Source organism: Tachypleus tridentatus, chromosome 8, assembly GCF_004210375.1.
Source record: "Tachypleus tridentatus isolate NWPU-2018 chromosome 8, ASM421037v1, whole genome shotgun sequence".
NCBI classification, from domain to species: Eukaryota; Metazoa; Arthropoda; class Merostomata; order Xiphosura; family Limulidae; genus Tachypleus; species Tachypleus tridentatus.
Window position 1 is genome coordinate 20,788,661 of NC_134832.1, and position 144,179 is coordinate 20,932,839.

Consider the following 144,179-nt stretch of genomic DNA (forward strand, 5'->3'; position numbering starts at 1 on the left):
TCTAAGTTCTTTGATCAGTTTGAACAACTTTTTGAAATACTTAAAAGTAATGATGAGACATGCAAATTTAGTGTTCTCTTGTATATGCACAAAACGAGTTGTCTTCGATTATATACATGGATGCTGTTATAATCTAAGCAATAAACTTCATTCCACAGTAAAATTTAGAATAAACTACTTTAACGAGAAAATAAAAATTACATTGGAGATATACGTTTCATCAATTTCTTATCTTTTCTAAAGGTAAGTATATAAATTATTTATATTTTACTAAAAATATCTGTGAAAATACAATAAGTTAAAGTCTATTGAGCATAATGATGATATAAAACGTTGTCCTTGGATCAGTTAATCGGAACCATGAAATATCGACTGTACCAAAATTAACTCTTCAGATTATATTTACAATATTAACCCGAGAATTAAATTTATCAGAAGACCCTAACCATTTTACAAATACTTTATCACCTTTTTTCTAATTAGTTTTTCAGTCTTATAAACTACATCTTTCTTATAGGATTAATTTCGGTTTATAGAAGATTCCACCAACTTTTATCATTCAGATTTTTAATTTTATAAGTTATAAGATCAATTTGTCAAATATCAGTTACAATGAATATTTTCTTTTTAAAATTTAGGAGACATTTTTTAAATACGTTTTGAAATTTTAACTACCATCATAATTTTTAACATTATATATATTATAATATATGTTACTTTCAATTTTATTTTTATTTGCTTCAACTGGAGTTATATCAATTCATCTATGGTATGAATTACTATAATTTTTATAACTTATCCTAAACATCAGTATACTTTCTTGTGTTATAAGCAGAAAAACATTTTCACGTTTCAGTGTTCAAAGTTCTATTAAATCTTTAAACAATCTGAGCTTTCAGTTGCAAACCAGTGAATATTTGATTTAGCTGAAGTTGTACACACTTTTATCAGGAGTTGACTCATATTAATAAACATAACAAATTGCTATTTATTAATAACCAAAAAAATATAGATTTGAAATATGTTTTTACAGTAGAATTTCTTCTTTTTCTCCCTACTCTTTTGAACTGTTTGATCTCTCTCTTACATTTCCTACTTTCTTTCTCTTCGCTCAACTTTCCAATGTTATATATTTTACTCAAACCAATGGTATACAACTCTCTTTCTTATTTCTTATAACTCTTTTGATTACAACATTTAATAATTATAGAGTGTCCTGCTGTCTTCATTCTATTGAAGAAGAAAGGTGGCTACACCTTACAATAACTTCCTAACAACTTAGAATGCTGTAACTGAGAACACCGTGCCATTACATACATCACATTACAGTTCGCAATCGTTGTCTTAAAAGTTTAAACCTTTACACAGACATTCACACATAATACCAGTTTTAACACTTGCTAAATTGAAACGTATAAATATATATGACAACAATGTATCAAACAGTAACAGTGTTTTCTTTATATATGTATATATATCAATGAAATATTTTAAAAAAAGAGTTATATATAAATATACATATTCATACATGGTCAGCATCTACCCTCCACTTCCTCTGCTCCATCATTACTGTTTAGTGTTAAGGTATGTAAGTTCACAAATGCTTTCTCTTAAGTTGATTTGCATAATCAGACATTCACACATAATACCAGTTTTAACACTTGCTAAATGAACCTTAAGTTTCATACATATATACAATATATATCAGTTTTAATCAGAGCAAGGCCCATGAATAATTAAGCACAAGATGGTTTTGATGGCCAGTACATAACCTACTGTAAATGCAATCTCTTGTAGTACCAGACTCCACTACAGCAGTTTTATATTACATTCTTTACTCTGAGCAGCCAGATTAAAGGGCGATGGTCCTTTTTCCTGAAAAACATTTTACCTAAATGAAATGGTCTTAATTTTTCTAAGACTATATGATTGCCAAGTACCTTTTAATCCATAGTTAAAGATTTCTTGCTCTAGAAATTGTTTTCTTAAATATTCCACTGGATATTCCATCGAATTGCCATCTATTTGTGTCAGCATTCCCTCTATAATTGTATTAGACGCAATAGTTTGCACAATTGTGGCTAATGTCTCTTCATAGTCACTTTTCTTCACAGCATTTATTTTAATTTTTTACTAGACTACTCATCAGCCTCACGCCTCATCCCACACAAGACATTTCGATTCTTATTTATAGATTAATTCTATGAGTGAGGCTGCTACTTTGACAAACCCGAGAATAAATTTTCTGTAATATCCTACCATTCTAGGAAAATAGCCTAATTTCTTTTTTATTTTAGATTTTTATCAATTTATAATAGCTTTTATCTTTGCCTATAGAGGCAAATAATCATTTTACATGCCGCGCGACCTAGATACGCAGTCTTGCTCACATTTCAGTGGTTTTGCTTGCTTCCTACCTTTTAACTGTAGTACTACTCGCATTGGTAATGTTCTTAAAATGTGGTCGTGCAACATCGAATTTACAATCTTGTCAAAAAATCCAGCAAAGTTAAATCTTTTGGTTTATTTAATTGGCACCTCATGCAGAGTTATTTCTTTAGATTTGTTATTTGTCATTGTTTTCTAGCTCTCTGAACTATCAACAGATAGTATCTGGATTTAACTGATACATCTCTAAAATAGCGAGTTATACTATAATGTACTTTTATTCTTTTGCTCTCCTAATGTTACTGATAATGCATGAAGTAGTTTCATTTCTATATTCTGTAACTACCATTCTTCTGTTTATAGTTTTTAAAGCACAGAAAAATATATCTATATTGTTTTTCAATATTTAGTCAACTGCATATAGATACTTCTTTCATGGCCCGGCATGGCCAAGCGTGTTAAGGCGTGCGACTCGTAATCTGAGGGTCGCGGGTTCCCATCCCCGTCGCGCCAAACATGCTCGCCCTTTCAGCCGTGGAAGCGTTATAATGTGACGGTCAATCCCACTATTCGTTGGTAAAAGAGTAGCCCAAGAGTTCGCGGTGGGTGGTGATGACTAGCTGCCTTCCCTCTAGTCTTACACTGCTAAATTAGGGACGGCTAGCACAGATAGCCCTTGAGTAGCTTTGTGCGAAATTCAAAAACAAACAAACAAGACATTCACTGGACAGCTAGCGCAGGGAGCATTCGTGTAGCTATGCGCGAAATGTAAAAGAAACCAAAACCAAACAACTCTTCCTCATTCCCTGGTTCCATTTTCTTTTTCTGTATGCACTTACATAATATAAATATATAGGACGTAACGCTATCAGAAATGCTTACGGTTTATCGCCGTATTTTATGGGTTATTTTAAGTATACTGTCTGAATTAAATATCGGTGCTTTTGTATCATTTCTTCTTTGCACATCCAGTTAGAACAGGTGTTTTTTTGGAAAGGCAAAAGATAATATCATCCTAGTTCATTAACTTCTTTTGTTAGTAAAAGAAAGCTACTCCATTCACTTATTTTTTGACAATACACTTAAAAAAGTATTCATCAAGACTCATCATAACTTTCATCATCAATCTCATCTTCATTAACAGCTAAATTACTTTCTACACTTACCTATGAGTTTCTATGTCGTTCATCTGTTGCATACTCATTGTTACCTTTAGAACTGGCAGTAATATTTCTACCTACAATGCTTTTGGTCATGAAATGCATTTTAGTCACTGTGAAATTATTAGGAAAAAGATTAAAAAAGAAGTGTGAAATTAACATAAATGTAAGACTAGAAATGCTATTATTGAATGTTATTCATTACGGTGCAACTGCTTTGATGCAATATGTCACCGAAAATTGCATCATATTCTATAATTTTATGTCTTACCTGTTATAACACTCAACATGAAGAACGGACAGATATTTGGGTGGAATCGTATTCACGAAAATACGTATTGGTTCACATTGACAGATTCCAGCAGTATTAATTGGTCATACTTATAGTAGAAATGGGTCGAATAGATTGTTAGGGTGTCCCCCGCTGGTACAGCGGTATGTTTCCGGATTTACAACGCTAAAGTTAGGGGTTCGATTCCCCTTAGTGGGCTCAGCAGATAGCCGGTGTAGCTTTACTGTAAGAAAACACACAGATTGTGAGTTCAATACAAAGTCTTTGCTTATATACACTTTTAACAACCAAGTTATAAATCTTCAACCATATACGATAGACACCCTTTGGTGATAAAAAAAAACTGCATTCAAAATTATAAGTCATAGAATTACTTGAGAAAGTAACGGAACAGGTACACACAAAATCACACTTTTTCAATATCGCTCATTAACTGACGTTGTTGGAAACTTCTAACTGTGTAACAAGTAGGCTTACAGAAGTTTTAAGTGTATCAAATAGAAATATAGTACAGGGATCACGTATTAGTGCTAGCATGAAGTAGTTATTTAAATTCATTAAATAAATTATCAACCCTTACTATATGAACACAACCACAACTCACAGTACACCACCATATTACAATGTTTACTGTAGTGTGAACCTTTACATGTACAACAAATATCCACACTCACAATGTATACACACATACACCAAGTAAACAGAATGCACATCACACATATATTCATCATTATTTACACATAACTTAATATTATGGTCCATCCACACTAATGGCATACATTCATATTGGGTATCAACATAAATAAATGAATGATGCATAAGATCATCTCACCTTGTATGAAAAAAAAAAATCTATGAACAAATGGGATTTTTTTCTATTGAAAGTGTGCAAATAACTGAAAAAGTGAGGAAACAAGGTAGGAATGGGCATGGTGTAATAAAACTTCCTGTGTGCGATCTCACAAGGGGAAGTGTAAAACATTCTGTCCATGCCTATTTCGTTTTTTGTTTGTACTCATGATATTTTACAATTTATGGGTACATAAAAAAGTGTATCTATGATTATTTATTTTTGTATAGACAGTAACAAATGTATGATGATAATACACAGAAACGTTCTAGGATTTGTTACCTGTGTATTTAAATCCACTAATATGGCAAATGTACGAAATTATGTTCCATTTTTTGCAATTAGTTAGATTCACAGAAACTTTTAGTCATTGTACGATAAGCATAACAAGGTTTCATAAGTTTAGTCCACTTGACTTATTTTGTAAAGGATTAAAAAAAACTTAGTAGGTATAAATAGAATATTAGACACACCTCCTTGTGAGGTTATACAGAGAAAGTCTTATTACACAAAGACTATTTCCAGTTTGTTTCCTCACTTTTCGATGCACTCATTCCCACGCTTTTAATTTATTTTAAATATTTTCCACTTGTTACAATAAATGAAACCAATATCTAGTGGCGGAAGTTGCATTCGATTATTTTTACATATAAAACTAAGCTATTTTCTCTCCCAAATTAATAACAAATGTATGCAATTGTTTTATACAATGTTTCTTGGTTAAATTTCTAAAGAAAGCAACGCAGGTTTACGTTATCAACGAAGGATAACTCAGTTTAAATAAGTTTATAGGATTGCATGAAGGAAAAAACAATGAACAACTGTTTCAACTTAAATAAGTGTAATATGTCCGGTCTAAAAATATGTATGTGTACTAAAAGTTTAAAAGAACATTAGCACGAAGAAGATAACGAGTTATAAACTGGATCTCTGAGGAACGTTTGTGTAATTGTTTGTGCATGAATGAATCAGACAGATCGTCAGTCCTTGGTGCTCAATAAGAACACTAGCAATATGTTACTATAAAAACGTCATTTTACGGTTAACATCTCGGATTTGTTTCAGTCAATAAAATGAAGTACGTCCAGATTACGTGTAAATTACAAGTTAATAGGGACATGTAGTTATAGCTGAAGAAAAAGAAATATAGCTCAGAATCAGTAACTGTACCAGATATACAAGTATAAATATTAAAATTGTCAATATCAAGTTGATGCTTTCTTAAATTCAACTGCCTAAAATCTTAGAGAAAAGAGGTTAGGGTTTTCAGATCAATACTATAGCTTATTTAATTCACATTTTCACTATTAATTAAGAAGCTAAGTAATTTATTTTAATGTATGTAAGAGCACTGATTTAATTAAATGAACAGTATATTGACATGTATACGTGTGTGTGTGTACTCTTTATACATATTTAAAGATATAATTAAATGTAAACAGACGTAATTTTAAGAAAAGTGTGCAACTGTTCCAATAAATCTAATAAATTAATTTATGCACATTCCACAATTTTATTCTAGCTCAATTACAATATACTACACACAAGAAAATAAAATAATGCGTCTTACTTTGCTGTTTAACACTATATATATGAGTCTTAAACAGTGACATATCTGAATTTGTCTCTCAGTGGCACAGAGTAATGTCTGCAAACTTACAACGCTAAAAACCAGATTTGGATATCCGTGCTGGGCAAACTAAAGATGGTCCATTCTGTAGCTTGGTACTTAATTCAAGGCAACAACAACAATTTGAATTTATTTTGTTACTCAGTTTAGCTTTTTCTTTAAGATAAAATCGTTCACAAGGAAAGACACCGCATTTAAGAGCGCTTGAAAAATAAAACCACATTCCTTAAGACTGGAAACTAGTTGAATAACCTGACAATGAGGAGTAGATGGCACAAAGGTGCCTTTCAAAATCAGCAAAAAAGAAAAAGATTAAGTCACTTGCTTCTCTGTCAAAACATTTGATCATAAATGGGCAAATGATTTGATTTCAGAGCAAATGAAATATTATTGTAAATATTACTATAAGATACATTTTGTTTGTAAATAAAAAATAACTTTTAAGCAAACTTTCAAAACTTAATCTTCTATTCCCATTCATTTGAAAACTAATTGATAGTAGAAATGTATTTTCAAATGACACATTGTATTTTGAATACAAAGATGTTATCCTTTAGCTTGTTAGAAAAAGCTATAGTGACTTGGATAGTGCATAGTTTAAAATAATTCATGGACATCTCAAAGTGACATCCGATAAAAAATTGCAGCCTTAAATTAAGTTCTATTTATTGTGCATTTTATAAGTTTGGTATTAAAATATACAATTATTCATTTTTTTGCCGAAATGAATATTTAACTACATAAATACGCATGCTGACAAGTAAAATATCTACATAACTTAAGGACGTTTATGTCGACTGTTTGCCTACAAATTAAACTAAGTAAAGAGGAAATGTGTTTCGCGTACAAAATAATTTTTAAGTTGTAATATTTTGTATTTGAATGGACAAATCTTATAAAATGTAAAAACAGTGCTGTGTATTTTACGAAATTATTTTCGGGTAGTGATATTTTGTATTTGAACGCACAAGGTTTATTAAAGGTAAACTAATCAAAATAGTGACACCAGAACCAGCAACGCTTTCCAAAATTGAGTATCGAGGTAAATATTAACGCTAAGTGTTATTTCTTCCAAGTCTCTACTCAACAGGGTTCTCTTAAGTGTCTCTAAGCAAAAGAGGAAATTCAGTCAGAAAACGGAAAAACATAAACACTAATGTCTGAGATGTGGCTCTAATGGATGATAGGCCGTTCCCAAGTACTTCGATCTTTGTGACTCATGGTACTTATGGTGACGTCTCCATACTTCCTTTCTCGTAGTTTCATGTTTACATAGTTTAACGAAGTTTAAAACTTCCCAAGCATGTGCGTTGCACAAGATAAATTAGTGCAACTGAACTGCAATGAAATGCCACACGTATTTTTATTCCTTTGGTCACTTTTTTGGATTGGGTAAAAAAAACCAAAAATGACAATAAAATAATGATTAAATCACTAAAATCAAATTTTCATGTATGTCGAGTACGTTCTTAAAGTAAAATTAAAATGTTTTTGTATATAAATTAAACTGGAAACGTATATGTCCTTGTGTATTATACCTTAATTATTTGTATAAATCTAATTACAGCACTCGTCGGATAAGAACATTGTCCACAACAAATAAATATTTGTACCAGTTTTGTGTCCACTGATTTTATCCTAGATCCTTAACATATATTAGTTCTGCTAGATATCCACGCCTGTTTCAATTTAAGTTCGGTGCAAGTATTAAATTTACTTATTTTTAGAAGTTTAGATAGTTTATCGCAAATCTGTTTATGTAATCGTATGTGGATCATACGTTGTGTGGTTCAAGTGTTGTGAATTGGCATTGCGAGAAAATTCTAATTTTTACTTCTTGTTTTGATTCAGTATTAATGCATCATAATATATCGTAGTGTGTTGAACCCTCTGGACCTCTGTTAGTAAGTAAGACAGAGTTACTTAGATACAGACTGTGTGGTTATCAGTTTAGCCCTGAAAAGCGTATAGTGTCGTTTTAAATTGAAATTATCATAGACGGTTTGTAACAACATGGTAGAGAAGAGTAATAAGTCTTGTCAATTGTATTTCAAAGTAATTGAACCAACCTGTGTAAACTTTGATGAAAAAGAGATAATTATTTAAAACTTTGGATATAATTATGATAATCCACAGTGCAGCGAACGTTTTTATAAATATATTATTTTAAAATAAGTAGGCTGTTTGCACTTTCTTTATTCTTGAAATATATCGCCAACATGCCACAAACACCTATTGTAAAGTATCATGCCTATACATAAAAAATCTGACAATTTCATCAAATCATGGCTAACACTATCGCTAACGATGAGTGTACCCAAATCATGAGTCAATGTTTTTTATCATTATAAATAAGAACGATATATCAATTATCTATATTCATTGCTGAGTTACTTTTTTTTTTACTTTTAGTTCTTCCTATGATCAGAATTTAATGATCATAGCAAGCTTAAAATCTTAGAAATTAATGCGTTTTCAAAAATAATAAAATTGCAGAAAAACCTAGTTTAGTTTCAAAACTACCAATAATGAAAGAGTGGTGTAACCAATATACTTAAAATAATTTCTTCTTAAAACCAAAATAGCCTGTCGATCTTGCAAAGTTAAGAAACTGTCGGCTCTTAACTTTTATATAACTTTTAAAACGAAAATAATCTAACGACGCTAACTGAACAGTTGTGATGTTACACGTTCATGAATGTGTAGTATAAGACTGTGTTATACGTTACATCTCTCCCTCAGTTAATATGTAAATTTTGTAAAATTACTCTGTTTTTAGTTTTCATAGTTTGTACAGAGTAAGTTAATCAACTTTCCTTTTTGCTAGTGTACACAGACTGTATGCTCACAGTTGACTGTTATCTGTGTTTTCATCTAGAAAAGGATAAATTTTAAAGTTATTAGAGAAATGGTTATTTCCCTTTCTACCAATTCGGAAAATATTTATTCCCTATTCAATCTCCTGTCGCTTATTCAACGTTGAGTTGGATGCAAATTACAATTTTAAAACTGTTCATAATATATCTTTTAGCTTAACTTACGTGGGAGTATATTTATCTGGTAAAAACTTTTTGATAAATTATTCACTATTCTTTACAGTTCAATACATATCCATGAGACACATTTCCCCATTGTCTTGTATTGTAATGAAAAAATATTTTTTGTAGTTTGTGCATTTATGTCCGATCTATCTTAATAATAAATTTGGTTCGAATTCAGATAAAAACACACTCCAAATTTTGATATTTTTGAAACTCCAGTAAAAAGTTCTTAAGTGACTACTCTGGGATGTATCTGAAAGAAGGAAAAGAAGAAAGAGAGAAAGTAGAGGTAGTTTCGTTCTGTGACCAAAATATTATATCTGCAGCGTTGTTGTGATATCCCCAGATACTTAAATGACCAAACTCTTGCTTATTTTCGAGTGAGTACCCATAAGTGACAGTTTAAGTGAAAAATAACATTTTCTACATGCTAAAAAGATCTAAAAATAGAAAAAAACGAGCCTTAAGCTCAGTCTAGGTAGTTTGTTTTCAGGATAGCCAAATCTGGGGAAAGCCCTCTTTTATACCATAGATATTCACCATTGTTACAAACTTTCTAGCAACCATCACACAACCATGAATTCAGATTGAGAAATTATTGTCTGACAAAGTTCCAACCTTGTGGTTAAGCCTCTGCAATAGAACCAAGAAAATGGAGAATTGTTAGAGTGGCAAGAAAGCTAGTGTGTCCGAGCTTTAGTCGAACAGTATCTATAGAAACCCTCGAAATACACAAACCATATAGAGTTGCAACCTCACCTTTAGCTGCTACCACATTCAAGAGAGAGGAAGAAAGCTTCTGGAAACTAAATATGCTGGTATATGGAGTGTACAATGCAATGATTAATTCTGAGCTAAATGATCCACACTAAATGTTATTGAGAATTTGATGAATTTACAACTGATTGACTGAAACACACGTGTAGATAATTTGTACTAATGTTTCCACCCAGTGAAGAACCAAGCCATCCACTAGGTTAAATTCAAGGCCCATTACAACAACCCCTCTAAGAAGTTGGGGCCCTTAATAATGGTCTGTGCAATTTGCAAGAAAAATGTACCCTGCAATGGTAGCAACATATCACGAATACACTCGCTTCAAGAAGATTGTAGATGTAGTGAACCTGTGTTGCAGCTAGTGATCCTCTATCCCTACAAGTGTAGCTTTTCCAGACTCTCTGTAATGCAAAAACTAGGGGTCATCAGAGAGTTAACCAAACTAATGCTAATGTCTGACAACTTATACAGAGCTACCTGTCAGAAGAGGTGTTATGACTAAACAGTCAAAGAAAACATTAATTAAAGAAAGTGTGATTAGCAAATATATGTTCTTGCAGCATAGGGTCTCCTCAGCACAGAAGATTAGATGACTGAGTTTATAGAATATAATCTCATTTCATTGATCTTCGTTTTGTTTGTATTTGAATTTCGCGCAAAGCTACACCAGGGCTAACGCAGATAGCTCTCTCTAATTTAACAGTGTGAGACTAGAAAGAAGACAACTAGTCATCACCACTCACCATCTACTCTTGGGCTTCCAACGAATAGTGAGATTGACCGTCACATAATAACGATTCCACGGCTGAAAGGATCAGCATGTTTAGTGTGACGGTGATTCGAACCCGCAACCCTCGGATCACGAGCCGAGTGCCTTAACTACCTAGTCATGCCAGATGGTAAACTCTGGAGTAAATCCACAAGCTAGAAAATATCTTAAATACAAGTAAGCAAAACCAAACAGATAATACTAGGTGTGAAATGTTGTGCTTAAAAGAGACATATTTTTTTATCTACTTTCAAAACGCTATTGCCACATTATATAATGACAAACTACTATTACAATTGAACAGTGAAAATATCCCAAAGATTTTTAAAAAGCGACAGTGATGCTTTAGTTCATTTAATTCCTAATTTCACATAAAAACACCGGAAGTCTGTCTATCTGTGTTGTTTTTTTTCATAGCAAAGTTACATGGGGCTATCTGCTGAGCCCACTGAGGGGAATCGAACACCTGATTTTAGCGTTGTAAAACCGTAGATGTACCGCTGTACTATCGGAAAGCACACTGGAAGTCAACTAGTACAACATTATGCGAGGGTTATTTACCAGATCACTTGTGATTTAGGTTCCAATCCATGTTCCTTCCGCTACTTTGAAAACTTATTGCAACATTAATATTTACTTTTACTTCTGAAAACATACTGGAAGTGGTATATTCAACGGAAAAAGTAAATTATTGATCTGAATAAGAATGTTTTCGTTGTTGTTTTTTCTCTGTTCTAAACTAACGTTCGTTTACATAGTATAAAAAAGGATAATAATAAGACATCCATTATTTGTCAAATTGTCCTCAGTAAAATTATACATTACATTACATCATTCAGTTAACATTATACGAGTACTTGAGTAATACGAACTTTCAGTAAATCATTTTTCTGACCAAGTTGAAAGGAATCTCAATCCAACTGTTTTGAATACACTTGTAACAATGTTAAATATTTTAAACATATCACATTTGGTAACAGCTTTGTTATAAAAAATGGTTGAAGTTAGTTTAGATAACCAAGAAGAAAAATCCATTTGGTAGTGAGTTAGGAACCCATCGCCGCGAACGTGTTCTTTCAACCTTAAGAATGTTATAATGTAATGATTGATCCTAATATTTGACAAGAGTAGCCCAAGTGTCGTGCGGTGTTAATCATCTGCTTTTCCTCTAGTTATCTAGCATTACCAAAGTAGGAACGACAGGTGCAGGTAGCACTCGAGATAACTTTTTATAAAATTTAACAAACAAACGTTTTCAGCTTAAATACAAACAAACAAAATAATCCTATTCTCACTTTAAATCATTCTTTACAAGCTGTTATTTTTATTACTTAGGAAGAACTATTTTTGATATCCATATGTTTACGTGTATGAGACATTTTAGACGTTACAAAAGTCGAATATCGTTATACGAAATACAACGTACCATTTCTTTACCCGTAATAATTTACTTGTAAATATAAGTTAGATATTGAATGCTGAAATATCCGTGCTTTGACAACACCAATAACACTTATAAAGCTAAAGAAGAGACAGTTAGGGAAGGTGATAGAACTACGTCAATAACATAATGATTAAAGAATATTCAACCTAAAACGCCTTCGATTTGTTCTTAACGAAACCAATGAACCACCAAGTATCCGAAAACAGTAACTTCCCAGTTCGCCATGGAACTGAAAACGGCGTGAACCCGCATATTATGAAAATCCTATGATAAGTGAACAGCTCTACCCACTAAATTTTGTATTTGTGAATTATCAGTTATTATAAAATATTGCACTTTGCTTATCACAGTTAGGATACGACATGTTGCAGTCTTATCAGATAAACTTGATGCCCCTAATTGATCTAAATTGCTTTGTTTTCGAAATCCATCAAGTATAAGAGATATTCCAGTTGTTTTTTTAACAAGTCTTCGATAAAAATATTGTTTATGATTTAAGTCTCTGAGTATGTTGAGTATGTATTTATATACTCTACTCAAAAGCATTCATTTTTCGGTAGCGTCACACTACCCACAAAATGCCAAACAATGCCAAAATGAAACCCTGATTCAATTCGTTCTGTCGCGACATTATGTGGACTGTGGTTGTCAGATGAATTGTACTTGTTGATTTGTATATTTAAAACGGTTTTAATTAATGTACTCAACTCACCATATAATAAATCCTGAAGTGATATTTCTCAACTTTAGCACCCTCTTCTGCCCCTGGTGACTCAGCAGTAAAATTGAAAACTTGTAACGTTTAAATTTGGTTCGATATACAAGAACAATGCCCTCTATAAAATTGATAATCGTCTTAGAAGTTTGTTTAACACATTTTAGATACTTTTCATTCTAAAATATTACCCAATGAACGCCATTTTGAAGGTAAGAATTGCAGTTTCGTTAATCCTGTTCTGTTTTGCACATCTAATAGTATAGCTTTATTTATTCATCCTCATGGTTCTGTTAACTTACCTTTTATAGATCTGAAGTGATAATTTGACTTATAGGTAAAACTTATAGGAAGTAAATAGTTATTTAACATTCTTCAACAGCAAATTTTAATTACTGAAACCACATTTTGTTTATCCTGAATTTCTCAAAAAATTCGATTTTTTTCAAATTGTTCTCTGTTAAAATATAATTAAATTATACAGTACTATTCATTTATCTTTTCCAACACAGGGGCTTAGAGTTCTTGTAATTTTATTTATTAGCTGAGAAATGCTTCCATTGATCATTATGAAACCAATAGATGCACGACCTTTCACTGTAAAATAAGGATGTTTTAAGTAAAAGCCAAGCATTTATCAAAGAATATTTGCCTAACATATACCTTATATTTTTTGTTGTTTTAGGGCGCAAACCTACTCGATGCTGTTTTTGTCCCATTGGAAGAAGATAGATTTAGATTATGACTGATAAGGTTGTTCGATTGAGTAATAAAGTGAGAAATAATAATGAATTATGATAAAACTTAAACTACTGACCTAAAAAATATAAAAATAGTTGGATATGTTAAAGTGATCATCAGTTTTGAGTGTATATAATTCTTTGCTAACAAAGATTTTATTTTTTATTTTCTCTACGTTTACCTGAAACAGATATCTTCCTTATACACAAGTACCAGAATAATAATAAAAGTTTATTTGTTTAAGAACCCTAATTGCTAAGATATTTCGAGACCTTAGCAATTCACTTAATCATTTAAAGTTCATTTACAAACCTAATAAAACGTCAAAAAACAAGTCTAATCATGGTTAAAAATATATATTTTCATTTCATCAACCATTGGTAACACAAGAAAAAAACTAGTATCACAAGTAAAATGAGAATAAGAGAGGACGAAGTTTGGTAAAAAATACCTCAGATATGTAAAATTCTGAAATCACAGTATAAATCTCTTAGTTAAATAAGTTTGTCTAGATCCGAGAACATCTATAATAATGCATAGAACATATCAATTACTTTGTTTCTAGATCCCTATGTAAATAACTAAGAATCACATCTTAAAAACCTTTTCAATCAATTTCTAAAAATTTTAATTTCAGTGGTTTATCCGGGACGTTGATAAGTCTTGTGAAGCAGTCAATGGTGCCATGATGATATTCCACTCGAAAATTTCGGATTATCTAAGAAGATAACACAAGATAAACTCTTTTTTATTTATACACCTTAATTTGTATTATTTGACTTGCTGAATAAGGCATTTTGTTGATTTCTTTACTCTCCTAAGCAAAAGGTACATAACTTATGTTTATTTGATTGGTTTTAAAACAATTTTAACAACAGTTACAGCTTTTGAAGTTAATAAAATAAGTCATTTCTCAGCTTTTATTAAAATAATCGCTTTTGCTTTCCCAAGTTTGTTATGTTAAAAATATCATACAAGATATTGAACAACTAACAAGAGAAAAAAATTATCAATACTATTTACAACGACACTGTATTTTGATTGTATCTTTTAGCAATACTTTAGACCTCCGCTTGTACAGCGGTAAGACTACGGATTTACAACGCTAAGATCAGGGACTCGATTCCCCTCGGTGAGCTCAGCAGATAGCCCGATGTGGCTTTACTATAAAGAAAACACACACACAGCAACACTTTATAAAAAAATCTACTATAACTAAATATTAAAATATCTAAAATAACATGTTTCGAAAAATTTTATAATGCAAAGACCTAGAAATTGCTACAAGAAAAAAAACTACATTTGTTCTCTGATCGCATTAAATTTAAAGTCTGTTCCTGGTATAAAGAGCATTAGCCTTACTTATATTCTAATTTCTATATTCATCAATTCTGTTATCGATCGAATTGGCTCATTTGGGATTTTATTGATACGTGAAGAGCATAAATACATGCACAAACATACATACATATATTCATGACTCTTGATTAGCAAATGTTTCTTATAAAATTGATTTTTTTTAGTTTAATAGTAGAATTTCGTTATCATGTTACAATTTCCATATAATAATTTTCTTCTTGTTTCAAAACTACAAATGCACAAAGTTTCAAGCCTGTTTTATATTAAATGTACGCTGCAGCCGACCAGCAATATTTAGTTGTTGTTTTTTTTAATTCTCCTCTTTAGGTTGTAACGTCTAACACAAATTTCGATAAAATTCAAATAAAATTAAATGTCATTATTAAATCGATCATTTACATATATTTTGCACACGTAGGTTAATCGTAATTTATTATAAATCAACAGCAGGTTATATCGTCATTCTCAATATCACTGTACATTCCACTTTTCAAAACATCGATTTATGCTGTTATTTGCAATAAAAAGAAATGAAGAAAAAAATGACATCAAAGCTGGTGAAATGTCAACAGACCCAGAAAAAGAAACATTGTAGCAACTTACATAAAATGACAAAATTATTAATTTATGTTCTGATATAAATGTTCTTAATCTACAACTTAAAATAAAATAACCTAATCTCAATACATATAAAGTAATGATTTACGTGACGAAGACCCTGAATATTTTTTCTTAGACTCCAAAATATCCTTAGTTGTGAAAAACTATCAAACATCGTTTACGTTCTATAGTTTTGAAGTGGATCTCTGTAATAATTTTGTCACTAGTTAACATATTTTAAGGTAAAATGTTACAAAAGTATTAAAATATCTCCAAATGAATTCTGACGTTATTATCTGTAAGATTTATCTACTTAGTCGCTTCATAATCATAAGATTAGATAATTAGTACTTTTTATCGCGTATATCTTTTATTCTTAAATATATATATCAAATTTTATTAAGTTCATTATTTTGTAATAATTTTCAAACTTTTGTGACGTTTAAACTTACTTTTGAAATAAGAATATACAACTGTAACTCAGCAATCCGACGTCCCAGGCACATCCGAGGTCCGTAACCGAATGGTAAAAGCAGGAATGGATGAGGCTTCTCGAATGACGGGCTGTTTTTTAACCATCGCTCAGGTATGAACTTCAAAGGATCTCTGAAATGTTTTTTGTGACGACAAGCGACTTGATTGTGCAGGATAACCATTGTCTGTGCAAAAATAATTTTCATAAATATATTTTATGAATACCAAGGTGTTATTAGCTAACTACAAAGTTGCAGAATGGGTTATCTGCGTTTTACGCATCGCAGGTATTAAAACTCGATGTTTAAAGTTGTTAGTCCTCAGACGTACCTCTGAGTAGCCAGGGGTGTAACAAGAAATCTCTTTTTATATATAAAATAAATTAAGCATTTTTGTAATGTATAATAATTAGTTCAAACCTATACTAAGCTTTAAAATTTCTACATCAGTTTTGGACCAAATGGATATTAAAATCTACTTTACGTAACTTCACTCATGTATTAGCTTAAATTACGAATGTATGCATTATTTTACAACCGAGCTTAATTAATAAAAATGCTAAATTATTAAATTTTGTCAGTGCGTTTTATTACATTTTCTTTATTTTGAAAATGAAAATTAACGAAGGCTTTTACGATTGTTTATTTTTCATAGTTTTTCTCTCGCTGACTTTCTTCATCTTTGTAACAGCTACTGTCGTTTTATGGATTAAATAAAGTGTCTTTAAGTCTATATTTTATGACAAAGTAAGTAGTTCTCCGAATACACGACAAGGATGCAAATCTTTCATGAAATACGAAAGTTTGTTCTCTACTTGCGTAATATATACAATGACAGCCATTAAAGTTTAGATCTTTAAAGTTTTAAATTAAAGAACGTTCGGATTAGTAAATAGAAATAGAGCAACTGGATTAATAATTCATCTTGTATTTCTTTCTTATCTAAACTCGGAGTCAAAAACTCTAAAACGATCATTTAATGTAATAAAGCACATGGAAAATTACATACAACTGTCAATAATCTCGATCAAAGTCGTATAAGGATCAGATGATCAGTACCGAAGAAAATAAACATTTTACTTCATTCGAGATTAATTCCGTTCATTCTTGATTCTTCCAACAACAAAGATGGAACTGAGAGGCTACTATAGTCTAAGACCATCATGTTTTATTGTTATAACTACAACTATTCAGCATTATTTTAATTTTGAAAACATCTTCAAACAAGTTTTCATAATTTTTCTTTTATGTGTAATGGCCAGCTTAACTGTACAGTAACAAAAGCAATCTGAGTATTAAGTCTTCAAGGCGTTATATATATTTTCATTGAGTTTCAAGGAGTTTCTCATACAATACTCAGAGAATTTGTTTTCTGTCACTAAAAGCTAAAATAAAAATTGAAATAAATACATTTGGTGTATTTTGATAAAACAAACTGAGCTTAAAATGTCGGGTTATGACGTTTTCCTACTATATCATCTGAAAATGATTCTTAACATGACATTTAAATATTTTCTTTTCTATTGCAATTGACGCGTATTCTATACATGTTGAGAATTTTTTTTTATGTAGAGGAGCGAACAACGTTTCGACCTTCTTCGGTCCGTTTTTTTTTTATGTAGAGGAGCGAACAACGTTTCGACCTTCTTCGGTCCGTTTTTTTTATGTAGAGGAGCGAGCAACGTTTCGACCTTCTTCGGTCCGTTTTTTTTTATGTAGAGGAGCGAGCAACGTTTCGACCTTCTTCGGTCCGTTTTTTTTTATGTAGAGGAGCGAACAACGTTTCGACCTTCTTCGGTCCGTTTTCACATACATATTTTTCTCTACAACTGGGTTTTCTCGTCATCACGGATTGATACGTACTCTGTTTTTTTATTTTTGTTGTTTTTGCTAATTCAGTGTTTATTTCTTCAATATAATCTAAAATTGTTTCATTTTTCCATTAAAGTACCTGAAAAACTATATTTTATTTGTTCTATTAGCATGAGCTTTATTGATTATCGATTCACATTTTATATCCCACTAGTTGATCCTTTATAAGTCTAATATACTACTTTATAGAAACTATATTTACTAAACTTTAAATATACAATACTTGATATTCAACAACTTATGTACACAGCGTCGTCATTCTAATGACAAAAGGAATTACCTTATATGTGATAAGTGCTTTTTTTAAGATTAAATTCAATCCAAAATAATTTCGCTTTCACTACTGGCTCGGACCCAGGGACCGACCTCATAAACATTTTGGATTTATTATGGTCTTCATGGTATAACCTTTAATACAGCAAGCGTATATTCACAACATTTTGTTTATTATCAGTACAACAAGCACCCAGGCGTGGCCATGTAGTTAAGGCGCTCGACTCGTTATCTGAGAGTCACAGGTTCGAATGCCTGTTGCGTCAAACATGCTCGCATTTCCAACCGTGGGAACATTATAATGTGACAGTTGGTAAAAAAGTAGCCCTACACTGCTAAAATCTCGATGGCTAGCTCAGATAGCTCTCGTGTAGCTTTGCGCGAAATTAAAAAAACGAACAAACAAACAATCGGTACACATTATAAAATACTTTTATCTTATAACCTCCATAAAAATTAGGAAATAAACTGTGTGGTTTCTAGTTGTAAAAGGACCATAAGTTTTAACATGAAAAACAACCGTTTTATTCAAAATAACTTTAATCTCTATATATGTTTATTATACTTATTTTATTGACCTTTCAACCATACCTGACCAGCATTACAGAAATTCCAATGGCGCGAAGCATGCGCACTCATGTCTACCATATTTTAAAATAGAAAACTGGCCTTCAGAAAATTATCTGTCTTGGTCGTGTTCTAGTGGACCAGTATTATGTAAAATGCAGTCATATATTTATTATACTACATTATATATGAATATACATTATTAATATTTACAAATAAGTTCTTAAATTTAAATTATTTTTCTTAGTACATAGAAGAGTAAATAATGAAGTATAGAATATAATTAATTATCTTTTCTACTTACGAAATTTGTACTTATTTGCTGCTTGCCGTAAATTGGTAGGCCTTATCAAACTTTAAACTTGGATGTGTAAAAGAAAGTTTTTTTTGGTTTTTTTTTAAGTTTAATATATGCATTTTGAAATACCAAAAATCATAAAATACTATAACAATAACTACAGATTTCTACCATAATTTAACAGGCTTGTAAGTAAGCTGTATTCGGATATAAAAATTATGCTTACTTTACCACTTAAAATATAACAGGAAAAGGGTTTCCCGCGCAAATATTTCTGAGAGGCTGAGAAAGCCACTTGGAAGAAATTCTGAGCTTTTGATTCGTTATACATGTGTAGGGTGGAGTGGTTGAACGTAGGTAAGTATTTTCAAAAAAATGGAAGAGGTGGGTGGGACCACCTTGGTTGATTCAGTAAAGTTCTTATCTTCGAATCTATCTTATCAATCGTCATTTTGACAATATAATTGGTGAGAAACTATAGTCTTTACTTTTAGACATCACAAATATATAATTTGAAATAATACTGCCTTCGACAAACCACGTAAACACAAGTATTAATATTTAATATTTTTAAAAATATTTACGCTTAAATTAATAACTCTAACTTGAATTATAATATATTGACATACATTCATAAAATAGCTGTGCAATAAAATTTTGAATGTAAGCATACAAACGCTTTGATGTGGCATTTGATCCGTAACCATAGGTAGGCCCGTGTTATAAAACATAATAGGGATTGCGTTAACGCTAAATATAAAATTAAATACAAGAACTGTCGACAACAATTTTAGATTACATATCAATAGTACATTTATCAAGGCCACAAGGACAACATTACAAAAATAAACCAATAAATTTAACGGGCGCTTTTGAAGGGTTAAATGTTCTATCATATAATGCATTCCTTACCCCTGCAGGAATTCGATAACCTGAAAGAACAATATCTTCTGGAAGAACCCGTCCAACTCCAATGGCCACTGGGTTAAGTCTAAAGAGGAATAAATGTAACGTATTCTCTGCAATGAAAACGTTATTTTACAGTAATTTGTAACTTCAGTGCCTTTAAAAAGCTTATGACATTGACTGAAACGATTATCTTACATACTTAAACTTAATAGTATTACCAAAAACGGTAGTGTCAAAGACAAAACACTTTACGTAATGTTTTGAAATCGTTGAATACTGCTAATAATTTATCAGCTAAAAAAATAAGTTACATATCTGAACTTTCAATAATATTAATAATTTGTTCATAATTCCTTGTCCTTATAATTAACCAGTTTTAAAATGGCAACTTGACATGGTTTTAATATTGAATTAGTATAACAACATAAAGTTGTATGCAGCGAGTTTAGGTATACAAGTGACGGATTCAGGTGTACGAGTGAGTAGATTACTTTTTGGATGGGATGGAGTGGAATGAACTGAGCTACAATGACACCAAGTTGTAGCAGTCTCTCCTTACAAAACTTCGCTATATTTAGCAGTTTAAGCAAAGACATTGATATCTGGTTACAGTTATCTTTAATAAATGACACCAGTTCTGCAAAAAGATATATTTTTCTGCATTTTTCATTAATCTCACTTGCGTGAATCATAGGTTTATTGGACTCTTCTCTTGTTGTACGAGACCACCAGACACTTTAACTGGAACCTTGTCTATGTTTTAATATCTCCCGGTGCAAGCTTTTCGAGTATATTGTGGCCTTTTACAGTATTTGTCAAATAAGTGTCCTAACAACTGCATCTAAACGATAAACCATTACTTATGTCAAGACTTCTTGAAATCACCACCTTCGTCACAAAATAAACACACGAAAGAGCCAGAATCAACATTCTGTATGGCGTTGCTGAAACAAGTACGCTTTGATGATGTTTTAACTTCAGGGACAATCTCCTTTGACTGTCGTTTATATTCAAGAGCACGTTTTAGTTTGATTGTGTTGAATTTGTCTTTGCAAGTGTGGTGTTTCTCTGTATGGCTCTAAAGAAATGCACATTCAAGTTCTTGACCGTTGTTAAATCATCAATGATAAACTAGTTAAAAGTTATTTCAAACCTGTTTAAAAACCTTCCAATTTATTCTTTAAATGTCCAATTTCCAGCATCAGAACCTTTGAAAGGATTCCATAACTGCTTGTTTATTATTTTCTAACATATGACATATAATGGTTTGTTAAGTGTTAAGTTGTTTTTAACACAAGCATTGGATGTTGGAAGTTGAATAGAAATATTAGAAAACTTTTCAGCCATCTATAAAAGACCTGGAAAGTATAAGGATCAAGTACATCATATAACATATAGAATATTACTAACTGGAACTATAAACCAAGATTATAGTCTATTAATAAAAGATAAAAAAAAATAAGCAAGCAGGTTAAATTTGTGTTATCTGTAATTGTATTATATAACAAATTAGATACCCTTATAAGGAATTTCAGTTTCCCAAAAAAGTGATTCAGTAGTCTGCATCGTCTTCAATTTTATTTTCGGAATTATTTTTCATTCAGAAACAAAGTTAAAATAATTGATTAATTTACAATTCTTGAACACATACAGAAAAATTTAAATTCCACATATAGCATACCGTAATACATGAATTGATCTATAGAATAAAGGGATACCGCACAAGATACATAAAGCATAGATATCATAGAGTTAAATGAGCAAAATTGGGTTATATGATCGCTATCCAGTAATTCCTTAATCCAGTGCCTCTCCTATTTCCAAGAAAGACATTAAGAGAAACACGAGTAGAACACATTATAAAATTGTATATGGCATCACACAGAAGCTTCTATACAATTACAAATCAATATATGTTGAAACCAACTAAAGAAAAACTACTTATGTATAATGTACTTTTGGAACAATTTTGATTAAAGATATAAAGTTATTAACTGAAATATAAGTAGCTTTCAGACAAAAAAATAAAATAATATTTCTATCAAAAAGTGTACAATTTCTCAACTAATCTTCTCAACAATAATCAATACACTACTAAAGTTCTTAATGTATATGGCTCTGACATAGGTAGCTTTGAGCGAAATTCAGAACAAACCAAATCCTAACATAAAAGCCTTGAAGTCTATACCTTTTTGGTCTTCTCAAAAACTACTTAAAAACACTTCAAGACAAAGGTTGTTTAATAAAACCAGCCATACACAACAATAGCGTAACATACGTCTCAAAAATTTTTGGGTAATATTTTACTTTTACTTTTTGAAATATATTTTCAAATTGTTATTGTTCCTTCGTTTTCGTGTAGACACCCACTTAATAGTTAAGATAAAATCATTGTGACAGTAGATGACGCAATAAAATTAAAGTCAAAATTTTATCAAGTAATATAAAAGATTCACTTATTGGCTGAAAGTAGTATTTAAAAACAATGCTGTATCTACTCTTGTATAGACGTTTCATTATATACGTTCTGACACACACAAAAGCCAAATGCCATTAACAATTCTCTGGTAGTGTGTAAAAATTATTTTATTTTCTAGTCCTTAATGTCTTTGGGATCTACCTAGTAAGTTCTTACATAATAATAATAATGATATTTTGCTATAAATTAATGTAAAATTAATGATAAGATTTATGATAACTTTCTCACGTTTCTGATTTCCCATTTAATATATTTTTTGAGCCAGCTTTTGAAATTAATTTGCTTCTCTAATTGGATAATATTGTTTTAAAAATTGTTATAAGTACTTCTCTTTTCACTTTGTAGATACGTATATAATGATAAGGGTACATGTCGCCTAGAATAATCAACGTGATGTATTTTTTACATTCAAAATACTAGTCTAGCATGGCCTGGTCGAGAGGGCGCGCTAACCTCGTAATCAGAGTTGCAGGTTCGAATCCCCGTCAACCAAACATGCTTGCTCTTTTAGACGTGGGGGCATTATAATATGTCAGTCCAAGGATTGGCGGTGGGTGGTGATGACTAGTTGCCTTCTCTCTAGTCTTACGCTGCTCAATTAGAAACGGCTAGCCCTCGTGTAGTTAGACGTAAAACTCAAACAATTCAAGATACAGACAGAAGAAGTTGGGCTATTATTAATGAAGCTCGTATTCCTATATATTATATAGTGTCTCACTACTCTTGGTAACGTAATATTTTGTGGCATTGAATGTGCATTCATTCCAATACTTGCTTTTAATTTTTCAAGTTTCTTCGAACTTCGTAACAACTGACCTGAATGTACGCAAAGAGAGGACATGAAAACTTGCACAATAAATATAGAAATTGTAAATTAAAGTCAGCTTATTTTTTTAGTTGTTTCGTATCGTTACCGCGTTTCATTCTGTTCTTTCATTTCATAATGTTTTGTTCATATCTTATAAAAAAACATGCATAGATATCAGTAAGTTATTTGTATACATTCGTACTTCTCGGTGCCCGGTGTTTCAGGCACTCGACTCGTAATCCGATGGTCGTGAGTTCGAATTCCCCTCACACCAAATATGCTGCCCTTTTAGCTGTGGGAGCGTTATAACGTTACGGTCAAACCCACTATTCGTTGGTAAAAGAATAGCCCAAGAGTTGGCGGTGGGTGGTGATAACTAGTTACCTTCCCTTTAATCTTACACTGCTAAATTAGAGATGGCTAGAACAGATAGCCCACTTGTAGCTTTGCGCGAAATTAAAAAACAAACAAACATATGTCATGGTCTTGGCGAAACTGCTACACCTACCCCATTAGACAGTATGGTTGAAAACAGTATTGCAAACATTTTGCCAAACTGTAACGATGAATCCAACAACACAATGTCAGAAATATAACATTTAGAAAAAAATATGTTAAGAAGTAATGTCAAATCGTTTACATAATTATCCCAATGTTGTGTTGTTGTTAGTTAAAGTTTAATGATTGATTAAGATGACAAAAAATTGAAAATGTTAAATTAAAACGAATTTTGATATGCAAATCAGCAGTTTATATGGCATTCACAGTCGATATAAAATAGCAATGGAACGGCATGTATCAGAAATGAATTTTGGCGTTGTTTTTCGGGTCGTATGTAGTGCGATAATACTGAAAATATATCGCTTTGGGGAAGGTATATAACCATCCTTTCCGGCGTAAAATACGTATATCCTCAAAACAAAGTTCATCAGATCAGTGATGTTTTTTTCTTCTTTTTAATGAAAGGACTTAATACATCAGATCACCCAGAACGAGAAATGGAACAAGCCTTACACCAGCCTTAGGAAGCAATGTATGACATAATGCAACATATGACAACCAATCAACACAAAGCTGAGTGGCAAAAGCCATCCATGTATCAAAACTGACAATACAGTCCATAATCAAGAAAAAATATCCGTAAAAAAACTACACCTGTACACAAAACTTTTCCATATATCCTTTCAACTGTCACAAACTTTAAACAGCTGAAAATGAAATGTATATATATGATATCCCATAAGAATACATACTCAAGAAGAAGTCATTTGCAATGAATATAGATTTTTATATGATCAGACTGTTGGAACGAGCGCTTGGAAAACTATCATCCTCGCACACTAGATGGCTCATGGAAAGCATTCAAGAAAGAGTGGTGTGCGTTTCAGCTTTTAGGAAACTATGTTACAGGGTTATTATCAAGATACACGACAATCATATAGAACATGATCGAATGAGGCGACATCGACTGTAACGAAGTGCTAAGTCTCCAAAATCGTTTTAATATACACCCTTGTGCAAATTAATTGAAAGAAGACGGAAGATTACGATTTTTTCAATTTTTTGCGTTTTATTTCTGAGAACCCAAAAATTACTCACAAATTAATACATAATATGACCGCCTTTATTTTTCAGAAGATCATTAATCCTCTTTGGCATCGAGTCCACGAGTTGACTGCAATCTTTACTAATTTTTGATCGCGGTACCACACCTCAATTATGGTTTCAATTAGCTTATCTTTCGTAGTACACTCTTTTCCCTAAAGTCTTTCTTTACAAATTGCCCAAAGATTCTCAATAGAATTTAAGTCCGGAGAGTTTTCAGGTCAGTCCAGCACCTTTACTTGCGTTGTAGTCATAAAATTCTTCGCAAGTTTCAATGTGTGGCACTGAGCCAGATCTTGCTGAAAAATGCGAAATCCATCGGGAAATGTATTTTTCAATTCTGGAACGATTTTTCTCTGCAAAACATCGATGTACTGTGGTCCTCGCATCATACCTTCTACGATATGCAAGTCTCCGATGCCATAGTAGGTGAAAAAGCCCCAAAACATCTTCTTCAAGGGATGTTTTACGAACTGATTGATGTGAGATTCTCGAAGTTTCTCACCTGGATATCTGCAAATACGCAGACATTTTTTACCCTGTACGAAGAAATGAGTCTCGTCACTGAATAACACCTTCCTTCATTGTTCCTACGTCCAGTTCTTGCATTTCAGACCCCACTGATACCGTTTTTCCTTTATTGAGTTGGTAAGAAATTGTTTTTTTTTTACTGATCTTCTTGCCCTTCTAACGCAATTTCGAATTTCATAATATTCCTCAAAATTTCGTCATATATCCCAAAAAATAGATCGACCGTACTGCAAAACACAGCTAATGACGCCGTCTGTGTGAAAAATTGACTATTAAAGGAAATCAGCGGGTCCAGCGAGCCTACACCGGCCACCATGCTGAAAATATTATAAAATTACCATTTGTTTCAATTAATTTGCACAAGGATGTAATGTATCCAAACACTGACTTTATTTAGTAGATGTATTTTGTCCTGAATATATATAAAAGGAGACAGGAAATAAAAGTACTTCAAAGGATCCCTGTACTAAAATCGCTAAGTTTAACCTAGAGAACGCGACTCCTAGAGAAGGTTTATATTTATCTACACGTGATTACATATTTAGGGTCCTTAAGGTTGAATACGGAAGTGATCGTTGTTGAAGCGTAAAATATTTCAAATGACCGTAGGCGCCAAAATTTTATTCACTTACATATCAATATATTCTTATTGTTCTACTGCAATACATTAATTATAAGAGAAATAAAGAACAGGGAATTAAACTTTTCTGCAAAAATAAACTTTCCAAGATTTGATGTTTTTTTCAGAATAACTTAGCATTATTAAATGCAACAGATTTTGAAAGTACTGAAATGAGTTTAGGAAGTCAGATTTTCAAATTCTCCAAAGCGATCTACTGCAGTAGACTTAGTGTTTCTCTAAGCAGATGTGAAGATAATGTCAATATATATCAACTGTAAAGTACTTATCCTCTTGTTTAATTAACACTGCATCATGAAAGCTTCAGAAAGTAAGGGGAAAGGTATATTATATAAACAAACATGATTTATTAGTTTTACTCATTTATAGAATAGCTTTTATTTTTTAATATAACAGTGACAAATAAAAATAAGACAAACCTCAAGCTTTCTTTAATGGTGGCTTTCAAATAGCTCATAGAACTTAGAGCTGAAGACGTTAGCTGTGACTGTGTGTTGGGAAGAACATCAAACATCTCCTTCCGTAATAATTCTTGAACGTGTTGGTTCTGAGCAAGATTGTAGAGAACAAATGCACTAGCGTACGCCGTCTGTAAAACAATTATACTGTCAAATATTTAACATAACATACACATACAAATTATTAGTAAATTAATATTTGTTGAAAATGGAAGAACCTCCAATCTTAAAACTTATGGCTAAATATCTTACTTCAATATATCACGCACATTGCAGTTAGTACAAATATCGTACGAGAAGTAGGCTGAGTGGGAAAATTGAATTCTGAATTAGTATTTGTAATTGTAAAGCTATTACACGAGCTCTCAGTACTTTGAAATAATAAACTCTTTGTCATATTTGACAGAAAAAAAGAGACCAAAAAACGCTAGTCTAACCGACAATAATGGAGGAATGCCTGTATTAAGGCATTTTTAAAGGCATACGTAGATGTAGCTACTATATATGAAAATTTATAAAGTTCCATCTAAATTGGATTTAAAAAAAATATATATTAACGAGAACACTGAAGATGATAGAATAAGTGGTAAAATTGATTACCTCTTCCCTTGGGAATAAGATCTAAGAACAAGAGTTTCTTATATGGCTCATCAAATAAAACTTTTATAGCTAAAACGCCATGAAAAACTATATACAGAAATGTTTTGTTTTTTCTGAATTATTTAACTATAACAACATGTGTGCACGACCGATGAATGGTTATAGTGTTTATACATGTTTGTCTTCTAATTCGAAGCAAGTTTAAATTGACAGAAGGATGAACTTGATCTTCTTAAGCTATGGCAGCTCCATAAACAGCCACGTATCGCAAATAAAGATAAGGTGCAAATCATTTATGGTCCCAGACTTTGGACACCCTCTGCACTTCTTTTGATAACACCACGTTATCTTATCTCCAAAATGAGCAGTTAAGTTCATTCATACTTGAAATTTTTATCATGTAATATATTTTTTGTCCTCCTAGGAGTAGGACTTCTAATAAACTCTTCCAGTGTTTTCTGAGCTTTATCATTTTGAGTACTGAACACCTTAGTAAAAGTTTAAAGCAGGGCATATTTACCGAGTTCACACCCTATAATAAACAGGAATGTAGCTTGATAAACCCAGAGCTTAAAAGTTTCCAAGTGCTAGAAAAGTAATTTAGAGTGGTAGATTGAAAAAGATTTGTTTGTTTAACGACATTCGCAAAAAGCTACACAAAGAGTCTATGTTGAGCTAACAGACTATAAGAAAGACAATTAGTCAATATCTAACGACTTTAGGGGTACAACTGTCTGACTGAATAGTGGGATTTGACAGTTAATATATTAGCACATCCGTGACTCCAAAGTGCAAAGCTCGCTTTTGCAGAAGCAGCTTTTGAATAACGAAATATAGCATAAAAAAAATAATGATTTATAATCGCTGAGCCACTCCTAGTATCTGAAATAAAATAAATTGAATTTTGGTTTGCAAAAATTCTGCCTAGCCATCATAGATCGTTATTTTGTTCTTTCTAGAATAATTTACGTAATTCAGGAATACCTCGCTTGAAAATAATATCATTTATATCATTTTACTTGTTAATTTTTGCATTTTACATTGTGGTTAACGTACCGTTCTGTGAATGAGAAGGGAAGGTCCAAAGCTCAAGTGTGCGAGAGACTCCTGAACACGATCCGCATATTTTGTTATGGGATAGTCATGAAAATCACAGTCAATTCAACTGCACTGTTGCTTATAGTTATTCTCTCAGAGGTCAAAAGTTAATAAGGACAGGTGATTAAACCGATCAACAAAAACATTTTCTACAACTATGAAAATAAATGCAACTATTTCTGAATAATTTGACAATGCTAATTCCAAAACTCACTTTTAATTTCTGCTTCTCTGATTTTTTGAAAATCGTCAGTCAAAATATCTCAAACCATTACCATATCTCAGTTTAATATAAAGTGGGGGAAGAAATGCATTTTGAGGATTTTTTAAACATTATACTCAATATTCTGTTTCCTTAGTATGCAATTGTCACTCACTCGTCATCACTTCTTCCTAAAATGATTTTTATTATCTCTGCTATTAAAGAAAAACAAAAGTAAGTGTTTGATATACCCACTCTGCACACCTAACAGGAGTGCATTAACTTTTAAATTTTTACATATGTTCTACATTTGTTGATCACATTTGATGGTTTCAAGTATCATCTGTTCATCTGCATAATTGGAAAAGTTTATTTTATGTTCAAAGCATTAGGTAAATTAAAACTCATTTTTCCTAAATCTAATAAACTCCATTGGTTTAACTGAGTTCCAGGAGTTTTCTTCACGCTGTTTTGGTAGAAGCAAGTCACAATTCAGTTCATTTAGCTCTTTTTGTGTGATTCGATTAAGTAGTTTACGCTAAGGTGACACAGGAATAAAATAACTATATGAAGATAAGGAAGATGATTCATTTTCTTCTTCGCAGGATAAAACTTCTGTTTCCCAACTTAATGATTTACACTGCTGGCCAAAATCTTAAAGCCAATGAACATAACGAAAAAATATGCATTTTGCGCTGTTACATTCAACCACTTATTTGAGTAGAGCTTCGAAAGATGAAAATAAGAAAAGGGAAAATAAAACCAAAAATCTTTTTTAGCATTTAATAGGGAAAATGTGAACACGATGAAATTAGCCAAATACTAGCTGGTCAAAAGTTAAAGACCATACCAAAAAGAAGTCCTATACAGGGTAGGAAATGCCCAACAAGAGTTCTCAGCAGTGAGTTGCACGGCTGTCATTGCGAATTACTGCAAACATTTGCTTTGGCGTGGTCGATTAAGCATTTACAGAAGGCTGGCTGGAATGTTGTTCCAAGTGGTGAAGATGGCTTCACGAAGATCATGTACTGTTTGGAATTGACATTTATTTCTGTAGACTTCCCTTGCCATCCACCCCCAAAATTTTCAATGGGGATGGTCCAAAATAATCACGTTATTCGACATGAAAAAGTCCTTTGTCGTGCGGGCATTGTAGATTGCAGCTTTGTCCTGCTGAAAGATCCAGTCATTTCCACACAAGCGAGGGCCTTCAGTCAATAAGAATACTCTATCCGACATGCCAATGTAGCCAGCTGCTGTTTGAAACCCCTGTATAACCTGAAGCTCCATTGTTCCACGGAAGGAGAAAGCACCCCAGATCATGGTGGAACCTCCTCCACTGTATCGTGTATAAATTATCTCCGGTGGGATATCGTTATCGTGCCAGTAACGTTAGAAGCCATCAGGACTATCCAGGTTAATTTTTCTCATGAGAGAACAAAACCTTCGTCCACTTTTCTACGTCCCATGTTTGATGTTTCTCTGCAAAGTTTAACCGAGCTGTTTCGTGGTGTGGAAGGAGGCATGGCCTTTAAAGACGTTTACGGTTTTTAAAGCCTTTCTCTTGTAAACGCCGTCTTATTGTTCTTAAGCTGCATTCTGCGTCCGTTCGACTATCAGCTGGTGTCTTGCCGAACAACCCGTCAAATCCTCCTGCTCAACGCCGGCGAAATTTTTTTGGGCCGACCACTTGAAATTCTCGTTTCGTATTCCTCAAGGTATTTTAAGAAATTTGCATCAGCAGTTTTACTACGCTCAATCTCACCAACGATAACACGTTGGTGAGAGATCTTGCTTTTGCAGCTCGACAATTCAGCCAGGTTCAAACTCTATCAACTTTTTAGCCTTTGCCATGTTTTTACACAATGTAACACAGGAGATGTCACTGGGAGATATTGACAACGCTAATGCTTGAACACAAATGACTAAGTTTCGTTACGTGTTTACCGATTAACGCTTCGTTTCAGTATGGGCTTAAACTTTTGACCAGCTAGTATTTAGGCTAATTTAATAGTGTTCACATTTTTCCTATTAAATGCTAAAAACGTTTATTTATTTTTATTTTCCTTTTTCTTATTTTAATCTTTTGAAGCTCTACTCAAATAAGTGGTTGAGTCTAACAACGCAAAATGGATATTTTTTCTTCATGTTCATTGGCCTTAAGGGTTTGGCCAGCAGTGTATGTGACACTGGTTTCTTTTCAGATGCAATATCTGGATATTTAATACAGTATTCAGTGTTGTCTTAATATCCAGAAGCATTAGTCATGAAAAACGAGCTGTGAGTTAGATGATCTTTGGACACGATATATCACGGCAACTGCAAATTGCATACTTACTGTCTTCTGATTCAGTCACTTTATCAAGCCAGATGTGCAAACTGTGGAACACATACATGACGCCCAAAGTTTTTCTTTGTAACCAGGCTAAAACCGAAAATAGCGGTAGTAAGCTGTATTTACTTTGTATGTGATGTTCTTCCCCTAATGAAGTTATATTATATTTTTCCACAAATATAATCAGCAAATGTTTAGGTGGTTTTTCACATTTTCACTTCACTTTAACCGGAGGCAACCAAGTTTCCAAAATAATTTATGTTTACAGATCGGGAGTTTAAAAACGTTTTCAAAACCAAAGTATGCAGAATTTAATTGTATCTTGGGGATGATGCAAGGAAGAAGATTGAACTTTGTTCCGACTGTGTGCGGAGAGAGTAGAAGTGACCAAATGAGTGAGTGAGAGGCAACTGAGAGAGAGGCGTCTATCTCAGACACTATAGTGCTTAGTCGAAGAACTTATCAAATATTCTAACAATTTTAACTTAAGGGTTTCGGTAGTTTCCTGGTGGAGCAGGTGAGCGTGAGAATGAAGCAAAAATGGTAAAATTCGCAACAGCTATATTTAGAACAAATAGCAAATATGAACCATATAGTTAGAATTTTACACAAATACAATATAATTAATGTTTGAACTTACCAAGAGTGTGTTTTTTTACCCATTAAACTGTCCAAATAAACTTAATTTTACAGCATAAATATATTGGATAATCTATAATAGGTCAAACTATAGAGGTGATGGACAAATGCTGGCTATGTTTTTGAAATCATCACCATCAAATTACCTGAAATCACTTGAATTTTCTCTAGTAGCGAATTTCTTTATTGTCCAGTGTTATCAATTTAAGTTGTTTGTTTATTTCTGATATTTACGGACTATATCCGCTAAGTATCTTTAATTTTGAAAAGATAAACGGACTAAACGTAAACCATAGACTTTCACATTTATTGTATTTTATTCAAGAGAATTAGAATAATCGTTTAAATGCTTTTTTAACCGTTGTTAAATTTTATTGTTTTTTGTTCACTTTCGTATTAACAGTTCTATTTGGAAAAAGTTTTATCACACAAAAACGTAAAAGTGTTAATCTTTTTTTCTACTAAACGTTTGTTTCACAAATTAGTTGCTATTAACCCTAAAACTTGCTATAAACACATTATATATAGATAATAAGTTTATGCGCTCTATAGAGACAAGTGGTTAACTTTAAACTAAAGCATGAAGTTAAATACACATTAATATTAAAAAAAGGTCACATCAATAGTGGAAACTATCGAACGAGTTTAAATTGTTTTCAGATTATTGTTTTAAAAAACATGTTTGGCAATGGTTGTAACGTTTTGCTTAAGTATGATGCAGTTTATTTCTAATCAATTACACCCTGAGGATAAAGATAATTAGCATTTTGGGATGGCTACGCCTGGGCCTGTGGGTCTGTGACCCGACTGTCCAATCTCAAAACATAAAATATTTTATTTTTAATCCTTGTGTAAGCGAATGCATATTTAAGAATACTGTTAAGTGATGTCTTTTCATGATTAAGTTTCATTTCTTATCCATGTTTAACGCACGATATCTTAGTTCCACCTAAAGGTTACAAAACAAGAAGTTTGATCACACGGTGATTTAAGAAAAGTAAATGTTTATTTAACGCTCGAACTATCGAGTTCCTTCTATGATGTATCTAATTTGCGGTCCTACTTGTTTCTTGGTAGTGCAAATGTTTGTTTGTTTTAGAATTTCGCGCAAAGCTACACGGGGATATTTGCGCTAGTCATCGCCAGCCATCGTCAACTCTTGGGCTACTCTTTTACCAACGAATAGTGCGATTGGCCATCACATTATTGCGTTTCCACGGCTGAAAGGGCAAACATGTTTGGCGCAACAGGAATTCGAACCCGCGACCCTTAGATTACGCTTCGAACGCCTTAACTCACCTGGTCATGTCAGACCTAGGTTATACAAATATAACATTATATTTCTTTTAGTACAACCACATACTATCTTATAGATTACTATAAGGAATTATTTGGACATTACTGATAATAAATTTTAAACTAAAATGTATGAACAAAAAGTATTTAAAAAATTTGAATAAAGTTAAATCAGTAAAAGATACTCTAGTGTGTGTAAATAACAATAAGAAATAAATTAATATGTCAAAATAAAAATAAAACAATATGTCTAAATAAATACTTCATCCGGCTTTATTCTGTAAAACGTTTCGGGTAAACGGCCTTTGTTAGAAACTCTGTTTTTTTACTGCCCATGTGGGGGCTTTAGTTCCAAACTTTGAAAAGAGTAAAACTGAATGTTTTTTTCTTTTTTTTTATTCAGACTATAAATTTTAACTAAGAGTTATTTCGTATAAAAAGTCTCAATAATAACAATTATTCTAAACCTTACCTCACCTGAATAAATTCGAACAAGAATATTACTGATTTCATTTTTGTCCTGTGAAAGATTGATGCTTAAATTCAACAAGTAAACTATGCTTTCATCTCATGGTAGAGTTGTATCTATGGAAAAAATACCGAACATAATACTTGCCGTATCAATTCCTGCCAAGAAAATATCAAGAATCATTGTAAAGATGTCTTTTATGTCTACTCCTGGGAGAGCAAGGAACTTTGTAAGAATAGTCTGCTGCCTAAAATCATCTTTGAGATTATTTTTCTGTCTCACTGCTTCTTCCAAATATTTCTGGATTGTTCTGTTCTGACAAAGAAGGCATTACTTTAAAACTATTGTAAATGTTTCAATCAGTTCAATCGGTTCCGTCATTTTCTCTCGAACGTTTATTACACTTTGATCTACAGAATGGAATTACTATTGTTGTAAATTAACTTATTGACAACAGTCGATAAAATATCATTTACGAAATGGAAGATAATCAACAGTTTGATTTTGTTTGTTTTTTTTTTAACGAAAAAATAAAGATTTACAGCTAAGAAAATTTCATTGTCGTAAGTGGTTGAATATTTCACATTTTTATTACGAGCTAAAGTTAGTTCATAACTTGAATAAGAACTATGGTACCTAATGTACAGACAGGGTAGATACTCAGATGATTTAAGCTACTTCGGCTCAATCAGTATCAAGTTCAATCTGCATATCAACTATCAGTAAAGTATAGGCATTCTAAAATGCTGCGAAAACTTAAAGTTTCTAATTTCAGTTATAAACGCTGAAAACTATTTCTAAGCACGTTTAGGCTACTTACAATTTTTTTTTATATATATTTAAAAAGAGATACTGAGCTCAGAGTCCCCTTCTTCAACAACAAAAAAGTTAATGGAGTATAAAATAAAGGCAAAGAGTATTATAGCAGGTGTGAAAACAAGCAGGAAAATTGTGCATATAAAATAATAAAATCTATTTACATAACTAATGGCCTACTTTGCCATGTAGTCTTGAGCTGCAACCAGGCGTCTGTAGGGTGACGTAGGAAAGAAACGCCACAAAGGAAAACCATACTCTGTAACCATTACACTCTGATGTGTCTCCGCCGCTGCTTTTATAAGTTTATAAGGTTCCGAGTCTTGGGATAGCTCTCTCGCCAGACATCCTAACCTTTTGTTTAACGTTAGTACTCCAGTACCTAACAAAGTATATACGAAATGACGAATGATACTTCAAGAAATTTAATTAGAGCCATATTAACTCAAATCGTAAAACTTTCGTATTAAGACCAAGCATTTTGTAAATTACGAACAAATCTAAAATAATATAAGACAAACATAACTGAATTCGCAGGAAAATCTTATCATAGGAAATCATTCTAAAAAGGTGATATTTCCCAAACATTAACACATGAAGATGAACCTAGTATCAGCAACAGAATGTGCACCTTCTTGGATGAAATTCTATAATTCTTATATAAGAAAAAGAATTAATTTGATCTCGTAAGGGAAATATGATAACAAAGTATAGAAAATTCTAATACTATCAAATAATATAAGAAAAGCACATGGTCTTTAAACTATTTTGCCTTCTTATCTGATAAATCCATTTTTAAGGAAACTTGTTAGTATTTATGCGCATACAGGTTATAAATGTTTTACATGTACAGTTTTATGTTTTTATTCCATTATACTCTCGGAAGGAACCATTTTATTTTCTCCTCTTGTTATTTACTTTACTCCATATTATATTTAACGGGTTTCATTTGGTTTAGGTTAATCACAGAACCACACAATGGACTTTTTGTGCTTAGCCCACCCTAGGTATTACAATACTTATCACCGAGAGGCAAAAATAGCTAACTAAATAAACAAGATAAAATCAAAGAAGTTGCATATGGAAATTCAGGGACGCATTGGAAACTTTATCTAAAGGATTTAAATCTTTTAAAGTGTAGTGCACGTTTCTACTTGATTAACCATGGTTGTAATAAAGACAAAAAGCTTACATGAGTTCACTAACTAAGATTAATGTCCTATCATTGACTTTTACTTTCTCTGATGTACTTCACAGTGCCTCGAAAGATGAACAAAACGTAATCGATGATGCAATGTGATTAAAGTTTTCAAAATTTCCTTGTTTTCTTAAAATTAAACTCGCATTAAGCAACTCATGTGTTTATTTTTTTATTTTTTACAACTCTCTTAAAAAGTTGTTCGAATTTCTACGGTACAATCAGGTGATGTTACTATTATTCCTTAGTTGCAAGTCATCATTGTTTTCTGTGTTGTATGTTAAGATTTTTGTATTTCAATAAGTGAATGTCACAAGAGATCTCATTTGCTACATTACACATTAATGTCTTGCATTTTATAATTTAAAATGAAAAAAAACAAATATATGCCTTCAGAAAGCTTTGAACCTTCAGATGTTATCCGTTCAATAGTAATCTGTTTGATGAAGCTTTATAGTTCCACGTGCTTGTTCGATCTTCCTTCCTAAGAGCAACAATATAAAATATTTGTTGCTTTGTTAGACTGTGCAGAAGTTTACTAGATCGCTTCCTGCGCTATTCTTACATAGTTTGCTGTTATTGATCAGAGGGAGGGTAGCTATTTAACACCAATAACCAACAATAACAGCTAGTGAGCTACTCTGACCCAATTTTTTTTAAATCGTAAAATTTTATGAACATATTTGTGGCACACCCACGGTTACAAAGTGTGGAACAAGTTACTTGTGTATGTATATATCATAATGCGGTGAAACATAGATTTTCGGGTCTACAGTTTGCGCGTTAACCAGTTGGTCACGATCAACCTATAACATAAAATATACTATCCTAAACGTTTATATTATTTCTCTGATTTTAGAAATTTTAAATCTTTAACCGCCTAAATAATTTCTATGAACATTATATAGTTTGTTTAATGGTCTTAGGCTTACTTCCGAGGTTTTATGTCTTATAAGATGTTCTATTTTCTTAACACTAACTAAACGAGAAAAAATACCAAAATGTCTATCTACTACTAACATTCAAGCGCCCACTTGTAAAGTTCTTGTTGAAAGTCCTTCACTTCTCCATTTTTATCTTTAATATTGTAGACTTTCTTCAATAAATCTTCTGTAACTTCATCTAATGGCTTTATCTTAAATTTTAGGTTGTCGGTCTGAAGCAATGGTTTTTGAAACGTTGAACGTAACCTGTGCCACTCTTTTCCATTTCTGAAACGAACACATAAGAAAACCTCTGGTATGAAATTAATGAACCATAAACGAAACAAAAAAAAAAGCAGAAATCTACTGGAGTTACTGACAGTTTATAATGTCCTCTGCTTCTTCCCCATAAAAGTAAATATTAAGATTGAACGGGATTCGAATACTAATTCCTTGATAAAGGAAATGAGCTCTAACTATCTATCATACGAAATATAGAATGTAGAAATATTTAGTCCTCAGTTTAAGTTTGCTATTTCTTAATATGTCGTTGAGAATAACATGAAAAACAAACTAAATTATAAAACAATAATGTATTCACTGAAATAATTTATGAATTCTTTACATCTTGATATACAATTTGTGATTGAAACACAGTACAACGACATCATATTTAATATCATTTGTCATAATATACCACAACTATACACTTTAGTACAACAAAACTTGTCCTTTAATATTATATTTTGTCAAAACCATTACAGTGTTCCCTGAGAAATACCACGTACAATTAAAACGCTATTATAATTCTTTGTGTGTTTTCTTGGTCAATATGTGTTGAATTATATCTCGTCGTATTTTGTTTCTTAGATGGAAGGGGTATTTTCTCTTTTGGACTATTCTACGCATATTTATGAATAGCCATTGAATTGCTATGGGATTTGATCATTTTGAGATGTAAGAATAATTCTTGGTACGATTCTCTTGTAATTTGATAATCCTAAGATAAAATTCAATTCATAAAGCAAATATACTTAGTTACTTTTTCAGCTTAGCTTCACCACTTTGTGCAAAACAAAGGATATGAATGTACTTTAGCTAAAGCGAATAATAAATAAATGAGTGTGTTCTTTTTCTTATAGCAAAGCCACTTCAGGCTATGTGGTGTGTCCACCGAGGGAAATCGAATCCCTGATTTTTAGCGTTGTAAATCACTTAGCTGTCCCAGAGATATTTTGCGTCAGCAACATTGCAGTTTTCAAATCCCCGTCACACCAAACATGTTGAGAGCGTTATAAATGACGATCAATCCCACTATTTGTTGGTAAAAGAGTAGTCCAAGAATTGGCAGTGAGTGATGATGACCAGCTGCCTTCTCTCTAGTCTTACAATGCTAAATTAGGGACGGTTAGCGCAGGTAGCCTTCGTGTAGCTTTGCGCGAAATTCAAAGCAAACAATCAAACGGAATGATAAAAACTACAGATTGAACTTAAGCCTCGTTTATTAAAATTTGTTCTACAGCAGATTTCTAATTAAATTATAAAAATTTTTTTGTACGTAAACATCAGTTATCAACACCCATTCTGTATGTCAATTAGACAATTCACATGATTTGGGGAAAGTGTTTCTGGTCTTAGGTTAAATAAAAAAAAAACTCCAATAAAAGGATCGTGTTCAAGGGGCTCACTAGGCTGTGTTTTTCTTGTTCAAAATACAAACATTTTTACGTTCAAACAGATGTCGCACTTAGCCACTTTACAGCAGAACGTCAGCTTCGTTGTTCCTATGCAACTGAGCTATTCGTTCATCAAAGAAACTAAAAAATATATATAAAAAATCAGTTTTAAAATACCTACTATTTCAATTTTCTTTAGAAACATAAACATATACACTGAAGGTATTAAGCTTTCATACTTAATTTGCTACCATTGAGTTCTTCAGATTTGTTTTTCAATGTGAATTATAAACTTAAGTTTTTAGTGCATCATGGTTTGTACTTTATTAATAAACGTACGTTTTTATTACTTTCCCTCATCCAAATTTAGTCGGAGCTGAATAGCTTCAAGTTTTCTTTCCAGATGTAATACTATAATAGTGTCAGTGTGTCTGAAGTATCATACACCATCTTTCTGACTTAAAGCTAAATAAATTAACATATTCGTGCTTGCTGGCCTATTGCGAACTGAATGGTGTTCAAAACCACATTTTCTAGCTTGTATTTTGCTTTTGATGTCAAGATATGAATGCACAATATATATGTTTAAAAAAATCACTAAAACATGACGCCTTAAAAACAATTGAAGAGGGTGTTTCGCCAAAGGTTTCACATTTCAGCGAAGTGCGAGCCCACTTTTGGCATTTTTCCTAATTCAGCCCTTTTCTTAGTAACATCTTCTAATAACAGTTGTTGTGCAATTGGTGGAACATAGTACCATTCGTTTTGCAAAGCAACTCTTAGTGTGATTTTACACTGTTTATATTCTTTAGCAATCGTGTTTAAAATGTCAGAAAACGGTTTATTTATACCGAAAAATATATTGTTTATTTTTATTATCCAATTCCACCACTGCTTTTTTGTTTGTTGAATTTCGCTTAAAGCTATTCGAGAACTCTCTGCCCTAGCCGTGCATAATTTAGAAATTATAGATTAGAGAGTTTGGTTTGTTTTGAATTTCTCACAAAACCATACGAGGGCTATCTGTGATAGCCGTTCCTAATTTAGCGGTGTAAAACTAGAGGGAAGGCAGCTAGTCATCACCACCCACCGCCAGCTCTTGGGCTACTCTTTTACCAACAAATAGTGGGATTGACCGTGACTTTATAACGCCCCACGGCTGAAAGGGCGAGGATGTGTGGTGTGACGGGGATTCAAACCAGCGACCCTCGGATTACGAGTCGAGTGCCTTAACCACCTGGCCATGCTGGACCCAAATTATATTAGTAAACCTTTCTCAGTACCCTTTTTAGCAAGCTTATATTCTCTCTAGTATAATCAGAATAAAACTGCAAACAGCGTTCCAAGTGAGGTCTAATTCTAAGCAGCATCCATCATTTTGCTTTCTAATTTCGTTTCTGTTGTTCTGAAGATTCCTTTCCTCATTGTATCTTCAGTAGAAATGATCGGCTATAGAGTGACTTTATAAAGATTACAAACTAATGTATACAAAAGTATATGCTAAAACCAGTGGGTAGAAACTCATTACTAGCTGTACTAGACTTAATACTAATGTACGTAGACCTACACTAAACCAATCTTCCTCACCTAAACGATATACAATTGTATAGCTAACGTTATTATGAGTTACGTGTGGCTGATGAGAGCTGACATGATGCTACTCGAAGAAGTAATTTTCAGCCAGTAATGAAACGACTTTTGCAATCTTAAATAATGTTTCGAGCTTTCCTAAAACTGAATATTTAGTCAATAACATCAAATTTATTCAACTACGATTAATTTATCTTATTAAATATACGTTTATCCTTAACGCTTTCATGCCGTACCTGAATTGATAAAAATAAAAACATTGTTCAGAACTATAGAAACAATTTAAATGCTACTATATTGCATCCAAAATAAAAATAATTTCCAGTAAGTTCTACAGTGCACGCTTATAAAACCAAATGATAAATTAAATGCATTTCAATTTATTGGACTAAAATGTAGTCTACCCTTTGTATAACAGATAAGTTCAAAATTAAACTACTCCTAAGTAATGTCACCCATAGTAAAAATTCAAGTATGCTCGATAAATATTCAATAATGTGATGTTTTATAACTTTTACATTGACCAGTATATGATCTATAATTTTTTGCGCTTTTGTGTGTGTGTTATTTTTTTCATGTTAAAGGTAGCAAAGATCAGCGGACTCTATATTATGAATAATAAAATGCCTGAACAACATAGCCACTTATCAACTATAGCTCTATCTTCATACAAATCCTATCAATGAATTTATATAATAATTTGAAATAAGTAAAAGCTCTAAAAACACTTTCTATTTACCAGCTCGCATTTTGCATAAAAATCTCACTCAATACTTTCAGGAATTTTAAAACTTTTATAGCAACTACTTTATTTCAACTTATCTAATGTAAGCATTTGGTAATCCTGTATAATTATTCGGATCATAAGTGTCCTTGAAATTAAAAGAAAAATAATTTCAAACATCTCTAATTATTCTAAACAATTAATTTTTTGAAACAACTGATATGTAGCCCATGTTCGTGTGATGAAATAGGATCTTCTTGTTTATTGTTGTTTTCTAATTCTACCATATAATAAACCTTGTTCCCAAACAGCACGTTCCCCGTTGGTACAGCGGTATGTCTCCGGATTTACAACGCTAAAATCAGGGGTTCGATGAGCTGAGCAGATAGCCTTTTGTGGCTTTGCTATAAGAAACACACACACTCAACCAGCACAAAAATATAGCTACCATTATACTTTCGTGACGAGACATAATCATAGTTTGTACCACGTTTTACGTGCATATTGTCAGGGCTAATCAGTAAACTACAGAAAGATTGTTTACAGAGGTACACGATAGGCTATCTGCACTGTGCCCAAAACTGTTGTCAAAACCCCATTTTTTTATTTACAAACCTTCATGTTTACCAATGAGCTATTGTTTTTAAGAGACGGCATAATAGTTGAATCTTAGCATCTTAAAGTATACATTACAGTTACAGTCATCACTCTTGTTGTTATACCCCCTGGCATCACTAGTGTGTAATGTTCGCAAAGATAGTCAAAACAAAAACATAACCATATGGCTAGTAGCAAAATATAACAAATATAATGTTACATTAGCCACTTTTCTATATATTTTATATAATTCTGAAAGCTGTCCTGATGAGTGATAATACATTTGACCGCCAGATGGCGAAGTTCAAATTCATTACATTTGCAATATCTTGGAGTTGTATAGGGTTCTTGGACAAAATATCAAAACAATATAAAATAATGTAGAAAAAGTATATTGTTAAAATGTAATGAATAACAAATAATAGATAAACAACAAATGTAATTATAAACATTACTGTCAAACAAATTTATATTTAATGAATAGGCTTATAATGATGAATGGACTTTTGAAATAGACCAGATTAACAAATTGTTGCTTCATCGTTAGTACCTTGTCACATTTTCTCAAATAGAGAAACTAAAGCAGTTGCGAGCTTCACATTGATGGTTTTAGTTGCTTTTTTAAAGTTATGTTATCGTTCTAGATTTCCAGTTATGTCAATTCAGAGTTACATTTACACGTTTCTGTGTTTGTGTTTTTCTTATAGAAAAGTCACATCAGGCTATCTGCTGAGCCCACCGAGGGGAATCGAATCCCTGATTTTATAGCGTTGAGATCCGTAGGCTTACCGCTGTACTAGCGGGGGGCACGTGTTTACTGATAGTAATTGTCTTGAATTTAAAATTCCTCAAATTCTCTTATACATTCTCACAGAAAAAGGTCGTCACATTCAATTTATACAGAAGAATTTTAAATTCTGACTTGTGGTTATAATCACAAAATAAGTCAAAGTATTACAGGTGGTTACATTCAAATACAAATTTGCTTATTAACGGCCATTTAAAAATATCTTTAAATCCACATAAACAGTACTTCAAAATTACGTTTTATAATTGCAATAGTAATGAACAAATTAACTTATTTTATTCAGTTATGACTTTAGTTTGTTTACAAAGGGAGTTTATTTAGTGCACGAACTTCTTTCAATATGAGCCTCTCAAAAACTTTTTAAATAACTGTGATGTATTGTCATGTTACATTTACTAAGCTCGTGATCATGTGCGGTCATTAACTTTCAATGTACTTTTATAGGTGTTGTTAAACACATAGTGTCTTATAGTTGATTCGATATATAAATATTACATAGTAAGGTTTAAGTTCAGAAAGAGCATTTAATATTTTAAATATTCTATTTTTCTTTAAGTGTGAATACATTTTTGTAATTAATTTTCAGGCTTAATAACTACTCATAAATCAATGTGGGAATAGGCTGTGTGTTTAGCTTATGAAATAAGATTCTTTTTAACATTTCATATAAGTTTCCCAGTATATGACAATGATTTTGAAACAAATTGTCTTGGAATGTTTCATTTCAATTCCTAAGATTCTTAACTTCACCGAAATGACAGTGTACATTTGTTGTTTGGCAAACAGTTTTGTTTAAATTAAAACAATTTATTATTTTCAAAGTCTAGTTACGTTATCGTAACGTGCTAGTGTTTTTATAACCACAATAAATTGATATTTAAACTTTATTTTATTTTTAAGCAAAACAAAACATAATAAACTACTCCTCCTATGCTCAATAGAGAGACAGAACCCTGATCTTAGCATCCTGGGCCTCCAAGAAACTGCTGCTTTATCGGAGAGAGAGAGAGAGAATTATTTTAATCGATTCTGTTTTAAACAATTCTAGAATGAAAAATATCATGGTTAGAGTATAAACAGTTTCTATTCTAAGTGTATATGATACACATACAAGTTTGTCAAGTTATTTATGTACAGGGTGTTCGGAAAGTCACTAATATATTTATTAACAGACATGTTTCAATATAGAATACAGGAAGTAAATATTAATGACAATTATAAACAATGTTGAAAGTGACCCCGTTGGCATCAATACAGGCCTGGATCCTTCTTATTTTGTTTCTAAACACCGCTATCAGTTGCTGGCTTGAAATAGACTGAATAAATGCTGTTAACATATGATTACAAAACTGCACAGTGACTTTCCGAACACCCTGTATAATGGTATTCAGAAAATCAAGTTTCTGTTCATGTTCTACTGTAATATTGCAAAAGCTGGTGAATATACTTAAAATAAATAAAGTTAAAAAACGTGTCATTGCATACCTTTAATAATATGTAGGCTTAAAACTCGATGAGCAATTTCAATCCACTGTTTTTCATTGTTGCAAAAAATACAAGTTAGCAAGTTATTGAGCTATACTTGATCTCCTTTGAACTCCATCAATGTAATTTTACACAATGTTGTCACTCACAAAAAATACCAAAAAAACAATGCCAAGAAATTTCAATAATATCTCAAAAGCATAATTAGGTATGATTTTTACAATATAATATTTCTGGACCGAAGGCAGCCAGAAACTGGCATTCACTACCAATTGTAGGGCTGCTATTTTCTGATCTAAATTGTTATTCGTGTAACAAACCAATAACTAAAAAGTACGGATCGCGGTTTTATGGAAACAAGACGCGAACTGCGAGCATTTGAATTCACAATCAGAGTACGATAACCATTACATCTCGTTCCTATTCACTTCAAACTGAACATACATTTTAAAATAACAACAACATAAGACTAAATTTTCTTATTATCTTAATAAAACAATAACAACTTTCAAATCAGGCTGTAATTACACTACTTAAATTATAGTTAACGTTATCGCTTCATAAACATATTAGCTACGTAAGAAGGATGAGCCCATGACAATATAGAAAGCCTACCTATAGGATATGTCATTCGACAATCCTTAAAACTTTAGTTTTCGTACAGCATGTTATGTGAATTTAATATTTAATGACTGCTTTTGTTTACGTTTCACGTTTGTTTAAGCACAGTTTTATAATAAACATCTCGATATATAGTAAAAGAAGTCATATAGGTGTTAATGGTATGAGGAAATAGATTCCCAATGAGCCACTTGAAATAGTAATACATTTTCACAACAAACTATAACAGCATTAAAATTGTTTCTTTTCAACTAAAATAATATTACATTGCTAATTTACTTCAAAAGTTTGAAAGGGATTGAAATTGTGTATTGAACAATGGAGCTGAAACAATGTACTAAGATTCAGTCTTTTTTAGGCTCTGTTCTATTTTTCAGGGTGATTTAGTTGATGGAACAATTATTTACATTTATAAACATATTTATCGTATTCCTGTTCATCTGAGAAAAAAAATCTTGGCAATTTTCTTTTAACCAATTAATACCATTCTATTCTTATCAACCAATAAAATAGTGTAGCAGTCAGTCACACGTACTACGTGTTTCCCATCCCTTATTCAATATCACGTTTTTCAGCCCATTGTGTATGTGGTCTTAAATGTCAAATGCTAGTCAGGGGAGTCACATAGTTCATTTCATCTAATGAACTAGGTAGGAAATACACCTGTAAAGTGGAGAACACTATAACGAAATATTTAGTAACATTTTCCACAGGCAGGTTATATGTCACCCCAGTGATACTTTATCACTTATAATGTAATGAGCGTGTCTATCAGTACGTGCAAGGTGGTTGTTCTACGCACAGAAAACTATTATCTTCACCTGAAACATGAGATATTTACGATTTTATGTAATCCAGGATACAGTAGTATGAGAACTCTCCAGCAAAGGAAGACAAGATATAACAATCAAAGCATGAAAACATACGTGTTTATTTGAAATAAAGACTGTTTTTATATTAAGTTTCTTATATGTTTCAAAATCAATCAAAGTAGCAGAATTCAGATTTTACCTCAGTAAAACATTTTGCCAGGCCTCTCGTTAGAATGCAGGACACACTCGATTAACTTAAGAGAAATCACTGCACCAGCAATACCACAAGGGTATTGTAACCCCCCCCCACACACACACACACAATGTTTTACTCATGTCTCGTTTGTCTTTGGAGACTTGTATTTGCCCAAAATATGAGAAAGGGCAGTAGGTATTGTTATTTTCATTTTGGCTCTAACTTCAAATTTATTGCATTATTAAAGTTGCACTCATAAGGTTAATTGAGAAGTTTTGTTTGCTTGTAAAGGTACACAAAGAATTAATTATCTGCATTCTTTAAAATATTGATATCGAACCCCGAACTTTAGTGTTATAAGCCCTTAAGCTTATTGCTAAGAAACCGGTAGCCATGCAGCATAGAAATAATTATAGCATTAGTAAGCAAGCTTTTATATGTCACATTGTAATTAAGGAAGTTTGTATTCTTGCTATTGAAAGATTAATTTGAAATCTGAAAATTTACTTCATTGTTATTTTTAAGAAAATTATTCTGAAAAGAAAAGATATGAAAGTAAGTGTTTTTCACGGCTAATTATTTGTTAAATATAACATCTAAGCACGCCCTCTACATTCCGACACTCAGTTACACAACCCCTTTCAAACATGTGGTCAGCTTCCGGTCAGTTACCTCTTTCTTTCTTTGTGAACCTGATGATGACCGAAGAAGGTCGAAACGTTGTTCACTCCTCTACGTAAAAAAATTTTCTCAACCCAAACGAGCCGTTTTTACATATATACAGCAAAATATTGTTGGTCGCTACAGTCAGCATACTATAATATAAGCCTTGGAAGCTATAATTGTGATAAACACTTATTAATCAGAGAGCTACAAAATTTGACCGAAAACGATTATAGATTTTGAACATTACAAACCGTTCAACTTTAGTGAATTAACTACGGACGTTAGTATATCTACGAGGACATTAAATATCTTCGTCAACAAAAAGTCAGTTTGTAAGCGGTGTGAAGCCAGCGAAGTGTAGCAATATCAAATCAGAAGTAATTCGCTCGTCGTGGACCTGTACCGTCTAAAAAAATTCAGTTCTAGTTTGTAAGTTCATGAAACTTTTGCATATAAACCATTATTTCTAATATTCATTATAATGTGTTGTTGTTTGTGTATTAAAGAATATTTGTGTTAAGAAAAAAAACTGTTTGTATCAATCTTGTTAGTAAATACCATAAATTTGATGTCCCCGCTAGTACAGCGGTATGTCTTCGGATTTATAACACTAAAATCAGGGGTTCGATTCCTCTCGGTGGGCTTAGCAGATAGCCCGATGTGACTTTACTATAAGAAAACACCTATAAATTTGATACACAACGTTATTCAAGAAACTTCTAAATTCAGTCTTCCAGTTGTTTGAAATTGTAATACAAAACTTATGTGGATAGTCGTTCGGGATAAATTACAATGCGTTACAATATTAGTTTTAAATTTTATCAACAAAATATGGTTTTCATGTTATATTTGATCCAGCATTTACTGAATTCAATATGATATTTCATGATTTTTTACAAAATATACACTGAAACTCAAGGCTATAGTTTGTGGTTTGTTAGTTCTATTTATTTATATTGAAGCACAAATATCGTTAGTTCAAAAACCTACATTTCATTCTCCCATTGAATGATGAAACAAATATAAACACACATATCAGTGTCATGATTTTTACACGTGTAAACGAATAAAACTTAACCTTTCTTTAAGCTCAAACTTATTACCTATGAAACATATTCGATATTCCAACATTAAAATAATATAAATCAATGGTTTACAACCATCGATCCATGATATAGTTTCGGGAGTATATCGTTTTAGAACTTAGCTTAAACGTACTTTACCCGGAAATGTGGGATTGGGACTAGCTGATTAGACTTGCTTAAAAATATTTTTAGTCAAGCTTCATAAATCTCTTAGTTAAAATGTTTTTGTTGTTTTTTTTCACGACTGTTCCAGAGTGTTTTAATAATGTTATAATGATATAATCTGTTATCAACGCCAGGATTACAGATATATTACACTATAAATTGAATATTAGAATTTTATACTATTGACTTGCGAGTCATTTCTTCTGTGTGTGCGTTTACAGTGGTGTGTAGCTATAATTTTAAACGATTTCATCAAATCGAATGCTTCTCACTCCCCTGGCACAGCTGTTTATGTACCGACTTACAACGCTACAAACCTCTTTTCGATCCCCGTGGTGGGCATAGCACTTGTAGCCCATTGAATAGCTGTGTGCTTAATTACAAACAACAATTGCATAAGTAAACATTCAAGCAATCAAAATAAAAAATTATAAATTGTACAAAATTGGCTGAAAAACTAATTGTTGATGTAATAGATAATATTTTATGTATTTATATCAAAACATTTGCCATTTATTTGTTTATAAGCGCAAAGCTACTGAATAGATTAATTTAAATCATTTAATATATTTTTTGGCAAGAAAGGCATTGGTAGATGGGCAGGTGCTGTCATTTTTAGTGAAAATGCATTGTTGTAATCAGTTAAAGAAATTAACCTCTTACCCATAAACAATACTTTTTTATTCTACCTCAAACCTTACCCTTATAAATAAAGTGTAAAGCAGGCTAAAAGCGGTTCTATTCGAATATATGTTCTTTAATAAATAAGTAAAAGACTCACGTTGGAAAAAGCCCTGACGATTTATAGGTTTCTGGTCGTTCCATTCGATATTTCAGCAGCGCTTGGTGACTTAGACGAAGTGGATAACGGCCTTCATGACGAAAAACTATTTCAATATCTGATGGATCAAATACGTGCACTATTACTTTATCGCCTATCACTACCTCCCGGACAACTAAACCAAATTTCGTTAGCATTTTTTGGCTATTGATATGCATCCTTGACATGTCGAACTCCCCTGAAATAAAAAACACAAATTATACCCAAAGTTTCAGAAGGTTACCAAAAACTGACATTAATAAACACACATCATGTTAATAAAACAATGTTGTACTTTCTGGGTTTTGGTCATGTAATCGTTTTTTTTATAGTTTCTAATGCTTTTAACTTACTCTAGATATATAAAACATTCACCTTTAATCATAATTTTGTTTATTAATTACGTTGGTTTAAAACTTCATTACCAGTGTTATTGTACTTGCCATTTTATGTAGTTTTGTATGTCGGGTTTATTTTACGGGAAGTCTTTTCTCTTTCTCTTATTCTTGATCAAGAAATTAACTTGCTAATCACTCTGATTCCATGTTTAGTACCAAGCCTATTTTCTTTTTTTTTTTCTGAAATAGAATTTAAAGATAAAAAAATGTTACGTCTAATCTAGTAAAGCTTTTAAGCAGCATGGAAAAAACAATTAGACTTCCCAGCATCGTTTGAGGTTAATGATCTGACGTTTAATTATAAAGCAATAGCAATACTAACCATGCAAATTTATGGATAACCATTTAAACAGACACCATATATAACTAACGATCTCACCCCAAATCTTGCCCTAATACAAACTAATAGACTATAAAAATTCATTATTACTTGAACAAATCAAATACAATTTAAATGAGACCTTTGCTCTCTGTGTTGGCAAAACTAACTTTTACAAAGTCCTTTGGCAAGATGTAGATTCATTAGAGTTTAAAACCAAAATTGTAAGATATACCGACGTTTGGTAGAAATTAGCAGAAACTCTTTTAAAAATAAGTTGTGTGAATTTCACTTATATGCTAAAATTATGATTAAAGGATGGAAATTTCTAAAATCGGAGGTAACTTATAACTCTGGGTTAGATATTTTTTTTACATTTTTTTGTACAACGACACAATCTGGTTCCCTAATTTAGTGACATCTTTAGTCAAAGAAATATTTACAAAGTAAACTATTAAAAATGTTCATTTGATTCTTTATTGTAAGGCACAGATATTATCTTTAAATCTCAACAAAAATGAACAAATTACATTGGGCCACATCACCAGTGATGCCAGCAGACTAAATGCAAATATCAGAGATAACTAGCTGTTTCATACAAGAAGACTCGGGACGGTAGAGACACAGTACACTAAGAAAAAATACCTTAATTATATTATGTTATATTTTATTGGTAAAAAAAAAATCTACTCATAAGATCTGCAAAATAGCTCGGATAGAAATGGGTAAACAAAGTCTGGTTACTTTTCAAACTATATATGATATTCATACAGAAATTACTCCAATATATTTGGGTCTGCACAGAAAGACCAACGAATGAGATTGACTTGGTTTATTTGTGTAGGCATCCTGGTCGCACCAAATATGCTCGCCCTTTCAGCCGTGGGGGCGTTATAGTGTGACGGTCAATCTCACTATTCGTTGGTAAAAGAGTAGCCCAAGAGTTGGCGGTGGGTGGTAATGACTAGTTGGCTTCCATCTAGTCTTACACCACTAAATTAGGAACGGCTAGCGCAGATAGTCCTCGAGTAGCTTCGAGCGAAATTCAAAAAACAAACAAGTTTATGTAGGCAAAGTTTAGACTAATTAGTTTTAACAAGATGTGTCACAGGAATCAGACATTGTGAATGAAATATCGTGCATTACGTTAGATGAATATTTTTGTAGTAATACACAAAAATGAAATATTATTAAAGTAACAATTAACTTATTTCTGTGATTTACTACATAATATTTAAGAAAATTATTTCTAAGATTAATAGATGTTCGAAAATTATATGTTTCTCGTTAGAATATATTTATGGCAACCATATTATATATAAATATATACAAATCCATATTATTGTCAGCTATAAGTAAAGCTATTGAGTAAAGTATTTAGTTTAAGTAAAGTAATTAGATTAGTATTAATCATCGTTTATATTTGGTTACTCGATCGATTAGTCGCGAAATTGTATTATCCGTGTTAACGCTTAAATTTGTAAGGGTAAATGTTTAATGTTATAATTGTGAATAACTGGATTGTTAGTTTCGAATTTCGCACGTTTATTTTTACGTTACTCGTAATACAGCTACCGTGGTATTATTTCCGCGCGAACGTTATTTATAAACTTAAACCCACAGGTTACAAAAGTTTACAAGTTTGTACAAACATTAAGATGAACCATATTAGTCTTATCATCATTTAATAATTAAAAAAAACCAACCAGTGAAAGAACACTTTACAAAACTAATATCAGAAGAGAGATTGGCTTGGTGAAAATAAAATACAACATTCAAGGAGCCTCAATTTTCGAGATAGCCTCATGAAGCTGTATTTGACATTGATGAGAGTGAATTAAACAGTTAAAAGAAAGTGAAGAAGACGTGACAGAAAAGAAAAAAGATTAAGAACAATGCCAAAAATTAAAAGAAGAGGGAAAAAAAATTAGAACAGAAAAATATAAACCGAGAACAAATTTATAGAACATAGGCAATTAAAAAGTAAGAGAAGTGAATTTAAGGAACTGGAATGGAGAGATGTACCATTTAAAGAAGAATTGAAATAAATAAAAAAAATTCTAATTTAAAACGAGATCCAACAAGCAATGGAGAACATACACAAAGATTGCAATTATAAATTTTTGAAAAATACGAAGAGGCTCTAACGACAAAACTGAGAAAATATTGAAGAAAGATCTTGAATATATTAGAAAGAACAACAATACCTATTCATTTAGTGCCTGCTCTGGTACATTTGAGTCAATTAGAAATTATATGGGAGAAAATGCTATGCAAGAGTTATCTTTTTATTTTTTATCAATTTATTGAAGATAGAATGCTTTGTAATTACTTAAATAAGCAAAGTATTAGTACACAGTGTGTATTTTGAAGTTTCTAAGCATCCTGTTGTCATTTACTTACCACACATGGGTGGATATCTTTAATAATTAAAAAACAGCTGAAAGCATATTCTGTGGGCGTAGTTATAAATTTGTGTATTTAAACCTTATTGTCGTAGTTTTTTTCATTTAAGGGCCATATTTCAATTTTACAGTCATAATATGTAGTCCATAAATTCACTTGTCCTAACTGCCAACAATACTATATTAATTCTACTAAAAGAAAACCGTTAAACGAGCTAAAGAGTATGTTAAGCTAAAACCATCAATTTAGTAAAATGTGTTAAAAATTCTCTAAGAAAGGTAACATAAAGAGTGTAATGACAAATTGAAGAAGTACAAAGAGACGTGAGCAGAACAAAGAAAGTTAAATGAGGTATAAAAGAACATCAGAAAAAACAACTGAAAAAATAACTATAAATTTCAAAGATTAAACTCTGAACATTTACTTTTATATTGAATTAATGTTATAATTTGAAACACCATCTAATAGAAAATACAGAATAATGTGAGAACGTATTTGATCTACACCTATAACCACTACTAGTGTTTCATCTGACATTGAAGAACCTTTTTTGAATTAATCCACCCGCGTTACTGCCTAATAATAACCTGGAATTGTTAACTTTGATAGCTGCCTGATTCAATAGGCTGCAGTGACACAACAAAACGATATCTGGAGCAAAGTTACGGAAAAGAAATGGAGGAAAAAACAGATCTTATCCGAACTTAAAGAAGATTTGGGAAGCTATGCTCAATTATACAGGCTTGCAATGGGTTATTGTCTTGAAATTTTTACATGTTATACTGTATGTCCTGTACGCTGAATCTGAAAATGATATTCAGTTTCTCCGTCACGTACAGAGTTTTCACAGAACATCGTATATACTTTTACATAAGTGAATCATTTTCATTGAAATCTGGTCACATTATGTTATGCTTAAACTGTTGACAACCACTGGCTATTAGATTTTACTTGACCAGTCGCGACTGAAAAGCTTTATCAATCGTTCTAGAACAAAAACGTAACAAACATAATTATAAAAAACAATTCATTATGGTAAACTAAATAATAATTTGATCAAAGTAATTTTTCTACTCGATTTGTAAAAAGATAAAAAAATGCTTATATGATAGAAAAAAAAAGGATATTGTTTTCGAAATCTGCACAGCTGAATTGTGGAAATTCACTTATTAAAACCAAACAACTTTTATGAAGTTTAAGTTCCAATACCTGTGTTATCTTACCAGATAGTCCTCGTAAAATGGTGGATTCGTTGGCACATAGATTTATAAATGACATAAAGGACAAAAATATGAGAATTGGGGCTAAAACAAAGTAGGTATACACCTATAAAAAAAACACTTCGCAGATGGCAATGAAACTCGAGTGCATTTAAGCTGCAAATATATTGTTATCTGCAAATTCGTGTGGGGGGAGATAAGGATTCAAAAGACTGAAGCGCAGATTGCGAGGCGAGTATTTTGGATGGAAAGATATTTAAAACTTATCTTTCTTTGTGCTAATTGTAGCAGAAAAATGACCAGCATTATCTGATTATCAAAATAAAATATCCCATTTGCACAATTTATTTTATGCTAAAATGACAATGATTTGGGCTTTAAGGAGCTACATATTTAATAAGGTTATACAATAATGAAGTTTTCATTCTACGACTTCTGCAGAGGAATTTAGTCATTGTCTTGATCGAAGCATGTATTACATTTTTGTCTAACAAAAACCTTTGTTTACAAAAATTCGGTTAAACATTTCTTGTTATAACGAATAACTTACCTATTATTGGAAAGTAGCGCCAGGTATTTCCTATCACCGGTAATGGTTCGGGCCCTGGAATGTCAGTAAACTGTTTCACAGAAGGTGCTTCGGTAGAAACCGAAGTATACCCAAGACATCGCTGTCGTTTTTCAGACATAAACAAACTTTGAAAAGACTGAAAGGTAAACCTATACAGGTATGGACTACTTCCGTTTAGACCGATGGTGAACCAGTAAAGTGACATATTTTTGCATATCATCTAGAAATATATTAAAATTGCATTAATAAAATAATATATAGAAGTTTCACGTATCTAAAAAATAAAACGAACTACATGAACACAGAAATATTATTTATCTGTTATGATAATTTTATAAGAAAATAATACACTTAATGGAAAAAAATAATTTGTAAAAACATATTTTTAAATTTGTACTTAAATTCATAACTGCCATTCATAAAATTTTGGAGACACTTTGGTAGTAAGTTCTAAAAAAATAAACAGTCTATACTGGATATAAATGTATTCCCCAGTGGCTCAGCGGTATGTCTGCGGACTTACAACGCTAAAAACTGGGTTTCAATAGCCGTGGTGGGCAGAACACAGATAGCCCATTGTGCAGCTTTGTGCTTAACTCAAACCAACAACAACTGGATATAAATGTAAATATCTTTCAGTTTACAAAATTATAACTCAAAATCATTATCTTGCATTTGTTGTAACTACTTGTTCAATTTAAAAATACATCCATGTTATTCTGTAGTATTTCAATATCCTCCACACAATATAATAGCCAAAAGCTTATTGTCGTCACCAGTGTTTAATAGCAAGAAAATCTGCAATCACCGAGTCTTTAATCTGTTAACAAGAGGCACACTTTGATTAGCAAACGTCTTGTTTTACTGTACTCCATTAATAACAATTACTTTACTTTCTCTCAACAAATCACCCTTTCATCTAGTTTAACTATTCATCCTCAAATTAAAGTTCAAAAGAAAAAAATATTTATTTTCTTAATTAATATTTATATGGCACTTTATTAAAAGCCTTTTGAAAATCTAAATACACTAAGACCACAATCTTTCCATTGTTAAGACTAATAAAGTAATAAAAATGTTACCCGATTACTGAGAGTTCGTTTTAGTAAACACCTATTTAATTATGTTATATTTCACTAATTTATTTTACAAAGCTTCTTTCATAAAGTCTCTATAATTGCTGTCATTGCAGAAGTAAAATTGATAAGTCTAAAGCTTACGCGGCAAGTTCTATCATCCCATTTTAAAACAGAAGTAATATCAGCAATTTTCTAATCTTAGAATACTTGGTGTTATGTATTTATTGATCTAATACAAATCAAGAGAAGAGGCTCAAATAACTGCTTGTTTATTTATTTAAAAACTCTGGGAAGAAAACTGCATGATACTTTACTTTTAATCTCTCAGTTGTTTTACTTGATATCAAATAATATTTATGTTAATTCCCATATTTTTGTAAAATGTTCCAAATCTGTACTGAAGAGCTGACATCATCTCTCATATCGAAACTCCACTTCAAACATTGTGCTTACTTTAATTCGTTTAAACAATCCATGTTTATCATTTTAACGTTATATGCCAGTTGTTTTTCCATCAGCCTTTTTTGTTTTCCTAATTTCTTTATAAAGAAATACTTGGTTTTCCCACATTTTTATAAACATGTTGTCTTATTTGTCGACTTACATTTTTAAGCCTATTATATTAATTTCTGACGTTCCTTTTTATGATCTTAGTAAATCAGTTTAGTTTGATATATTTCCCGTTATCTTATCGTAAGGAACATGGCTATCTTGATTAAAACCAGTCCATTTTCAAGACTTTCCTAAGTATGTCTCACATCAACCTTCCAGTTCATTATCTTAATTCACTAATGATCAAGCTTTTCTTTGGCCTCAAAATTGTATTTCTAAAAATTAGAAACTACAAGTTCAGTTTTCTTAAATTTACTTCCTATGGAAATACAAAACCTAATTATACAGTGATTTGTCTTCCAAAAATATCCGCATACTTCAACTATTGTGATTACATACTTATTTTTGGTTAAACGTTAATCTAAAAATGTTCTTTTCTAGTTAGATGATGTTCAAAAGGTAAGATGTTTGTTGTTGCTTTTTGCACCCATAGATCCTCTAAGTGAAGCTAAAACTATTCACTCCTCTACTATTTAAAGCCTCAGCAAAGGAAGATCTGGACCAGTTTTTGAAGTATTCCATGCAGTAAACTACTTGGAATGGCTGAACCCTCGAATAGATGTTTTAATGTGTATATTAAGTGTCAACGGACAGGTCCTGGACTCATACTTGCATGGAAAACAAAGAAATCAATCAAACCAAGTTCAAGGTTGAAAGGGGAGATGCATTGAAAGCTTCACTGCGTATATGAACTGTACTGTTCGCGTGGTGAGGCTTACCATGTGATGGCTTCAACGAAGCACAAAATTACCGTCGTTTACAAGTTTGTGGAAGGGTTGTCAACTGAGATGATGTGTGTGCGTTTTCTTATAACAAAGCCACATCGGGCTATCTGCTGAGCCCATCAAGGGGAATCGAACCTTTCATTTTAGCGTTCTAAATCCGTAGACTTACCGCGGTACCAGCAGAAGGTGAGATGATGCAAGCTACCGGCATTTTAAAATCCTTTTTTTTTTTTTTATAACAAATGTAATTTCTCTCGAGATGAATTCAAAGTACTAATTTCGTGTTGCTTGTCGGAGGAAAAGAAGTCTGTTGCCATGGATATATTTACTTTGGCCTTCCTAGGTTCCTGTGTCATATCAGGAGTAACAACAGCCATAGGACAAACCGCTACCTATCCTTACTGAAGATACTGCAGCCATACAAGTTGCCACTAAACACGTAAGACTATCGTGAGCCTCTCATGGAGTACATGTTGCAATGTCGTCTGGTTCGTTTGTTTGTTTGTTTTGAATTTCGCACAAAGCTACTCGAGGGCTATCTGTGCTAGCCGTCCCTAATTTAGTAGTGTAAGACTAGAGGGAAGGCAGCTAGTCATCACCACCCACCGCCAACTCTTGGGCTACTCTTTTACCAACGAAAAGTGGGATTGACCGTCACATTATAACGCCCCCACGGCTAGGAGGGCGAGCATGTTTGGCGCGACTCGGGCGCGAACCCGCGACCCTCAGATTACGAAGCGCACGCCTTAACGCACATGGTTTGTATATGTAGAGTTGAATCAGTTTTATATATGTAAAAACGAGCCATCTTTACCTATTTATTTCTCTGCAAGTGGGTTTTCTCGACATCACTGGATCAGTTTTAGTTAAGCTATCCCAACTATACAAATCAGTATAATGGGGATGGTTATTACTTCAACCAACAACAAGACAGCAAGTTGTTTGTTTTTTCAGATGCATTTTACAGTATTGATAAACATGATTTTTTCTAGGTTGTATCTACCAGTCTTTCTAGATTTACATAATTAAAATGAGCACAGCGTTAAAATTATTACAGAATAAATATTTCATTTAAATCAAAGGACAGCCCTACTAAAAGTCTATGTTTCAGTGCTCTTACACCACCATATTCATTTATTTATTGATAAGTACTGCAGGAATTCAGAGTGAAACTACTACTAGAATCAACTGACATGAATTTTATTCTGTTGAAAGGTGAGAAGTTAGACATTAATTGGAAGGTCATGATTTAGCTATGTATAGGGGGTTAGGAAAGAGGTTTACTTAAATTATGAAGGTAATATTTACTGAAATCATAATTGGCATTAGTATTCTTGGGATGGGTATACTGTAGGGTTTTTTAGTCAATTTCATTGTGCAACAGGTTGAATGTCGTTCTACAGTAAGAGCATCTACAGTTAGTCAGGACCCAAGAGACACTGAAAGAAATGAATATATGTAGTAGAAGAAATTACAGCACCCTTGTAAACATAGTATTTGATAGTTTATTAAAAACAATATCTAGTGCATGTTTCCGTGTAATCAGTTTATTTAGCCCAAACGTGAAAAAGGCTGTTAGATTAGCTCAAGCAAGATATAAGGTCTTGATGTTTCTGTGTAATTATGAATGGTTAGTTATCTAGCAGCAAGTTTTGATGATTATTGGTATAGCAAGTAAACTGGAAATAACCAATGCTAACAGCAATGCTAAATTTGCGTCCATACACAATATACAAGATTAAACACTCACAAACAAACGTATTTGATATCGCTTGTTGAGGACTGTATAAATATCTAGACTCAATCCAGGAACTGATTATCCAACTACTGATTCAACTGATCCAACTACTCAGTAGTTGGTTAGAAGCGTATGCTAATATGTTTGCAGGACAAAATGCCAAATTGGCTCAAAGTAAAATTACTCAATATTACACAGAATATTCATATGTAATTAAACACTTTTGTAGGGTAGAATGTTCAATGTTTTAGTGAACCAAACATCGTTGAAACGACTAATATACTTTGGGTACTCTAAAGGAATGACAGCACTGTAAATAACAGTGTTGTAGGAGTAAGATTTAATCGTATATCGTTACCCCTGCCCACAGTATGCAAATACAAATAAATTATTTTGCTAAATATCAAGATCCAGGAGAGAGCGGTGAAGAATTTATCATATAATGACACCAAATGCAGCAGTTGATTCTTGTAGTGGATGAATGCAGCTATTAATGCCGTAAAGAACAACTGATGGACACAGACCTAGCATAAGCACTCCTTGCCATGTATAAAGGGGAAATCCATCTGTCTCAGATGGATTTAATAGAAAAGCCTACACCACTTGTATAAACAGTTACATATATAAAAGGATCGCTTTATCATTGTTATGAACTGCCAAGAGATGGATATCCACTTTTATTAAAGGTAGTGGTCCACAATATCCTGAGACACAAAATTATCCTTGCTTTTCATAACAAAAAGACAGGGGTATCAAATTATTGTATGAGCTTATCCTAATGTTTCACATAAGTTCTTCTGGCCAATTTGAACCAAATTATTCAACATTGATCTGAATGTTGAAAAGTGTGAGCCACTCAGAGTAAATTCAATTTAAACAGAGTAGACCATCAGTTTTAAGAAGTGTAGCCCTAGATGTTACTGGTTATATTTCAAAGATGGACAAATATCATTTATATAGTCATAATCATTGAATATTTCCCCAAGTGGACCAAAGCGTATTCACCAGTTAATATGTCTATAAAATTTAGGGCTGATGCATTGGAAGAACACTGCATACATTGGCAGTATTTGATAGTTTATTGAAAACAATATCTATTGCATGTTTTCGTGTAATCCGTTTATTTAGCCCCAACATGAAAAAGTTACAGGAATAAGAAGGTTTTTATGTAAACTAATGTGGTACTACATGGTTAATAGGGATATACATCTCTGGATGATACTATATCTTGATAAAGTTGATTGGCATAGTCACATCGAAATTGAAATTCGAGCTAAAATAGAACCATTAACAGTGGCTGATTCTGCTTCTAAACAGTTTCAAGAAATTGTGATAATCACTAAACCCCAGCCTAAATTCGAGCCAAACAACAAAAAGTATTTTAATGTACCCACCATTGTTTTCTATGGGAAAAATATGCTTATCAAGTACTTGAAACTATAGCTACAAATGTACAAAGCTCAAAAAGCTTTAAAAATATCCCTAAAGTGTAATACGTAAACAGCATACACGTGTTCATTTTGAGTGATATAGTAACAGTTAAAACCCTCTTTGTTCAGGCAACATTAAGTCAGGTGAAAGATATGATCCACTTCCTGTTTGCATTTTTAATGCAGATAATTTTAATAATTTACAGTACTGGTTCAAACATTGATATCTTAATGAATGAATCTATTAATGAACTTGTTAACCAGTTTTGGTTTCAAAACAGTAAAACAGATTAAATGTTCTGTGAATAAACTTTTTCAGTAACAACAAGATTTGGCTTAAGATAAGTGGATTGCATTTGTGCATCATGAGAAGAAGGTTTTTAGTATCAGTGCATGTACATGTGGTGTTTTCTGATGAACTGGTGATACAATAGAGCTTTATGACTATTCACAGTGTTGCATTGCTTTTCTTTCAGAAATCATAGTTGCTCTTATATGATATTTATTAGCAAAAGAGCTAACAGAATGTTTCTTATGATCTACAATTAATGACACTTAGGTATTCAGCTTCGCACTGGAATGCTCGTCAAAATATGCTTAAATATGTTCGGAGATGTTATAGCCACTATACTACATGTACTACACAAATTAAAAGAAAGCTGAACCAAGAAAACATGTTATAAATATTATATAATATTTGCCCGAAAATGAGAAAAGTAATTAGTTTGTGCCAGTTATTACTTATTAATTCATTAACTTAGTAGAAATGTACCATTTGGTTGATTGAGTAATAGATAACTTTTTTTGCCAATCCATCGATAGATTAACAATGAAAAAAAACTTTAAAAATAACAGTTGGAATAGCGGAAATATGCTGCGGTCATTGGAAAATATTCTTGATCAAATAGATCTGATTTTGTAATGAACATCATTTTAAATTTTAAAACTCACTCTTTAGTGGTGAAGATGCTCTCAATAATTATACGATTGGTGAAATTGTATTTTACTTCCATAAATACCGCAATTGATGAGCATACACATATCATAGCTTAAAAGCGGCTTTGACTCACCTATTTTAAGTACTTTAAATTTTATACAGAAAAGGTTGACTCTCTTAATAGCATATAAGTTTAGGTAAATTAATTTAATAAAATTGGAGATGAAAAATATCAAGATACATTTGCTTTACTGTAATTTCCATTCATAAATTGTAGATATTTTTAAGGTGAGAATGCACACTTCGGTCATACCATTTGCAGCCTCAGGTTTGGCCAGAGTGATTATACAGCTTGTCTTGCATATGCTTGTTAAATTTCTGAACAATGACAGACCAACTGATGTGGCTTATCAACTGTATGTCATAATGCAATACTATGCTGCTAACTTTCATTCACTGCTTTGATATCTGAATCTATAGCCCGCCATGGCCAAGTGGTTAGGGCGATCGACTTGTAATTTGAGAGTCGCGGGTTCGAATCTCAGTCACACCAAACATACTCGCCCTTTCAGCCGTGGGGAGTTATAAAGTGACGATCAATCCCACTATTCGTTTGTAAGGGAGTAACCCAGATTTGGCAGTAGGTGGTCATGACTACCTGCCTTTTCTCTTGTCTTCCATTGCTAAATTAGGGTCTGCTGGCGCAGATAGACCTCATGTAGCTTTGCACAAAATTAAAAAACAAATAAACAAACCTAAATCTCAACTTTCTGTGGATCTTGTACATGGCTTTTCACCTTGTATAAGTACAATGTACTTTTCACAGAATCATGTAGTGTGATTGCATTATGCAGCAATTAATGTTTATTAATTTGCAGTGACACACCAAAAGAAACATTAAACTAAACAGTAATCCTGCTAAGCTTTGCTCCTGGTGGCAATATTACAAATTACTGAATATCTATGCAACTGATTAACTTCTCAAAGACTAACTACCTCAGAAATCATAAATAAATGAGTAAGTTGACTTTGATTGGTTGTTTAGCGGTTATTGGCGCAAAGCAACTGGGCTATATGCGCCAAACAACTCACTAAAAGGTAAAGTAAATCATTAAAATATGTGAAAAGGAATCATGCTAAAACACAGTCCAATTTTCAACTTAAGTTCTTAAATAGAGTTAAAAAGACCAATGGCTCTTAAAGTTAAAAACACAACTTGAAGTATACAGTGTCACCCTCGCTAATGTAACTGTCCAACTGTTAAAATGGTGCCATCACTCAATCGTAACGACAGCACGACAGTAAGATGTGGGCTATTGCGACCTGAGTGTCACACAGATTACATATTAGTGCATCAGTACCAGATAAAAGAAAATGATGAGTTAAACAACTATGACCAATGCATAGCCTAGCCAGAATAGCTTCTTCCTTCCAGTCCTTATTGAAGCAAGGTGGCCAAATAGCAAAAGAAGGTTTAATCTGGAAAAGCTTATTATCAGGTTGCTTGCTCTAAGTCGACTGCCAACTGGCACGAATCCAAGCCTTTATTACAGGACTGTAGCCCATGAATGGGACAGGCACGGTGGTGATAGTATCAGAGCAGATAGATTTAGCTGCTATATCAGCGATCTCATTACTGCTTATACCGACGTGGCCTGGTATGCAGAAAAACTTGATAGAAGTAAATGATAGAAAGAAATGGACCAGTCGGTTTTGAATATTGAGGAGAACAGGGTGAGAACTAACCTGAAATGATTCTAGGGCCAATAGAGAGCTAAGCAAGTCGATATAAATAGTACAAGTCATGTGCTGCATAGTTTTTATGTTATCCAGGGCAAGAGAAATTCAGCAGTGAACACAGAAACTGTAAAGGAGACTCTATATGCAACAACCAGATCACAACAAACCTTGGCAGAACCCATAGAGTAACCTGATTTCAAACCATCCGTATAAATGGAAATGGAAGGATTGTTTGTAAAATGTTTGGCAGATAGAAGAAAATACTTCCAGTCGGGAGCATCCGCCTTCTTCAGATGACTCAAAGAAAGGTCACATTTAAGGATGATAATTAGCCATGCTGAGATGGGTTGATCAATGGATACAGTTATGTTTTCCAGGGACAGACCAAATTCATCCAACTGCACCAAAAGGTACAATTGCAGACCATCTATACTGAAAACGAATGGCCCACTGAGGAAGAAAAACAACCCCAGGTAGGATGGTGTGGTAAGAATCAAAGTTTTAAAGCATTCATTAAAGAACAGTTGCAAATGGCGAAGGTATATAGGAGGTTCACGAGATTTAGTGTACAAACTCTGGACTGGAGAAGTACAGAAGGGCCCTGTTCAGAGCCGAAGCCCAAGATGGTAAACAGGATCAAACATCTCCAAGCCCGAGGTCCTGGTAGAGCCATAAACCAAAGACTCATTATCCCGTTTCATTCAATAAGGGCAACAATAAATTTTTAGCATAGAACATCGATCCACTCCCAAGAGATGAGAGTGAGGACACAAAGGATATTCAGTACCTTTCTACACTTGACATGTAGCTGCTTGATGCGTTGAATAAAGGTCAGCTGACAGTCAAAAATAAGTCCCAATAATTTTGCCTCAGGGGCCACAGGAAGCATAACTCCTCCAAGACGAAGATGGGGATCTGGGTGAATTCGCCCTGTTGGTAGCAGAAGTGCTTGCAAATGCTTTTGAAGCGAGAAAAGGTAAAACCGTTTGATATGGTCCCCTTCAATAAGTGAATGAATGCAGTCTGTAGCTCTTGTTCAATAAATCTCATGCTTGATGAGTGACACGAAATATGGAAGGCGTCGACATAGAAACCATTTGCAACTGTAGGAGGGAGTTATCCACTGATGGCAAGTGAGTGAGTTTTCATTTAGAAAAATCACCTCGTGCTATCTGCTGCGTTCACTGATGGCATTAATCTTTATAATGAAACGTGTAACACTCAAGATGCAGTCCTGAGGAGTTCCAAGTACCTGTGGGAAAGATCATGAAAGTGTCGAACCCTCACGTATTTAGAATAGCCGATTCATTAAAAAATGTTTAAAAAAAATGGTAAAAATGGCCATGCAACCCATACAAGTGGAGGTCTCGCAAGCTCCTATACCTCCACGTTGTATCATAAGCTTTCTCAAGGTCAAAAACACAGAAACAAATGTTTTCGACAGAGAAAGGCTTCTCTTATTGACGTTTCAAGTTTAATTGGATGGTCCGTAATGGAGAGCTGTCGTCGGAACACACATTGAATGGTTGAGAGAAGGTTCTTTGATTTGACAAACCAAACACGCGCGGTAACCATCCTCTCCAAGATGTTACAGAGACAGTTAGTCAAAGCAACTGGACGGTAGTTTGAAGAAATCTTAATATTCTTCCCAGGCTTATGAAAATGGGGTACAATAGCATAGCGCCAAGCATAAGGAAAAACATTATCCTACCAGATTAGGTTAAAAAAACAGCCAGAATAATAGAAAAAGAGGCAAAAGAATATGGTACAGCATCTCTTAATGAATATCATCAGAACCAACTGTTGTACTGTCAAACCAATGAGAAGCAAGCTTGAATTACACTAGCGTAAAGGGGCAACTGTAGTCATAGAGCTGATCAGACCAAAAGGTAAGAGGCGATCGTTCTGCTTGTATCTTGATGGATAAGAGGGTAGGGGATGAAGCAGAAGTTATAGATGCGCAAACAAATGCTTTCGCCGAGAGTACTATGCTCTGGGCATCAGCAATTTTCTGGCCATCAGAGAGCAAGATCGAAAGGGGTCAGAAGTATGCTGTCCACTAACCTTTCGAATCTCGTCACATATGAATTTTGAACTAGTAATAGAAGAGATGTTAGAGATGTATTTAATCCAAGATTCCTTCTTGCTTTGATGTCTGGCTTACCGAGCATGTGCACTAACCTGCTGAAATCTAATGTAGTTTAGAAGTGTGGGATACCAACGCTCGATTTTGATGCTTACTTGCCATGTGGCAGGCAGGATTCCACCAAGAACGAGGATACTGTGGGAGACGTTGTCGAGGTTTTAAGAATACACTGAGCAGCTGTCTGGACAATACAACTAGTCACTGCTGCCACGCAGTCGTCAACTGATAGCTTATAAACGATAACAGGAAAAAAATTCTTGAGAGAGTAGTGAAAGAGGGTTAGCTGGCCTGGTCTAACTTCCATGGAGGCACGTGGGTCGGGTAGCATCGACCACATCAAATCTCTCTCAAAATAATAGGAAAATTAGATGGGAGTAGATATAGATTCGTCAACTTTTTTTAATTGTGGAGGGCAAAATGATTCTTCACATGTTTTACAAACTACTCTGCTGGAGGCGCGGAGAGATTTGTCTGCATTTCCACTGAGGAAGTGGGATGGAGTGCAACAACATATGTCAGAGACAGAATTAGGGATAATAATTTCCAAGCGTCCGGGTAGAAGATATTATTTATAGTCCTCAAGCGTTCCACTTCTTTCTATTCCACTATTTATGGCAAAAATAGAGTAAGAGGAAAGTGGACCACTACAGTTAACACACCGTGGTTCTAGTTTGCACTAGTAGGCGTCGTGCCATCACAAGAAGCACATGTTAAAGAATCACGATGATGTTTTTGAGTAATCGAACCGTTGACACTAGAAACACTCGAGAGGATTGGGAATATATGGCAGTACCTAACAGTTCAGATAACCTGCTTTGGCTGTGGCAGAAGGACGTGGTGATGTAAGCGCCAATATCAGAACATTAGTAGGCACCATAATTCCGTCTTTGCGAGTGTATATTTGGCGCACCGCAGAAACGCTTTGGGCTGGAGAAACCAGCGAGTATCTCCGGCTTAAGAATATTCTCTACTTCAAATCATTTTCAACTATAACTCCTCTGGAATAGTACAAAGTTGCATGGAGAGGAATCTGAATAGGTATATCCTTAATGGCCTTCTATTTCAAGAGGAGTTTGATATGTTGTTTGCACTAGAATGTCTCCTAAGTGCAACTTCTTTACCGACTTAGGTGAGCCAGCAAGCCCCTCTAATCTTATTTGGATAAAAAGGGAGACAGCTACCCTAAGGATTTCTCGGAAAAGGAATGGATAATTAGAAATTAAAATACAGAATATGTTGACTGTACAACAGAGTCGTTCATGAGTGGTCGTTTTTCCGATTATCTGTTGTTGTTTTTTTCTATGTTTTTCATTTTTATTTATTTTTTACAAGTGAGTGTATCCATAAAAACGAGGCTACATTTTACTGCCCACTTACTCCACAATGGAAACCTACGAGGGAATGCACCACAATGCTAAACAAAGACACTGCAGCAACGTCAGCGTTTTGTGAGCATTATATGCGAACACCAGTATCAGACATAATGTCAACACCCGTTGAAAACGTCCAACACTAGTACTCGGTTGACCTTAGCTTAAGTGGTCCAGTCGATTGACCAGTCTACAGGAATTCAAGGCCAATGTGGTGTGTTGAAGTCAGATCCCTCTATCACCAGGATCATGTAATTCCTTCACGGGTGTTATTAGAATGTTAAATTACATTAAAAGTAGACCACTCAATTAACGCTTGTTTGCAAAGTTTTGTCAATAAATAAGATCCCAAAACGAGAGTCTTATCCTGTGCGTGTTTTTCTTATAGCAAAGCCACATTCGGATATCTGCTAAATCCACCAAAGGGAATCGAACCTCTGATTTTAGCGTTATAAATCCGTAGACTTACTGCTATACCAATGGGAGACTGAAGTCATATGGCTATCAAAATGATAGGTGTTAGGTCATGACCTGAAAGAAATGCTTACCAATTTCCAATCACTAAGAGAAGTAAGATTTTTGGGATTTCCTGATGAGACCTGGTGTGTTTAGTTAGTTCACTTAGCAGGTATATTTGAACATTCAAATAAAGTGAATTGTAGAAAGTAAGAAGAAACGAGAATATTTTTTTCTTCTTCAGAGAGGCTTACTATACTAAAGTAAAATACAAGGCTCTAAAATGTTAGAGTGAAAGGAAATAATATGAACATATTTCCAAATACCGCTAAAAAACAAAAAAAAAAGAGGTGAAGTGCTGCTTTCTGAGCACTTGGAACCACTAATGGGGAAAGTTTATTTACTGAAGTTGCATCATCCAACAATGTGCAACCTAATTTTACAGAAAAAACAAGTTACAAATACCCACAATGGCTGTACATTGAAATTAAATGCATAACGGAACTATAACTGCATACGTTCTAATTACAATTGAAAAGGAAGTATATCACCATTTCAAAAAGCACCTGAAATTGTTTGTTTTTACTTCTTGTTTGAGCGAGTTAGAATTTTCCGCATTAAAGAACATTAAAAGTGAGAAGAAGGAAAAAGACTACAGACAGTCAAAAAATAAATCACAGTTTATTTATCCACAATCCATTGCAAAATAAAGGTCGTCTGTAAATTTCGTCAGTCGCACTGAAAAAGATCAAGACAGTTTTCACCGATTTCTGTATGTTGTCTTTCTTTTAGGACAAGTGATTTTGAAAGTTCTCTTTTAATACGATTCTTCACTTTCAATTTTGTTGTTGTTCTTTTAAATATACGGCAACATAAATAATTAGTAATACATTTTTCAGTGTTTGATTGGAATAAATGTGAAACTTTAACAGCCATATTTCTTTAAAATACGTTTCGTTGATAAAACTTCTATTTGATAGAGAGCTTTATTCGCAGTGCGAGAGAAGGGTTTGTTTGTTTGTTTTGAATTTCGCGCAAAGCTACACGAGAGCTTCTACGCCAGCCGCCCCTAATTTAGCAATGTAAGACTAGAGAGAAAGTAGTAAGTCATCACCACCCACCGCCTACTCTTGGGCTACTCTTTTACCATCAAATATTGGGATTGACTGTCACTTTATAATGCTCCTACGGCTGAAAGGGCGAGCATATTTGGTGTGACGGAGTTTCAAACCAGCAATCCTCAAATTACGAGTCGAGTGACTTAACCACCTGGTCATGCCGGGCCTGCGAGAGGAGGGAGTACCGTAAAACATAGCGAATAGATTGAAGATACCCTACGTCAAAAAAGAAAAATGAAAAGTTTGTGAACCGCCGAGTTATAGGTAGGAAAAAAAGCAAAACAAACCAATGAAACTGGAGATGAATGTTATTAAAATAATATCGTATTTTATAAAGGTCATCATATGCTATACAAATGAAGATATCTTGATTAAAATAAAAATTTTAGAAAGTTCTTACTTTTATTTACAGGGACCTGCATGGCCCGATGGTTAACACACTCGAATCGAGAGTCGCAGGTTCGAATCTCTGTTGCACCAAACATGCTGCCTTTCAGCCATGAGGGCGTTATAATGTGACGGTCAATACCACTACTAGTTGGTAAAAGAGTAGCCCAAGAGTTGGTGATGGTGATGACCAGCTCTCTAGTCTTACACTGCTAAATTAGGGACGGCTAGCGCAGATAGCCCTAGTGTAGTTTAGCGGAAATTTCAGAAACAAACTTTACATACAAGAAAAATACTCGAAATTTATTTTCTCTTATTCTTCTTCATTACCTTAATATTTTTGTTTCATATCTCACATTTAATATGGGAAACGCATACGAACAAAACTTTTCATTACATGTGATGGTTCCGAGTCATACTTTAAGCATTTTTCTGTTATATTGTTTACAAGCTGGGATATAATCATGTGAAACCATAAATAATAGAATTTAAAACTATACTAATGGAACAAAGTGGGATTTATCGTCACATTAAACCCCTCCACGGTTGATGGTGTAAGCATGTTTGGCGTGAGGGGATTCGAACCCGTGACCCTTATATTACGAGTAGAGCGCCCTAAGCACCTGTCCATGTCAGGCTGATAAAAGCGATTTTGTATAAGTTTACTGCTTAGTCCCAGAGCATCCTTGGTGCATTTAACACCATAATATCCTGCCGTAACTAAAGTAAGTTGTTGACAGGGTCCATACACCTTGTCTTCATTTGTATCATATACAAGTGAATCAACTCTCATTTCCTCAAATGAAAGAACGCAGGGCTTATCAAAATCGCGTTTCTCTGCAATGCAGTCATATATGCACAACATAAAAGTATTATTTATTTAAAACTATAAAATGCTAATCGATTTATTGCTTTAATAAAAAAAAAAGTGAATAAAATAAGATAATTAATTCTAGTGTAACAAGTATAATATTTTGCCCACTTTTTTAACGTATTAAGTAAGACAAGGCATCAGATAACATGTGAAAATCATCCTATAAGATTTCTTCGAAACTGTTCCGGGGCTTAAACGTAATTATTTTTGCAAATAGTTTTTTCCCTACTGCCAATCTATTTGATGACACTTCCTTCTTCAGTTGTTATTTCTCTCTTTTATCAAACCACGAAGTTTTTCTTGAAGATTTATTTTTTCTTTTCAATACTATGATAAATTCTACTTTGCATTAAGCTTGATACGTGATTACAAAGCACCATGAAAATTTGTATACTTGCAAGGTTCATTTTTTTTTTTATTATTATTCTAGCTGCAAGACAACAGAGTTTCTTTAACTACTTTCTATTGTTCTCTATATACTTCTCTTGTTACACCCACCCCTTTGATATACAGTCGCTAATGTCATTGACTTATAATGTTTCGCTTGCTGAAATGCGTCAGTTTTAAGTTTCCATTTTCAAGAAAGACGTTTAATTAGTTTATTTAGCGGGTATATTTTAACATTTAAACAAAAACTCATCTGTTTTGCTTTCATATGACTCTTAACGTCTTTCTTCAAGAAATTAATAGAGTAACTCCGGGTAGTATATGGATATGGACTAAAACTGTTTGCTCGTTGGAAAACATGAACCCAAGTTTTGAGTAAGGTTTCGTTTATAAGGTGTATTGATGATCCATTTCACAGATTCTTGAATTTCGATAACTGTAATTAAACACTCTTGCCTATTAATTTACATCTTCACTTAAATCCAAGAAACGCATACAAAATCTACTTTGATTATTCACTTAAAACACGTTATAGTCACACAATCAAGAAGTGCACCTGCAAACATAAAACAAAGTTATTCACTGAAAAACCGATTGGTACTTGTGATATCATTGAAAGTTTCTTTCCCCACTATTAGCTTGGCCCAAACGTATTATAGTGTGGTTATTAAAGCTATGAGCCCTGCAATTTGGCAAAAGACCTCGACAGCAATGTATACAGCAAATATAGTACAGTTGACTAATAATAATTTATTTTACTTTGTTTTCACTCGTACGCTCTTAGAATTTCTTTAACTAAGATACATTCTCAACTATATATCTCTTAAAAGGATTACGTTTTGTAAACATACGAGTTGATATTGTTTCAACCGCCATTTGTTTAACTCAATGAAAAGGGATAACTTTACAATAAGCAATCCTCAATGTTAAGGTTTGTTGCTAACACTATATTATTTTCTTTTTGCCATAATACGTAATAGTATATCATTTTAATCACACAATTTTCTACACTCAATTATCCATTATACTGATATAAATTTTAACAACATTGAACCTCACTTATATAAACTATTGAATTTGAAGAAAAAAAGTGGTAGCCAAGGAAAATAAATTTGTTTACGTGATCTTATATTGGAAGATTTGGCTTGAATTTTGCGCAAAGCCACACAAGGGCTATCTGCGGTAGCCATCCCTAATGTAGCAGTGTGAGACTAGAAGGAAAGTAGTCATCACCACACACCGCCAACTCTTAGGCTTCTCTGTTATCAACGAGTAGTGGGATTGATCGTCATATTATAAAGCCCTCACGGCTAAAAAGGCAACCATGTTTGGTGAGAAGGGGAGTTGAACATCACACTGCGAGCGCCCTAACCACCTAGACATGCTGGGCCTATACTGAAAGAGAAATAGAAGTTATATAATTATATTATTGTATTCTCAAGATGGATGGTATGGATATTAAAAATTTAATTAAAATGAAGTACAACGTTTCGACCTTCGTAGGTTATCTTCGGGTTAACAAAGTTTTATTGTTCTAAACGCAGAGTTAAAATAAAGTTTTAATATATCAACTGTTAGTGCATAACTATATGCGTTTCTCTGCAATGCAGTAATATATGCACAACATAAAAGTATTATTTATTTAAAACTATAAAATGCTAATCGATTTATTGCTTTAATAAAAAAAAAAGTGAATACAATTTTATCTTCCTAAAGCTTAGCAAAAGTTGGCAAAGAATCAGTATTGTAACTTTTAAATACCGTAAAATTTTAAGGTAAATAAATTTCAGTTTCCTAAATTGCGAATAAATGCACATTAGCTATCTGCTGATTGTTTAATATTAAACATAATGAAAGCTGGGTCACACACATACACATTCACTTAATGCATGCCGAACAAAGTATTGTTTCTCTCTCTTTCTTTGTCCGTATTTAGGTATAAAGACCCGTGAGGGTCAGGTTCATTTGACTTCTTCCTCCTGTTTAGAGGCAATAGTAAGATATAGTACCTCAGTTCTCTCTCTCGCGCGCGCGCGGTGTTTGGGTATGATATGTTTATACCCTAGAGGGTTAGGTTCTCTTTGACCTCTTCCTCTTCCCTTCCCCGTACTTATGCGGTCTTGCAGTATTGATATTTGTAACTAATTTTATTTTTAGTTTAGAGTGAACTGAATATTATTCTGATCCTTTTCAAGGCAATGTCCATGTATTGTGGTACACATATGGTTGTTATTTTGCTCTATCAGCAGAATGTTAAGTTTATTGGTGGCACTTTTAAAAAAAAATAATAATTTTTTTGTTTATTATATGCATATACATTTTATTATTTTTAATTAATTTTTACTATTTTTATTTATTTATTTTTATTTTTTATGTTTAAAATATAAATTGACTATTAGAGATGTTTAGGACTCACTTCTTCATGTATCAGGTACCTATCTAGTTCGCATAGTAATTCGTTTTTCATCCAAATTTTATCGAAGTACGTTATTGTACTATGTAGGAGTCTATCTGGAATGGTTAGTATGTTCGAATATTTGTGTATGAATTGAGATGATGTAGTTCTTGGAACTATGTATACTGTTGTAAGGAGTGTGTTTTGGATTGTTTGTAGTTTGGTTTTTATTATTTTATCGCTTACAGTTATCCATGCTGGAGCTGCATAATCTATTACTGGTCTAATATATGTTTTATAGATTTCTAGTATGTTGTCTTTAGGTGCTCCACTGATTTTGCCAGTTAGACTCCTAGCATAGTTAGTTCTTCGCCAGACTTTATATTTAATTTCATTGACATGATTAATCCAAGTTAATTTTGAATCATAGGTTAGACCTAAAAATTTTGACGATGGGGCAGTCTGAAGTAGTGTACCATTCATATATATTTCTGGCTGTTGTTTTTTGTGTTTTGTCAATTTCGTAAAGACCACGAGTTGTGTTTTTGTTGTCTTTATTTTTATTCTATATTTTTGACAGTAATCCATGACCTGGATTCTTCAATGGATAATTGTTTACATACATCATGAATAGTATATGTCTAACCACCCCTTCCTGAGGGACATCCTGAAGTAAAATACTCAGAAAAGGTACCCTCAACATTTACTCTACACTTTCTATTTTACAAAAAGTTAGATAACTAGCGAATAATTCCTCGCGGTAGTTCCATTTCATTCATTCGGAACCTTAGACCATCGTGCCATACGATATCAAGAAAACAAGCGACTGTGCATTCTTTTTTATTGAAGCTGTTTATTATAGTTTTAGTTAATCTAATTAAATGATCTGTCGTTTGTCCAAATTTCCTGAATCCATTTTGTTCTTTTGATGTTATCTCCAAGAATATGGAGAGTCTATTACTGATTATTCTTTCGAGAATTTTGCCTACACAGCTGTAGGCTGTGTTTCTTGGAATGTGGTGCTGTTTTCTTGTGGCTTTTGTGTTTGTGTTAAGGTGTTATTTTAAGGTGTAATAATATTTTGTTCTTGCTGTTTTGGGGGGTTTGTTTCCTTTTAACATTTGTGCATACGTGGTTTTAGTTGTTTTGTTAGATTATGTTGTTACATCTGTTTGTTGTCTATTTGTACTTGGTTGTTCCTATTCTGACGAAGCTGTTCTTATCTGATATATACGTTTTATTTGTTTATATTTATCGCATTCTTTGTAGTTGACCGTGTGAGTTTGTCCGCAGTTACAACATATGGGTGTTTCTTTTTCTTTTTTGCATTGGGTGATATGGTGTTCCCCGACACAGCCGCAGCACCTCGGTGTTGCTAAACAGGCCGCAGAAACGTGTCCATATCTTTGGCAACTTTAGCATTCAGTTACTACAATTGCCGGAGTTTTTAATTGTTCCACTTGGTATCTTTGATACAAAGCATTATTCCATTATTGATAAGATTTAATATGTTATACGAATCGATATAGATGACAGTTACAAGGTTTGTGGGTGCTTGTGTTTTTTTAGAAATTATCCGTTGTATGTTGGTATGTGGTATGTTTTGTTCATCTAACGCTTGGGTAACATTATCAAGATTAATAGTTTGGTGAGCCCCTCTTACGAAAATAGCTGTAGGCTGCGGATTACTTCCTGGCAGGTTGATTTTGATTTTGGCAGGTTTGAATGCATCTGCTGGCCATTCTTTCACTAACCTATTTAGGTCAGCAGCGTCTTGCCCTTGAACAAGTACACCGTCTCTGGGCAGACGCTTGATACTAGCAATGGACGCATGTAGCTTGCAGTGTTTGACCTCTGTCGCAAGTACGGGTTGATTGTAGTGTCCTGGAATACCTTCTATTATAACTGAATATTGTGGAAGTTTGGTGTTTTGCAAAATAGTTACTGATTTTTTTTCCTTCTGTAAAGTCTTTTTTTTTTTAGATGTAACTGTAGTAAAGCCATCTTGATCATCAGAGTCTGGCTCACTATTTGTGGGATTTTTCATTATATTGTTTTGAATGTTTTCAGTTGCTTTATCAACATCCAAGGTGTTCGATTTTTCTCTTGTTACATTTATTTTGTTAATTTTAATGTTAATGTTAATTGCAGTAATAGTTGCAACACCTGCTTCTTCCTTATTTTCAGAATTTTCGGTGGAATTGGAAAGTTCAATATTTTTTCTTTTAATTTTGAGTCTTTTTCTTAAATTATTTTCATTAGGTTTATCTACAGTACTTAGTTCTTTTTTTTGCTATTGTACATAGCGCTAGCAAGGGTGAGCTTGTTACATTACTTATTGTTTTGCCACCAACAAAACTTGACTTACTTGATTTCTGTGTTTCGTGATCAGTATCGGTACTCTTTCTGTCTGCCATAGCGTGTTCTGGCCCAGTTGTAGCCTCCAGGTGAGAATTAAACTCGGTTTCCCGCCCTAAAGTGGGTGATTTCTTCGGGTGTCCACCGATGTAGTTGAAGTCTTTATAGTCGATCGCCCGGGTAAGTAAATACAAATCTTTTAAGCTCTAGTAGTTAGGGAAGCCTACTTATTTAATCTTGTGTTTTAACGTTGAAAAAACACGTCTGTCTCTTTCTCACTCTCGCCAAAGAACCTAGCTTACACACAATTTTTGTATTTATTTTGAGTTTAACCAAACTGTTGGAAACCGTGTGAGAAAAAAAAAAAAAGCATATTGTATTTCTTCTAATGGGGTTTCCTCAAACTTTTTTTTCAGGTGGTGCAATCATTTTAATGTTGAATTTCTCATGAATAAATTTCATTCAAAAGGCAGGTAAGCAAGAAGATGGCAACTGTGTTCAGCGTTGTCTTTAGTTTGTTTGTTTTGAATTTCGCGCAAAGCTACACAAGGGCTATCTGCGCTAGCCGTTCCTAATTTAGCAGGCCGGGTGTAGTGTTGACTCTCTCCGAAGTGTTTCCTTAAACAGTTCTCCAGCCTTTCAATAGTCGATCCGAAACAGCTCGTTACTGTAGCAATAGAGTAATATTTCATATGAATTTAATCGGGTGTAGACACCGATTACACTTAAATTTCCTAAATATGAATTGATACCTGTACTTACCGTTTTAATTGATACCTGCACTTACCGTTTTAAACAACAGACATGGCATGCGCTTTTTCAAAGTACTTCGTAATTTTGAAAAACGTTCGTTTCTTTTCAAAGTTAGTGCAAAACGTTTGACTTACTGAAATTTCAAAGATTTTCAAAACTGTTTAACTACCTCTATCCAGGTCAATGAACAATGGCGTCCCAAAGCTACAAATAATGATCTCAGTACCATACACAGGTTCAGATTCACAAATCTTGAAGAGAAAATTAATCACCATAATGAACAGGGTAAGTCCATAAATTTATCTTTAGTGTATGATCAAACCTTTATTAAGAATTCAAATTTATTCAACTCTAAAAATCTTATCCAGTTTTCTCAACAATCACATATTGCTTATGAACTCTGCTGCACAACATTTTGGGGCGCTAACATGGAAAGACTGAAAGATCATTTAAAGGAGCACTAATTCTAGGTTCAAGGACAGAGGTTACGGGTTTTTACTTTTTTTGACAGATAATTTGAATATAATTCATTTGTTTTTCTTTTTGAATTTTGCGGAAAGCTACACGAAGGATATCTGCTTTAGCCGTCCCTAATTTAGCAGTGTAAGACAAGAGGGAAGGCAGCTAGTCATCATTACTCACCACCAACTCTTGAACTACTCTTTTACCAACGAATAGTGGTACTGACCGTTACTTTATAACGCCCTCACCGTTGAATGGGCGAGCGTGTTTAGTGCGACGGGAATTCGAACCCGCGACCTCAGATTACGAGTCGAACGTTTTAACCCACCTAGCCATGTCGAGCCCCTGTTGAAGAGAGAGAACATACTTTTCTCTACTTTCAGGTAGGCAAGTGTTTGAAGACTAGAAGGTAGAATATTCTTGTTTCTATTGGGTTAAAAATTCTAGACTTTCCTAGTCTTCAGCATAAGAAGATAATAAAGTTTAATACATATTAATATAAATTGCCAAATAAACAGCCTCTTTCAGGGCTATTTGAAACTAATTGCTTGTCAAAGTTTATTGATATCATTCATATAGACAAAATCCCAAAGATCGGGTCACGCCCTCCACAGAACTTCTAGGCATAGTTCATGAAGCTAAAGAAAAAACGTCCCAGCACTGACTAAATCATAGCTCGACAGTTCCAATTCTGACTGCTGACTCGTAATCATCGACACCGACCAACTTGCCTGTATTTAATTTTTAAAAAAATCAAATAAATCTTTAACATTCCCGTCGTAAAAGAATAAGAAAATAATGTCGCCTAGTCAACTCACAAGTTCCAAGGATTGAAATATCAGAACTACCAAATCTACACCACTTACCCCATCTGCCAAACATTGCGAGAGAGTAACAGACTTTCCCACGACTGCCTTCACCCATATGCGACAACTTTGAAAGATGTTAAGTGCGTTTACTCCCGAGGATACTGCTCTCTTCTCAAGGTGTCTTCATTTAAATCAAAACTTCTTTTTATTTTGCACCTGGAAAGGATCTTGTAAACCGAGGAATACGAATGGACATCACTATTGAAAAAATTCAAAAGAACTTACAACGTAAGGATTTCAAGCATTCAATACACAGAACTAGTTTCGTCACAAGTCAGGATATCCATCTCTGACCTTCATACAGCTGAAAATCTCATTTGCGATAGTACATCTCTGTGGTACACACATCATCAAGGTTAAGATCCCAACCAACCACACAACAACAGTGTTATAACTGCCAATTGTCTGGACACACGAATATATCCTGCGGGGCAAAGATCAGACTCGTCTCACGCGACGACCTACATAATGTCTCGGAATGCCACAGAGATTCTCCCAAAGTATCAACGAGTATATCAGACTTAAGGTGAGTTCTAATCTACTTTTCCTAACAGGTAGACCCAATGGTACTTTCAGAAGGAAAAAATTTGCAGGATCCCACAAACTCGAAAAACACTACTGATAGAACGCTCAAGACCACTCAGGACAGCCTCCACAACTCCTTAGGCAATACTACTCCGAATCACGCCTATTTACCTAAACGAACTACGTCAGAGCTATAAACAGCTATTCTAATATTGTAATAATTGGCTATGTTAACTCTTAAAAACACACACTTTAACTTGGGTTCTACCAGTAAAAACGCAGAATACCTCTGAGTGAGAAAAATACCATACTATTAATAAAAATATAACCCACAGCAATCCTAAATGGAACACACAGCATGATCTCGCTGTTATATTCCCACCATTAATCTCACACTCTAGTAATTTCTAAGTTCTTTATACTCTCAACTGTGACTAAGACCCTATTTCTTTCACAAAATACAATACTTGCTCTCACTACTCAACCCGCTAACAAAATTCTAGACTATTCCCTCTTCGATTTTATGATACCAAATACAAAGATAGAAGATACACTACCTGGCATTCTAACTAATACCTCCAAATCACCACAATATCTACAATCGCGTATCTATAATTATAAATACCATATTACATGTTATCAAAGACATAAAACAATATTTCCAAACCTTAATTCTTGGAAAATTTTCCCAGAAATATTGATTGATTGAAGTTAAGCACAAAGCTACACAATGGGCTATCTGTGGTCTACCCACCACGGATATCGAAACCCGGTTTTCAGCGTCATAAGTCTAAAGACACATCCCTGTGTCACTGGGGTGTCATCCGAAAAATAAACAATCTTATCCATAAAAGAAGTTTTCTCCGATTATTTATCAAAACTCACAAGCATACCTTAAAATAAGCTATAAATATTACTGACAGTTAAATAACAAAACTCCTCAAAATCCAACAACAGCCTAACTGGAATACATTCAACATTCCTATTAACGAAACAAAACCAATTTCTACTCTTTCATGGAACAAATTCAAAAACATTATGTGACAATAACGCAAGCACTCTAAGCTCTAACATAATCTACAATAACACACATGACAAAAACGTTAAACTCTTCGCCCAATGTTATGCGAATTCATTCACCATACCAAATCATCCCACGTTTGACAGACAACACCACAACTACATCACTAACCGCGCCCTTACCAACAGCTCAATAAACAAACCATCATTTCCTGTTGATCTATTAATTCATCAAAAATTAAAAAAACACTACCAAACACGTTCAATTACCTTAGCTGAAATCAAAACTGCAGTAAAAACTTTCAAGCGCATCGTCCCCGGAGAAAAAGATTTTGGTTTGTTTTGAATTTCGCGCAAAGCTACATGAGGGCTGTCTGCGCTAGCCATCCCTAATTTAGCAGCGTAAGACTAGAGGGAAGGCAACTTGTCATCACCACCCACCACCTACTCTTGATCTATTCTTTTACCAACGAATAATGGAATTAACCGTACCATTATAACGACCCACGGCTGAAAGGACGAGCATGTTTGATGTGACGGGGATTTGAACCCGCCACCCTCGGATTATGAGTCGAGCGCTTTAACCATTTGGCCATGCCGGGCAGAGAAAAGGAATCAACAACTTTATTATCAAGAACTTCTATGATAGGGTATTAATTCAACTAGTCGTCCCTTACAATTTTTGTATTATCCGGTCATTGCCTGTCCATCTGGAAATCCGCCCTTTACAAAGCACTCCCCCCAAAAAAACACGAATATCAATCTATCCAATAGTTACATGTCTACTCATCACACGAGTAAAACTTATGGAAAATTTCATCTGAATCTGGAGAATAACACACTTAACAATACCTAAAACGCAAAAAAAACGAGAAACCACTTACATTTTTATTTAGGTTAGTCAAGACAGCTTATCAAGAATTCATTCGTGAACATACACAATAGCTACATTTATTGAAGTAAAACAAACTTTTGACTCAGTTGGCATGACGCTATAAGGTTCATACTTTTCAAGTATGAAGCACCCATTCTCATAACCAAATAGTTACAGTATCTAGTTTCCATAGAAACAGTTCCGCCAGAAAAAAAAGTTAATAATGCCCCAGCTAATTCATTTTCTCTGAAAGCAGGATTATCACAAGGATCCGTTCTTAATCCACTACTTTACATTTTGTTTGTAAATGACAAACCATTTCCAGAAATAGCTCACAGTCTGGTTTCTCAGTCGCTGTTTGGAATGTTTCACATGCCCATCTTGTTACATCATCCAGGGTACACTAAATGTTAAACATTATTATTCATTATTCACTGGTTCAACGGCTAGACAGCAGTTCTTAACTACATCAAAACCCCAGCTATAGCTCTCCACAGAAAGCACAAGTAAACACAGTAAAAACTCCGAAATATTAAACTATCAATATGTAACATTCCTATCGCATTCAAAAACACAACCAAATTCTCAGGAATAGCGCGCGTGAACTGGAACTCTCACTTTAATAACATTCTCAAAAACACTAGTAAAAGAGTCTCATACTTTCATTGGATCAGAGGTATGAGAAAAAGCTGCAGTGGCCGTAATGCCATGAAAATAAATAAAGTTTACATTGGACCCTTTTACGAATATATATGTTTAGTTACTTGTAATATGTATGGCACTGTATACAACAAGATCTGCCAGAAACAATACATTTATAATGTCCACCCAAATACACCCCTCGTGAATAAGTAAATAACCTCATAGACTTATCGACTGCTAAATAACACATCAAAATTAGCCAAAAAGCACTAAAATAAATCGGGCACGCGTAACAGTCAGACCAATACCTCTTGAATACTAACAACCATACTCTCTACATCTATTTATCTCCTCTAACCTATCTAAAAGACATTAATTAAAACACCCTTCTAATACAACAAAAAAAAAAAATACATGTGCGAACAAACTACTTTCTCTTTGCATTTCCACATCTCGGCCATGGATCAGGTAGATTATTTAGTGCCTGGCTCGCGAAAGCAGGTTTTCATCGGAAACTCCGATTTCTCGCTACATCCAGTTCATCCAGGATATTGAATGATTATATCCTATCTCTCCTGAAAAGGGCTGTCACTTATTATCATTTTAACATAATGCAGCTTTCTTTAAAAATGCATAATAACCTTTTAACAACTAGTGAAACAGAAACTCAAAGTACTTGGTCATAGTCCTCACTTCTCAACTGGACTACTTTACAACATCTCAACCAATGTTCTCTACCAAAATTAGTTCCAGAAGCAGTTTCACATCCAATTTCGTTTGGCTTTAATATTTTCATCACTCGGGGTAAAGAAGAACAGTAGTTTCTGAGCAGCCTGTGTAGTTTCTGAGCAGCCTGTGTTGTCCTTTCACACTCAAATCTTTCTTCTTTCTTTTTAAGGCTTGAAAGATTTCAAACGTAAAGTTCCTGCCACGAATTTGGTTTGTTAAGGGCAGTTCAACCATTACTCGGTATGTATTAAACGAGTTTGGTGAGGTCCTATCATTCAGTATATTCGTCCCCCGCTAGTACAGCGGTAAGTTTACGGATTTACAATGCTAAAATAAGGGGTTCGATTCCCCTCGGTGAGCTCAGCACATAGCCCGATATGGCTTTGCTATAAAAACACACACACCTTCAATATATTCAAAGTAATGTGTAAAACAGAAAACGAGAGTAAGGTACGAGTAAAGAACACTCTTCTAATTCTTCATATGAAACTTACATTAAATAATGATTAAACAGCTACTAAGCTTTTATTCACAATTAAAGCATTTGAACTTTATTTAGAAAGAAGTCAACTAGTTTCTTAAATTTAATGTGTAAAAAAATGTATGCTGTTATTAATTGGTTATGATTTTTTTTCTATACCTTCTACCTTAGTTTTGAACAGAGTAATCGATGTTGTCGCCATGTTTAGTACTCCGTATAATTGGGATGAACAATAATTTAATAAATGTTATTATTATTATTACAGCCATCAAACTGTTGAACCTTGAATACTGAAAACCTACAGACTCTACAAGTTTTAGAACACGATTTGTACTTCCTTCAACGGGAACAATGTAACATTTAGTGCTGCAAATCATGCGTCACTGTTTGGAATTGTGGGAGCATTAAAATATTGACGACCAAGTCTATTTTTCAGTCAGACAAGAGTAGACCATACATTGGGCCCACCGCTGGTACAGCGGTAATTCTTCGGATTTACAACGCCAAAATTAGGGGTTCGATTCCCCTCGGTGGACTCAACAGAAAGACCAATGTGGCTTTGGTATTAGAAAACACACAAACACCATGTGTTGGTTACTGATAATTAACTTTTCTTCAATCTATCAGTTAAAATAAAAGGCAGTTTTCCTCGAATATTCTGCAACAAAAATCGCGTATATCAGTTTAGTTGATGAAACTAATGCAAAAACTTTAGTAACTCTGTCTATATAACCTGAAATAAACATATTTTCGTAGCATTATATTTACTAAAGCAATTCTATGTATAGATAAACCTATTTCGACCAAAAATATTTTCACGTATAAATAGTCGAAGAATTTTATTTTAAGAAATATCATTGTCGTTGATTGTTAAGCTACCTAGAAATCTTATTTGAACAAATTTAGTTTTATATTCTTTACTCAAGTTCTCGCTGATAAAAACAAGTTCGTTCCGCGAGAACTGTTTTAAACCATTTACGGAATTTTCGTGCTCTGTGCAATATAATGAAATCACACTCAAGTTAACAGTTCAGTTAACGACTGGTCAGAGTAGAACAGTTAATGACGAAACAACTATAATAACAGTATAATTTTTCTTCGAATTCCTACAGTCTTGCAGAATATCAATTGTACGTACTTAATCAAATAGTTCATTTACTACTAAATATCTTATTTTGTAAAAGTTGACTGCCTTATCCCCTTTCACAGGTTTGCCTCAAGACGAGAAACGTGATAACTTTGGAAAATGAAGGCCTGTCTTTTGAAAACGCAGCATTATCGATTCTTGGTTTTGCTATTTTTATTCTACATGATTTACTAGCACCGTGATATTTTTCTTAAGTGTGTGTATTACATTTAGAGTGGCGAGATTATTCAAGAAACGAATGAATTTCGCTTATGAACATCAAAAATACAAAATACATGATTCATAATTAATTTATCGTATATCTCTATTTATGTTTATCTGCAATTCAAAGAGATTTCTAATTTTTTTTAATCTAATAAATTGGAAAATCAATGAGGGCAATTAAACATTTATTTAACTAAGTTCGTAGAACGTTTTTCAATTTCCACTTGCTAAGAAATTTTTAAAAATTAAAAAAGTCTTGTATTTATCATATCAAATAACTAAATAAAAAACACTCGAATATTTTAAAGTTAAAGCCAAGTGTTTGGCTACTGTCCAACAGCTTATGCTTTTTGTTCAAATAACTCAATATAAACTTTACAATAAACTTCACACTTTTTATATCTTTACTGAGTCTCTTATAAGTCGTGAAAACTGATCTTGTCTTATATGACAGTCTATAAAACTAGGCATATTCTTAAGTCTCTCTACCTCAAGTTTCGTCTAACACCACGTTTACTTCTGCGTGACAGACAAATTATCCTCTCTCTCTCCCTACTGTATACATTTAATCAACTCCGATACTAGTTCACGTTCTCAAAAAAACCCACACAACTTTCGCTATAGGCTTTTTCCAATTACTATTACAGACCAGTTTTTCTAGAAAGCACTTATAACCAGGAACCGGCACAGATTAATTAACTGTATTTAGAGAAGAAAGTTAAATGATCTTAATTTGCAATACTTTTTAAACATACAATATATATGTATATTAGAGTCCATAATAGTGTTTAACATAGCTATAAATTAAGTGCAGTCTCAAGAGGATTTAAAACAACAAGCAACACGTTTAACGATCGAATAAAAAAATATAAAATTACGATAGTTGGAAAACTAGTAAGAGATGTAGTTAACATCGGTGCTTTTATTACATACACTGACTTTTTGTCTTGGGTGAGAAGATTTAAATTATTCTGTTTAATGCATTTAAATAACAAGCTCTTTTTAATCTTTAAACATGATTTATCATCAGCACTAGTTTTTATTTAGATTATTATCATCTCAGTAAAAAGAAAATTAGCTCTTATAAATTTTTTTTCAAAGAAATTCAGCACTAGTTTCGTACCATCTGAACTGAAATACGTAACAGAATAAGTGAATAATACCATTTATTTTGACATTAAAGCTCTCTATAGCTTTGTGTGTAAAACCTGTCAGTCGGCCATGTTTAAAAAAAAAAAAGTTATGTAATACCTATTGCCACTCATTGTTACTTACATAAAAGCTAATAAACAAACATTGTTCTAAATGTACATCTAGTCTCCCAGACACAAAAATGGTAGAAAATTTTATGTTGTATTTTAATTACTGTGCATAATATTTTTTTCATAAGCAAATGGTATGGTGTGACTACACGCGCAAAGCTACACGAGGGCTATCTGCGCTAGCCGTACCTATTCTAGCAGTGCAAGTCATTGCCACCCACAGCCAACTCTTGAGCTACTCTTTTACCAACAAATAGTGAGATTGACCGTCATATATAACGCTCCTACGGCTGAAAGGGCGAGCATGTTTGATGCGACGGGGATTCGAACCCATGATCCTCGGATTACGAGTCTAGTGCCTTAACCACCTGGCCATTCCTGGACCATAAGTAAATGAATAAAACGAACAAAAATATTTTCACAAATTTCAAACAGAAGAGCTTCTAATGTTTTTAATACATTTATGAAGTCATGCCACTCGTCTTAAAACACCACTGAAAATATTTCTATGCACGTGATTTCAAGCATATTTTAAAGCGTAACACCACGCACGGTCTTTTACAACAACGTCTTGAAAAACTTTTGAATAATAATTTTTTGGATAAACTTAGATATATGAAATTATAATAAATACAAAAGTTAGTAATAAAACTTCTGGATAATAAATTACGATATTGAACTTTCTATGTTTTTTGTCTTAGGCTTATTTAATGCACTAATTACATGTTTTACTCTTGTGTACATTTGTTTTTCTTCCTCTATACATTATGCATTAGCGATTAGTGAAACTTGCTCGTTGATTTATTTACGGCTGGACTAATCGATTAGTAAGTTTTCTTCAAAACATATTTCTGCTTACCCGTAAATCAGACGGCTATGTGTGTACAATATAGACGAGTATCAGAAAACATGAGATCAAACTATTCCACTGTTAGTGATGAGTTATCCTATACATGAATGTACCAATTATTAATAGGATCCCTGAATTTTAGGAGGGAACTATAAGCGCAGTTTAAGCTTGTATACAATCACTCAGTAGAGTTCTCCATAGGATATGTAGAGATTAAGAAGCATCGCTTATTATAACCATGTTGTTCAAATGAGAGACTTAAATCAATTGATAATAAAATGTAGATGTCGCATGACATTGATGATAAGATTGGATTTTATAAAGTTGACATAGTATGACTGGCTAGACAACCGCCGTTACAAGAATGGGAAAAAAAAAGGTAAGGAAGCGTTGAGAAGGACTTCGTAATGTACTGAAAATACTTTACAACATGATTTACATAATACAGAAGGATAAATGATCTAAGCCATGGGTCATCTATCGTGCTCATGTCTTTTGTTATATATGGGTTAAAGAATAACAAATTGGGTAGTCCTAGGAATGAACTAATCAGTGTAAACTCAATCTGCTGAAAATCCCAGTATTCCTATTAAAAGTACTTTTAGAAAGTCAATAAAATTGGTTCCACTAGCGGATTCATCTTACCACCTGTCTATGGATAAATTTCCAGTGACAGGATGACAACAGTCGACAAGATGCTATCACATTCGTATACGATTGGCTTTGGATAAGAAAACCAGAAAAAAAAGGCTTATTGTATGCACAAATTATTTTTTTTATGGTTGTTCTTTTTTATATATATATTACAATTGTTCAAGGCACTTCACAATCGATGAAGGAAGCAGTATTATGAGACTTTTTTTTTTAAATATTGTAATTAAATGTTAGCTAAAGGGAGTTGCTGGTTTTAACAATAATGTCGTGATTAAAACTTTGAAAACGATGAGCCTTGAATGCTTAATTGAAAGTTTTAAGGATATAACATCAAATTTTACAGCATATACAAATTAAATTAAACATTTAAAATAGAGAGTAATTTTAAGATAAGATAAATCAGTCAGTTGATTTGTTTTACGTTAATTGCGTAATTTGTAGCGTAGGCCTACGCAGTACATTTATGGCAGTATATAGTTTAAGTTTGTAGAAACGTTAAAAAAAAGAAAGAAAAAATAGTATCATCTTTTGAACTCGACGTTTAATTATTGCGACCAGATATTTTAAAAACGAACTGAGCTACCATAGTATTTTCGATTGTTAGAATAATTAAAATCAGTAATAACACTGATTTCAAATAGCTCATAATTTTCATAACCAGTATAAATCAAAATTTCGTTAAATCAACTTTTTGAACAGCCGAAAACAGTAATAATGGGAAACTAGTTTTAATTAATAAATTTAATCACAGTTTTTATTGGTTTATTTACGTCACATTAATCGATGTAATCTCTGCTCATAGGTAATTGATTAAATCGTCCGGTTCTGGCATTCATTGTAGCAAACAAGATATGTTGTACTATATTTTGGCTGTAACAATTAATATTTAATTTTTATTAAACTATATTGTAAAACTTTACAAGCAAGTAAATTTTTAGTCTAGCACAAACTGAAGACACAACACTGGAAAGCCAAACAAAGTTTATTTACTCTATGTAATAAAGTAACTTCTCCCTGAACTTTATATTAAATTTATGTTGAATTTCGTAGAAGCAGAATAAATTACTTGTATACAATTTTTTCTCTCGTATAAGTTTCATGGACAAGTTATCAACCACAGATTTGTCAAACAGTCATTTGAGTATTTTTATTCAAATAAATTGCCTCTTGAACAGTAACTTATAGCGGACAGAAATTAGATATGATACGTCACCTAGAGAAACAACTAGAGGGGTAGCAAATAAAAATAATTATATCAATGAATTAATTTGTAACGGTCGCTGTATATTTATAATCACCTCTCTTATTATGTTTTCCTTTAAACATATTTGCTGCGGGTAATTTGTGGAACACCACAGTCGCAACGTTACTTCCTTATGGAGTAGAAATTATGATTATTTTTTACGAAGTGTTTGTTTCAGCACAATGCTCCATTATAGGCTATCCGCACTCTGTCCGCCACGGGACTCTAATTCCGAATTCTAGAGTTATAAGTTCTTGAGCTTCCGAGATACTACAGATTTAGTCATAATAAACGTTATCCAAAACTGTATAAATAGAAGATCATAGAAAAACGAATCCTACAAAATACCATTTATTTTTAAAGGTTTTAGAAGTTTGTAAAATGTGCACGGTTGTTACTAACTAAAACGTGAAACGCACAAGAGATTAAGTAACAAACCAGAATGATAAAACTAAATGAATAAGGGTTGACACAGAGATACGACGTTTTTTTTGTAATGGAACCTAGTACTGCTGCCCATACTTGGCATCCTCATAGACAAGGTAAAAAAAATTAACGGTAAGTTATTAATCACAATGACTTGTCAATGGGTAATAACTACCCAAATAATGGGTACTATATTCAGTCGCATGCGATTTGGCACTATCATCTCTTTTAAGTCAAAATGAAAAGAAAATCAGCATATCAAAACTGAAAATAATTAAGATGAATACTGAAAATGACCTAGAGAATTGATACAAATATCTGGATTTGATGATAAAAAGAGAAAAAGCATTATGAAGCTGTCCCTAGATATCTTAAATACATTGCTTTGATAAAAATTTATTGAAATTTAATTCATCTTTAATTTTTTTTAATTTCGCGGAAAGCTACACCAGAGCTAAACAAAGAATAGTTATAAAACTATTATGTATTATGTCATCAGCTGGATCTTCTCGCTGATAATGGCATTTTCGGTCCTAAATCTAATAATTTTTCAACCTGTTCGGTTAGTCCTAAATTCATATACTAGCCTAACAATTAAAAATAATCCCATTGACAAAAGTATCATAATAAAGTGTTTGTTTGTTTTGCTTTTTGAATTTCGCGCAAAGCTACTCGAAGGCTATCTGCGCTAACCGTCCCTAATTTATCAGTTTAAGACTAAAAGGAAGTCAGCTCAATCAATCACCCACCTCCAACTCTTGGACTACTCTTTTACCAACGAATAATGGAATTGACCGTCACTTTATAACGCTCCCCGGCTGAAAGGGCAAGCATGTTTGGTGTGACAAGGATTCGAATACCCGACCCTGTTCGAATCTTGTCAGCGAACATCTTCATATTTTTAGCTATGGGAACATTATTATGTGATTAACAAGAATCAGTGGTGCTGATAGTTGCTTTCCCTCTAATTTATCATTTTAAAGTAGAAACAGCTAGCGAAAACAATTGTCAAATAACACTGCGCGAAATTTCAGATACAAGAAAACAATACAATATCTTAAGACCTGTAATTTACTTTTTAACTCAGCCAATAATGTTTAATTTTTTGTTCTAGTTTGGAAGACCCTGAGGTAACAAGAAGAGTATCGTAGGTGAAATAGCTACTAGCTTCACCCTTTTATGATTACTTCAGAATGTATGTTCAGTTAAGAGTATTTATAAATATTTCATGCAGGTGTTCTGCATATATCGTTTACATACTGTTAAAAATTATGTGATAGACTGATAAGTGTGTTGCATGTCAAGTACATGTAGAAGTATAATATTATTCAAATATCATATTGAAATGGCCAATATGATAAGATTGTGGGACGTTTAATCCACAAGAAGGAAACAAGGCTTCTGACAGTTTTGTTTTTTATGCTTTGTGTGTCATTTTGGAGATAACGCACGCCGAAACTGTCATGTTATCAATACCTTTACCTCAGCTTTTAAGCTGGATGATCATTTACATTTTTATCCCATGGTATAAGAAAATACATATCTGATATTTATTTATATACTATTGAAAATTTAGCATTCATACCTGCTATAAAATTTTCTTTACATAGACATCTGGAGTCTGGTGGTTCCCAGTATTTCAAATTGACAGCTGATTTTAATCGATTCCTTCGTTTTTTGCGTTTTGGAAAATAACAGAAAGCGAGACTGAACTATTATCCTTGTCTATTGTTACATTCAACAGCACAACAAGCGATTATCATTATGCTATCTGATGAAGTAAAGGCATTAAGTAATGCGAGAGAAGTTCACACTGTTAAACTTAACATAAATACATGATATTTGACGACCTAGAGTAAATATATGGTACTTGACATTCACAATGGCAAAGACTCGGGAATTTTTCCGTTCGTGACGTCACAAGCAAAACCTCAATGCCGTTAAATATGCTAATCTTTTTATTTGGGTTAAGGTTACATAGAGCAACGGCTGGAAAATTGTTTCACTTTTGTCCTCTATCTGTGTACAATACCTCAGGATGGGAGTCAGTCCATCAAGAGGTGACACAGACACTTCAGCGAATTGGTATAGTTTTTTTTTGTTTGTTTTTAAGGGGGCAGAGAGGTTCGATATATCATAATATTTCTGTCTTTGTTCTGTTTAAACGTATGAATAAAAATTCTCTTTGTAATCCAACAAACAATAGAAGTCAACTGAAAACTTTAAGCCAATCTATCAAGTAACCACACCTATTGTAAATAAAAGTTTATTTTTAATTTGTGTTTGCGTCTTTTTTCCCCATTGATATTTGTGCAATTTACGTTTCTAGTTTAAAATTCTCCGATATAATTGTACCTGAATATCATGTAAAGAAGCTTTCAATTAAAGTGAAAAAAATGCGTCGAAATCGCAGGTGTGTTCACGTCTCGTCATGCTTGAGTTAACGAAATAAGAGGCACAGAAACCAAACTTATTCATCCACACAGAATAATTCGATTATTGTACGTCTATTAACATTTCAGAGAGGGAGGTGTAAAAGTTATGTGAAGAGGAGGTTAATGAAACCTTATAAGTGTAGTGAGTGTTGGTATAGCAAACTTGAATAAAGACGTAGTATTGAATCACCTAGCCTAGAGCCAAGTGCATAAAGTTGATCATGAAATTAAAAATTGTTTCTTAAATTATTTTATCTTGTATCACCAACGTTTTTTAATAAAAAAAAACTAACTTTATTAAAAGGCTTCGTTGACTAAAGACGATTTCAATATTTTTTTCCCCAGTTTTGTGGTCCATACTCTTTATTTTATACTTTTAGTATGTAGACTAACAATAAGTAATACTTTTGTTAGAAAGCAACATGACAGAAAAAAATCATTGTTGAAATGTAGTATTACCAAAACGCACTGTCTATTATATATTAGAAGTTGTTAAAGTAACTGAATGTTACCAATATTCTATGATTATGTCACGAAATCGTCGCATAAATAATTTTAATTCTGATTCGCTCACAAAAGAATTAACCAATGTTTAATTGCTTCAACTGCACTTCAACGTACGATACGAATAAACCATAAACGTATACAACAGTTATTGTTAAAATTTAGCCAAATGCACTGCATAAAGTATATAGAAGAACAAAATATAGTGTACCTTTAATTTTAGAAAATATTTTAGATTTCTTATTTTGTAGAAAGGAATGCCGATTTAAACGTATTATTAGTATTGAATAATCAAGCAATACAAACGTTATTTTATCTCTTGCAAAGATTCAAATGATTCAATTGATGAATCCGAGAAAATAGAAAAATAATCAAAACCATAAATGCGGTTATTTTCGTAATCAATACTTTGAATTCTTGGTAGCAATGTCACGCTAATTTACAACATATTGGTAGCGTTTTAAAATAACTTTTTGTAGGAGACTAACCTGTTTCAGTTCGTAACAAGTCGGACAACCTTCACTTACCTGTACCTTTGCTACGTTCCGACTCGAAATTCCTGTTAGGTATCTGATTAAATGTGGACTTATAAAACACACTTCATATTTTAACACTAATTTGCTTTAAATCTTCACGCCTCCTCAAACCTGTTGTGCAAACGGAAAACAAAACAAACAATAACGGAGTACAAAAACTGGACTTAAAACTCGATTTACGTTTGATAAAATAAAGTAATAAATAAAAAAAAATGTGCATTTCTCATAGAATATTTACTGGAATATACAATATTAAACATACAGCCTGTATGTGCAAAATTATTTACTTGTCGATGCAAGTCAAACTTTACATAAGATAAAATAATCAGCATCACACTGTTATAGGAACAAACAAAATTACAAAATTAATCGAGGTAAAGCCATATAGTGTTATGAGAGACGTCATTGTTCGTTCACAAATTTTGTTAAAATTATTAATTTTGCCCTATTAGTCAAAATGTAAATAATTGAAACGTATGAAAAAAAGTTATTTATAAAAGACTAAAGAAACTACTATTTAGAATTGTTCAACCCAGACATATTGTATATTTCTGTAATAGTTATATCGAAACTAAACTATTGTTTTTGAATAATGAGAAAATAAAGGTACTAATCATAATAGTACGTTGTACACTGGTAGTACTTGCAAACTTGAAGATTTAATACCCACAGACACACTTTCTCCTGAAATAAATACAGATAGCTATTCTTTTTTTCAATATTAGAAACATTTTTTCAAATATATTTGACTAAACTAAAAAAAAAAATCTGCGTATGATTTATTTGTTTAAACTGTAATTATTCCTTTCTTCTTGGCTGGTACTGGCTAGCGTCACGTGTCACATAGCCTATTGAAACTAATGTGGAAATACTGAAACATGCATTTAGCTAATTGTCAAGAAACAAATTCACGAACTGCGTTATAAAATAAAGATAAAAAAGTTTTAGAATTTGTGCTTCAATTTCGTAAATTAATTATTGTCGTTTGAGTTGTTTTTTTTAACAAAACAATTTTATCATAAAGAAGTTGAATTGCCTTATAGAATTTTGTAATATACTAATTGACATTTAGTATTATATTTACATTTACGTTTGTTTCAAAAAACTAAATTCTATGTTCTATATCAATCCCTTATAAAACATTAATCCCAACTATCACTAGTTTTATGTTGACATTTCTCAATACCTTACACTAGATCAATGACACAGGTTCAATATTAACTTGTTAAATAAAATTTTAAGTATAATACGGATTGACCTATTGTTTTAACAATAGAGCAATCAATGTATTGCTATTATGATTTCTTCCATTATGACAGAAAACTATACAAAGATGAGTGCGAGAATTATTCTAGGCTTCAAAATCAGCTTAAATTATTATTTAACTACTAGTCGAAATAAACACGTTTACACTTAACGTTTTAAAAATACCGTTTACTATTCCTTAAATTAAATCGACACTTTGGTTTTAGCACTACATTCTAAACAACTAGATCTTGTTGTTTTAAAGAATAATGGATATCGAATGGTTTTACAACGCTTCCAAACAAGGTAGGATTGTGTCATGCAACTATACGTTTGTTTTCAATCAGTGCGCAATAAAAAAAAAATGAAATTTCGACGTCATTAAATATTTTTATTGTTTATTTTGTACAAATTATCTAATGTTGAGCTTGGCGTGGCTTTTCGGATTTCTCAGCACTTAACTGTATTATCTTCATTTCACTTCGAAATAAAATTCCTGGGTGTCAGCTAATTAATGCGTTTTCCGAATGCAGATATACATTTTAAGAACCTATTGGTACAGCGTATGTCGACAGACTTTCAACGCTAGAAATCGAATTTTGATACCCGTGATGGGCATAGCACGGATAGCTCATTGTGTAACTTTGTATTTAACTACAGACAAATAAAACGAACGAACATATTGTTTTGGCTTCCTTTCTGAACATTATTTTCAAGCATTATTTAAAAATTGACAAAAGAAACATACTACATCTAAACTTGCTAATCACCTACCATAGCAAAAATTGTGAGCTATAACAATAGCTAACTGGCTTACAAATACAATTTTATCTCACTGCTGCTAACATGTTTGCTTCCTTTTTAACGATAGAATGCTTTCTTTTGTTTGATTATTACTATTAGGTAAGTGTCCTCGTTTTCACGACACTAATTCTCAAAACACATTACGTCTCAACAGAAATTTTACTGGTTGGTTGGTTGTTTTGAATTTCGCGTAAAGCTACACGAGAGCTATCTGCGCTGAAATTTTACTAAAGCAATGAGCTAGGTTTAGAACTATTCCTTTAGGTAGCTCTGACACGCAACCGGGTTGATTATTCATGGTCTATACTTTAGTTTACTACAGTGTCATGAAAGACATCTTCATCGAGTTTTAACACAACAGAATGCAAATATAAGAAGTATACACCATATAATGTGATAGAAGAAGTAAAAAAAAAAAAACGAGAAACAAAAATTATGTTGGTAAAAAAGTAATTGGCAAGTTAGTAGGATTAACTTTTATTCTTCCACAAAACAAGCCAGATCGTAATAAACCTGAAAACTTAGACATTGTGACTCGATTAAATTACTTAATACATTATTATACACATGTTATTTGGGAAAACATTTAATTATATACATATACACACACATACACACTTAAAACGCAATTCGCACGGAGCAAACAACTTCTCAACTCTGGCTAGAAACGAAGTCTTAGATTGACTGCAGCTACTTAAACAAAGATAGATATGTGTAACCCGGTAAACATCTAGATATCCAGTTTTTGCAGTGTGGTCAAATGCTTGAAAACGTGAATATAAAAATATGAAAAAGTTACTGGAGTAAAATCCAAGAAATGTGGAGAGTAAGAAATGAATATATGTCATGCCTCTTTCTGTAAACTATTTTGAATTAAACGAGAGTATCACATTGTAGCCAAACCAGTATCACCACTATTACTTACAAGTTCAATGTCAATTTTTAGTTACAAAAGAAGGTGCATTTCCTTGTGTTTACCAGACAATATTTAAAAATTATATTTCTCGAGAGAAATGATTAACGTATTGATAAAATCTAAAAATTAGACTCACTTTTATAAGAATGTGTTAAATTTGTTGTTCTAGAAGAGCAATTTTATGAATGAAGCAATTTTGATTAAAAGTTTTCTAGTAAAGAAAGACGTTCGTTATTATATTGATAAACCGTACGACAGTTCAGAACGATGCGTTAAAATTACACTCAAAACTTGATTTATAAAGTTTTTTAATAATATTTTTTATGTACTCTTCGGTACAACACACTTTTTGAAATAACGTATGCAGTATAGTGTTAACATTTCAGTGGGTAGTCGGACTGCTTGAATCCAAAGTTCCATTTGTTGTTTCATTTGATACAAGCAGAGTATTGGCATTGCTAGGATGAAAATGGCATTAAATGATTTACTTTATGTATACGCCAATTTATTGACATACTGTAAAACTTCTTTGTACACAATATTTTTTTGGTTTGTTATCATAAGAAGTCCTCACTCAGAGAAGGGACGTAGATAATAGCTCTCTTGATCACACATTACCAAAATATATCTGGCTTTTTCAATTTGAGACCAGTTGGTTAAGTCCTGTTTTGGAAGCTGGTACACAACACACGGTGTATAGTGCATTAATATTACTTTTATTTTATGATTAGCTGGACTTGATGCTTGAGTAAATTCTGAAACTTCGTTCTATACTTTAACTACAAGAACTAGTACAGTAAATATATTAACAAAGAATATAACCTAGATAACTGTAAATACCCACAATTGCATAGCGGAGTGAAGGTCGACCCCAATATGACATAGCATGTTTTCTTTCACAAGTTTACGTTTTTATGTCCTGAACTTTCTCTTAAAAAATAAAAAAGGGGGAGGGTAATTAATTAATCAAAACATTCCAAGCTTCGAGTGAACAATTTACGCTCACACGTGGCATCAATGAATTATTTACAAGATTTTAAACCATTATACAAACAGGAATAGTGAGCTTATTTAAATAATCATGTCATAATGTTAAGTTGCTCTCTTTTACAAAATTACCTTCGAAAACCGAAATGTACATTTCTACACGTGACAACTGAAAATTTGCTTTCTTTGGTACAAACTCCATTTTGAATAAAAATGAAGAATCTTCCGTTTGCTTGAAGTAATCTTTCTATACCCACCAGTTCTGTCTCATTTTCTGGGTATAATGATTTTAAGCTTTGAGATAAATGCGTCTTATAGTATAAAAAGTGTCAAAATTACAACTGTATGTGTAAGAAAATTTTGAAGGTGTCCTAAAAAACACAATTTCTCTAAAATAAAATTTACATGATGTGGGTTTTTTCGTCATCACTAAATAAAAATGAACTGTCTGCGGTGTGCTTACCTCAGTTAACAAACTTAGGTTTTTAGGGCTATAAACCCTCTGGTTTCGAGAGAGTTTAAAAAAGAAACAAAGAAAGTATTAAAGTTTGAAAACAAAACCACTAAATATATCACAAAAGAAGTAAAAAACATAAAATACCTTTAGAAGTACGGGATTGCGAGTTGTGGGGAAATATATTTAAAAGGAAGAACTCCTTTCTTTTACTTAAGTTTTGACACACTTCTCTCCTACGTATACAACGTCCACGGGAAGGGGTAGGAAGGTTGTGTGGAAATCTTTTCACACTTTTATGTTACAAGCAACGTCTCAAGGTTACACAAACTAAAGTACTTCTTCTGAATTCTGTTTGTACAAAAGGTATCTCAAACATTTCTTCCACATTCTAAGAAACTAGATAAAGTTTTAAACTACAGATTGAATTCTTTTTGAGGACAGTTATAAAACTTTCCAGTGATCTGCCAATACAGGCTAGAGTTTTACAATAACTGTCTAACTTATAAGCTGGCGTATCAAAGGAACTGCAGGGGTGAGAAGCAGTGGGAATATCCTAAAGCAATGAATGCGTCTTCTCTTCGTTAAATCCTGGTCTTGTCCAGACAACATTCCTGCCGGTTTTTGTTCAGTTTCAGCTCCGCTCCCTTATTGGTAAGAAATTCTCTCTGGTAAATAAAAAAAACAAAAACGGATTGTTCTGCGTTTACTAATATTGTATATGTTGTACATTAATACTAATATTGTATATGTTGTACATTAATACTAATATTGTATATGTTGTACATTAATACTAATATTGTATATGTTGTACATTAATACTAATATTGTATATGTTGTACATTAATACTAATATTGTATATGTTGTACATTAATACTAATATTGTATAGGTTGTACATTAATACTAATATTGTATATGTTGTACATTAATACTAATATTGTATATGTTGTACATTAATACTAATATTGTATATGTTGTACATTAATACTAATATTGTATATGTTGTACATTAATAAGGGAAATAAGAAATTGAAGACCTTTTATCAAACTTCTTTGTGTTCTTAACGTATAAATGTTTTAAATCATTGTGCATCAGGTTTTAGTTTCAGAGATATTTAGCATTAAAAATATTAAATAAATAATATATTTTCTCCTTTCCATTGTGTTACAGAAACAGGTTAATAAAATTATTTGTTCTCCCCTATACCTCCAAACGATCGCTATTCTTGAATAACTTTGCTGTTTCTTTTACCTGATTTTGAAACGGTATATTGTATTTTATTCTAGTAATAACTCGCAAATTAGTGAAATCTGAAATTTTATGTTGCATAAACGTACATATAATCTGAAGAAACAAATGTCTCTCTGGGTTGCGCTTGAATGAGGTAATTTCAACAGGTTATACTTGAAAAATAAATAAATAAATACCACTATGGCAAATGGATGTCCAACCGTTCATTGCGCGTGAATATAAAGAAGAAGAAGAGAAAAAGTAAACAAAAATTACATTTATAAATGAAATGTCTACTACGATTGACAATTATGAGTGCATGTTAATATCTGTGTGCAGGTGTTAAAATTTTAATAAACCTTTTCCTTTGACAAAATTTTACGTTGTAATTTTCTTGTAATGCTGTAACATAAAAATAATTTTAAAACGCCAATTGTCTAGTTTTATGCTAAATTATAATTTGTTATATTTTCCTATTTTAAAAAAATGCACGTACAATAAACATGTTTTTATTTCAATTCGTAAAGGTTTTTTGTACAATTTTCTAAAATTTTACTTACAAATTGAACGTTTTGTTGAGTTCTGAGTTAATATATGTAAGAATAAACGTATCCTAGTAATCAAATAATAATTTCTTCGTGATTAGGTAAGAGTGCATTTAAAGTGAAGTAACGTAACCCTGTATATTTCGTCGACACGTTCTATCAGTAAACGTATAAAAAGTCAATTTAAGCTGATTTGTAGATACCGCCCTCTATGGAACAAATTTAGAATATAGTTTATATATATCAAAACGGTTGGTGGGTGTATTAACACTTTTATTGACAAGGAGAGAACAACGTTTCGTTTGTTTGTTTTTTTAAATTTCGCACAAAGCTACTCGAGGGCTATCTGTGTTAGCCGTTACTAATTTAGCAGTGTAAGACTAGAGGGAAGGCAGCTAGTCATCACCACCCACCGCCAACTCTTGGGCTACTCTTTTACCAACGAAGAGTGGGATTGTCCGTCACATTATAACGCCCCCACGGTTGAAAGGGGCGAGCATGTTCAGCGCGACGGTGATGCGAATCCGCGACCCTCGGATTACGAGTCGCACGCCTTAACACGCTTGGCCATGCCGGACCTAACAACGTTCAAGAGAGAGTTCGAATTTGACCGTTGACAAACACATGTCTTAGGGTTGAGAGTATAAACGGATACGGGATTGTAAGGAGCGTTGTAGGTAGGTAGATGTTAGGTTATTAATTAGTATAGGTATAAATTAAACCAATATAAAGGAACACCTTTATACCTATATTAATTAAAAACCTATCATCCACCTGCAATGCCCCCTACAATCCCTACCAGTTTATACTACTGTCCCTAAGAATGTGTCCGTGAATGGTCACATTCAAACACTCTCTTTCTTAACCTGAAGATGGCCTAGGAAGGTCAAAACGTTCTTTTCTCCTTATCAATAAAAGTATTAATACCCATACCAGCCGTTCTGTTTTTCAATTTTGCAGAAAGCTACTCGAGGGCTATCTGCGCTAGCCGTCCCTAAATTAGCAATGTAAGATTAGAGAGAAAACAGCTAGTCATCACCACCAACCGCCAACTCTTGGGCTACTCTTTTACCAAAGAATAGTGGGATTGACCGTCACACTGTAACGTCCACACGGCTGAAAAGGCGAGTATGTTTGGTGCGAGGGAAATTCGAACCCGCGGTTCTCAGATTACGAGTCGAACGCCTTAACCCACCTGGCCATATCAGGCCCCCAGCCGTTCTGAGATACATTTTTATTTCAAGTGGGTTTCTCGTCATCAAAAATTTAGAATATAGTTTATTTACAAGTGTTTTGTTTCGTTTTCGTTTAAGCAGAAGTTATTTCGTTGCAAATATTTTGCAATTGTCTTTTTCTTATATTCAACAGTACGTAATCCAATTTACAGAATATCTACGGGAAGACCACACCAAAAGAAAATATTCGTCTATGAAATGTTTAACAAAAAATGATTAGATGGTGAGTGAATATTTTTTATCAATGAGAATGTTTGTTCGTCTGTAGTTAAGCAGAAAGCTGCACAAGGGGCTACATTTTCTTTGCTACGATGAGTATCAAAACGTGATGTCTAGCGTTTAAGTCCACAGACATACCGCTGTGCCACTGATGAGTCGTTTTTGTTTGTTTGTTTTGGATTTTCTTGCAAAGCTACGCAAGAGATATCTCTGCTAGCCGTCCCTAATGGAAGACCATCGTTTGTTTAGAATTAAATTCAAAGCTGCACAATAGGTTATTTGTGCTCTATTCATCACGGGAATCGAAGCTCGGTTTATAGCGGCATGAGTTCGCAGCCATACCGCTGTGCCGCTGGGGGGGCAAAGGAAAACCAACCATCAGTGTTATGGAAATACTTTATATTCGCTGCAATATTAACACTTAGCCTCTAGAGAACATATGAAGAAAGAATAATATAAAATTACCTGAACACTGTGTGATGACGAGAAAACCCACTTTTAGAGAAAATTATATATGTAAAAAACGGCTGGTATGGGTAGAGAAAGCACTATGTAGAAAAGCTAACAACGTTTCGACCTTCGTCGGTCATCGTCAGGTTCACAAAGAAAGAAAGAGGTAACTGACCACCTTCAAACATGTAGTCAGCTATTGGTCACTCACCTCTTTCTTTCTTTGTAAACCTGACGATGACCGAAGAAGGTCGAAACGTTGTTGGCTTTTCTACATAGTGCTTTTTCTATCCATACTAGCCGTTATTTATATATATAATTGCCTGCACACTGTTAAAGAAAACCCAACCCTAAAATGAATAACATTTGAACTTTTATGTCATACCACGTCAATCCTATAAGAGAGTTTATGTAAGTGAAACCAGAAGAATTGTTTACACGAGACTGTCTAAACATAAAAAAGGACATTAAATTTTGTCTTGAGAAAGATTCTAGCCAACAAATCGATTGGATACCAACAATAATTTTATACCAAACATACAACAACATATAAAAAAGAATCGTCAAAAGTTGCTTCATCAAAAACGTTTCTCATTTCAACACCTACCAAGTCCATTGTAGCTAAAGAACTTCCTGACATCTCGTGTCGTTTAGAGAATTGGAAGGTCTGAAATCACGTAGATGTCGTTGACCAATTTTCACGCCGGAAGACGACGTGACACTAAAGAAAATAAACGAATGTGTTGAAACTAATTTAACCAGTACAAAACTTCTTACAGTTTGTTTCATTAACTGTAGTTTTTCACTAACACATGTTATAGTGCTCATTTTATATTCTTCATGATACAATTAACACTATCTAGCACATTCATGCTTAAAGAGATCAACAGCATCATTACACATTCTTCATGAGGCTATTATTTTTTCCTGGTGGTTAAGATTTTTGTTTTCTTTTGGGATGAAGGTTGTATTATTTTTTCTGGCTACATCAGGATACGTTTCACTTTTAAATTTTCTTACAGAAGTTGATTTGGTAAAGTAAAAATGCGAAGCAAATTATAAAAATAACCACTGGTATTGGGTCTGGACAACGCTGATTTCAAAGTAAAAATCATCAAAAACTACAACAGCAATTTGTCAACAAATATGTTTTTATTTGTAGAGCCTAAGTTAAGAAAATAATTTTATTTTTAACCATTAATACCAAGAATGAAAATGTCATAACAATCAATAGATGACGTCTATGAACAAATATGTATTTATTAGTAAACACATCTTAATATAAGTAAAGGATATTTAATACGTATTTTAACAATATTATTAGAACAAACCTTCACGTAAAAGATAAACGTTAATCGGTAATTGAACAATATGTGTTATCGGAAACCATTTCTAAATACTAGGATTATGTTATTTTATGGTCATCATCAGTGTTTTCGCGAGCTGTCAACAGATGTTAAACTACGTCAAATCAATATGCTACTTTTTATCCACAACTTAGTGGCTCATAAAATGGCTCTGAGTAACTATTTTGTTTTCAAATACAAACTATTAGTTCAGAGCTCTATCATCTCTTGGTTGATTTGAGATCTAATTACAGCTTCGGACTCAGAAGGTCAACGCTTACGTATGATGCCCGAAGTTTCAGATTAACTTACTCTAGTCCTGCCTAAAATAATTTAAATTTTCGGGTAGGCTAGTAGAGATCTAGATGAGAAATAAAATCGAATCGAGTATACGCTCGTCCCACGCTAAGTATAGCTGTAACATAAAAATATAACTAACAGAAGAATTGTTCCAGCGTTGAAAGAAGTTTCTTAACAGTATAAGTAGTTTTATCAAGAGGAAAGACATGGAGATAGAAAACTGTTAAAATCGGTCACCTTAAAAAAACAAGATGAAATCCTAAGTACTCGCGGTACTTGAAATTCTTTCACCGTTGGAACAATTCTTGTTATCATTAGGTGACCCAAAAAACCATGAGTTGGAGTTGAATTGTAACGTTAATGTTTATTTCCTTCAGAAGAATGCTATTGCCGTCTGTTGATAAATATTATTACTAATTTTTTCCTTTCTGTTATAATATCCAAACGATACATTATACAAGTGTGTATGTGTGTGCCAAAACTATACCATGTCTACATTGCAAAAAATATCCTTTAAACAATAGCAAAGGCGGTTGCATACAAAAGAAAAACAGAGAATTTAAACCAAAAAACAAACTTAGTCAAATTTGTCTTAAAAATAATATAACTATGAAAGCAAAACACCACCACTTATATGCCTGTGAAGTAGATAATAAAAAGTATGGTGTAAAATATCTTAAAAGGGTTTAAGAATGAAACGGAATCACAAATAACCGTAAGTTATTTAAATCTTTCAAATTATAAATTTATACTATGGAAATGAAAAAATTAACCAGTCATTTAGCTATAAATGCGTCAAAGTCTGTTTATGAAAACAAGATATTTACTACCAGAAAACCGAAAGTAAAAGAACTAAAATTGTACCTTTTAATATGAGGTAGCAAAACCAGAAATATAAAAGTTTGGACATTAATGATATTGGAAAAATCCCAGTGCTTTAAGATGGAAAAACATAAAGCACCTTAGATGTCAGAGAAAACAAACAAACAAAGGCTCTATTAAGTATAAATCCACATAATTAGCTATCTGTGTTTCGCCCACTGCGAGTTTCTAACCTACAGACTTAACGCTGAGCATTGGAAGGGGAGCTGTAAAACCAAAATAAAAAATATGCTTAATCACCAATATCAAACATGTAGACAGTACTCTAGAAGATTGTTGACATTTGAATATCCCTGTTTCAGTGTATCTGTTTCAAGATTTTATTGTTCTTTGCCATTACTTAGGCCCTGGCATGGCCTAGCGCGTTAAGGCGTGCGCTTCGTAATCTGAGGGTCACGGGTTCGCGCCCGAGTCGCGCCAAACATGCTCGCCCTCCCATCCGTGGGGGCATTATAATGTGACGGTCAATCCCACTATTCGTTGGTAAAAGAGTAGCCCAAGAGCTGGCAGTGGGTGGTGATGACTAGCTGCCTTCCCTCTAGTCTTACACTGCTAAATTAGGGACGGCTAGCATAGATAGCCCTCGAGTAGCTTTGTGCGAAATTCCAAAAAAACCAAAAAACCAAACCAAAGCCATTACTTATTCAATGCCGTAGCCATGGCGATTGCATCATTTTCATCACATGACGTAGCTTTACTTAAGCAAGTGAAAATTTAAAAACATGGCTGAATGTTTATCTATATAATTATAATAGTTCTGTCTGTTGTATGTCCATGTAGCTGCTTCGTTGGGTGTGAATGGATTTTCAATAAATTTGGTATGAAGATCTATTTGTTCCATGTGAAAATATGTACAAATTTGCAATTTCATCTTTTGTGTTTAGCAATTTTTATGGGCGTTTTTAGTGGTTTTTTCTTTTACAATCACACATAAAGAAAACTCTTCATGTCCAAAGATAACCTTTCATTAACCATGAATTTACATAACTTCCATCCAGGGTACTTCAGCTAGCTTCCTAATTATTTTTGTAAAATACATCATAATAAATATGAGAAATTAACGTAAGTGTTGGGCAATTTTTTCTAATTAGTGACACTTTATGAGACATACATTTTCTGGGGACAACATTCTTCATGCTGAACTGTTCCAAGAATTATCTTGTCTTAGATATCAAAAGCCGAAAGATCCTCAGTTTTATAATTTGAAACGAAATGTTACGTAAAATATTCTCTATAATTTTGTACTCGATAGTCTAAAGCTATATTTTTATATTATTTAATAGCAGTCATTGAACATTCAGAAACCATTTTCCATACCTACCTGTAACATGCTCTAATTTACAATTTGATAGTAAATATTTTTAGTCTGAATCTCATTAAATTTATAACCAATAGAGAGCCTATATTTCAACTGATTCATTGTCATAGTCGTTTTACCATGTAAGATAACAGATAATTGATAATTTGGTTTGATGTGAAAAAAAAATTCTAACAACGACCTACACTGGGAATCATAGTTATATTTCTAACTACTCAAGTCACAAGGTTAAATATGCTCGGGTAATCTGTTATCACCGGTACTACTACAAACACTATGGAATAACATTCGTCTTCTAAACAGGTGCAGTTGCGAAGATATCGTTAAATATACATTTTATCACATCACGTAGACTTAATAAAATACTTCAACTTTTTTAAAGTTTTAATTGTCAAGGCAATCTATTTTCACAAGATTAGTAAAACGTGTTAATTTAAAAGGGGGAAGAGAGAAAGTTAAAAAATACAGAAAGAAGCTAAAATAAATTTCAAAGGTTCTATTTTCAAGCCTAAAAATCGGAAGTCTAGAAAAAAAAGGTAATCAAACAAGGCTGAAAGTAGTGTCTGTATTATGCTTTGAAGCTACGAGTCACTATTTTAGCTCCGGGTCAGTAGTGTTTATCAATGTTAATGAAGTGAAAATAGGAATTTTCAACAGTTTACTGCTGCATTGACATCCACCCAACCATCATACTGAACTTATTCAAAATAAATAACAGATGTAGAACAAAGAATTAATACATGCACTAATATGAAACTACAATAAACAAAATGTAAAGATGTTCTTAAAGGACTGCCTTGAAGGCAAAGATTGTTTTATTACAGATTTAACGACCAGCTTCCACCAATGTTGCGGTGTAATTTAATAAAAAACAGCAGTAACGAGACAGATTAATCCAAACGGAATAATGTTTCTAAGACACTTCAGATTAGTGACTCAATAACAGTTTCTCATGTTACTCCTACATGACACATATGTATGTGTTTCAACAGCTTACTATGAAGAAGTTTTTGCTAGAATAAGCCATACAAATAATGCATGCAAAATAGACAACGGCGACACACTTGTTATCGTCATTTACCATCGTCACCTTTACATTTATTATTTAAAAATAGTAATAACTACATGAAATATTACCATATTCAGTGGTAATAAATGCTGCATAGGCACTCACGATTCCGGCTAAGTTTCAGAAACAATCACCACCATCGTTTGTTTGTTGTTCCCTATATGTTGGTGCAATTTCAACCAAACTTTGTTGGATTGTAGTGGGAAATAAGAGGAATTTTAATGGAGAACTCACTATCCGTTCAACTAATTGTTGCTTTTATTGAACGTTTATTACAGTTGACGTAAGCTAACTACATTCACAGATAGTGCCACGTTCTAACACGAAAAAATATTATTAAATTTTGTGTAACCAACATACACAAAATGTGGGGGAGGGCACACAAACGTCTTATATATCTCTGAAAGTGCGCTAGCACTCTCTATGGGTGATTGCAATGAAAAAATGGCCACCACAATTGCAACAATGCACAAACACAGCTGAAGCTTTTACTCCATCAGTCACCATAAGGCTGATATGAAGAGCCGTTTCTTGGGATATGCTTACTTCTTACTTTGACCTGTAACCTTTCAACTTCGTTCTCGTAAGACACTTCTATGGCCAATGATTGTCAATTAATTAATCATGTGAAACGCAGTGGAAGGACATAAAACTGTTAAAGAGTTTGGTGTTGAAAGCGGGTAACATACACCACCCCTTCCACCACTACATTGTCCATTACCTTTTAATACGGCCAGCATGGCCAGGTAGGTTAAGGTATTCGACTCGTAATCCGAGAGTCGCGGGTTCGAATCCCTGTCGCATAAAACATGGTCGCCCTTTTAGCCGTGCGAACGTTATATATGACGATCAATTCCACTATTCGTTGATAAAAGAGTAGCCCAAGAGTTGGCGGTGGGTGGTGATGACTAGCTGTAGCTGCCTTCCCTCTAGTCTTACACTGCTAAATTAGGGACGGCTAGCACAGATAGCCTTCGAGTAGCTTTGTGCGAAATTCCAAAACAAACAAACAAACAAACAAAACTTATAATGAATACTGTAATCATATGTTATGTTATAAATAAATTTTTGTGTTATTTATCATACTATCCTTCCCTCATGTGTTTTTATTTTTAAGTTGAAAATTCGGACAAAACACGAGTACATTATCTTGTCAATAATAATAACGTGGACAAATGGGTAAATCATGATTTTGTCTTACAATGGCTAAACCACCTGCTTTGTTTGTTATCAATGTTTGGTTGATTTGTAACTGTTGAAAAAAGAAGGTTTCAAGTGTTGTTTCCAGAATGACTATGACTTTTACGGTGATTTTTGCCCGAAAGTTCTATTAGAGTGTTGAGCAAGTTCCTATGCAACCATTATTATGAACTCTCATGGCTCATGATATATCTTCTTATCAGATATGTAATAATGTGATTAACAAAATTTTAAGTTATCTAAGTTCCATCACTTTAATGCCAATAATATCTACAATTACACAACTTTTTCTTATTTACAAGACATTCTCACTCTGGTCTTTAAATGTATGTTGCTCAATATATGTAAAACTTAAAGGAAGTTTTACAAATCAACCAGCAGTAAATTTGTAGATACGTGTTTGTTTGTTTTTTTGCTAGTTGCATTACTATCAGAATGCTTTAAAAAATCCATAACAATATTTATTTGTTGATTTATCAAATTCATGCAGAGTAGTTCATCTACATCATTCGTTTCTATGATGATAGACTAGAGGAAAGATCACCAGTCAACATCACTCACCATCAAGTCTTATGCTACTCTAATCGAATTGTGGGATTTGATTATCACTCTTATAGCTTATCCATGTCCCCATAGTGCGAAGCACGATATTTTTCCTTGTACCCATACTGATTTACAAATAAGAATTAAAGTGGGGATTAATAACATATTATCATTTATTTTGTAAGTATAATTAGGTACTGAGATAAATCAAGTACATTTTTGGACTCTAACCTTTAATTAAAAAGATTAAAGGACGCATTTTGCGTTGTTAGACTCAACCACTTATTTGGGCAGAGCTTTGAAAGATGAAAATAAGAAAAGGGAAAATAAAAATAAAAAGCTTTTTAGCATTTACTAGGAAAAATGTAAACACTATGAAATTAGCCTAAATACTAGCTATTTATTATAGCTTTGTTTGTTTGTTTTACGAAAAGTCATATTAAGCTACCTGGTTTGTCCACCAGGGGAACACATAGTATAGAATAAAATTTATTAGAACAAATAACAGATAATACGTATGTTATTTATCCAATAATTTTATATTTTCTGTAACAGAATTTTAGAAATTCAGGTTGATGATATTTATTTATACTTTTGAAATTTATTCACTTAAAAATGTTATATGTAAATCCTGTGTATACGAGAAAGGCAGAAAGTTATATTCTACTGTTATAAATGCGCGATATTCTTATACAAAAACCAAGTACCAAACCGAAACAAAAGGTAAGTTAAAGATCCCCAAAATAGCTGACGTTGCAATGAACAAACTCGGAATACGCTAACAACCATATAGCTCATTTAATTGAAGTATCTGATTTATTTTATAGGGATCATTTGAACGTCTATCACCAAATTCATATCAACAATTCTATATAAAACAAAGCGTTTTCCCCGAAGTTGAGCCAACTTTACAAATAGTTTATTATGAAAAGGTTGTATATGGTTGGAGAAGAGCGGTGTCAGCCTCTTTCTGGCATTGGAGTGAGCTAGACAAAAAAAATAAAAAATATAAGGATGGTAGCGCTGTAGCACTTGTGAGCACACGTACTGTTTGTAGTACGTAAGGAGTGAGCTAGACAAAAAAAAAATATATATATAAGGATGGTGGCGCTGTAGCACTTGTGAGCACACGTACTGTTTGTAGTACGTAAGGAGTGAACTAGATTTAACTGTAAGCATTTTTCATTGGTTGTATTATAGAACTTCTAGTAGTGCTCAGTTAAACAGGATGAGCGGCTTAAATATAATTCAGGCGCGTTTTGTTTCTAAAAATTGCTCAATGTCTTGGAAATTATGTATCCAAATGTTCTGTCAGCTCAGTTTTCGAGCCCATAACCATCATTCATTAATGATATGCTAAGTATGATAGGTAATAACACAAGATTCCTAACTTTGTAATAATTGAGAAGATATTACCAGATTTCTCATAAATATTTAAAAGCTCAGAAAGTAAGAGCCCAGCCCACATAATCTTGCGATAAAAAAATCTCTTCTAATTTTGAGATAATAATGTAGCACTTAAAAGTGTAGTGTGTAAATGTCAACGAGCAATATAACCTGATACCTCGGAAAGAAAGGAACACTACTTCTCATGTTTAGTAATTGTTTTACTGTAGTTAGTCCCAGTTATAGTTATTAGATGTTTGTTGTTGGCATTCTAGTCAGCTATGAAAGTTATCTGGTACCACTTTCTCAGAAACTTTCTCTTCTGTGTTATCTTGCACAGTCAGTTGAGTAGTTTCATTATTTTACGTTTTAGAATCTGATTTATACAAAACACTACTTCCACCATCTTCTAGCTCATTGGTCTCGATCCAGGATTCCTGGTTAAGCAAGATTACAAGAGTTTGCCAAAAGTTATATGGCCCTGACTTGTTAACATGTTCTATTTACTTAATTGCGTTTAGTGGCTGTGTCGTGTATATTAACGAACCAGCCTCTTTGAGTGTCACTTTTGAACCTATCCAGCTAAAGCTGAGCTGCTTCATGCTGTTGGAACATACAAAAGCCACGCCCAGTCTCCAGCTTGGGACATTCGTTGTTTGACTGTTTTATTTCAATATCCCTTCTGATATCTGTACACTTTCCTTAGTGCTGTATTTCTGGACTTGACACGAGCATAGTCATTGAACAACTAGTCAAGTTCTGTTCTGTTGTGTATTATGCCATCAAAGCATATGATAAGTGCAAACATTCACTTGATAGTTTGTATTACCTGTTCTTCTAAGCCATTAGATTGTGGATGATAGGACAAGGTGCCTATCATTGCCCCATCCACCACTTTACAATAATTATACAATAACTGGATAGTAAAATTATCAGTTTGATCTGTGTGCATTTCTTCAGGCGTGTCAAATCACGTTATACAATACATCAAATACATGACTGTGCTAAACTGTTAATCAGTGCTTAAGACTCAACTAACCAAGTAAATTAATCGATACAGACAGCACATACCAGTTACCGTGCTTAGTCTAATTACCAATGGTGCAGCATGCCTTCAAATACTTTTACCTGATTTTATGAGTGCCGCAAACTATATGCATCTATGCTATATTTCTCAGTCTGTCACTATTGGAATCTACTACAGACCATGACGTTTCTACGCTGTGGCCCTGGACTATGCTGCAGCGTTAGGTAATAAGTCTAAAAAGAAAAGCTGTTAAAATTCTATAATTATAAATATGATCAATAATAAATATTCTTAATCACGATCCAACTGGTTAATTATAAAAACACTCAGATGACCACTCTGCCCAAGGTCATCAGTTTGGTACCTGTGCTACTAGTGGCGTTTTGGGTCTTAAATACATCTTATGAGGTTTGATCTGCTTAATGATATCACCAAACATTGAAACATAATTTTCACATGTAAGGTTATTAATTTGAAAATAATTTATGCTATATAGATGAGTTTAGCTAATACTTAAACAGTCTCACAATAGCTCAGCGATAAGTTAGAAAACTAATAATACAAAACATAGGGTATTGAATTCCGATATCTAGGTGTGCGGCCCGGCATGTCCAGGTAGTTAAGGTGCTCGACTGTAATCTGAAAATCGCTGGTTCGAGTTCCTGTCACTCCAACCATGGTCCCCTTTCAGCCGTGGGGGTGTTATAATGTTCGGACAATCCCACTAATAGTTGGTAAAAGAGTAGCTTAAGAATTGGTGGTGGGTGGTAATGACTGGCTACCTTCCCTCTAGTCTTACACTGTTAAATTAAGGACGGCTAGAGCAGATAGCTTTCGTGTAGTTTTACGCGAAATTCAAAAATAAACAAACAAATAAATCTTCTAGGAGTGCGACTCCGCAGACATACTTCTGTGCCACTAGGGGACTATTATAAATTATAATTATTATAAATTAAAGTTGATTTCTGTTCCTGTACGTTTAAGTCTAAAAAACGAGATTAAGTAACTAGTAACTCGATTTAATAAATTTCTGAATGTTTCATAGTTCAATGAATGCATATTTTTCTTGAAGAAACAATAGAAGAAGGCACTTACATTTATAATACAGTTATATCATTCGACTTCCCATCTTTAAAATTACAACGACCTGTAAACACACATTTTTTTTTTTATTGGTTGGCATAAATCTCATCAAGATAAAACGTCTTAGATTGATTCACAACACTTGTGTATTAAGTGAACAGCAGTACTTATATTGGGTTTATTATAATAATATCCTTTATCAATTAACAGGAGAAATAAGCTTCTACCTAGTTAATGCTTGTTCATTACTTTGACATTGTAATAATTTCTCTTATTTAACTTATATATTTATCTGGGAATAATGTAATATTACCAGAAACATTTTGTGATCACTCGAAATAAACACGCGATGTCCCTGAAAAGTAATTAATCGCTATGGCTTATTTCAACCAAGTTGAACACATTATTCAAATTGATAAGCAGACACATTAAGGGCTAAAAAATCTAATTAGCATATACAAGGCTAGCTTTTCTAATAAACGGGTTAAAAATAGCGACATGTCTTGAAAAAAATCATTTTTAAAAATTATGAAATCTGCTTTATGAATTTTTTTTTTCTAATATGAAATAGGTGAAAAAGTTGTTTTCAAATGCTGTCGAATTCAGTTTGTACTTAGTTATTCCTATGTTATGTTTCTTTTCGTACACTCAGCAAAAGCTACACTTGGGTTACCTGCAGTAGACATTGTTAATTTTTGAACCAGAGTACCCACCGTCAACTCATATGGTACCTCAATCTAAAAGCGGGATTTGATTTTTACTTTTATAACACATTGATGGCAAAGGAATGTGAAGCAGAGACTATGGAGCTCTCACTAAAGAATGATAATTATGAAACCAACGTATTGTAATTACCATAAATTATTGCTGACACAGTTTATAATAACAACAAAACCATGAGTTGTTTTATTGAAATAAATGACTGCAATAATAACACATAATAGAGGCAACTACTTCTATTTACAAACAATGGTTTGTTGGTTTAACAATATCCGGCGAGGACAAGCATTACGATTTTAGTAAAATCCCCAATGTTGACAAATAAGCATTTTTTTTAATACATGATTGATAATTGTAACACATCAAAAGCACACTCAAAACCAGCACACCCAAGCGACTGTCAGGGGTTTTGTTTTGGTCGGAAACCGATGTTTGTTTGTTTGTATTTTAAAATCAAAATATTACTTTCTGTTCTTTTTAGTACCAGCCTTTGTACAGTGGAAGGTTTGCAGGTGCGGCGATAGCAACCTTGGGGGCAACTGGAAGGGCAGCATAGGCAGAAGGAACAGCTAATTTTTTCACAACAGGAGCGGGGGCAGCAGCCTGGGAATTGATTTCAACATCCGCAGGATTCTGGTTGGCGGTACCGGGTTCGTTTGTTGAGATCCAGGCACGGAAACCTCCTTCATCGGCTACATAGTTGACCTGACGACCGGTGCCCCAAGGGTCTGTGTAGCTGTAAGATCCCTGAACGCTGCCGTAACCATCTCCACTCTCCTGACGGCTCTGTCTGGTGCCATACTCATCAACAGTGTCGTATCCGGTGTCATAAGGGTTAGGGATGTTAATGTCCTGTAGTAATACTTATAGTTACTTTTTCATTTCTCGAAACTCTAATCTCAAAAAATATAAACTATAACACTTCTTTTAGTCATTTGTTTTGAAACATAACTTTAGTAAACTAACACGTTTGGGTCATAAACGACATACCAAGTTGCTGTTTCTAAGAAGATAAAATTAACTGACATTTTGGAAAGAAAAGCGCTAATCGTAGTGAGTGTTAGCTTCATTTTAGAAAGTAAAAATAAACTTAATGGCTATTTAAGTTAATTTATAACACTACTTACATATGCAGGTGCGGCAACAGGAAGGTAGCCGGCAAAAGATCCGACAACAAGGCACAACAGAATCACGGCCTGCAAAATGGAAGGAATGAATATTAGTTACATTTTTTTTTCAGCCATGCAATACGACAAAAAACATTTAACGGAAGTATGACTAACAAGAAAACTCGATCTTGCTAACTTCAATAAATGACCTACCTAGTTAGACTTATAAGTGTGAAAACTAAAAACTTAAAAAGCTTATTTTCGTATTACCATTAAGACACAAAACTTTGAAAGGAAAGATTATCACTAGTTGGAACACTGCGTACAACTATAATATATTTCTTAGTTATGGTTATGTCAAAACCGAAATCCTCTTAAACCAATCATTTTAAATCTTAAAAAAAAATTGCTGTTTCTAAAGTTACTAACGTTACGTTAAAACTTGTTTTTCCTTACTTATTCCTACTATTGGCAAGCATGGTTTAATTTATGGTATATCCATATACCATACCTTAAACAGCATGTTGGACGTAAGTGTAATATTCCCTCTCCCTGAGTTGAGTTACACCTAAGAATATCCGATTGGAGTTATATATTGTGGCTAGATGATCGAGGTTTATATAGAGAAAACAAAATGGGTCAACGTGTAAAATAATCGCCCCACCCTGTTTGGCACGCTTTGTATATTTTTAAAATAAAGGGTTATATCGGGATTACACTGAGAGAAACTATATTGCACATGATGAAAGTGTTACGTCACACAAATGACCTATCTTGCTGTGGAATCCATAAAACGGTACCAAACACTAAACCCCCGAGGACTTACAGATAAAACAGGAAAGCACAGCGAATAAAAGGTTGTTTGGGGCAAGAAAAAGGCGGGGTTTGAATTTTTTGATGAAAGAAGCTTTGCCTGTACTTTAAACCGCGTCTGACCGGAAAACGTAACAGTACCTTATCTCAGCCAGCAGCAAACATTTTCAGTCTTCCAAGTTAAAATAAACAGACTGGAAATAAGACACCTGAATTTTTTGCGTCATGCTTTACAGCGAAATTTTTTGTTGTTTATTTAATGTTAATAACTCTATAAGAGTAAATTTGTTTTATTTGCAGGAGAACTTTAGATATAATAAACGATTTTTTTAAATTAATATGTTTTCTACGGTTGGTTGGTACGAATTTCCAGACTTACAATGCTAAAATCCGGAGTTGGCAGAGCGCAGATAACATATTGTGTGTGTACCTTTACACTGAAGTATGTACAATAACAAGTGTGCTAATAAACAATTTGTCTTCCAGTGGCACAACGGTATCTCAGCGGACGTACAACGCTAGAACCTATGATGAGCAAAACATTATACGGCTTTGTACTTAATGTCAAACAAGCTAACAAAAAAAAATATTTTCAAACTCCAAGTGAAGGAGTGCCGTACAATCACGATGAAAACTGTGTTCTAGCGATCGAATTATCGTGGAAAGTGTTTCCTAACAGTTTTATGGCACTTGCTGGGACTATATTCTTAAGAATTGTAACATATTTTGTAAAATTGAACAATTTTACTTCTATTTATTCTCTGCATTACGTTCACTTTAATTAATTTCAAATTCAATTTTCATTATAATGTAAGAATGCGACTGTATAATTCTAATGTTTTAGTTGATTTCTTTCTCAAATAGCTGGACAGAAACGTTTAATTGTTCATACTCGGGTTGGTTGGTCGCTAGCCATCTCTAATTTAGCAGTGTGAGACTAGAGGGAAGGCAGCTAGTCATCACTACCCACCGCCACCTCTTGGGCTGCTCTTTTACTAACGAATAGTGGGATTGACCGTCGCATAATCACGCCCCCACGGCTGAAAGGGCGAACATGTGTAGTGTGATGGTGATTCGAGCCCGCGACTCTAGGACTACGAATCGACTACCTTAACCATCTGGGTTTATACTCGAAACAATATCCAGTGTATTGTGTTCATGATATTATTCTCAAAGAAAAAAATATCCAAGTTCTACTTAAAATAAAACAAAGACAAAACATTTCTTTGGTCTCCTAATTCATATGAGCCTAGCTTTGTTACATGTGGAGGGCATAAATAAAAAAGAGATGAACACATTATGGATCACCGTTTATGTGTTCCATACAATAGTATGCAACAGTATCAAGAAGGAGCTTCGAATATATATGAGTTCAACGAGGTATGGGCTTATCAAGATAAGGCTCTCAGTCATACCTCCTGCTCAGCCGAAAAATAACGTAACAATTATTTATGCTATTCCATACGAAAACATGCCAGTAAAATTGCGTGATGCAGATACTATAGATTTCTGTTGAAAGGAACAGTGATAAGCCATTGGCCCCTTACACTTGGTGAATTACGGAAAGCATGCAGGGAGAAGTTTTGTCCTTATGCGGTGAAAAATACGCTGCAGGGCTACTTTCAAGATGCACATTGTGAGATACATTTCGGAATTGGCGACACGTATCATTTACTATAAAGAGATAGTGATACTCCAAAATCAGTTTATTGTAACATATTCAACCTTCTATATAATCATACCAAAACTGACATCTTTTGATATTTTTATGCCACTTGTATGACAAAATACAACAAATATTACTCGAAATGTAAACTTAAATTTAGAAGTTTCCGTGAAACTATAGTTTACAAAAAGAATGTAAATTACAATATTCAGTTTATCCATGACAAGATTAGTGTTGTAAGTCACTTTGTTGTTTGTGAATATTAAATTACTTTTTTGACACTAGGAAAGAGATTGTTGTCAATTGGTTTAATCGTATTTATAATTGCCTTTTTTTTTTTTTTTGCTTAAGAAGAACATCTTCTTAAAAATGGTTAAACTGCGTTTAGGATTGTTTTTCATTAAATTATGTTTAGCCCTTTCTTTATTAGATGTTATATTCGGTGAAATGAACAAGTTTACGAATTTACATGCTTAAACATCATGTTAGATATGAAGTAACACCCAATAGATCTCTATTCTCTAAGTCTCACAACTGATGTAACAAAAGTTTCTTATCCCCATCATTGATATCATTTCATTAGCAATTTTTATGACAAAGTTTATGAAAATATCAGAAGATATGTATAACAAGATATCAAAACTTACTTTTTCATAATATTCAATATTTGAGCATATTTTGACATTTGAGCTATCTTAAAAATCCATATCGACTTATTTAAACCAGTGACTGCCTGTGGACGTGGGGTTTTCCTAATAGTCTCCATTTCTGGTCTCTCTACAATCTCCCACAGTATAGGTTGGTCATATCGCCTTAAAAGTGGGCCTAAGTAAGTTGGATTGTTGGCTAGACTTTCCTATAAATATAAATTGCAGTCATGGTTTTGGTGAATTGATTAGAACTAGGAAAGCACTCATTCTTCTTTATCTATGAGTCTTTGATTTTAGTCACTTGGTTCTGGTTTATTCACACTGAAAATGATATTTTCAGCCATCTTTTTTTCTTAACATTTGAGAATAAATGACCTTAAAATACCAAAATATATTATTTTTCTTCAGTTGAGTTGTCAATATTTCGCTTTTCAGCTCCTTCGGGAAAGTTTCACTCAAACACAAACTGAGAGTACAAAGCTTCAAAGTGCCCAGTTAAAGAAATATAACAAATTTTATTGTTTTTAAGGTTGTTTATTTCTAGTGTTCAATGTTTATATATATGTATAATTTGTACTATAGAAATTAAACATTTTCGATCTTGTTAACAATTTAAAAAAAAATTCAGTGTATGTGTATGTGTGTGTGTGCCGCTCAAATTATCGGTTTCTCAAATATGCCCCGTGTAAAAATATGTTGTATGTAGCATATCTCGCATATCTCTGCTAAGCCGTGTGTAACTGTTTTCTATTTCTGCTATTGTTAGTTATGATATTGTGGCTGTTTCTTAAAGTTTACATCTTTAAACTCCACTGTGGTCCATTCTAGAACACAAGGCAATTGATATATAATTTATTACCTGTTTGTAAACGATGAACTAAATTATGTTTTTCTTCTTAATGTAGAAAGTAGTTTACCAGCTGAAAGTTCTCTAAATAAGAGTAATACATAGTTTTTAAAGAGTTTGACTGAATACGTACAAAATATAAATTTCATTCCTAAAGAATACTAGTGCACTATAGACGTTATAAAGGGGTTATTATTAGTTTATCAAAACAATATTTCAGGTTTCATTCTGTTCCTGGTACTACTTTCTTCATTATCAATATTCCTAATTATAATGGTTGAGGTTACGTATTACTGTCCATCGACGGCAGTTTTGATTATAATAAGTTTTTGCTACAGACGTCTAAGTCAGTTTTAAATAATATATTTTGATAAACTTTCCACAATCCTTTCACTTAAGATGAACATCAGCTATCAAGGCCAAGTTAAACAGTTGAAAACATAAAATATATTATAGCTGCCTTTATTGCGTTGAAGGATGCGTTCGAGAAGTTTGCGATGATTCCAATTTCTTCCGAGATCTTTTTCATGAAAGTAATTGTATATTCTGCACTTAAAAATTGTAAACTTCTGGCAAACGAACCTTTGTTAACTTAAAACCCTAGATTATTATTATTTAAAGTAACGGAAAACATGCCATGGTCTTACCCATTGCCTTATTAGTCAGTTGGTTCTCTTTTGAAACCATAAACTTTATGAGAGGAAGTTTTACGAAATGTTATGCTCTTTGGTTCTAGATCTTTCAAAAATATGGATAGTATATTTGAGAAGGAAGTTATATTATTTTAGCTATAATATGTCTATGGTACGATTGCATGTAAAAATGATCCTGAAACTAAATAAGGATGTGCTACATCTTGTGTCTTTGATAACACTCCATTACATACCATGTGCAAATTATTAATATAACGTGTGATTAACTTTTTGTATTCAACGATACTGATGCTTCATATGTTAGAATTATTATGTAATAAACATAAGCAGAACATTTTCTTGAGTATGTTGTACATATTGTAGTCCTCTATACTCTGGCAAATAATACAAGATATCTCTACATAGAATAAGAGATTATTAGGTTTGAAGATAAAATTTGTTGACATTCTGGAAAATGTTTTAGACATTGCCCTTATGATATCATCAAGATGACCATCATACAGCACAAGTGAAATAACTAAAGCACTTCACGTCTTTATTATTTAGCGGTTAGTTTTGCACTACGGTACTCAACATTCGTAAAGAAAAATAATTAATAAACTACAGTAACATTTGATACGCATTGCATTCCACGATATATAAACATGCAAATAGAAAAAAAAATCATGCTTTATACTATCTACGCTGTTTACTTTTTAGCATTTCAACACAAAAATTTATAAGGAAATAATATACTTGTGAAAATTTCAAGAAATTCTCTTAAGCATGGCGGGTCATAACTTAACAATATGGCAGCTAAATCATACATCAAAAAATCATCAACATATTTCTATATAAGTGTTCTGAATACTTATATATTTCCTATTATTCAACGAGGAAGCTATCTAAAAATAACAATAAATACGTACAATGCCAAATTTACCATTCCTTTCACTTCTTCTCTTCGGCCAGGTGGTTCAGGCACTCGACTCGTAATCCGAGGGTCGCGGAGTCGAATCCCAGTCACACCAAACATGCTCGCCCTTTCACTTTATAATGTGACGATCAATCCCACTATCCGTTGGTAAAAGAGTAGTCCAAGAGTTACAGTTACGACAGAAAGTGTTCGTACCCCTGCGTCCCGAGTAGTTTTTTGCTCATAACTTAAAAAGTATCACGGTTAGGCTAATAGACGTATACTTTATTACAAATATTATACTAACACATATCTAAATACATTTGTATGGAAATTAAACGACAAATAAACTGTTTATAAACAAATAACTAAAACTAGGAGGAGCAGAAACTGTTCGTACAGTTCAGAACGTGTGAAAAAACTGATATTCCCGTGAAACTTTTGTTTAGTTTGGCGAATAAACTACATTATAACATTCCAGCACTAGACACTGGGTTCATAATTTTGGAATTTAGCTAGCAAAACATTTACTTTCGGCAATTTAACGCCGTCTCCGTCATTATCTGATGGTCATCATGGCGAACAGGAAACAACTGTCCAGTGATTTAAAAAAACCGAATTATTGTAAAATACAAGTCTCGTGTGTCTCTTTCCGGTATTGCTACACAACTTAATGTGCCAAAATCTACTGTTCAAAGCGTAATTGTCAAGTTTAAGATTACAGGATCAACTGCTAACCTCCCTCGTTTCGAACGTCCCACCAAAATTCCAGAGAGAACCAAGAGGAAGGTTCTCAGAGAAGTTAGTAGGAACGCTCATTTAACCAGTAGTGACATACAGAAACTGATAAGGGAAACTGGGGTTGAAGTAAGCACCTCTACAGTTATGAACACGTTACGCTCTTCTGGGTTCAAAGCATGCCGTCCTCGTAGAACTCCATATTTAAAGCCTGTTTATTTAGAAGCACGATTGAGGTATGCAAGAAAGCATGTAGATAAATCCTTTACCTATTGGAAGAGTATTCTTTGGTCAGACGAGACTAAAATCGAGCTTTTCCGCCACAATGATGTTGCAATATTTTCCATGAGAAGAGAGAACGAAATTTCCAATGAACATCGTTTCTACAGTTAAACACGGAGGTGACTCGATCATGATATGGGGTTTCTTCAGCTCTTCTGGTGTAGGCAGCCTTCACGGCGTCAACAGATTCATGAAAAAAGAAGAGTATGTTGATATATTAGGCACTTATATCAAGAATGATGCTCGAAACTTGCGGCTAGGGCGTCGTTGGATCTTCCAGCCGACAATGGAAGCACACATCGAAATATGTGCAATCCCGGTTGGAACCATATAAGCGTTCTGGAGTGGCCATCGCAGTCACCCGATCTCAACCCAATTGAAAACGTTTGGTATGAGTTGAAGACCAGGGTTCATCAGCGTCACCCGAAAACCTTGCAAGAGTTGGAGGCCTTCTGTAAAGAAGAATGGAAGAAATACCAGTTGAGTACTGTCAAACGATCATGGAGGGCTATGAGGAGAGATTGCGCCAAGTAATTCACCTGAAAGACTACACAACTGACCATTACACTAGACGCACGAACAATTTCTACCCCTCCTATGTTTGTTTATTTGTTTATAAACAGTTTATACGTCGTTCAATTTACATAAAAATTTATGTAGATATGTGTTAGTATAATATTTATAAAATACTGTACTTTCATTATTCTAATCGTGATAATTTTTAAGTTATGAAGAAAAACTACTTACGACCCAGGGGTACGAACTCTTTCTGTCGTAACTGAAAGTTGACTTAGTTGGTTTCCTTGCATTGAAATAGCGTAGTATCATTACGCTTATAATGATAAAGTACCATATTTTCAAAATAGTATATTATTCTTAATGTTTGTTTCTTTTATTCTTTTCAGTTGCAAAATAACTGTTTATCTAAATGTTTTTTGTATTTCTTGATCTACATAATTAAAACACGAGTTAATCTAACTCTCATTTCCTTGCTTTTCAATTTCAAGTCTCATTGAGGTTGTAAAAGACTGGTTTCAAGGTTAAAGTTAAATTGAAGACATGTCTCAGACTTCAGAAGAGTATAGGTGGAAATGGTAACGCCCATGGATCTGAAGGTCACAGTAAAATACGAAATTAAGTAAAATGTACTATTACAGCGTACTACAGACGGTAGGTTTTTTGTTTTAATTTCGCACAAAGCTACTCGAGAGCTGTCGGCGATAGCCGTCCCTAATTTGGCAGTGTAAGACTAAAGGGAAGGCAGCTAGTCATCACCACTCACCGCCAACTCTTGGGCTACTCTTTTACCAACGAATAGTGGGATTGACCGTTATATTATAACACCCCACGGCTGACATGGCGAGCATGTTTGGCGTGACGGGGATTCGAACCCTCGGATTACGAGTCGAGTGCCTTAACCATCTGGCCATATCGGGCCCCGGAAGGTAGGATAGATGCATTTTAGATAAAGGTTGATAATTATGTTTTTACTTTAATTTTTATGTGTTGAATCAAAATACCTAGGTTACTAAATTTCAAATTTTTAGGAAATACCCATAAAATAGAAGCAAAATACTACGGTTACTTTTCTCTCCACAATTCTGAGGATTTGATTTATAACTAAATAAACAATATTTGCATGATAACGTCCTTTAAACCTGGCAACTATTATTTTGTTTCAAATTTATTGTTTTTTAAGCATTTAAAGCACGAATTTAAATTAATAATCTTAAATCCTATATAATTCTATATAGTGAACCTTTACAAAAATTATGTTTGAGAATAGTAATGATGGTTGGTTAAGATTTGGAAAACATCGTTGTTAATTTGAACACGATTAAATAATAAACTTATATGTATTTAATAAAAGGTTAAATAAAGTTTTTTACAAACTAAAAAGAGAAAACTCAAATTACTACTACATTTATTTAGATTGGCTAAAAGCTTCAAACTATTGATTTCATACAAATTTACACTTGGTGTAAGATTTCAATGTTCCAAACTTCAAATCTCCAGAGGAAGGTTTAGAAATAAAGAATAGGAAGCCCCTTCTTCCTTATCACTAAAGTGTCCTTTACTCAAAGTGTGGCATTACAAAAAACCGCGTTACGGGAAAGACACTTAGTATGTTATAAATTTTCATACATGGTATTTATTTACATGAAGGTCCTAAACGTTACTGACTCATACATTCAACTTTATTGTCATGTTTCTAACACCCACAAAGACAGTGTTACTTGCGTTTACGGCACAGTGTTCCATAACATTTTGTGCACTGACAAGTGATAATCTCCTACCTCAAAGAATGCTCTTTGATTATTAATATGATCATTGATTTTAATCACTGGTTATTATTATTGCATTGTTGCAACTATTTGAGGGCAGCTGCTGGTTACAAATTAAAATAGTCACAGTAGGTTGAAGGGCTTCTAATTCCAATGGATGTAAATCTGCTAGTTTAACCTTTTAAAATATGAGGAATGATAGATCAACTTGTATTAACATAACAAAGTACCTATGAAAATATCTGCTTCACAAGATTCCATTTTCTTCAGCGGCACGGCGATATAACTGCGGACTTATACTGCTACACACCGGGTTTCGATACTCATTGTAGACAGAGCACAGATAATCCATTGTGTAGCTTTGTGCTTATGTTTAAATAAATTATAAACCATAAAATTGTCATATATTTTGTTGAGTCATAATATATACATTTACATAATTTACATAAGATTATTTATAAAATAATTAATTTTCGACCATGTTGAGTAATAAATTTGATAAAGAAGCAAAGTTATTATACGTATTATATCGTTATTCAGTGTGTAAAATACACATATCTTGTAACTTGTGGGTACTCACATTAAATGTAGCGTGGAGGCACTTAGAGGAAAGAAAATGTAACCTAGTTGTGTATGTATACATATATATACACACATTTCTATGAATATTATATAAGCTCACAGGGAATCGTATGTATCACCATTCAACACCATTCAAAAAATTAACACTGAGCCAAAGGGATTGAACGTGATTTTGGTTTTTTTTTAATGTCATTTTAGAATGTTCTAGACACACCAAATACTATAAAAAAAGATAAAAAGTGACAAACGATTATTCTATCAGGTTCTCAAAAACTTTGATATGTGCAGTTGAATAATAAATAAAAATTAATTTAACGAGCTAATTAACTATGTTGATATTCCTAGGAATCCATCTAAACGGAAAAATTCAGTTGTCTCGGTAGTCTGGCAATTAAATCGTATCTGTATGGACCTAAATATCATATAATAACACCCTAACCACCATGACATATTGTATATATATATATATGTAGAGAGAGAGAGAGGCTTAAACAATTTTGCTATTATAAATCCTGTGTTCGTACCCCTGGGTCGTGAGTAGTTTTTCTTCATAACTTAAAAGGTATCACGATTAGGATAATAAAAGTACAGTATTTTATAAATATTATACTAACTCACATCTACATAAATTTTTATGTAAATTGAACGACATATAAACTGTTTATAAACAAATAAACAAACATAGGAGGGGCAGAACTTGTTCATGCGTTTAGTTTAATGGTCAGTTGTGTCGTCTTTCAGGTGAATTACTTGGCGCAATCTCTCCTCATAGCCCTCCATGATGGTTTGACAGTACTCGACTGGTATTTTTTTCCATTCTTCTTTACAGAAGGCCTCCAACTCTTGCAAGGTTTTCGGGTGACGCTGATGAACCCTGGTCTTCAACTCATACCAAACGTTTTCAATTGGGTAGAGATCGGGTGACTGCAATGGCCACTCCAGAACGCTTATATGGTTCCAACCGGGATTGCACATACTTCGATGTGTGCTCAGGGTCGTTGACAGTTGGAAGATCCAACGACGCCCAAGCCGCAACTTCCGAGCATCATTCTTGATATAAGTGCTTAATATATCAACGTACTCTTCTTTTTTCATGATTCTGTTGACGCGGTGAAGGCTACCTACACCAGAAGAGCTGAAGGAACCCCATAGCATGATCGAGTCACCTCCGTGTTTAACTGTAGAAACGACGTTCTTTGGAAGATTTCGTTCCCTCTTCTCATGGAAAATATTGCGAACATCATTGTGGTGGAAAGGCTCGATTTTAGTCTCGTCTGACTAAAGAATACTCTTCCAATAGGTAAAGGGTTTATCTACATGCTTTCTTGCATACCTCAATCGTGCTTCTAAATAAACAGGCTTTAAATATTGAGTTCTACGAGGACGGCATACTTTAAACCCAGAAGAGCGTAACATGTTCATCACTGTAGAGGTGCTTACTTCAACCCCAGTTTCCCTTACCAGTTTCTGTATGTCACTACTGGTTAAATGAGCGTTCCTACTAACTTCTCTGAGAACCTTCCTCTTGGTTCTCTCTGGAATTTTGGTGGGAGGTTCGGAACGAGGGAGGTTAACAGTTGATCCTGTAAGCTTAAACTTGGCAATTGTGCTTTGAACAGTATATTTTGGCACATTAAGTTGTGTAGCAATACCGGAAAGAGACACACGAGACTTGTATTTTACAATAATTCGGTTTTTTTAAATCACTGGACAGTTGTTTCCTGTTCGCCATGATGACCATCAGATAATGACGGAGACGGCGTTAAATTGCCGAAAGTAAATGTTTTGCTGGCTAAATTCCAAAATTATGAACCCAGTGTCTAGTGCTGGAATGTTATAATGTAGTTTATTCGCCAAACTAAACAAAAGTTTCACGGGAATATCAGTTTTTTCACACGTTCTGAACTGTACGAACAGTTTCTGCTCCTCCTAGTTTTGGTAATTTGTTTATAAACAGTTTATTTGTCGTTTAATTTCCATACAAATGTATTTAGATATGTGTTAGTATAATATTTGTAATAAAGTATACGCCTATTAGCCTAACCGTGATACTTTTTAAGTTATGAGCAAAAAACTACTCGGGAACAGGGTAAGAACACTTTCTGTCGTAACTGTATATTTACTCTTGTATATGGTGTGTATCGACGCTGCTTACAGTTTGTCCGAGTAAGTATATATATATATATAATTATTTATGCAAGATTATATTAACTGGTAGGGAATAATATGTATAGTATGAATACCAGTCAAAATGTCAGTGACAGTCAGAAAAATAACACAAAAACATGAGGAGTTGACGTTACTTTTGCTTTTCTACTGTCATTTTAAAGCATTTTTGCGAACCAAATACTAATAAAACAACTAAAGATTAAAGCAACAAACGATTATTCTATTGGAAGTATTCAAGAAACACTAATATCTGCAGTTAAGTAAGAAAACATGAGCGATCCAATTAGCTACAAACTAATAAGGTAACCGTGTCTATGACAAACTCAGTTTTTGCTTAAATAGAACCTAAGTCTCATGAATACAAACTTTTTTAACACTTCAATGTATTTTTAATCATTTCCTCTAGGTTCGTAGGAAATATGAAAAAACCTTTATTTAAAGTTGTGATATGATTGTTTCAAAATTTATCATTCCACTCTTTATATTTTGCTTTAGTTTGAAACGGAATGTTTGTTACTAGTAAGCCACAGAAATGAACTTGAGGCTTGTACCCCTTATCTGTTGACAGTCTAGAGTGCTTCAGTCTTATAAATAGTCTATTAGAACATCGTAAATACCAAATGACCCATGTGAGATTACAATCCTACAGTTAGTGGAGAAAGGAGTTATAATCTTGCACATAACAATTTCAACTACCAGAGGTGATGTCATTTCCAAAGACGGTTTGGTTTTTGTAGTTAATTTCTATCTTATTTGTGTAAAGGCTCTGAAGGTTCATTTAATTCAGCTTGCTTTAATTCTAAATCTTTTTCTTACATTTGGTTTGTTTAAATTGCTTGTTTATTTTTACTTTTTAACCCTCGTATACCCTTGATTTACTTAACGGTAACTTGATTAACGGTAACAAGCTGAAGAAAGAATGCATTCTATCTTTATAAACAAAAATGTATGAAACTATTATTTAGTAAACATACTAATTACTGTATTGATCACGATCTTTACCAACGTACCTTAATTTTTGAAAAACTGACATTCCTTTAGGCAGGATTAGAGCAGATTAATCTATTAGACTTTGGGCATGGTCAAATACATCAACCTAAAGACTTTGACCCCCTCAGTCTAAATTTTAAATTTGATCTCAAGTCGGTAAATAGATAATGGAGCATGAGATAAAGGCTTATACTTGAAAAACAACATTAAGAGTCTTTCTATAAGACATAAAACCGCGTCTAATAAAATGCCACTGGCAAGCCATCAACACGTATACCAAACTTGGGCTTTGCTGAGATCTTTTCATATTAAGGCTACACAACTCCAGTGTAACAGGGCCCCAAAACAAGATAGGCATGTTTCCAATGTGCTAAAAGGAGATATGGCCAATTGTTTTCATTAGTGGCTAGAAATGTGGTCGCCCGTTTAGTGGATGGCAAATAAGGTACCTATATCACAACTGAAAATTATGTTAGGTACCTATTTGACTGTATTGGGGAAGAAGTGACGTAAAAGCTGCTGCAGAACTTAAATGGTCCTTTCTTTCACTGTGTTGGAGATTTCGATTAGGACAAGTTCTACTTCGCAGAAATTATGGTAGTAGATCTAAAAGGGTTATTCGAGCCAGAAGATTAGTCGGCTGTCTACTATAATAAGTTCTTGTCTGCCTCTGCAGACAATTAGCATTACCTACAAAATAAACTGTCTTAGTAAAGCCACATCAAAGTGCTAGAACATCCTCATGGATAAATATGTGGAGAATCGATCAAACCAAAAGAGACGTTACTGTGAATAAAGCACGTGATATCACTAACAGAAAGTATGTGTGAGTACTTGTTTGAGGTGATAACATTTAGTAAACTGTTTAAACAGAAGAAACCAATATCATATATTACAGTGGTATAAGAGGAATGGAAAATATTAAAGGTGCTTCACCGTGAGTGTTCAAAATGAGACAGATTCAGCCAGGTTGTCTGCACCTCTTAAACCAATACTGTGACAAGATAGGAGTCATGACTAGCAATTAGATTGGGTCTTAGATCACAGTAAGACAGCCAGTTCAACTATACTTGCTGGTAATTAGTTACCAGAATAGGTTCACACTCTACCTTATTCTCCTTCTATGTGACCCTCACTCCTAAGAATTAAATGCATTTTATTTGCTTTTTTTTTTACAGTTGACAACATAAACTGGGTAAAGAATACAGGTTGGTCTTTTCATTGACCTGCACAAACGATACAGTTCATTGTATCTCATTGACAAAAGTAAATGCGATTTCCATTTCGGCTTTGAAAGATAATAGTTGTTATACATTCAACTAGAAAGAAGTATCACTTTATTTTATTGTTGTTGTTCTTTTGTACTTACATAGTATAAGATGTTAAAGTAATGTATATAGTCGTATTGGGTTTTCCTTGTCAACTTCTTGAATAGATTTTTTCGGAATATAATGAGAAAGTCAGCTCTTAAAATTGATGTGCCTGCAGAGTTCTCGAGCAGCCATCATCTCGTTAAATTGCTTAATCTATTTAAACTAGAATAGGAATCACATGTATCCGGCCTATATACATGAAATTCTGCTTTGCCAATCAGGCTGTAAGATTTTCTTAAATAAAAAGCAACTACGTTGTTCATTATATTTTGCCTGGTTTCTGTGAGATGTGTAATGTCAAAACTGCCAAGGGAAAGATTAATTGGGTACTCTCCATACCAGATATATAAAGAATCTAAACTCTAGTGTGAAGGTGAGAAAGACACTAAACCGAGAAATGGAAGTAATTCTTCAAGCTGATGGAAGAGAAGCTTTTCAACAATCGATAAAAGACCACCTACAATAATATTTTACCTCAAACAGAGCAAGACACAAAAGCTAAATATATCTCTAACAGCTGAAATTCAGACTTGAATTCCCTGGGAACTGAAATAAGTTAGAGAAAGAGATTAGTAGAGCCTGGAATGACCGTTTAAAGGCTAAGAGCATATCATGGCCAGCACTACAAGAAATTTCATGTTTCTAAGATTCGCCAATCACACATGGAATAGAATTATAAATGAAAGATTTGTGGATAGTTTAGTAATTATGATTCGCTGCTATGACAAATGATAATTTTAAAAGCTATGTGTATATTTTGTGATGGGGAAAGGACGAATCATAAATGTGGTTGTGAAGGTTTCAAGTCAAATATTCGTCTTTATGAATATTTAAAGTATCAACATTCGTAATCTTTCGAAATGTTCTGGCGTTAGAAAATATCCACGAATAGTTATTTTTTTGTTTATTGTTAATCACGAAGTTACACAGTGGGCTATCTTTGCGGAGCTCAATGTGGATACTCAAACTCAATTTTTGTCATTGTAAGTCTTCAGAATTACCAATGAGCCATGTCTGAATAACTTATTTATATATCATTTTAATTGCTCATAAAAGGAAGTTCGAAGTTATAAACATCTTAAAAGTAAGTGTAAATCTTATTGTTAATATGACGGTCTTCTCCTATTTAATATTAATATTTAATCTCCAAACTTCTGCTGTATAACAGGTTATTTTGCGGTATAAAATTTCAGTAAAAACAATTAATCATTCTTCCAGTATTCTTATCAATTTTATAATGTTTTTTTTTCATTGTACTTAACCATAGCTAGCCATTAAATACAAGATTAAATTTATATTCAGTTAAAGAAGTAAAAAAAAAATCGGTTTACATACTCAGTTTCATATATTTAGTTTACATAGTTTTTACTACTTACATCCAAGCACAACGTAAGGAATTTTGTATCTTATTTGAAAGCCACGAAATTCCGTCTTTATATCCTCAGGTCCTGCATGGACTACTGGTTAGACCACTCGACTGGCAATTTGAGGGTCTTGATAAAAGAGAAGAATAAAATTTCGCGATGGGTGCTGTGAATTAGCTGATTGCCCTCCAGCATGTCGTGGTTAATTTTGAGATGACTAGCTTTTTACGAACTCCCAATAAAATAAAATAAAATTGCCGCCTCATGAGAAAATCTTGTCACTGTTTCCACCGGGTTAATCTTTATGTACCATATCTCAAGTTGCAGATATTCTAGGGATAGAACCGTTCTCTGAATTAATTGAACACGTTGTATAAAGACCGTATGTATGTATATAAGATTAGATAAGTATATTAGAGAAATTCACTTACAACATTTGTCATTTCACAAGCTCTGTTGCCCTAAACTGTTCGTGGTATAGTAGTGAGCAGTTCTCGAAGTCCTATAGCAACAGTTCTCCAGAAGTAACTAGATAATTAAAACAAATAAAATGAAATTTAACTAATTAACACATTTCAGTTCCTATACCTTCTGTAAAAGTAAAGCTAATTAATTATCACCATTTCGATTGCAACCACGTATTAATGTATGGTATTAAATGTTGTAGTGTTTCTGTGTACATGAAGTATTATTATTTGAGCACGAAGGAGTTTGCATATTATATTAATTATATGAAACCTGTTAGATATAAGTTTAATTTAAAGTAATAAAATTCCTGTATATGTTCAAACTTTTCTTATTTCTACAAAGCCACTACGGATCATATATAAATAAATTAATACTTAATCTGTCAAGGGTAAAATAAGCTCACAGGGAAGAACTACGTTAAAAATAGTAAATCGAAACCTGTGATAAATGTTGTTTAAACGAACAAAACAAGTCCAACAAAATTAAATTTGTACGACGTCTTTGATTTATTTTTGTGGGGCTTGTTTTATCCATTTAATATATGTATATATATATAGGTAATTCATTTGTATGTTGACAAGCCTATTGTTCAACAATAGAAATATAGGAAAATAATTATTGGTGTTATGAAATAAGGTATTGTAGACCTATCTTTGACACTGCTACTAAGATCATTCAAAATTACGTCTTTCAGAACTTTTATTAATATAAATTAAGCACCATACTTATGATGATTATGTCTTAAAATTCAAACACTAATTCTTATGCAATACCAGAAACATAATGCTTATTGTTTATAACTAAAATATTGGGCTTCTGTATGTTTTCTTATAGCAAAGCTACATAGAGCTACCTTATGAGCCCACAGAGTGAAATCGAACCTCTTTTTTAGCGTTGTAAATCCGTAGACTTACCGCTGTACTAAAGGGAAGCAATTGGGCTCCATCAATGCTGGCTGAATTTTATGTTGTTAGAAATTTTCTAGTTATTGGAGCAGAGAAAAAGCGGATTTTTTTAAAATTCAAGAAATAAATACCTGACTGAGTATAACCTCACTATTAAAATATGCCAAATTCCAGGTTTGATATACTACAGTTCTAAACTAATTGTGTTAGTGATCATTGTCATTACATGCAAACAAGGGAAGATAAATTTCTAGCTCATATTAATTTGTACAATTATCTGTACCACTTTTCCCTTTAATTATGACCCAAATTTCAGGAGAATGATTACACAAATGCATGGTTAAACTGTATGAAACTGATATTGGAATGCATAGCTGATTATTTAGAAGGGTGGTCTGTCGAAACAAGACATAACCTATTGGAAACATGGGTCGTCACTGCTACACCTATTTCCATTCAAATACTTTATGATGTAACAAATGAAAGGAAATTTCGTTTGTTTTAGCGAAAAGCTACACAAAGGGCTATCTGAGAACATGTGAGAAAACAGTTTCAAGAAATATGTTTAGTATAAATGAATTAAGATATGTTATTATTTAAGTTACGAAATGGTAAAATAAAGCAGTTTCTAGCTTCTACATGTTTTATTTGATCCCAGCAATCCAATTTCTAATGGCCATTTACAGATCTTTAAAATTTTAAAACTTAATCTGTTAAACATTCGCTTTGAAAAAGCCCCACTCCAAACAACTGTTGGCACGAAGTTCAGAAATCTCATCGGTTAGGAAGTGAAAGTTTGTTTTTTTATCTTTAGTACTGTCTTTTGATAAAGGTAAAACTGTATTTAATTTGGTAGCATATTTGAATAACTTTTACGAACTGACATGTATTTCATGCACGTCACCAATTTCATAAAGTTTGAATAAAACCTTATAGGAGGGTTGTTTAAAGCAAAATACAGAAATAAAGCATGTCTTGAATAATTATTTTCAGTGTTTCAGCTAGTAGGATAACGGTTTTTTAATAAGTAAACACATCTTGATAAAAGAACGGTTTTATATTAAACAAATATCAGTATAAGTTGTCACTAAACATTTTAAAGATATAATGCAAAAATACCTTGTAAACTCATCTCTTTAAAGAAACTCTCCTATTTTTTATTCAAGTCTATTACAAGTGATTCGTTTTCTGTCTAGTCTTCCTAATTTTCAAAGTACAACATGCGATTTCGTGTATATCGTAAAAAACGTGCTTTAGAAGGATGGGTGTTAAATTAAAATTACAAAAATGTTGTAACTCAATCACTTATTGTTTGCCGTCTATAATGTGTATTTTTAATAATAAACCCCTACAAAACCTCAGAATTTTTCACATGTCGAAGGTTCAACTTGAAAAGAAACTCTGAAGAACTCTGTTATGACTTAGTTGTATCATTTGCGTAACTATTTTCTGTAAATATTCTTGAAGAGTTTCAGTTTCAGCTCATAGAAACAAGTTGAGCTGAACTTTAATTGTGCATGTTCGTTTTTATAAAATGATAATTCCAAGGTTTTAAAACGAACGTAAATTTCACAAGTCTCTCTGAATTAATTTTTTTAGATTGATTTTTCTTCCATTTTTTAACTTGGAGTTTACAAATAAAACGTGATTCAAAAGTTTCATTATTTTTACGGTACTTCACTTACATACAGTTTACGTGATAAAGAACTTTAACTTACTGTGAGTTAACTTTAATGGTAATCAATCATCTTTTTATATTTTTATACGTATGTTTGGCATTTTGAGCCTTTCTCTATATTTTATTTTAATACGTTTTCACTTAAAAATCATTCTTTTCTCCAGTAACATGTGTTTAAACTTAACTAATTGTACCGAGGCTTACACTATACTGTTGAATATATTAATTTGAAGCATACGAGAATAGTTTATAGTTGTTTTTACTTAAAAGAGAGCTTGACTTAGAAAATATAACTACTTTCTGGAAACAAAATGTAAAATACGAACAATATGGCTTAAAGGGTAGGAGTTATTGGATAGTTAAAAACCAAAACCTGTAATCAAATATGAAATTCAAAATAACTTCCAAAATTGAAATATAAGCGTTCTTGTTTTACTAGTTTTTCATCTTAAAGCTATTGCAATAAATATTTTAAATAATGTACTGGTAAACATATATTGATACACTGACAAAAAGTAAGATACAACGAGAAAGGATACAAGCTCAAAAATTGTGTCGGCTTTACCTTCAACTTAGATCTACATTACAGCAATGAAAAAAGAAAGAATCATATCTGAGGATTAGAACACACCAATCTATATTTAGGATGTATATATATATAATACAAGTTCAAAACATAAGAAACCAACAACATAAGACATTTTATTATACGTGAAAAGACATAAACATAAAATAAAATAGAAACACGAGGGTAAGGTGTTCCTGTGCTATTTATCATATTACAGAATTGGCATAATTAAAAATTGCCCTGTAAAAATTATACTAAAATGTACTTTTGTATACTTCATGTGCTACTTTATAGTTTACACTAGTCCTTTAACGTTTTGAACAATTATTGAATAATATTGTTTAATTTTTAGTTTATATGATATTAAAGAGCTAATTATTAGATACGATAACAGCAACATAATATTAAAACCGAATTAGCAATAACTAGTTTTTATAAGGATTAATATATAAAGCGATTTTTTATATATCTTGGAGTTTACTGAGCATAATAAATACACAATATCTATCTTCTTTTAACAATAAATTGTATAATTTCGTCTTGTGTCTCGCATTTTATACCGAAACACTTCTAAATTATAGGGTCAGTGTTAACCAGGATACAATGTTAAACTTTTTTATGTAATCTTGAAATTATTAGATAGAATTTGCTTCAGTTGTGCTTTAGTTTTTATATAACTTATGTAACTGAATGATCTTTATTAGGTGAAAAATGTCATTGCGTCGCTTTTTTTGGGTAGATATCAGTTTCTTTAGTAAAATATCGATATATTGATTTTTACAGTGTTTGTAGTCTCAGCATTCAAAGTCTCTTTACAAGTCTATAATTTCTATTTATCCAGTTACAATTAATGTAGAAAGGTGTATATACATTGATATTTCTGACGTACCTAGAAGACTGGTCATTTATTAATATTTCTGATCTATGAAGAATGTTACATATCTCTTTAAACATTCTATTTATACCGATATGTTGTCAAACACTTGAAATGTTCGGCGCATATGAAATGACTGCTAACTGATTGAAACTTCTGATTTGTGCATGAAACGGTCAGATTACTGAACTCGCCCAGCTATTCATCTAAACAGAAATCTACTATCTTTACACCTCCAACTAATATAGGAGGTTATTCATTTATATATATTTCCTATCTTTGCAGAAAACTTTACATACTGAGATTTCTTATTTTTTTCTGTGAAACTTACTACACAGAAACTTGTTCACTAGTTAAGAACAAGAAATAATTGATATCTCCAACGTATTTTGAGGATAAACAGATTTATAGTGTATCTTAAAAAATATTCATCCTTGTTGTTGGAAGACAGTTCATCAGTTTATATATATATATATATAGTTATATTTTCAATTCATGTTCAAATTACCTTTTTTTATTTGAATAAAAGTAACTTTTTTTTACTTTCCTAATCTATATAAATGACAATTGATATTTGCAACTTATAGAGATGGTTGTTCAGCTTTCGTCATTTTAAAAAAAGTATCATAAAAATATCCAGCTGCTCACGTTTCCAACCTATGCATCTATAACAACCTTCTTACAATTTTATCGTATATCGACCACAACAGCATCTTGTCACTTTCAAGCCAAGAAGAAGGAACGACGTCTCAACTTCGGCCCGTAAGACACTTCGGCGGCCAATGACCGTCAATTAATTAAACACGTGAAACACAATGGAAGAACATTAAGAGCTGAATGTTGAAGCGGGTAACAAAAAAAAACAAACAAACAACACCTTTACCGTTACTACTTCTGTTGGTACCTGTTAATACAAAGTCATCCTGACCATCGCACAGTGTTTACCATGTTTTAAGTATATACATATTGAGTTATTAAGCCTTACTTAAACTTTCTAGTGAGGCAATAATAAATAATGTAATATTATATATGTAAAAATGGCTGGTTTGGGTTGAGAAAATTGTTTATGTAGAGGAACGAACAACGTTTCGACCTTCTTCGGTCATCGTCAGGTTCACAAAGGAACGTTATTCGTTCCTCTACGTAAACAATTTTCTCAACCCAAACCAGCCGTTTTTACATATATATTTCTCTACAAGTGGGTTTTCTCGTCATCACTGATCACTAATGTAATACTATGCTTATGTTATGTTATAAATAAATTAGAATGTTAGTGTTGTTTATCATAGCATCCACCCCACCTTTTTTACGTTAATAAACCAGACAAATGACGGTACCTCAGCTTGTAAATTTATAATATGTCCATTGATCTAGTAAAATAACAACAACGAATAAGATGTTAAACTGATTATAGAAAACTGTTTAAATTAGAATACAAAAGGCTGTTATCCTTAGTGTGACGTTGTGAATAACATAAGTTTCACTATATATAACTTTATAATGTTTCTTTAACAATGTCATGAAACATAAGTCTGTGACACGTTTTATAGTATTATATTGTCACCGTTTAAATCCGTGTTTTATCTATATCACAAACTTTTCGCTTAATAGCTGATTTTGTTTTTTTGTTATTATTTTTTTTGTGTTTTTTTTTGTAGTTAGAATATTTTGAACTAGCTTTCTTGAGGTTAAAACATTGATGAGGAAATTTGAAATAATTTAGAAACTTTCGTAAAATGTTTTGTGTGTGTGTGTTACCGTGTTTCAGTGCTTAATATAAAATTGTTAGTTTTTCAGTAATTAGCAGTATTGTTTTCTCTACACGTAGCATCGTGTATAATCTGAAAGATTACAATATAGCTTTAATAAATTTACTAGCAAAACGTACGGCTATTTTAAAAATAATTAAAAAACAAAATTCGTAATTTAACATGTTCAAACATGTTTTATTTCTGTTTGTCCTCAGAATTTTTAAATCGTTTGTTTCGACTCGTTCTCTCGTGCTTTAATCAAAATTTAATATTTAATATTTTATTTTTCCTTTTTCTCTTATACTTTTTATCAAGTCCCCCTGTGGCTCAGCGGTATGTCTGCAGACTAAAAACTTGGTTTCGATACCTGTGCTGGGCGGGAGTACAGATAGCCCATTGTGTAGCTATGTGCTTAATTGAAAACAAACAAACAAACTTTTATCAACTATATGAATGTCATTTCGTATTATTTAGAACCTAGTAGAACCAAAATATTTGTTCATGACATAAATTTTATTGCTGAGAAACTTTTGTTTGCATTTTTAGATTCGATACTTTGTATGGACTGTGATTTCCTAATTATTCTTTTCTTCAAGAACAAAGATATTAAAGACAACTTCATGGTAAAGGATAAGCTGCTGTAATGTTTTGCTGTGTAATATGTTTCTACAAACATGTTATTGATTTACAAACTGCTCTTCCTACTCTAACTACTCATGACTAACCGTACTTCTTTATTCACAGAATACACAGAATGAGACGAGCAAAAGCTTCGTCCCTCTTTCAGTAACTGTTCTGTTGTGGTAGCATTCGATATGTTAAACATTACTGTGCTGTTATGTCTTTATTAATGATGGTTTGTCAATATTTTCTATCAGGTTTAGTTTGGTTTGTTTTGAATTTTGCACAAAGCTACACGATGACTATCTGCGCTAGCCGTCCCTAATTTAGCAGTACAAGACTAGAAGGAAAGCAGGTAGCCTTCACCACCCACCACCAACTCTTGAGCTACTCTTTTACCAATGAATAGTGAGATTGATCGTCACATTATAATGCTCCTACGGTTGAAAGGGCGAGCATGTTTGGTGTGACAGAGATTCAAACCCGCGACCCTCAGATTAATTAGTTCAATGTATGCTTAAAATCAATTAATTCAATAAAATAATACTTAGGGAGTAAATTATCTATCTAATAATTTATAAGTATGATTAAAATTTTTGTTGTTTATTTCTTCTCTTATATGTATCAAAGTACATATAACAATAATATTTTCATAATTTTTCAATGTCCTTATTCTAAATTTTTACAGGTTGTCTGGACAGTGTATTAGATAAATAAACCTCAAGACGTTTGAGGATCTTTCAAGATCGCTATACTTATGATATTTGAGTTTTTCTCACTAAATTAACCACTTTAATTACTTTTAAGGTAACTCAAGAAGTGAAACTCTGTAGTAAAATTAAATGTAACTCCAAGTAGCACAACATTAAGCCTGCAGACTTGCAACGCTATAGACTGGATTTCGATTACTAAGGTGGGCAGGGCATAGATAGTCAATTGTGTAGCTTTCTGCTTAATAACGAATAAAAAAAGTAAATATAATGAGAATAAGATTTTAGAGATAAAAATTATGATTTTCTGGGTAAAAAATTTATAACTTTTATAGTTTGCGTGACAACTCAAATACATAGTTATAAAAATAAATTATTTCATAGGATGGTTTGTACGTCTAATGCAGACTTGTCTTTCACTTTGTCATTTTTAAACGGTCCTCTAAAAGAAATGAAATGAATTATGATATAGTAATACAATCAAGATCTCGTCATTTTTGTCATTGGAATGTCAAAACTAATGTATTGTTTCAGGGCAACATCCTGTGTTGGTTTTATAAGAAATTATTTCATGTTTCTCGTTTCACTCATAAAAGGCTTTGGTTCACAGACCTAATAATATTTCTTCATGTACAGTTCTAACTTGTTGTGATAAATAAAGAACATGTTTGACTTGTGAACTCTACAACTTTCTCTCAACAAAACGCAAACGTGAAAGGACTTATCATAAAATTGCATAAGGTACGTTTTCTGAAGCCCTTCATCAGTGACGACTCTCCAACTGATAAATCTTTGAGTCGTATAACTATAGTAAAACATTATCGAATGTGCTGAGATGTAGTGTAATAATAACCAGCTTGAAAGCTTTTTACAAATGTTGTGCGTCGTTTCCTTCTGCAGTTTCTAGCTCTTGAGAAATCACACAAACCTGCAGAAGTATCTGTTGTAATGCTTATATGTGCAAGAAAGTTTGATGTTACATGTGTTGTGTGCACTGTTTTAGCAGTTTCACATAAGTAAATAACAAAATAAAATACAAAATGATTGTTCTGAATGCATGTACAAGTTTTATTATATAAACAAAGACTGTATGTATTTACAGTAAAAGCATGTGTGTCCAAAGCGATCTTTTGATACATTTTTTCTTAGTAACTAAAAACATTAAGCTTTTGACTTCTTAGAAACAACCGAGTAGAACCTATTAGCATAGAATAACATTTGAACCTAAGTACTCCTAATTAATTCAGATCTGTATAACGGATTCGTTTAAGCCTGTAGTATTACCGAGAGTAAAAGGTTAAGATTTGCGTTTTTGTTTAATAGTTATTTAATGAAACACTTTCATTATGGGATGAGCAAGATATTTGGCCACAACAGTGTGAACAATTGTGTGTGTGTGTTTTTTTTTTTATAGCAAAGCCACATCTTGCTATTGAACCCTTGATTTTAGGGTTATAAATCCGTAAACTTACCGCTGTCCTAAGAGGAGACAGTGAACAACTGAATGGGCGTAGCGGGGAACTCTTAAGACATGTGTGCACCACAGTACGCAGGAGCAACAATCTCTTTGACGATAGGAACAACAGGGAAAACAACTTTAGAAGCATAAACGACAACATGCTGTATTTATCTAGGGGTATCCCGAGCAAAGACTGCAACGTTGACGAGATTTTGATTGGCAGTGTCATACTCATTAGTTGAAACTCAGGCGTAGAATCCGTCCTCATCAGCAACGTTCTTTATCAGCCTAACCGTGAGATCCCTGAGCTCTGCAATGACCAACTTCACTCTCCTGACGGCTCTGTTTGATGCCAAATTCATCGAAACCGGCTATGAGTTATTTTATTTTAAAAAGTTAATAGTCGTAATTATTCATGTTTGTTTTGTGATAGATATATATTTGTGTATTCACTAATGTCTTTTTAACTGCATATACATTTTGTCATATACATATATATACACATAAAATTATATAAGATATATGATTATGGCAGTCTGGTGGAACAACACTTCATTGTAGTTAAACTCGTTAAATAAACAAGTATACCTAATAAAGAAAACAGTTTTATATTAGCGGTACGTCTGAAGGCTTATAACACTAAAACTCATGTTTCGAGATATTCGCGGTTAAGACACACATCGAATGTTTTTTGTAGTTAATAGTTTACAGTTATACTTTTCATTGTTTTCACGATCTTAAAAACATATGAAAAATTCCTATACAACACAAACTTCCGAATCAAAAAATAGTTTCTTTGTTTTTATTTCGCGGAAAATTATACTAGATTTACTTGAGCCAACCGTCTCTAATTTAGTAATGAAATACTAGGGATAAGGTAGACAGTCATTACCACCCACTACTAACTCTTGAGCTAATCTTTTACCAACGAATAGTGGGATTGGTCGCACACTATAACGCCCCCTGCTGAAGGAACGAGCTTGTTTGGTGAGACAAGGATTCGAGCCCGCTCGGATTGCGAATCGAGTACCCTAACCACCTGTACATGTCGGGCTCGTCAAAACTAGAATAATAACCGTAGCAACTGCACGTTAAATTGTTGTTGTTATTCAGAATTTCAAAAATTTAGTATGGCTTCAGAAAAACAATTAGTATTCACTAATTGTAAACCGAAGGTCGCAGGTTCGAATCCCCGTCACACCAAATATGCTCGCCTTTTCAGCCGTGAAGGTGTTATAATTTGACGGTCAATCTCACTATTCGCTGGTAAAAGAATAGCCCAAGAGTTGTCGGTTGGTTGTGATGACTAGCCGCCTTCCCTCTAGTCTTACACTACTAAACTAGGGACGGCTAGCGCAGATAGCCCTCATGTAGCTTTGCGCGAAATTCAAAACAAATAAAGTACTCACGTAAACTGGTACAGCATGAAGAGCTACCAAGCATCCAGAGAAAGAACCGGTGAGGAGATTGAGAAAAATCACTACCTAAATACGACAATTGTTAGGTAAGTTGCATATCATAGTCGTACTAAAACACAAGTCTAAAGATAACAAAATTTGAGATTAGAAAATCAAATCTTCTTTGAAACAAAGAGAATATATATACATATATATAACAGACTTACGAAAAACACTTTACTCTAACAAATGCGCTGAAGATTAAAATACTAATTTAAAAGTAAAATTTACAGTATAATCAGAGTAAGAAATAGATATGGAGATACGTGTGTTTCAATGGAAACGTTTATAGAAAAATAATTTGCTTTGTTGAAATATTATGGTTTATAACAAACATAAGTCTAGTAGCATCTAGTGAAAGAACAAGTGTTATGTAAGTTGGAGAAACAAATTATTACTAATTCACAATTACTTCTAAATCGTTAGGGTTCATTCCACTTCGCACAGAAAATAAAATGTTTCACCAGTAAATCTAAATGCAATTTCATACAGAGAAATGGAATAATTATAAATTTAATTTCTCACTGAAACACAACAAATCTTTGGTTAAAAGCGATTTAGTACAAAATCAAACAAAGAAATGTTGTTTACCTTCAACATGGTAAACAGATGTCTCGGTCTTTTTCCCTCTTTCTTTTTCTCTGGTTTGTTTGTTTTATATTAACCAGAGAGGCAATATCCTTTTATACTCTTAAGATCGGAGGACCTGGGAAATTGAACAGTCTTATTTCTTTCAGGAATGCGTACATTTAAAAATCATACGGTTTAAGACGTGATGTAGTGAAATTCAAGACTTAAGACTTTGAAATGGAAAATAAAATAAGAATCAAACACGGTTCTTCTATCAGCAGTTTTTATCTCTTACACTCCCATGAAGCTCTGATAGGTGAAACGTGAAAAAGAGAGTTTCTAAATGCATTATCTGATCTGCAAAGCTTCTGTAGAGGAGAGTCGATAGGAAAACATTGATCGTTGGTTCTGATGCCTACTACTGGTTTCCTGTTTAATATTTACAGCCTAATCACTGTGACGGTTGACTGATAATCTGTTTACTTTTTTTATCTTATGTCCAGTTTTACTATTCCTCATTTCTCTTCAAGTATGCCAGTGTACGTTTGACTTTTTTCGATTATGTATTGTATCTCCTAGTTTTTGTTAATCAACTGGAAATATACGTCGCTCTAAGGTCTAACGTATTTGCTTACTATAATGGCTATTATACGATCTATGATGCTTTATCCATAAGTTTTCTTTGATTACTTAGAATTTAGAGATTTATTCTGGGTATGCATATTCGTAAGAGTATACTACTTTCGTTGCTGATATGTATTTTAGCGACCGATTTTAACAATAACTCTGTTGCATTCAATTTTAACTGTGTTTATTCTGTGCATAATGTGTTAGGCACAATTAACTAAATCCGGTTACGATTTTCCCATATGTAACAGTCATTTTTTTCTTTAAATCTTATGTTCACAAACTTAAAGCTTCCGTTTTCTTACTATAAAATTTGGTCATATTTTATTAAATTATCTTTTTTAATTTTAGCAACTGTTATGAGTTTTATGTTTCCCTTATCTAAGTTTGACCAGCGTGGACTTGTGACGGTTCTTGGAGATATAGTCGAAAGATTTCGAGTTCTTGCGTCATACTGTAGTGTCTTTGAGCAAAACACTACTCCAATAGCTTTAATCTACCTAGCTCTATACTTAACATTATCGGATAGCTGGAGGTTAGCCTGCAACAGACTGGCGTTCCATCCAAAGGAGAAGAATGTGTCACCATTTGCTGTACTACAAGAAATCAGACGTTAGCTTTATGTGTACTTTGAGGCGCGAGAAGGGTTTAAGCGATCTTAATTATTTATCTAAGATTTAGGAATACGAGTCATGTGCGCTAGTTTCATTGCTCCCTAATTAAAATTTCGTAGTATCTTCAAAGTTCATTGTGTTTATTTACTTTACAAAGGCTTAATCGTATTAACAATAATAAACCAGTCACTTATCTGAAATTAAAAGATGTACGTCATCTATGGATCTAAGACTTTTCAGATATCGCGTAGTTTTATTTCTTCTCTTATGGTGATAAATATCATCCAGCAAAAATATAATAGATGAAGCAGCTAATAAAACAGCCCCCCGATGCTTAGCGGTAAGTGTGAAGGTGCATTTAATTTCAAAATCAGATTTGATACCAAGGTGGGAAGAACAAATAAACCACATTGTATAGTTTTTTTGCATAAAAAAAGAAAACAGAGCTATATAATATAATAATACAAAACATTTGTACAACTTTGAATTGAATTCTAATGTTATTATATATTTTAATAGCTTCCATATAATACAAATATCAACCAATTGTGAGGTTAAAATTATTGTCTGTTATTTATATATCGCGGAAAATAACTACATAAAAAAAACCTCAAAACAGCAACAAGTATAACCTATTCTGTTTGGATAATATAATTAATTGTGGCATAATTTAACCCATCTTCATCTGGGTCAACTGGTTTGGTATTGCATTTTAGTTTTAATAAGATGTTTTAAGTATATTTTTAAAAATGTTAATGTCTCGTTTAGTCATAAATAAAAATAATGAAAAATCTTGTTAACAACATAGTTTTATTTATCTATTTTGTTTAACTTCGTGCAAAGCTACTTGAGAGTTGTCTGCAGTAGCCTTTCATAATTTTCAAGTGACAGCTAGTCAACATCACCCACAGTTCACCCTTAGGCTATATACTCTCCACCAACGAACAGTGGGTTCAACAGTCACATCATAACGTCCTCACGGCTACAAAGACCAGTGTGTTTAGTGACATATTTGTAACTCGTGGCTTGCAGAACGTGAATCGACCGTAGGCACGTCGAGGAGGTGAGTTCGGGGACTAAATTCCGGAACCTGGGCTTCTAGGGAGCCCGAAAGAGAAATGAGATAAAATAATAATCAAATAATTGATTATACAACAGAGAGACAATATAAATAATTAATACAAATATTATAAAAATAATCATTCGTTGCCTACAGTTTAAATATGAACTGCCACCACTGACATCAATTATAATCAAATCTGCAGTGTATGAGAAAATACTATGAGTAACGCACCAAGCTGTTACAATGTTATGTCGTTTAATTCACATCATACAACACACACCAGAAGTTCGTAGTAGCACCTGTCGACTATATGTATAAAAAGCAAGACAAGGACTTTCGATGTTGTATCCCTGAACTGTGAGATTTTTCAATACCTTTCGATAATTTTTTTTGTATATAAGCCAGTGAAATATTAGCTGAGTTTTCGATTTGAATAACCTCTAATGTGGTTATTACGGGGCTATTAACGACTGTCCATTCTGATTCCAAGTAAAGTAGTCCAACCAAACACATCGTGCTTTTTTAGTTACAAAAGCTGGTTTTTGATCGATATTAACATAGATATTAGGGTAAATTGTTATACTATAAACTACGTATAATAGTTGTTGAACTTAAAGTTTTATGTTGTTATGAGAATAATGAGAGAAGCATAGTATTATGTTTCCCAAGTTTCACGTTACTTGGCTTTCTCATAAAATGTTCCTATTAGAATTTGACCGGTGTTATAGCCACAATAAAAATAAAAATACCCCTAAATTACTCATTTTTGAATTCTAGAATGACTGCAGACTGTAACTGAAAACTACATATGTTTATCTTGAATAGTTTAGTTTACAGCCTGGAAAGTTTTGTATCTTTTTTTTCTTCTACTTAACTGTACTGTTTTATGGCTACTTCGAACCATACGACTAAAAACACTCAGCGGGTACTCAGCTCAGTCAACCATATTTACTTATATAATTCGAGAATTTTAACGTAAGCTTTTACGCGTTCAGTAACAGTCCATGGTGAAATTTAAAACTTAAATGTTTACAATCATGCTTCTGGCACACTAAATATTTTTATTTGTTTATTTTAAAATGCACCTAAAATACAGTTATTATACTGTAACAAATGGTAACGTATAAATAATATAATTTACCTGGCTTTATATCTATTGCATAAGCGTCTCACAAAATCCATTAGATATTCCACATGAACAGTTCCACAAAAATTTTCAAACTTAGAAAGCTATATATTTTACACCATATGGAAAAAAACGCATGAATTTACATACCTTTAATAGATTAAAACATTGTTTTTCTATCAGTTAGAACTTAGATGAGGTAAATCATCAAAAGTATTTATTGGCTAATTCTGGAATATCGATGTTAGATGGGGGTGACAAGGGCATCTCGCTTTTCAATTGATATTCCCATAGACAAAGAAGATTCAAGCGTGTGAATATTCATGATATAGTATTATCAATTTACACTAGAGAGGTTGGTAGCTATGTTAACAATTTAGGTTGGGCTTGTATAGTAATACTTTAACATCGTGGTATTTATGTCCAAACCTCATTACGGGGATTGTAATATCAACTGTAACGACAGTTTTACTGTCTCTTCCATTGATTTATGTATTCCATTTATTTATTTATTTTTTGAGCAGCCATCTGTCCACAATTGGTTGCAGATAGCGAAGGTTGTAAAGATGTGTAACGTTGTATGCTAGAGCACCTCATTCTGCTCTTTTTTATTATTCTGTGAGGTCTGCGAAACTGAGGTTAAACTGGATAGAAGTTGTACTCCCAACGCAATTTGGGTCCTACTCCCACCAATACCTCAAAAACCAGGGCACATTACATAACTGCCACCTTATGGTGTGTGAATAGGAGATACATGTTTTTTTTGTAACTGTAATGTTTGTTTTTTCCAAATTCTCAGTAAAATTACACTTGTATGAATATACTTAGTTTTAGTTATATCTGTTACTACAGCTCGCTTTTACATTTTTTATGAACAACTTCCCAGACATGTAAACCTAGAATACAGTTTTATTTTTGAATATATATTGATGACTTTAAGATATCAAATATTTTTTTAATTTTCTTTCTGTTCAAATAAAATCTTCTTCCGGATGAGGAATGTCTCAACGGTATAACATAAACATAGTGCCTAAAAAGGGAATTAAAACAGCAGAAAGAATGCGTTGAAAGTAGAGGGAGAATAACCCTTTTTTAGTTATTGGTCTTGATAGAAAAACTGAAGATCAGCCCAAAGATTTACCTTCAGGGTCTGATAATAGTAATTACCATGAAATAAATGCTGTTGCTTCGAACAAATGACGGAGCATAATGAAATGTTAATTGATACTAATACGAATGACAATGCCAATCTCACAGCATATCCTGTTATCCAAATAGAGTTAAATGTAATCACTACTGGAAAACGCTTTCACCTTTTATTTTCCTGAAAAGCAACAACAGCTCAATAGTTTTGATACTGGTTCCTTAATTGGTGAGAATGTACGAGCTGAAACCTTGAGCCACCTGCTAAAGCTGGGCTTCTACAACACCCAAAATAAATTATTTTCTAAAGTTTTTGGTACAAAACAGTGGACATAGTAAGTGTGATTGGGTAGTTAAGAGTAATATTAGGTAAGCTTTGTGCTACTTTCCACATCGATTTCTCGTCAGAACTCCAGATGTAGAAGGTAATGAACTTCTACAATTGCAACTGCAAAAGGATGGCCACTAACAACATGCTGGAAGGAACTTTATGAGAGAGTCCCAAAACATGAGAGATGTTTATAATAAGAAATACTATAATGAATAATGTGGGCTTCACAGAATTTTTGAAGCAAAATTCTATGTTGATTTGCACCTATAGAAAAATGGTCTTTCAAAAGCAGTTAAATAGAAGAGCATACTAAGAAGGATTATATGTGGTATTTTCATGGAAGAGAGAGGTTTAGTCTGTCGTGGATCATCACAATGGACTGGTAAGCCTCATAAAAGCAATTTTAAGAACAGTTAGGACACTCACTCATAATGATCCAGTTCCAAAGGAGCATGTAGAGAGAGATGTATAATATCAGCTTGCAGGTTACCGTCTTCAAGCCTAATACATATCAGGTGAGTCCCAGAATGAATTCATAATAATCTGTGATAAACATATGTGTCACATTCTTTTAGAAGAAATACTTGTGGTAAAATACTTCGCTATCATAGTTAATGCAACATCTGATTCATCTCATCAAGAACATACAACTTTTATCCTGAATTGTATATCCTTGCCACCAGAAGTTCTTATTTTGTCATTCAAGAAAAGCATGAGACCTTTTACAGCTATTCTTTCTAGGATCTTAGATTCATTATCAGAATTTTTTTAACTCAGTCTTGAACCTCAGCACAATATTCAAATGTATAACTTGATGGATGGAATCTGGTTAAAGTTACTTGTGATCATCCATAAGTGTAATCAAGTATTGCATGTCCGAAAAGCTACCATTGACATTGAATTGAACAACAGTGAAAGTCTTTGACTGATTTATAAACACTACAGGGCTTAATGCATAATAAAATTAAATTGGTTGCAACTAATATGAATATTTTGCAAAATAGAAAACAGGTCCCAGGTATTTTCATCATGAAAATAACGATGACCCCGTATCTAACTATGAAAAAAAGAATGAACTTGTAGAGAAATAAAATTTAAACGAAACATAATCATAGATTCTGTTATTACCGGGCTCACTACAAGATACGGAGTACCGTGGATATGAATTAGACCTATTCTTTTTGTTCCAAATGTATAGATATATCAAAATGTAATGATATACACTTAAAAGCTAGAAAGATTGTTGCCAAATATAAATTTGATGTGCCAAGATACTTAGCGGAAGAAACAAGATATCTAAAGGCCATCGATAAAACTAACTCTGGTGATACCACATTAAGTCCTTTACATATTCCAAACAAACTGAATAAATTCAAGCTATATTTACTTTTCCTTTCATATTTTCTGCACAGTTCCAGTCATAGTTGCAGAAGGAAAGATAATTTTTTAGCAAATAAAACTGGTAAAACTTATCTGCGTTCCACCATTGCCCAAGACTGACTGACATATTTAGGAACCCTTGCAATTGAAACCAGTTAATCCTTACTTTGGATCATAGCATAATCATTTATTACTTTGCCAAACAAAAGAAAAATAAAATACACCTCTAACAATGAAAATCATAACAATAATTGTTTGACTTAATGATGGTAAACCTACTTATGTAATAAAATAAAATAAATACAAGCTTTATTTGTATTCACCAATTCTAGCTTATTTTGCTAAATAACTGAAATGTGTAAGTGCAATTAAATATTGTTTTTTATAATCTCACCGTATTAAACAAACATGAAACTCATTGTATAAGCATGGCCCGGTAAGGTTAGGTGGCTAGGGTGCTCGACTCGTTATCTGGAGAATGTGAATTCGAGTTCCTGTCACACCAACCTTACTCGCCCTTTCAGCTGTGGGAGCATCATAATATGACGATCTAGCCAATTATTCTTTGATAAAAGAGCAGCCCAAGAGTTGGCGATGAGTGGTGAGGACTATATGCCTTCCATCTAATCTTACACTGAAAAATTAAGGATGGCTATCGCAGAAAGCCCTCATGTAACTTTGTGAGAAATTCAAAAACAAACACTGTATGATCTCTTTTACTGTCTTTATTAATTGTATTCATGTATTTAATAAATTTTTTTAATAATTGTCTTTTAGGTAACAAGATGTTTGGGTTACTGCATTCGTCAATTGTATGGTAATAAATTAATTATTAACTCTTTGAAAAAATATTCATTTCTTCTAAATAGTTTTTGAAATGTTATTGATGTGGCTGAAATATATTCAACTCGCTTTTTATACGCAATCCACTGGCACAGCAATGTTATGTTTATGGACTTACAAGGCCCGGCATGGCCAAGCGTGTTAAGGCGTGCGACTCGTAATCTGAGGGTCGCGGGTTCGCATCCCAATCGCGCCAAACATGCTCGCCCTTTCAGCCGTGGGGGGTTATAATGTGAAGGTCAATCCCACTATTTGTTGGTAAAAGAGTAGCCCAAGAGTTGGCAGTGGGTGGTGATGACTAGCTGCCTTCCCTCTAGTCTTACACTGCTAAATTAGGGACGGCTAGCACAGATAGCCCTCGAGTAGCTTTGTGCGAAATTCAAAACAAACAAACATGGACTTACAACGCTAAAATCCGGGTAGTGAGCAGAGCATGGATAACTAATTGTGGAGATTTGTGCTTAATTAGAAAGAAAAAAGCAAAGCTTGTTATGTATAGAACAAAAAAATAAACATATATTATAAAATATAGATTGAACTTGTTATAAAACAAGCCAAAAGTGTTATTATTACTCATACATTGCCACATTCGATGAAGGCAAATTAGTAACTAACAAATCCACACTAATACTGCATTTACAAATCTTTAAAATATAACATTCAACTGTAAAATCTATAACAAAAACAGGAATCTCAAAGTTTAGCTTATTCGCCTTCAATTTGTACATGCATAGCTTCTGGGTCATATATAACAATCTTTTCCCAGGCCTTATAGCAGCTCTTGGATGTCTTGGTCAGGTGTTCTAGCAACGAGGTCATGATACTGTTTTAATATCACAAGAGTGTTTTATGGGTAAAACATACATAAATAGGGCCACTTTTGACTCTGAAGAAGTTGCGAAAAAATGAACAAATGTGCAATATTTATTTCGGTATTATAAGGATCTATTCATACAAACATATAGTGACGCTTCAGCCAGAATTTGCTATAACATTATTTAATTCATTTAAACTTTACACAAGTAATTTTTATCCAGAAATAGAGCACAGGTAAAATAAATAGACAATAAACTTCGCGTTGAAATTTATTCGCTGCAAGCTTTGAGCGACTTTACACTAACAAGCTAAATTGAATAAAAATTTCAAGTACTGAAAATCATTTGAAGGTCGTAAAGCTAATATTTAATTGGCGATATCAAATGAGTCAAAATATTAAAACCTAAACCGCTCTAATTTTCACTAATGCTATTCCTGAAACTATTTGCGCATTTCAAGTTTTTATCAATTTCACAGCATGTCACATAACCCTTATGACTTTACAAATGTATGTGTGTCTAAGTGTACTAGGTCGGTTCCAAAGGTGCCGATAGGATAATTAGGACAGCTTCGCTCTATGAATCACTGAGGTGTGGCTTATAATAATAACAAAAGAAAATAATAGTTATCGTGAGATACGTAAAAAAAAAAAAAAACACCACCTAAATAATTTATTTATTGCACACTAACCGTAATTACTTTACACCTGTAATTCTCACCCAATCATATGTAAATAAATCTAAACTGAAAATAAAAAAAGCTCTAGTAAACGTTATAAGTAACATGTCTAAAGAATTCGATCAAATTTTATTTTGCCCTATATATATGATATTTAAAACAACAAAACAAATCTCTTCTACAGATCACGGTAACAGGCACTTACACTAAAGATTCTAATCATTTCATCAATGAGGCTTTACCTAGCTTTTATATCACAAACTTCTATGAGCTTATTGTTAAATCGAGAAAGTGGTTCACATCTACCTAGTGTTTCTACTTTTTCTGAAAATACTTAATCGTAGAAAGTATGTGACAATAGTTTCAAAGAGGCTATTACAGTACCTCACTTGCTAGATAGATAGATATTTTCAGTCCATATTTTTTATACCATCACTCCAATACTAAGAAACAACGTTGACTTTGTGAGAAAAAAAAAACACACAACAAAAACATTCGCCCTTGTTTAACATGAACAAAGAAAATTTAACGTTATAATTTCACACGTGAATAAAATGGTGGCAGCAATCTGTAAAAAAAAATGTACCTGAAATCTTAGGCTTAAGGATGATAACAGAAAACTACAAAAGTTAAAGTTCCATAAAAACTATTATACAATAGCCGTTTGTGTTTTGTTTAGTACTGGTAAAACTTCAGTATTCAAATATTCCTAACTTTTCTCTTACTCTCGTTCTTTCCTTTTAGTAAGGGCCTGGCATGGCCTAGCGCGTTAAGGCGTGCGCTTCGTAATCTGAGGGTCGCGGGTTCGCGCCCGAGTCGCGCCAAACATGCTCGCTCTTTCAGCCGTGGGGGCGTTATAATGTGACGGTCAATCCCACTATTCGTTGGTAAAAGAGTAGCCCAAGAGTTGGCGGTGGGTGGTGATGACTAGCTGCCTTCCCTCTAGTCTTACACTGCTAAATTAGGGACAGCTAGCACAGATAGCCCTCGAGTAGCTTTGTGCGAAATTCCAAAACAAACAAACAATCCTTTTAGTAACAACATCAGCTGTCATGTAATAAACACATCTTTCGTTGAATGTCTTTAGATTGATAATGTATTCACTTGAAGCTGTCTATGAGATTATAAAACACGTATTTGCCATTTTTAAGCAAAAGAATAATAAAGTTCTTTAACTGAAGTACAATTATAACAAGTACCCCTATTATTTATTGCTTTATTTTCCTTCACATGGAATTAGTTGCTGAAAGTAACTCAAAAGAAAGGCCAATTGTATCTTTACAACAATGACAGCTTGTTTATATTGTTTAGACCTAAAGTGCGAATTAACTTACACT

At 33.1% G+C, this 144,179-nt stretch overlaps 2 protein-coding genes across 4 annotated transcripts; both read right to left on the reverse strand.

Annotated features, from left to right (window-relative positions):
• Positions 1–14,017: 14,017 nt before the first annotated feature.
• On the reverse strand, positions 14,018–92,708 carry LOC143258639 (cytochrome P450 302a1, mitochondrial-like). 3 transcript variants are annotated; one of them, XM_076517892.1, is made up of 11 exons: positions 92,336–92,708; positions 72,177–72,326; positions 52,394–52,634; positions 47,462–47,699; positions 36,353–36,543; positions 34,315–34,516; positions 33,466–33,628; positions 26,641–26,810; positions 20,162–20,240; positions 16,219–16,425; positions 14,018–14,525 (listed from the first exon to the last, which is right to left on the reverse strand). In XM_076517892.1, exons 3-11 carry the CDS (start codon positions 52,632–52,634, stop codon positions 14,415–14,417), a joined length of 1,602 nt encoding a protein of 533 aa, XP_076374007.1. In that variant the 5' UTR covers positions 72,177–72,326; positions 92,336–92,708; the 3' UTR covers positions 14,018–14,414. The 3 variants fall into 3 exon arrangements, with proteins under 3 accessions (XP_076374007.1, XP_076374006.1, XP_076374008.1); XM_076517891.1 differs by lacking the exon at positions 72,177–72,326 and having other exon boundaries at positions 92,336–92,707; XM_076517893.1 differs by lacking the exons at positions 52,394–52,634; positions 72,177–72,326; positions 92,336–92,708 and adding an exon at positions 47,944–48,078.
• Positions 92,709–106,925: 14,217 nt separating this feature from the next.
• LOC143258643 (cuticle protein 10.9-like) lies at positions 106,926–108,583 on the reverse strand. Its single transcript, XM_076517898.1, has 3 exons — positions 108,365–108,583; positions 107,872–107,940; positions 106,926–107,596 (listed from the first exon to the last, which is right to left on the reverse strand). Exons 1-3 carry the CDS (start codon positions 108,374–108,376, stop codon positions 107,222–107,224), a joined length of 456 nt encoding a protein of 151 aa, XP_076374013.1. The 5' UTR covers positions 108,377–108,583; the 3' UTR covers positions 106,926–107,221.
• Between the last annotated feature and the right edge of the window lie 35,596 nt (positions 108,584–144,179).

Bases quoted from the DNA above. Each gene is read 5' to 3' on its own strand.
- LOC143258639 (XM_076517892.1), bottom strand. From the start codon at position 52,634: ATGATATGCAAAAATATGTCACTTTACTGGTTCACCATCGGTCTAAAC. The intron at 47,700-52,393 runs GTAAGTTATTCG...TTTTTATTTCAG, and splicing joins GCGCTACTTTCCAATAATAG to GGGAGTTCGACATGTCAAGG. The intron at 14,526-16,218 runs GTAAGTTTAAAC...TTATCTTCTTAG, and splicing joins TGTATATTCTTATTTCAAAA to ATAATCCGAAATTTTCGAGT.
- LOC143258643 (XM_076517898.1), bottom strand. The intron at 107,597-107,871 runs GTAAGTAGTGTT...GTATTACTACAG, and splicing joins CTGTTGCCGCACCTGCATAT to GACATTAACATCCCTAACCC.